The sequence below is a fragment of the Muscardinus avellanarius genome (genome assembly GCF_963383645.1).
Source record: "Muscardinus avellanarius genome assembly, chromosome: 7".
In the NCBI taxonomy this organism is placed as follows: Eukaryota; Metazoa; Chordata; class Mammalia; order Rodentia; family Gliridae; genus Muscardinus; species Muscardinus avellanarius.
The window spans coordinates 45,332,759-45,476,937 of NC_137793.1; the positions used below are offsets into that span (position 1 = coordinate 45,332,759).

The 144,179-nt window shown below is 42.7% G+C and overlaps 1 protein-coding gene and 1 pseudogene across 3 annotated transcripts; one reads left to right on the forward strand and one right to left on the reverse strand.

The window, feature by feature from the left end:
* Positions 1-239: 239 nt before the first annotated feature.
* On the forward strand, positions 240-1,728 carry LOC308265594 (eIF5-mimic protein 2-like; annotated as a pseudogene). The gene is made up of 2 exons: positions 240-742; positions 979-1,728. The product of its transcript is annotated as an eIF5-mimic protein 2-like (transcript).
* A 14,956-nt stretch (positions 1,729-16,684) lies between these two features.
* On the reverse strand, positions 16,685-79,383 carry TNFAIP8 (TNF alpha induced protein 8; the record flags this gene model as incomplete). Of its 2 annotated transcripts, none has more annotated exons than XM_080698907.1 (2): positions 16,685-17,250; positions 79,329-79,383. In XM_080698907.1, 2 exons carry the CDS (start codon positions 79,339-79,341, stop codon positions 16,685-16,687), a joined length of 579 nt encoding a protein of 192 aa, XP_080555033.1. The 2 variants fall into 2 exon arrangements, with proteins under 2 accessions (XP_080555033.1, XP_080555032.1); XM_080698906.1 differs by lacking the exon at positions 79,329-79,383 and adding an exon at positions 57,287-57,317.
* Between the last annotated feature and the right edge of the window lie 64,796 nt (positions 79,384-144,179).

The following is a 144,179-nucleotide window of genomic DNA, read 5'->3' on the forward strand; positions in this document are numbered from 1 at the left end:
CTTAACTGTGCTCATTCCTGAACCAATTTGCACAGCCAAGGGGATGAAATGCTGGCTGACCAGAGCCAGGTCACGTGCCTGTTATCACAGGTGACATCAGCACATGGAAAGTTGGGGACAGTACTGTTCAAGAAAAACTAGAATATATCCCTTCTCCTCATGTTAGTTCCAGTTGCAAAGGGGGACACCATTGGGATTTTCTGGCTCTTTTCTCTTTCCCTTAAATTCGGATGTCTTTTATGAATAATCAAAAGCAGCAAAAGCCAACGCTATCAGGCCAGCATTTTAAAACCAGAAAAAGAGATGAAAATGAGAGGTTTGACCCAACTCAGATTCAAGACTGTATTGTGCTTCCCTGAAACTGGTACCGATTTGGAAGCAGTAGCTAAGTTTCTTGATGCTTCTGGAGCAAAACTTGACTACTGCCAATATGCAGAATCACTCTTGGAAATTCTGGCGGCCGGTGGAATGCTGCCCCTAGGTGGTACACTGGCAGATAACATGATGAGTACAGATGTCTGTGTGTGTGCAGCACAAAAAGACTAGAGAGCATGCAAGCATTTACTCAGGTTTTTAACATGTTAATCAGGTGCTACAAATACGGGAAGAAAGGTTTTGAAGATGAAGTTAAAAAGTCACTGCTATTCTTAAAGGGTTTTTCAGAGTCTGACAGAAACAAGCTGGCTTTGTTGATTGGTGTTCTTCTGGCTAATGAAACACTTAATGCCTCCATTTTTTTTTTTTTTTTTTTTTTTTTTTTGGCGGTGCTGGGAGTGGAACCCAGGGGCATTTTACTTCCGAGCTACACCCCCAGCCTTTTGTTTTATTCTTCATTTTGAATAACTTTTACTGAGTTTCAAAGGGCCTCACTAAGTAATTGAAGCTGTCCATGAACCGCGATCCTCCTGTCTTAGCCTCCCAAATGCTGAGATTACAAGTGTGCACCATCATGCCTGGCTCTGCCTCCATTCTTAAAAGCTTTTATAATGAAAATTTGGTTAAAGAAGGGGTTTCAGCAGTCTTTGCTGTTAAACTCTTTAAATCATGGATAAATGAAAAAGACATTGATGCAGTAGCTGCAAGTCTTCAGAAAGTCAGCATGGAGAACAGACCGATGAAGCTTTTTCCTGCCAATAAGAAAAGGGTTGAACACTTCACAGAATATTTTACTGAGGCAGGCTTGAAAGAGCTGTCAGAGTATGTTCAGAATCACCAGACCATTGGAGCTTGCAAGGAGCTCCAAAAAGAAGGTCAAGAACAGATGTTCCGTGGTGATTCATTTAAGGATATAATTTTATATGTCAAGGACGAGATGAAAAGAAGCAACATCCCAGATCCAACTGTCATTAGGACAGTCTGGTCAAGTGTAATGAGCACTGTGGAGTGGAGCAAGAAGCGGGAGCTTATAGTAGCGCAAGCCATCAAACACTTGAAGCAATACAGACCTCTCCTGTTGTCTTTACTATTCAAGGTCAGTCAGAGCTGACTCTGTTACTGAAGATTTGGGAGTATTGCTATGACAACATTCATTTCAAGAAAGCCTTCCAGAAAATAGTGGTGCTTTTTTGTAAAGCTGAAGTCCTGAGTGAAGAGCCCATTCTTAAGTGGTATAAAGATGCACATGTTGCAAAGGAGAAAAGTGTCTTCCTTGAGCAAATGAAAAAGTTTGTGGAATGACTCAAACACGCTGAAGAAGAATATGAGTCTGAAGTTGAAGAAGGTGACTGAATTTTGAAACCACACCCTCAGTAAAGCAAACAGGAGTTGTAGATAAAATGTTATGTCTCATGTGTCCTGGTTCTTATATTTTCCTATCTCCCTGTAGTGAGCATGATATAAGGGCTTTCATGGAAATTTTTATTTTAATTGTTCCTATGTTTCCTGGAAATGTTGGGTTCAGTTTATAAAACCATGTTTTAAGTAGCTACAGTAGCTGTAGATTTGAATCTTATGTTGTATTACTCTTTTCAGTTAACTCCTACCTCCTGTATTTTCTACTGTAATAATATAATTTAAGGCCTTCAACAATGAAAAGTTCATTTTATTCCCTGGGTTTTCTATATATAAACAGCTTTCAAGGTATTATTTGGTTAAAAATAATTTGTTATAAAATTCTGTTTGCAAAGTAACCAAAATCTTAAAAAAACAGAAAAACTAGAATATAGGTAGCAATATGACAAGAAACTGATTTAACAGCAAATACCAACTACTACAAACATAAAAGTTTGGAGACTCAAGTATATATAATCGTTAACTAAACTCCAGGCACGTTGTGTGACAATAAGATATAACAGTCTCAGATCAGTCAGTCTCAGAATGTCAAGGGTCATTTGTTTTCTCTCTTATAGGGAAGCTCAAGAGAAAATAGGAAATGAAGGAGACTTCAGAGAAATGGGAGAAACCAGTGGAAGGGGATAAAGGAAGACTGAAGAAGGAAACAAATCAAATAATGCTATGTCCATAAATGAAAGTCTCACTACTATGTATGGGAGGAAGGAAGCAAAAGCCAGGTGGGATACAGAAAGGAATACACCAAGGGCTCTGGGCAAGCACTAATAAAAGTGCAAAAAGTTTTTTAAAACTATACAATTAGAAATCAGGACAATCCCTATAACTCAGGCCAACATATGGACAGGGGTCCTATGTTCCAGCAAAGAATGAATTTAATCAGTTAATATTAAGTTCTCAACAATTGTTAAGCCAGAGCCAATACTTGTGAATACAGAGTGTAAATCATTGTTCCTGTCCCATGCTCCCTTTGTTGTGACCCTGGAAATTTCAGAAGTTGAAACAAGAGCTATCATAGAAACTCAGGGAAGCTGAGACAAGCAAAAGAGAAGTCTCCCACTTATCCTAAAACGATAGCAGAGGATATAGATTCTCTCAGCTGGTAGCCATATGGATTATATGTCCTGTAGATGGAGTTTATGTCAAATCTACAGCCAGAGGCAAAGGGTATGTGGAGGGAACTGACTATTAGAGCAAGAATGAACTGAGACAGAATCTCCACCAGTCACCAGGGAATAAGAGAGGTCATTATTGGAGGGGCCAGCAGATTACTGGGAAGATGGAGTTTGGTTTTGGTTGGATAAAAATGTCAGCACAGGACTGTTGTCTGTTACCTTTGGTTAAGTATGTTATTATATTCTAAAAGGAAAAAGAGACGCAAAATGGTAACTAGTAACTATTTTCAACACTTCACTCTGAATCTGAATCTCCTTACATATAAATTGCTATGTGTTGAAAGTTTTAGACTTTGGAACATTCAGATTTTTAAATGCTTTTATTAGTACATTGTAGTTATACATTATAGTGAGACTCAAAGTGACATAATATACATGCATACATAAGCATTCAAATTTTGGATTTTCAAGTTAGGGATGTTCAACTAGTAAAGTGTGTGCAAATAGTACAAAATCCCAAAGACTCCAAAATCTGAAATATTTCTGGTCACATGCATTTTTGGATAAGGGATACTCAACCTTCAATTTAAAATGCTCCAAAGATTAGGTAAGTTTCTTAAATAAGTTGTGCTTGCATTGGATTCCTCATTCATAAAACAGCCTGAACACTTGTAATCTCAGTATTTGGGAGGCTGAGACAGGAGGACCACAGTTCACGGACAGTCTCAGCTACTTAGTGAGGCCCTCTGCAACTCAGTGAGACCCTGTTTTAAAATAAAGAATAAAAAATAGGACTGAAGGTTTAGCTCAGAGGTAGAATGCCCCTGGGTTCCATCCCCAGTACCACAAACTAATTAATTGATTGATTGATTGATTGATTGATTGATTAAAAACCAGCCCGATAATGGCTAAAGTACATTTTGGATCTAAAATTCAACAAGTAGAATTTTCTTAGAAAGGGCAGCTGTCAACAACAGAGGGGTCTCAGTCCAAAGACCTGGCCTCAGGCCATACTCAACACTACTCCCAACACCTGCACAGCCCTTCCACCTTCTCCAGGTGGCAGCCATGATGCTGGTGGGGGAAGTGATGGCTAAGAGTGACTGACTGTCCTAGGTGAGGCACTCTTCTTTACCCTAGTACTTTATGTGGATCATAGGAAACTACTACAATGGTCTCTTCTTAGATGAAAATAACAAGGAGTAGAGGAAATAGCAACCTGCAACCTGCGCAAGGTCAGAGCCCCTAAGTGGCTCCCTCATCCAAATGGTTAGCGGTCATTTGGTCTGTGATAGTAGGAAAGATCTGAATTTTCTCACATCCAGCAACCAACTAGATAGTTGCTACATCACTGTCAACATCCTAATTTGGATTTTCATGAGCAAGCCTCATATAGGAAAACCCAGAACTAAGGTGGCATACATAACTGTCTGACAACAACTTTCTTTGACTCCCTGACAGTTTGCAATTGAACATCTGGAACCAGAGAAGAAAATACTAAGGATTTTCTTGGGCCCCTGCTCATTCTGGGAGCACTGGGGTGCTGCACAGGGCATAGCATTCCGTGTCAGTCCTGGATTCCAGCTCTGGCTTTGCCACTTAACTGAGAAATCTGTTATCTTCTCAGTGCCAGTTTTTCTTCTGTAAAAGGGAATGACCCCATGTAACTCGTGATGAGAGGGGATGATATAAAATATCTAATAGCTTAATGTTGGCATATAGTACATGATGATAGCACCGTACTCAGGGTGGGGAAGTCTGAATCCCAAGATAACCAATAGGAAATGTCTGCAGAAGGGAGAGAATTGAAAGAAAACAGGAAAAGAACAAACACAGAGATACCCATTTTATCTTTGTAAGAACTTAATCTTGATGCCCCCAAATGTGCCACTTCCTCTTTCCTGGAACAAAGAATAATTTTGTCATCTGTGACAACTCACATCAAAGTTTCCCTTGATCTACTCTCACTTGTACACAAGAGTTTTGAGATGACAACCAGAAAAGCTATGGAAGAGGGAAGGCAGAATGGGATGGGTTGGGCAATTTGCCTCTGCCCTTGCCCAAACAACCCAGAAGTGCCGCTCCTGGAGGTGCCAAGAAGCTGATGCTAGTCCTCCATCACATTCGTCGGAAGTATGATGTCATCATCCCTACTCCAACACATTAGCCTTCTTGATAATTCTGTTTCCCTAATACCAAAGCTATTTCTAAAAACAAGTGTTACCCCACTGAAAAGATGGACCAAGCAAGGGGAAGGTGGAAAAAGCAGGGGGTATCTCAATAGTGTGTATTTAGAATACACTCAGGCCATTATTATCATCTCCCTTCAATAGTATTTGGCTATCGGTGTTCATCAGGCCTTAGAACTATTTTTGGTTTGATTGCTGACATTTGGCCCAAGTGAGCATGGAGCCAAGAGTGATTTCTTTCTTTTATTTATTTAAGTTTTTTTTTTTTTTTGAGAGTCTGGGAATGGAACCCAGGGCATTCTACCTCTGAGCTACACACCCTGCCCTATTTTTTATTCTTTTTTTTTTTTTTTTGGTGGTACTGAGGATGGAACCCTTCTACCTTTGGGCTACACTCCCAGACCTATTTTATATTTTATTTGGAAACAGGGTCTCTTAAGCCAGCAAAGCTGGCTTCGAACTGGTGTGATCCTCCTGTTTCTGCCTCCCAAGCGCAGGGACTACAGGCGTGTGCCACCACACCTGGCTTTATTTTTTATTTTGAAACAGGGTCTCATTAAGTTGCAGAGGGCCTCACTAAGTAGCTGTCCACAAACCGTGATCCTCTGGTCTCAGCTTCCGGAATGCTGGGACTACAAGTGTGCACCACCATGCCCAGCTTTATACTTTTATTTTTAACTCCACAACATATCTTAGAGAACATTTTCTGGATATGGGTTGCATGAAGTTGACAGTCACTCCTAGAGATGGTTAAAAATAATTGATGAATCTAATGATTTAAAGAAACCAGACATAAAAGAGTATATACTAAATAATTCCACTTACAGCAAGTTAAAAAACATGTAAAGCTAAACTCTTCTTCCAGATATCAAAAAAGTGATTCCCTTGGGTGGAGGAATTCCAAGTTATAGAAATGTTCAGCTTCTTAATAGGAGTAGCTGGTGGGAAAGTTGCCTTCTATCCCTATATTTCAGAAAAATCAAAGTGGGAAATTATTATGTGAAATGCCTCCTTTTTTTGTTACTGATATTGAACCCAGGGGAATTCTACCTCTCAGGTACACTCCCCAGCCCTATTTTTTATTCTTTATTTTGAAACAGGGTCTCACTAAGTTGGGAAAGGTCCAAGTAGCTGAGGCTGGTCATGAACCTGCAATCCTCCTGTCTCAGCCTCCAAGTACTGGGGTTACAAGCATGTGCCACCATGCCTGGCTTGAGTTCATGACTTAAAAATTAAAACTTTAAAGAAAAAATTTTTTGATCCTGTCCAGTTTCAATTAGCTCCATTTTTAAATGCTGTCCCCCTCAGGCAGGGCTGTGATCCCCAAACTCCTCTATTTTGTTGTTGAGCACTATCAGTTGGAAACAAGATTCTTACACAGGAAGTCCATCTACAGAAAATACTTGCAATGATAAGGGAAAAGAGCAAACAAACTATACTTCTTAAACTCATGGCTTTATCTCTCTTGCTTCTTGGGCTTGTAATGATTTATATGGTGGGTATGAAATCAACTTAAGAATGAGTGTCTTTTCACTTTTTGTATATATGTAGGAAGATTTTCTTGTTTAATCTTCATATACATGTAGAAAGAGTGTCTATTATGAGAAATGAACAGAAGAACTAAAGGTAAGTGATTTAGGATAGGGATGGAGTTGTATCTCAAGTAGAATGCCCTTGGCTTCAATCCTTCACAAGAAAAGAAGAACGAGGAAGAACAAAAGAAAGAAAGCTAGCACTGGAAAAGATTTAAAAGCTTAGTTTGTCTTCAATTCCAAATTCAGTTCTTGTTGGCATTAACCAGAAAGTCAGAGCCTCTTACCAAGAAGCTAAAAAGGAGTGGGGAGCCAATGTCCTGTCACTGGAATGGTTTATCTGACAGTCTGAGAGGAGGTAGTATGGCAGAAGCTATTTCAAGCCAGATTAGTGAGAACATCTTTCTTGGTTTGCTAATGAAAACCAAATTGGTTCAGATCACAAAATATTTTTTGAGGGGGCAGTACTGGGGTTGGAACCCAGGGGTATTCTACCTCTGAGCTATGCCTCAGCCTGTTTTTTATTCTTTATTTTGAAACAGGGTCTCACTGAGTTGCAAAGGGGCCTCACTAAGTAGCTGAGGCTGGCCGCAAATCCGGATCCTCCTGTATCAGCCTCCCAAGTACTGGGATTACAAGCATGTACCACCATGCCCGACCACAAGGTGTGTTTTTAAGCAATCAACCATGTTTACATTATTATTCTTGGCTGAAATTCCATGGTCAAGAGGTAGATTTTAAAATATATATATATGTTAAATTGAAAAAAAACCTCCCAAAGCCCATCCTTTTGTAATCAGAAGAAATAAACAGTCCTTTCATGAATTAGCAATTGTCAGGAGGTATTGTGATTTGTACAGAAAAGACTTTAAACACCAACTGTCTAAATGTCATCCACTTAAAAGGAAAGGAACCCTACCCTGTCTAGAGCCACAGAGGAAGCCACCCTACTCACATGGTGTCTGGCCCCGGGGCCTCCCCCTCAGGCTGTCTTCCTGGGCTTGTTCTCTCTAACTCTCTGCCAACAAGCAGATGTCTGGTTATCCTTTCTTTTTTCTCCAACACTTAGGGAGCCCAGGGCAGTGACAACAACAAATAAGCAGGCATAAAGAAGAAACTGTAGCAGCCCTGACTGAAACCTGGTGCAGTGACACAAACATTATTAGGTGAAGGGCGGTTTTCTCTGGACCAGTGCAGAGGCACACTCTTGTGTCCTGGCCTCATGGCTTGGGGCTACACAGACACGTCACTGAGCAAGATATAGGAAGCCTTCACAAGCTGGGAACAATCTAATTTCTATATAAATATTTTTTAAAAAATGGTTCAACGCCAGGCGTGGTGGCGCATGCTTGTAATCCCCGCACTTGGGAGGTGGAGACAGAAGGATCACACAGATTCGAAGCCAGTCTCTCTGGCTTAAGAGACCCTGTTTCCAAATAAAATATAAAATAACAGAGGTAGAAGGAGGAACCCCAGTACCACCAAAAATAAATAAATAAATAAATAAATAATAATAAAAGTTCTTCTAGCCAGGCTCAGTGGTATACACCTGTAATCCCAGTACTTAGGAAGCTGAGACAGGAGGATTGCAAGTGAAGATCCTGTTTCAAAATTTAAAAGTAAGAAATAAAAGCTTGGTCTGTAGCTTGGAGGTAGAATTACCTTTGAGTTCAAGGCCCCGTACCAAGAAAAAACAACAGAAAAATGTTCTTCCTGCTGCCGTTACTCAGATATTCTCAATTAAAATGTCAATTAAATATTTATTAAAGTGTTTCTTTGATTTTTGTTTTCACCTAACGGTCCTTCACTCAGCAAAGTCTGTAATTTAATTTGCCATGGAGCATTTATAACTTACCATTTTTATTTTGAATGACACAAATGACCTGTAAGCATTTTTCTTTTAACTGTGCTGTCCCACATATACATATACGTGCACATGTTCATGTACCTGTACTTGCTGTTGGTTTTGAAAAAAAATCTGTCACTTCTTTGAGCTTATTGCTTTTAAAACACCATTTTATAACCCCAAAACCTCTGAAAATGTTAATGTCAGAAAGCCTGTGCTTGGTTACCAAAGCCTTTGCCGAGCTCCTCAGCATCCTGGGGTTCCAAATTAACTACTAAATTACCTGTGCATTGTCAGTGTTCCCGTGAGACTTTGGGACTAGAATTAGGTGTCATTGTAGAGCTCCAGGGCCTTGCCTGGCGTCAAATGTATAGATGGTGTTCAACCCTCAGTTTTTTCTATTTCTTTTGTGTGTGTATGTGTGATACTGAGGATTGAACACAGGGGCATTCTACCTCTAAGCTACATTTCCCAGCCCTGTTTTATTCTTTATTTTGAAACACAGTCTAAGTTACTGCACATTGGCCTGGAACGTGCAAGTATCCTGTCTCAGCCTCCCAAGTTCTGGGATTGCAGGTGTGTGCCACGACATCTGGCCTCCATCATCACTTCTTGAACTGCATAGACTCACTTGTTAGAGATTAACTGCATAGATGAGACTCACATGTTCATATGGGCAAGGATGCAGTTATTTACAAATTAATCTTCTGTTACTTCATGTATTTGTTTCCAGTTAAAAACAATTCCATGTAGAACTCCAGACCCTCTAAGTAATTTTTTTTGTCTTTGCTGGAGCCATGAGGGGGAAAGAATGATATGGCATCAAGACTTCAAGGACAGCTTCAAAGAGCTATGTACTCCAGAATTTACATCCTTTGCAATTCCTCCTGTATTAAATCCAATCTGGGCTTGTGTGTAATAATGGGTTAATTCGGCAAACTTGGGATGGTCAAACTGCACATTCCAAAGAAGACTTACCTTAACAAAATTTTGGGAGGTAGTTTCTAAGCCTTTGGATACCCAGGGTCATGAGCAATACCAGATAGTTTATGCTAACAGTGTGATTTATGGTAAGCATTCATTTTTACTCACCTATATCAGTTTGGCCTCGGGAGTGACTGGAGACAGTGTAACTAAGGTCAGCTGCGTGGGTGTTGCATGCCTCAGTAAAAACCCCGGACACCAAGGGTCAGATGAGATTTCTTGGTGTCATTTTGTACATGTTGTCACACATTTAGCTGGGAAAATTTAAGTGCTGTCTGTAAAACTTTACCAGAAGAGGACAGCTGGAAGTTTGCCCTCAGCCTGTCCTGGACCCTGCTCTTCCCATCTCTCTCCTTCGCTGACTGTAGCCTTTCCCCATAATAAATTCTAGCTGCACATATAATTGTTTTTATGGAATTTCTCTAGAGAATCATCAAACCTGAGAGTGTTCTTGGGGACTTCCAAGAACTTCGACCAGTACAATGAGGCAGAAATTGTTCTTGACCTGGTTCTGGGAATGAGCCTTAAGAATGCCTGAAAAATTTAGGCTCTTACACTTTGGAGACCCTCAGTAAGTAGGAAGTAGAGACCGTGGAGATAGGAGAGGCCACATCACCGGGTGTCCCAGTCAGATCTTCAGAAGACTCTAGTCCTAGCCACTCTCTGACTATAATCCATGGCAGACTCAGTGAAGAGCTTCCCTGCCAGGCCTGGTGACACCTGTAGTCCCAGTACTTGGGAGGCTGAGACGGGAGGATCACAGCTTTAAGACCAGCTTCAGCAATTTAGAGACTCCCAGGAACCCAGTCAGAGCCTTGTTTCAAAAAAGTGGGGGTTGAGTGAGGGCTGGGGGTGTAGCTTGGAGGTAGAACACCCCTAGTACCATTCATACACACACGCACAAAGAGAACTGTCCAAAGGGGTGGGGGGGAGCTCAATGGTAGAGCATATGCTTAGCGTACAGGAAGTCCTGGGTTCATCCCCCACCACAGAATGAGAGAGGGAGAGGGAGAAGGAAAGATGGAGGGATAAAGGGAGGGAGGGAAGAGAGAAGGAGGGAGGGAGGGAGGGAGGAAGGGAGGGAGGGAGAGAGAGAGAGAGAGAGAGAGAGAGAGAGAGAGAGAGAGAGAGAGAGAGAGATGCCCCTATTGAGTCTATTCAACTAACAGAATCATGAATGAGAGAATAAAATGATTGTTGTTAAGTCACAAAATTTTGGGGTGGTTCATTATGCCAGGAATAGATTAGAAAAGCCAGCAGGAATGATCAAATAATGTAAGAGATTCAGAACTTAATCAGTTGAAAGACCATACAAAATACCTGCCAGAAACCATTACTTTCTTTTTTAATTTTATTTTTATGTGGATCATATTGAAAATGGCATGCATTCAGACTGTGCTTGGTGCCCTCTCCTGCTTTCCCCTTTTCCCTCCCAACAATGAGTGTCTAGGATGACCATGCTCCATTCATACTTTTACACATATTCGGATGTAGCTCCTCCATTAATCAGCCTTCTTCATCTCCTATCCTTCCCTTTCAGCTTTGCTGAGGTTTCCCCTCTAGTATCAGAAATTATTACTTTCAACAACTCAACCCAAAACAATTTTCCTAAATTGAAAGCAAAGCCAACTTTTTAAGGGGTTTGGAGTTTAATAAAGTTCTCTAAATCTGCTGAAGTCTGTCACTAATCTCTTAGGCTCAGCCGTATTTTCATTGCCTGCTTGGGAATAGTGAAAGGCCACCAGTAAACAATACCTTGCACAGAAATGGTCTTCAGGAGCTTTCAAAGGTTTTAGTTTTATAATTCAAATGAGAATATAAAGTAGTTGACTGTAAGCAAATTTTAGAGAGGAGAGAGGACTCCTTGGCAGGGAAGTAGCTGGGAACGAGAGGTTCTGGCTGCTACAGCACATGCCCGTTCTGCCCTGCTGGGTTCTACCTGGTCACCCTCCAGTGAGCTCCCCAGAGGAAGAGGTGCCAAATACCGGACACATGGTGTTTGAAAATACCATGGAATGTACCCACCTGTGGATTTCAGTACACGTTCCTCAGCGAATATTTTAGCAAGCTAAAAATGTGACTCCTTAGTCACAGGAACACAAAGTTCATATGATTAGGGAAGAGCAGTAGTGCTGAACTTCTATGTTATCAGTGAGTTCTCTTTAAATGTCTTCTAAAGTTTTATAATTTGCTTAGCAAGTATTTATCCTTTTGCAAACAAGTTGTCTTAGAAGAGAAAAACAAAAGATGATGAGGAACCATTTAGAATGGGCGAGTGGTAGCTCCTGCTGGGCTGAGAAAAGTCCATTTGGGGGAAAAGAGAACTTGTGCTTTTTAAAAAAAACATCAATCATCCCAGACAGTGGTAGAACATAGACATTTATACTCTAGGTATTTGCTTTTTGCCTTGTGTTTATACTTCACACTAGGCAGTTCTAAATGACTTAATCCATGTGTAAGCTTTTAAATGGAAAAACCAAAGCACAAAGAAACATATTGTCTTAGATCATTCTTCGGACCAAAACACATATTTAAGAATAAACCCCAAGTGCCTGATCAGTCACTTTATTTCTATGAGGAGAAATGCAGTTTTGCAGTTAGTGGGGAAGGCAGAGAATTTCCACATTCACCCACCCAGGAAGGAAGTTAAGGGGACCTTGTGATTGGCTGTCTGAACCTGCAAAAGTCACATGGAAATTTGGTGGACACAGAGCCCAGTTCTTGATACTTGAACAATACTTTCCAGAGTGCAGATGTTTTTCTCTGAACTGTGAACGCTGGCTGACTTGTCCATGTCCTTTTCAGTACAGCAGACAGTACATTTTTGGATTGGCTTCCCCCATAAGTTGGGGCTAATGTTCACATATTTGGCTAGCCAGAAATGAATCAGTATTACACAGAAATGTTTCCATCTTGAGAATTTCCCTAAGATAAAAATGTCTTTCTGGCTCTGGGCCAAATAGAAATGCCCATGAAGATATGTGAGTAAAAGAGAGGGAGAACTGTGAATGCCCAGCGGTAATGGCAGCACAGGATTGTGAGCAAGTATGGATTTATTTCCTGTTCTATCACTTTGGGAACAAAAAGTTGACTCATTTTTCAGGATAAAGCCTCAATACTTTAGTTAGGGGTTTCTGCGGTCTTTATCTGAATCACGTAATATAAAATTATTTCAAAGCTAGGATAAAGCTTTATCTGTCATAAAGAGCACAGACTAATAAAACCTGCTATGAGTTTAACAAATTACTTAGAAGCTTCAAGTAAGGCACTGCAAAATTCAGCTAGTTAAATAACGCAAGTGTGGAAAATGAAAGATTGGCAAAATTTTAAATATTATAATTCCTATTCACATGCTAATTAAGTTTATTTTTATTAGAATATTTTAATTTTCTGCACTTCAATGGCACTTTTTAAAATTTATTATTTGTCAAGGTTGGTAAACTAAATTATACCTCAGCTCATATACTCTACATCAAGTATCTCAACTCCGTAAAAACTACTCCAACCAATTGGATTCATACAGACTACAGCCTTTGGGGAACAGAACTCCATCAGAGAGTTTAAACTGTGTGTGTGTGTGTGTGTGTGTGTGTGTGTGTGTGTGTGTGTGTGTTTTAACATGTATTTACATAGTGGGGGAAAAAAGGGGCTTTCCAGATAAGTGCTCACACTTAAGATACTTTTGTATAAGACAAAAAAGCCATATTTCTGTATCATTAAAGTTTCTAACATTTGCTTTTTTTAAAATTGATTTCAAGTTGTATATGAAAGGTCCACTAAACAGAATAATACAAAGCCAATTTTTATCTTATCACCCAAGTATTTCCAGCCTCCAGACCTGGAAAATAGTTGAAGCTCTGAATGAATGCTATACCTCCTCTGGCCACTGGCCATCTGTCTGGTTACGTGTAGTCAGAGGATTTGTGCCTCCCCTTGAAGGCTATCGTAGGGAGGGGCACACTGGAACTCAGGAGGTCATGTAAAGTCATCCTTAATGGTGAGCATCTTGAATTGTAGTTCCACAGGAGATACAAATCTGAGCCACAAGATGCCCCCAAATAAGGAGCCATGTTGAAAACTCTGAAACATGTCTTTGTCCAAAGTCAGACCCAGATCTTCAGAAAACAGGTTAGACCTATAGTGATTTAAGTTCTACATAAAATGTTGCTATCTGACAAACCATTTCAGAAGCATAATATCCATTTTCTCAGCCAAAGATGTTTGTAGAATTGCTTTTAACATTACTATATTTAAGTTAAAACAAGGTTTTATTGCTATTCTGGCTGTGGTACTTAATACCTATGTGACCTCAAGCAAATGCCTTAATTTCTCTTGCCTAAGTTTCCTAATCTGTGGCAGGGGGCTAATGAGTTAATGTGCAAGGCATGTAATAACCACTTTGTACATATCATTTGTCAACATTGGTTATTAACTTATTAATTTTTATATTAGCTATTTTTTGCAAAAATGTCATCAGTACAAAATTAATAAAATCAGTTATAACAATTATTTTTCCAAATCTTAAATCATTTTCTAAAAAGGTTCATAAGACTCCAAATTACTATTAACGTGGCTCTGAGTTACCTACCCTCAACACATTTGAATTCTTTCTAGTTCCCCACCTCACCCAACTCCCTGCTACACTAAATCCATGCAAAAGGGTAGTCCAGTTGCATCAGAATTAACTTTGCAATCAAGGCTTTGTAAGTGACCCTTTCTTTTTTCCAGTTTTAAGACTGATGAGGTAATGGATGGGTCCCCTCCAGGGGAAATGCTAACAACCAGGACCCCTTTTCCAATTGATGACTGGGCTCTACATTTGTGGAGTCAACCAACTATGGATTGAAAATGTTTTTAAAGAATGTCTGAAAAAAAGTGTCTGTACTAAACACGTACAGACTTTTCTTGTCGTTATTCCCTAAACAACACAATATAACAACTATATAGCACTTACATTGCATTATATATTATAAATAATATAGAGATGATTTAAGGAATATGGGAGGATGTAGGTGAATTATATGCAAATGCTATGCCATTTTATACAAGGGGCTTGAGCATCCATAGATTTGGGTATCTGCAGCAATCCTAGAATGAATCCACACCAATAGAGAAGGACAATTGTACTTCTTATTGCCTTCCCTGTGTGAAAGTAAGGACTAAGGGCTGCTCCTGTCGTCCCCATGCACATTTGATGCCACCCTGCAGGTATGGCAATATGATTCACATGTGCCCAGAGGTCCCTGGGTCTTCTCTCTAGTCGATCCTGTCAATGTCCGGAAAGAAGCAAGAAGCTCATTCACATCTTCTCTGGGACATGCCATCATCTACACTTCTGCTGCGACTGGTCTGGTAGAGAACAGGATTTAACAATTCAGCAACTCATAACTGATTGCTTTCAGCTTTCCAATGCAAGGAAAAGAGAGCTGGCTAGGAAGGAGGCTGAGCCCTATTCACCAGCCATTTGGGCTATGAAGCTCAAGGGACATAATGCAGTCATTATGCTATTGTTATAATAGTTAGTGGGCACTTCTAGCTCTAGGAAGTGAGAATGTTACTTTTAGTTAAAAATCTTAGTATTAAGATTTAATATCAAACAGAGAGATACTTTGCCTTTGCCGATGAGGACCCCAGAGAAACTTCCTGCATCCCTCTACTGTGAAGGGTTAAAGCAGATCTCAACTTATGAAAGTTTTATTTGTGGGACCTTTCCAAAGGAACCCACCCCCAGCCCTCTTTTTTTATTCTTTATCTTGAAACAGGGTCTCACTGAGTTGCAGAGGGCCTCCCTAAGTAGCTGAGGCTGTCCGTGAAATGTAATCCTCCTGTCTCAGTCTCCCGAATGCTGGGATTACAAGCGTGCACCACCTGGCTAGGAACTGCTATTATAATGATAACATTCTGGGAGGCAGGGAAATTTAAGGCCAGACAATGCATCAAATCATAGACACACTGAGTGACAAAGAAATAGTTAGTGCTTGTGGTTGGGTCTGGTATTTCTTAGATCATATAGTTGGCCAGCAAGTTTCCATTTCTTTTCTAAAGAATAAGCAAATGCCTACTTTATTATTCACACACCTAAAATTACATAGAAACAAAACACAACTGCTTGGAGTACAAATATTTGGTTTACTCATTAAAATAGCAAATAACAAAATACCAAAAATCTTATGAGTTAAATAAAAAAGTGACATTCTTTATTTATCAAACCTTCTTAATCACTGAAATGAATTCATCTTTCTGCTCATTCAGCAATTATCCTTTCTTCCCTTTTCCCCCTTATAGCCCCAAGTTATTTTGATGGGTTCATCTCTGAAATTAATTTTTAAAATCTTTCTAAGTACTTTTTATTTTCCCAGTATCAAGACCAATCGTAGAAAGTTTTTCTCTTGGTCTCTTTCATGTGAAATGAATGCTAACAATGGAGATTTCATCAGCACATTTCGAGATGACAGCAGAGATTAGCCCTAAGCAAACATTTCAAGGCAATAACATGTCATTCGATTTTTGAGGACTTAATTATCACTATTGGGACAAAAAAGAAGTACTCAATTTCAGAAGAATATTCTTATGTTGGAAATTATTAATTAATATCTGATATAGTTCATTTACATAGTATGATTTGAGATACAAAGTTTTCTAGTTTTCTGAGGATTCAATATGACTGCCTCAGATTTAATTCTTGGATGTCAGTGCCACAATCTTTAATGAAAGAATCAAAGATAGACTTGAAAATTGAATTGTTTCAAAAGAAGTGATGACAGCAAGGGAAAGTTTTTGGCTTCTTAAAACATATACATACTACATATACATACATGTTTTGGCTTCTACATATACATACTAAAGAATAAAAATAAGCCAAAATATGTAATTTTGTACATATCAGAAATATTCCATGTGCCACAAACACAATAATTGTCCTAAAAAAGTCTTAAAGTTTGGAGCCATATTTAATTTTTTTTGTCTAACTTTACATGTATATTACCAACCATACATCTTTCTCAAGATCTGTCACCCACAAGGAAGCTTTTAGCCAGAATTTTTGGCAATATGCTTTTCCTCAAAATAAAACAAACCTCACAAAAAGCACTACCATTAACATCTGGCAGTTGAACTGGGCAGTCTTCTGAAGTATGTGTAATCTTTAAAAAAAATTTATCCTTTTTTCCTTCATGAGTCAGCAGTGCTCCATCTTCAAATAAATCCCAGTCACAATCTTAACTCACATACTCATATGTTCTCCTCATCCAACATTTTATTGATTCCATCACAAAGTTTCTGTAAGTGAGGCTTAAAATTTCCAAAGGGATTATACAAGGCAGCCAAAAATTCACAATTTGAAAAATGATCAAAGACATTATTAACCCGTCCATGCGACTTGGCGGTGAGGTGGCGCTGAATGATTTGGTGGAGCATCTCTCTGCATTCATTTAACAGCCGGGACAACACGTTCCGGTCAAAGGTGAAATCCACCTGATGGAAGCTGACCACGGTCATGGCGAGCTGGTGAACTTTCTTCTTAAACTTTTCCATCAGCGCCAGCTCGTCCTGATTAAACTGGTTATTCCTGTAAAGAATGGCCAGCTTGATGACTGTTTTGATGAGGTTCTTGATGATCTTCTCGGCCTCCTTCTTGTTCTGGGTGTACTCCTTGGTCACTCTGTAGAGCTCATCCAGCACCTCACTGCTGGTGTCGTCTATCAGGGTGGTGGCGATGGATTTGGACACCATTTTACCCAAGATCTTCTTTTGTGCCTGAACAGCCAGGTTTTTGGAATTAAAGACATCTGTGGCCACTGAGAAAGAGAAAGGGGAATAAAAGATCAGTAAGTATCAACAAGAGGGAAAAAAAATTAGAGTATTTTTTTCTCATTTTCCCACTTTTTGTGGTTTGCCTCCCATCTACTGAGATGTCTCTATAAAAAAATTAAGAATCATTTTCCTGCCTTTCTAGGTATTAAGTTCTCTTTTGTGGAGTTAACAGGATAGTTAACTCAAACTTTTTAAATTTTATTTTATTACTGAGGGTGGAACCAGGGGGCTTTCTACCTCCATGCTATACTCCCAGACTTATTTTATATTTTATTTGGAAACAGGGTCTCGCTAAGTTGCCGAGAGCCTCATTAAGTAACTGAAGCTGGCCTCAAACCTGTGTGATCCTCCTGTCTCAGCCTCCCAAGCGCAGGGATTACAAGCGTGTGCTACCACACCTGGCTTAACTCATTTTATTCCTTATTTTTTTTATGTAGTTAATGCTTTCTTTATAAGTAAAAATTGATAACTTCCTTGAAAATAACTGTGTGATTTTTAAAAAGTTTGTAGGTTTTTATGCAATTTTTACCTAGTATAGCCTTATGAACTATATTAAAAACATAAAGTCAACTACTCCACACCTGTCCTCTGAGCAATAGCAACACAGAGCAATGTAAAGAAATACATTTAAGTGAAAGGAGAATGAAAGGCAATGCCAGGATGTTGAGGAAATGACAAGCTTATAGAAGCGAATTAAAAGGAAAAGTCCTGTTTTATAACCCACTTGCAAAAAACAAAAGCAAGTAAATAAGCAAACAAAACCCCCTAGTCTCACCAGTCTTAAGTTTGGTTTGCTCCCAGAAGTTCGGTTTGGGGAGGGAATACTTCTTGCTTGGGCAGAGGGGTGTGTGTGTGTTTCTGGGGATGGAACTCAGGACATTCTACCTCTGAGCTACATTCCCAGCCTCATTTTTTTTTTTTTTTAAGAGAGTCTCACTAAGTTGCAGAGGGCCTAAGTTTCCCTGAAACTTATGATCTTCCTGTCTCAGTGTCCCAAGTACTGGGGTTACAGGCATGTACCACCACACCCAGCTTTATTTGTTATTTTTTATCAGTAGTCCATTGTTCCCTTTAAATTTTTATACATTTTGAAATAACTATATCTCATTAGCTATTGAAATGTGTTACATGAAAAACATACTTTGAAGAAGCTGATACTTAAAGAGTTTATGTTTGGAATGATCATAACTTTTTTTGTGTGTGTGGTACTGGGGTTCCTGGAAACCCTTCTACCTCCAGGCTACACTCCCAGACCTATTTTTATACTTTTTTATTTGGAAACAGGGTCTCTTAACCCAGCGCGGCTGGCTTCGAACCTGCGTGATCCTCCTGTCTCCGCCTCCCAAGCGCGGGGATTACAAGCGTGCGCCACCACGCCTGGCCCTGATCATAACTTTTGACAAATGTTTGAGATACATATAATAGTTGTATGTATTAAATACTGATAAGACATTAGATGTAATGCTGCTAGCTTAGAGAAAGCTCGAAAATACTAAACAAACATTTATTCCCCAAACCAAGTTTATTTTTTTCTACCACAATTTCCCCTGCTCTGTCTGTCCATCAGGCAATCTGAAAGCTACTGCTCTTGGAGGATCTCAGAGGTGCATTTCTTAGGGTGTCAATTCCACCTCTGAGCCCAGAGGCAGCTATTCTCTCTGTACATGCCAGTGTATGGGCTTAGGCCAAATATTAAAAAGTAACCATTTGGTAATGAAAGATAAAAATATTTAAAACATGGGCAGGTAGGAATTAATTCAGAGCATCACTGATAAAAAATTATCTAGTTTGGACAGACTAGCTTCGTTAAGAAGCCAACGGCACCTGCTAACAAATCCAGGCTTATAAGAAAAGTGACTCTTTCAATGTGAAACTGTTATTTTAGGTATGAAATTGGGGCAAAGAGAAGCCATATTACATTGGAAGCTTGGGTTTAAGGAAGCTATATAAACTGTATAGGTAGCTACAAAGTGGCCCATGATGTCCAGAATGTCGCTCATAAATCTACAATGTCATATATCTACTAAAAGAATGTTCTGATTAAACTAGAAATGGTAACCTCAGAAATGTTGATATTTAAACTGCAGAAACATGAACTGAAACTGCAAAAGAAGAACTGAAATATATTTGGGGAAAGAAAAGGAAAGTGAAAAAGCATGAAAAACAGCCAATTTTATGCAGGTTGCCAAGCTCTTTAGTGCTTTTGTCAGTCAAGCACTAGTCTATTTCCATTTCTGTTTTTCAATGATTTGCAAAAGCATATTAATTCACACTAAAGAATTTATATAAAAGGAATGCCACTCATGCAGTTAATATTACCACATTAAGACCAAGGGCCATCTTTCATCTTAGAACTCCTGATATGTACCTCAACAAAGAAATAAATCTGATTTATATAGGAAAGACTAGCCAATCATTTTCAGATACACAGCAATATATTTTGCATAAAGTTGAAAGTTTGTCATTTTAAATCTTTTAGAACTTGACACAGCCTCATCTGGGATTTACTGAAATGTCTTTCAGATGGACATGCTTTATGTTGTGGAACACTGGGACTAGATGGTGATGTGTGCCTAGGATTCCTCTGTGCTACTTCATCCAAGGATCCACTAGCAAGTTTGTACCTCTTCTTCTTTCCTTACTAAATTGCACAATGTTGAGAAACAAAACTCTATGCAGCAGCGCTTTAATTTCCTATAAGAGACGTAAAGGCAAACCTTCTGCCGACTAAGCAAGATCATTCCTGGTTTACTGGTAACCAAATCTGACCCAGAACAGGGAAGCTGATCTCTGAGGCTTTCAGTGCATCCTGGTGGAACGTCAAACCTCATTTAGAAACAGGGCAGCTATGTCACACCTTCAGTTTCTTCTTTGGATTTTTCCAGTGCAGTCTTTTCAAATGAGGATAAAGCAGCTCTTCCCCTCCCCCAGGAAGACATGCATGTGGTGAATTTATTTTCCCACAGTAGAAAAGACTTTTTTCTGAGCCAACTAGAGGTTGTGGCTGAGAGTTGCTGGCCAGGGATGTGTGGTGTCTGTGATCATAAAATATGATTTTTTTTTCTCTCTTGCACATTAACTGCCGTTAGCCACTCCTGCTCAGGCTCATTTGTCAGCCCCACATGCTCTACCAGATCCTTTAATGGCCTGGTATATCTCAGAGCTAGCTCTGGACCAAGTTTTCTCTCCTCCTCCTCCTCCTCCTCCTCCTCCTCCTCCTCCTCCTCCTCCTCCTCCTTCTTCTTCTTCTTCTTCTGTCTATTCTCACCCCTGTGTGATCTCATCCACTCCCACGGCTCCAGATGCCACCCACGTGCCAACAGCTCCTGGTTATAACTCAGCCTTCACCTCTTTTCCAGACTCATTTTGTAAAAGTATTCAAGATTTCCTTTTCCTTTGTGATTCTGCAGGCATCACAAAAGTGCAATGTTCAAGATGGAATCTTTGATTCTCTCCTGCCCCCAAAAGTGCTTCTCCCCGATTTTATACTATCTCAAACCTGGGAATCATTCACCACACCTTCTTCCCCCTTACTCGGCTCCATCAAGCTCTTTCTATTTTACTTTCTTCTCAAATCTTTAGAGTCCAACCATTTCCTCCCCAACTTCACAGATGCCACCTAGTGCAAGCCCCTTTCCAATCTCTTTTCACACCACATTTTTAAAATGTTAATTAAAAATGTTCTTTGCTATTCATCACACCTCTTTAATCCTGAAATCCTCATGATTTGCCTAATTTTTTGTTGTTTGCCTTTCTCCATTGAGGTCTACGCTCTCTGAGGGCAAAAACCATCTTGCCCGTGGAGTATCTCCTTGGCATGGAAGGGTGCCTGGTGTTGAAGCAGAAGTCACCTTCTCCCATCTCTTTACTATATTTAAATACTTCTCAACAAAAACATGCCAGCTTACTAAATGAGAGTTTTAAATACACATGTAGGTGTTTTTACTAACTTGTTGTAAAAGCTAGAGAAATAGTTATTTGGTTTATCTCACTAAATATGTGACTTCACCAGTGTACTTCAGAGTGTGGTTTCTCTTGCCATCAATCAGTTATTTTAAAGATGAGACATTTGAAGCCAGGTGTGGTGGCGGACGCTTGTAATCCCCCGCACTTGGAAGGCAGAGACAGGAGGATAGCGCAGGTTCGAAGCCAGCCATACTGGCTTAAGAGACCCTGTTTCCAAATTTTAAAAAGTATAAAATAGGTCTGGGAGTGTACAGGTAGAAGGGTTTCCAGGAGCCCCAGTACCACCAGAAAAAAAAAAAAAAAGATGAGACATTTGTTGTGTACAAACAGAAAATATCCAAGGCCAATAATACAAATATTTTGAGTAAAAGCGAGGTATAAGGTAGTGGAAGATTAAACATAGACCCACCTCTGCTTCTCACTGGATCTAGATTTAAACTTGTGAGAGAGAGGTGGGCAAAGGCATGTCCTGGGAGCTAAGATGTGTATAAATATTCCTTACAAAGAAAGTGTGGAAAGTACCAATTCAGCCTTTGACTAGTACGATGGGTACACTTGCCTTTGGAAAAAGACTTGTCAATGATGACTAATAAAAAAGTGAAGCCATACATCAAAAACATACAAAGAACTACCTCTGTGTTTGACAGAGCTGGGCATGGTGATGCACGCTTATAAACCCAGCATTTGGGAGGCTGAGACAGGTGAATCTCAGTTCATGGACAGTCTCAGCTACTTAATAAGGCCCTTTGCAACTCAGTGAAACCCTGTTTGAAAATAAAGAACAAAAAATAGGGCTAGGGGTATAGCTTGAAAGTACAATGCACCTGGGTTCTATCCCCAGTACTGCAAAAAAAAAAAAAAAAAAACTGATAAAAATGGAGAGTAAATATTATTTTATACTATTTATCTTTACTTCCCTTCTTCTCTGACTTAATCAAATAGACAGTTTCAGCAATGTTTTCTAGAAAGAAAATTGATATTTGAGGAATCCTAGTGTTAGCATCAATGATCATAAGGTTGGAGACAAGCTGGGTGTGGTGGTGCATACTTGTAATCCCAGTACTTGGGAGGTTGAGACAGGAGGATTACAGGATTGCAGCCAGCCTCACAGCAACTTAGGTCCTTTGCAATTAAGTGAGACCCTATTTCCAGATAAAAATAAAATAGGGTTGGTGGTATAGATTAGAGGCAAAATGCCCCTAGGTTCCATCCCCAGTACTACAAAATAAATTAATTTAACTAAGTTAAGTTGAAGATAAATATATTGGCGGTAAAAGTATACTGGCCTATGTGTACACACAAAAAAAGTGCTAAAAAGAGAACAAATATTAAGCAATATGAAATAATATCGATTATTGAAACACCATAGTTATAAAAATTAACAAAAATACTCCCTATGTACTCCTACTAAGGATTTGCTAATACTGTATGGTGAAGAATCACTTTCTTTACAGTGTCACCAGCAAATACATATCTTTTTTTACCCAACCTAGAACTAGTAAATGGTGACCATGAAGGCAAATGTCATTGCACATTAAAATTTAATTCAGTGGGCCCAGTATGAGGATGAAAAAGAAAACAATTTAAAGAGCATATCTGGCTGTTGTGGTCAGCTAATAAAGGTTTTTAAAACAAATATGTGAAACCTTGGCTCTCTTGCATCTGAATAACTCCAAATCTAAATAGGACTTCATGAAAAGGCACCACTGGTGAGAAGTGGAACCAAAATAAGCACTGTTAGAAGCAATGGGCAGGCTCAGAGCTAAGCTGCCTGCAGGGAGCTCTGGGAACCGCTGAGGATGTCCAGTGACACCTCCTCCACGCTCCTGACCCCAAAGTAGGAATTCAACAGGATAGAGAAGAAACTGACCACAAGCGAAAGAGAAGAGAGAAGGAAGGAGGAAAGAGGGGGAGGACAGGAAGTGGGTGAGGGCCACAGCCAGCAGAAGCTGCAGAGATGGGAACTAGAGTTGGGCTGATCCTGGGAGGGTCACAAGCAGCAATGGTGGCAGCAGCTGGAGGTAATCTTATCATCCAGAGACAGAAGACAAGCACCAGGCACCTTCACCCTAAAACTGCACTATGTCATCATAAGATAGAGGTTGTCACACAAGAGAACATGGTCTGGGAGAATCAATGAACCTGGATCCTTACCCTGACACTGAGCGTACATTTTGGCATAGAGGCATTTTCCTGACCTCTACTGGTTAACAGCCAGGAAGGTACACTGACACAGCAACAAGCCAAGTCACTCACTCCGTGTCTCATACCCTCTCCAAAAAATACATGCTCATTGAAAAAGGTGACAGAGAATATGATGATTTTCAAATCTCCACTCTCACTCAATATCTTTTCCATGGAGTACTAAGAATTGTCTAACAAGCCCTTCCAAATTTCTTTCATTGTCCTTCATTTAGCCATTTTCTAATTCTGTAAATTGTAGAACACTGAACATGTTACAAATGGCTCTTATCTACAGAGATGTAAATAAAATCTGCCCACTGGACCTGCCACTGATTCCCAGTTTTCTTGTTTGGCCTGTGCTTGCTCTTAGGATTCTCTTTAAGCCAATTTTAAGAATTTAATGAATCCATTACTAATTGAGTTAAGAAAAATCTTTGAGACATCCAAGTTGCATATATATGAGTCATGAGTTTAAAAAACATGCCTTTAAAACATATTAGGATTTTTAAATAAAAAATATTTGGATTAAAATAACTGTAGTATGAACTTTGGTGTCCTAGTGTTCTTTTCCTGTGACAACTTATTCTCTCAGGATCCTGAAAAAGTTAAGTAAGTGTACTGGTAAAAGTTCAAATACTCTGCGATTAATGGTTCCTTGAACTACCATACTGCTTAGGGATATTGCTGAAACTCGGTTTCCTCATCTGTAAGCTGAGAATAGTGATCCCAACCTCTAGGAGTTGTTCCAAGACAAATGCGTAGGGTCCACCTAGAAGTATTTTCCACAATGCCTGCCATGGGACAGCCTTCTCCATAGGCTTGCTTAAAGAATGTAACAAGTCAAACTTCAAACATACCCTAACGTTCTTTAATACTGAATCACATTTGGTCAAAATTAATCAACTCCTTCCAAAGTATTCTGAAACTGTGAATGTGAAATGTGAAATGCCAGATGGTTGTGTGAAAAGAGCCTCACAAGGTTTAGCTAATAAGAAGTTGTATTTCTTTTTTCATGATAAAACGTTATTTTTCATTTTAAAAAGTACAACCCATTTCAGTTCTTTAGAAGAAAAAAAAATTTTAAGGTGTTGATTCTCTTGTTAGCAACAGATCCAACTTCAAGGACTCTGATAGGAAACATAAGGTTATTTTACCTAGAGAAGATTGGCTCACAGAGAATAAGTATAGCCTACCACTAACAGGCAAGAGGGGAAACGATTTCCACATCAATGCAAAGCTGCACAACGGGGGCAAGATGCAAATGAAATGGGCCAAAAATAAAGCCAGAGTGAAACCCACAGCAGAAGCCACAGCAGCTGGCCAAATCACTCCAGTAAGCCACAGCATTCACACCAGCGGCTCCGAGGCCTCCCAGAGATCCAGAGACCGACGCAGGGCAGGAAGCCAAGCAAGAGCAGACTGGACGGGCACAGGCTCCTTCGAGTCATGACTCCTGGGTTGTAAACTCGGGCACAATTTAATGTCTTCTCTCAGTTTTCTCATCTGCTAAGTGGGCAGTCACTTCAATTGTTGTGGCTTAAATCAGATTTAATGAGCTACAAATATAAAAACACCTACCAACATGCTGGGCTCATGAAAGAGACTACAAAGGAACTCTTCACTGTTACGACCTTATTCCATAGACCTGAAGCTGAGGAGCAGAGATCCAAGCCCTGGGTTTGCATATTTGCACACACTGTGCTTTTTCTACTCATTCTTCTTTATCTCCTCTATTGGCTAAATTTGTAGGCAAGAAAAATTAAATCCTGAAATTAATTCCTGCGATCTTAGCTGTATTTTCTACTTTAATTCTGGAATCGCTTCATGATTTGGGGGGCACCTTTGTGCCCTTTATCCCCACAGATTAGTTTTGTGATGATCTTGAAAATGTCAGGAGTTTTCAAACTCCTCAGACCCTATCTCTGTCCTCCTCTGACCCATCAATTTGCCCTAGGAATCCATGTGATGTCTTGATTGTCTTTACAGGATAAACTCTGACAAAACATCTCTATGGCTTATAGGTTGGTCTATCTAGTTCTAGAAATGGAGAAAGGTTTGGTGATGCTTATATGGAACAGTATGGTTGGACATCAAAGAATGTCAGTCTTTATAACCTCTGAGAACAGAGGTTATAGGAAAAGATGAATTATACCACTCCCAAAGTCAGTGCAAAGGGTTTCTAGACACAAGAACCCATTTAATATCCTAGGCAATAATGATGATAAAAATAAAAATAAATAATAGTGTCATCATTTAAAAATTCTTATTATATGATCGCTGAAATTACCCAGAACTTGAATTATCTAATTGAAATTTCACACCCACCCTACGAGGGGGGTTATTATTATACCCACTTTACAGATGAGGTAACTGAGGCCCAGAAAAATGAAATGGTAGAGATGGACTTGAACTCAAGTCCAACTTCAAGCTATTCTTAGAACAACTATATAATACATGAACTTAAGGAAAGATACTTCTTTTTTTTGTGGGTCTGGGGGTGAAATCCAGGGGCATTCGACCTCTGGGCTATATCCCCTGCCCTGTTTTTTATTCTTTATTTTGAAACTGGGTCTCACTGAGTTGCAGAGGGCTTCACTAGGTAGCTGAGGCTGTCCGCGAACCGCGATCCTCCAGTCTCAGCCTCCCAAATGCTGGGATTACAAGCGTGCGCCACCACGCCCGGCTGGAAAGCTACTTCTTGGTGATATGGGAAGATCTCAAAATATCTGGCTAAAAAAAAGTGAAATAAAAAAGAAAGAGACTTTATCAGGAAGAAAACAGATCATAAGGTAGATGAAGCCAGCTGGGCTTCAAACAGCCTGTATTTTTCGGGAACAACCTAGGTGGTTTTAAGGCATTTTAGAATTTAATCTAAAAAAGTAATATACTTACATTGCTCAAAAATAGAATATAAATATATAAAGTGAAAAGTCTCCTTGGTTTTACCACCCACTGCACAGCTCTGACCCCAGCTTCTCCTTAGAAGAGGCAACAACTGTTCTTAGATTTTTGGCATCATATCAAAGTCCCACAGTGCCCTGCACAGACAAGCAAATACATAAATAGCTACTGAGCAGTGTGAAGTTCCTAAGAAATGTAACTTTGGAGTGAGGGAGAATAAAGTGTGCAGTGTCCACAGTTCCGTGCTCAACTGATATAAAATGGTGATGTGCTGGAGGAACTCAACCTCTGCGGCCCCCACTCAATAGCAGTGAGACTCCTTCAACAGGTGGCAGGAAGGTAACAAGCAGATAATCTGGATTTTCTATTTAATGCCAGGTGCATACTGTGCTTAGGATGATCATATAGTTTATCATCAAGTATCTTTTGAAAAGGTGCTGTTAGTAATTATGCCATGCCAACACGTCTGTAATTGTCCCTGGTAAATGTTAAATAGTCCCCCTACTTAAGTAAGAAAGGATCAAAAGTAAGAATTCATACACATATTTATGACAGGAGGAATTTCTTGGAAACCCCATAGGAATAAGCCAAATTTCCCCCGTAACTTATGCTAAAAAACTAGTTCTTCAGATTAAGAAGCACCTATGCCCCCTTACAGCAGGAAGTCGCTAAGAGTGGTCATCGCCCGTTTCCCTAACGGCAGTTAGGGTTTCCTATTCGGAAGGGGGGATTGAGGAGATAGAAAGGAAATAAGCAGATAGGGAAAAGGCCTTCTTAGAAAAAAGTTAATTTCCTGAGTTTCCTGAGGGGCGACAAATGCCTGAAACTCCAAAGGCTCAGAGATAAGAAGGCCAGAGCTTCCTGAAAGGAGACCCTTCAAAGGACTTGCAAATACCCTATGCAAATTCTCCTTGGAATCCCCAAAGTCACCCTAACCAAAAATGGATTTGCAAGCGGTCAGGCCTTTGCCTTACTCGATGGCAAAAGGGGACTTTCCCTCTCGGGACCCCCTCCCTTTTTGGGGAGCTGTTCTCTCTCTTGCAGGTCGTGTTGGCCCTGAGAGAAGGTAGAGTGCATCGGAGGGCATGTGGCTCTGGTGGCTCGGGCGACTCTTGAGTAGTGACCTGAAGGCCTCCGCTGGACATCATGGCTGACCAGGCCTCTAGGGGTGACCTATACCTCTTTTTTGGCAGATCGCGTGGACTCTGGGAGAAAGTAGTTTGCAACTGATGGGCACTTGGCTCGGGTGACACTCGGGTAGTGACCCTGAAGGCAGCTACTGGACCCGGAGTTCCAAGAAAGCAGCCTGCACCTGAAGGCAATTCGGCTTGGGCTACTCTCAAGTATTGTCCTGAAGGCAGCTGCTGGACCCAGAGTTCCAGCCCCTTTGGGGGTGTTCAGCCACCCTTCTCCCCCTTCCCTGCTGCTTCCAATAAACCTTTTACTCCCCTTAAAAAAAAAGAACCTTATTGGGGGGATCTCTCTAGTTAAAGAGGTTTTAGAAGAAGTACACACCAAAGTCCCCTCTGGAGATGCACAAATGTGTTGATATTAAAGGTCTTGATGGTTTGTGCAGTAAAGAAACACTTTAACTTTGCTTACCTAAATTTTCCAAACCAATTTCACATAGGACCCAGTAACAAATCCATAGGATAAGGTCATTGAAAATAACAGGCTAGCAAATTTTGTAGGTTCCTGTTATTTGTCTGGAGTGGATTCGTAATGATCTTGTGCAAGTAGAAAGAGGGCAAGACATGTAGTCAGGAAATAGAGGGATCCCGAGCACAGATTCCAGAGCCAGAGTATGCAGGTGAGAAGCTGGACTCTGCCACAGAGTGTTTATAATGCATCAGACACTGTGGTTTCAAGGATACTTAACTTCCCAGGTGCTCAGACTAATATGGGAAGGGAGAGTGTGGATGAGTGCACGGGCAGAGCATGTGCCAGCAGTTCACTTTGTAGCAGGAAGGCACACAAAGAAAGGCACATTCATTTTTCTGCGTGGAGTGATGCAGGGGGCTAGCTATGGGAAGGCTGCCCAAAAGGAGACTGACCTCATAAATAAATGTGACTTCATTCCAGAGCTGACTTCCTACTGGTAGTTAGGGGTTAAAAGTTCTGCTTCACCAGTGGGTATGTCAAACACCAAAAGATGTGTGTGCTCTAGGGATTTTAGAAAAAAATAAAATATTAACTACGTATAACTTATTATCAAGTCCTTGGAAATACTTAGTACAATGTCCAGCACTCAGTTTTCAGGAGGGTTGGGGGAGGGAGAAGCAAGATTGCAGGTGCCTAGGACAGGATTCTCAGTGTCATGGGCCAGCAGGATCAGAAGAGCTTGGAAGTGTCTTAGTAGTTAGGAGACCTGTTGCATCAGGATCTCCAGGACTGCAGTCTAAGAAACTTTTCTCCTTCCTTCCTTCCTTCCTTCCTTCCTCCCTCCCTCCCCCCCTCCCTCCCTCTCTCCCTTCCTTCCTTTCCTCCTCCTCCTCCTCCTCCTCCTTTTTTTTTTTGCAGTACTGGGGATGGAATCCAGGGACAACAACCACCACCTCCTCCTCCTTTTTTTTTTTTTTTTGTGCAGTACTAGGGATGGAATCCAGGGACGACCTCCTCCCCCTCCTCCTCCTCCTCCTCCTCCTTCTCCTCCTCTTCCTCCTCCCCCTCCTTTTTTTTCAGTACTGGGGATGGAACCCAGGGAGGACTTCCTTCTCCTCCTCCTCCTCCTTTTTTTTTTTTTTTTTTAGTACTGGGGATGGAACCCAGGGACTTTCTACCTCCAAGCCACATCCACAGCCCTATTTTTTATTCTTTATTTTGAAACAGGGTCTCACTGAGTTGCAAAGGGCCTCACTAAGTAGCTGAGGCTGTCTACAAATCATGATTCTCCTTTCTTAGCCTCCCAAATGCTGGGATTACAAGAGTGTGCCAACACACCTGGTCTAAGAAACTTTTAAGAAACATCTTATGTGATTTTGCTATACGGTAAAGTCAGAGGACCTGTGCACCCCTAGAAAACTGTTCTGGTTTTTTGAGCAGGGATCAGTACTGGAGATTGAACACAGGGGCACTCTACTTCTGAGCTACACCCCTAGCGCTTTTGTTCCAGGGTCTCCCTAAACTGCTGAGGCTGGCCTCGAACCTGAAATCCTTCTGTCTCATCCTCCCAAATCCTGGGATTACAGGCATGTATCACTATCCCAGGGTTAAGAACACTATTCTTAAAATTCCACACAAATATACTTTGGCCACAAAATCATGCTGAAAGTAGACTTTTAACAGACTTAGTTCTGTCTCAATTTTTTTCATGAGAAAAAAGGTTCATGGAACCCAGAGAAACTGTTTTTGGAATAGAACACATTACATTAAAGCCTCAAAGAATTTTGATAATATCCAATATAGAAAAGTTGGTTTCTTTCTAGATGATATTTCAAATCAAAGTTTGAACAGGGCCTAACTCCTTCACTAGACTACATCTGGACATGAAATTAAATGAAAATACCCTACAATTATTTATACAAGTCTGACTTTAGGGAATGATTGCTTTTCTTTTCAAATTAAATAAGTCCTGTGTTTATTATGTTGAATTAGAATACACTAATTTTTCTTAAAGATATTTCAATTAAGCTGGATTTATTTACCTATGTTCTTAAGAATATAAAGCCTTTTCACTGTTGACATAATCCAATCTTTCACTAGAATATAGAAGAAAATCCTCCTAACAGCTTTATGATTTTTTATACTTTTCTACCTGAAGTTCTCCCACCCTGCCAGAGGCCCACACTCCTGATGAATATACTCATGGAGCACTCAGAAAACCAGTAACAGCCGGGTGTGGTGGTGCACACTTGTAATCCCAGCTTTTGGGATGCCGAAACAGGAGGATCGGATTGTGGTTGGTGGACAGCCTCAGCTACTTAGTGAGGCCCTCTGCAACTTAGTGAGACTGTTTCAAGATAGAGAATAAAACAGCTCAGAGACAGAGTGCCCCTGGGTTCAATCCCCAGTACTGCAAAAAAGAAAGAAAGAAAGAAAGAAAGAAAGAAAGAAAGAAAGAAAGAAAGAAGAAAGAGAGAGAGAAAAAGAGAAAACCAGTAACAGATATATAAAACCATCACATTAGAGTCAAGTATAGTTAGTGAGCCAGCCATCAAAATTGCTTCAATGGTCAACAGGACTTCCTGGTCTCATCAGGTTGCTTTCTGGTCACAAAGACAAGTAAACAACAAGATTACAGTTGATATGTGTACAGCATTCTACAGTTTGCAAAATATTTTCATTATAACATTTTCATATGAATTTTTGATTTGGTGCTCTAATAATTTAACCCAAAGGGAGAGTCAGAAAAGAGAACCAGGGCTCAAAAGTCAAGAGATTTAACCCAGGGTGCATAATTAGGGACAAAGCTGAGGCATATCACTGCCTCCTATGGTGTGCAGCTGTTCTACAAAGGCAAAATTAAGATAATGATCATGTATGAATTTTCTATCAAGTGCCACGTATTGCTGAGCCAGATGCAGAATCCCACTCTTCGAGCTTTTCTGCTCTCTCAGATGAAGCAACTTCTTGAATTAAAAGTCAGGAGCACACGTGTTACACATCAGAGAACAGAAACCAAGGAAAACCTGTATGTTGACCCTTGGCCTTCTCCTTCCAGCCCTTCCTAAAATGGGCTGCTTGTCCTATAAACCTCAGTTCATACACCACCTCTTCCAAGAGGTTTTTCTAAATTCAGTGGGTGGAATCTCTCCTGCTGACCTGCTTTTCTGCCTGGTGGGAGAGTTAAATTCCTATATTAATTACTCATGATCCTTGATAAGTAAAGTACCAAGTCTATTAATCTCTACATTTTTCAAAGTGCTTAATACACACCCTGACCTGCCTCGTGGAACCCAACAATATTTTTTACAGCAATTCATAGAGGTATGTCATGGTATCTGTTCAATTCCTCTGTGTGTGTGTGTGTGTGTGTGTGTGTGTGTGTGTGTGTTACTGGGGACTGTACCTCTGAGTTATACCTCCAGTCCTATTTTATGTTTTATTCTGAAAAAGGGTCTTGCTAAGTTACCAAGAGCCTTCCTAAGTTGCTGAGGCTGGCTTTGAACCTGTGATCCTTCTGTTTAAGCTTCCCAAGTACAGGGAATATAGGCCACCACATCTGGCTAGTTCAATTCCTTTTATTCAGAGCTTAACAAATTTGTACTCCCTGGCTAAAAACATAACCCTATATATGGGATGAAAAAACTTTTGGAGGTTATGTGTAAGTATGTGTATGTGGTACTGGGGATGGAACCCAGGGCCTCACATATGGTAGGCAATGCTTTATGTTTCAAAGAAAAGGACTCTAAGTAAAATAATGTAGTTTCTTTGTTTAATTTACTGCTTTTATCCCCTGCCCTTGACAAAAATAGACTGGTTAACTACTTTGCTTGGAGAAGTGACCATATTTAGTTAATTTAATCCTTATAGCAAATGTTTTGAGATCTTCCATGCAAATATTCAAACCCATCTATTTGAGTATTTTAGAAACAGCAACCTCTTGGCCTCGGCTTGGACTTCTGTCAAATATGCACCTTGGCACAACCTCCCAACATGGTTGTCACAATCATTCCAATAACTGAATTGAAATGTTGGGTCAGTGGAGCATTTCACAGCGCTGTCAGGGTCCTGAGGCCAGATTCAGTTAAAGGTAAGAAAATGACAGCAAGATGAGATTTGCTTGGCCTTAAACTATTTCACCTCAGATATCAAGCCTATAACCTCTAAAATTCTGATAAGACCCTGAAGAAGCAGTGACACTCCTCCTGGGGTGCTTGCAGGGTGCAATATGTTCTCTGTGGAATGGTTTGTTCCCTTTCTGCCCTCTCCCCTTCCCTGCTCCTGTTCAGGCACCTGCCTCTGTCTTATCTGGGTAGGATGCAGTGCAGAGGTTATAATCCAGACATCTGATTTTTTTTGCCTGCATATTATAGTTCTGTTTTTAAGATCATGGTCCATGTTAGACAATTGGGAAAATTAACTTCATATCTGAGTTTCTGATTTCCTGTGAACAATAATAAGATCTAACCAAAATGGAGCCACATTCCCATGTAACAGCAATGGTCTTGAGCCAAAGATTTCCTTTTCCAGTTGATCCCAGGCCCTCCTGGCCATCTTTACCATTCATGATCCCTTCCTGGATGCTGTATGCATCTGCGTGGGTGACCTCCGACTTACAGACAAACAAGTGACTGAAAGCCGGATGTGGTGGTACATGCTTTTAATCCCAGGATTTGGGGGGCGAGAACAGGAGGATCACAGTTCGTGAACAGCCTCAGCTACTTAGTGAGGCCCTTTGCAACTCAGTGTGACCCTGTTTCAAATTAAAGAATAAAAAATAGGGCTGGGGTATAGCTTGGAGGTAGAATGTCTCTGGGTTCCATCCCCAGTAACACACACACACACACACACACACACACACACACACACGACTGGATCTCAGAGCCACTGTATGGAAGGGAGTAGTCATGAATTAACAACTGCCCAGCAGTGTATCTGTTTATCAGAAACCAACCGGAAGACTCTTTTCCCAAATTTCAGAAATGATTTAAATACAAATCATGCTTGCCAGAGAGTTTCTGAAGAGGATTTGCAGGGTGAGGTGGCGGGAAGAAGAGTGATAATGATTTGTTTTCCTAACACTTGCTATTTTGTCACAGACTTCAGGAAGCTACATTTGGGTATCAAAATCTCCCCCTTATTTCCTTAGAATGTGCCAATTGGGTCAAAGAGATGTAGTGAATTTGCCAAATATATAAAGATGTTAGAGGAAAACTGAGCTTAGATTTTCCAAACTAGGATAGAGCTTTACACAGTAAACAGTCTTGGGGTGGGGGAAGCCTTCCGTAATTCATTTGTTCAGTCAAAAAACATTTTTTTTTTTTTTTTTTTGCAGTACTGGGGCTGGAACCCAGGGACATTCTACCTCCAAGCTATACCTCCAGTTCTATTTTTTATTCTTTATTTTGAAACAAGTTTCACCAAGTTGCAGAAGGCCTCACTAAGTAGCTGAGGCTGTCTGCGAACCTGGATTCTCCTGTCTCAGCCTCTCAAATGCTGGGATTACAAGCCTGTGCCACCATGCCTGAATCCCATATGAATTTAAAAAACATTTCCTTAAATATATTAACTAGGTGTCTTGGAGATGAATTACTTCCCTAATAGTAGATAGTTGGATAAAGTAAACTTTAGCAAATAACTAATAACCGATCAATTTTGTGACTAGTTCCAAATAACTAAATAAGCATCCTCTCTAAAATGTGCTGCTGGCAACCTCCACCTTCTATTGCTTGGAATTTTTACTGCTCCATGAGGAAGGCCACCAATCTCCTCCTGTCTCCATTGTCACTCCTGCTTCAAGAGATGGAAGAGACCAGGGAGACCAAGAAAGAAAAATGGAGGCCCAGAGGTCAACGCAGGGCCACAATAAGACCCCCATTAACGTGTGTGTGTGTGTGTGTGTGTGTGTGTGTGTGTGTGTGTGTGGTACTGAGCATGGAACCCAGGGGCTTTCTACCTGTGGACTACCCTCACAGGCCTATTTTATATTTTATTTGGAATGAGGATCTCACAAAGCTGCTGAGAGCCTCACGTAGGTTCAAACGTGAGCCATCCTCCTGTCTCAGCCTCCCAAGTACTGTGATTACAAGCGTGCACCACCACGCCCGGCTTCCCCATTGACTCTTGACAGCTTGCTGCCCTGTGAAAAAGCACTTCATGTGGGCATTACAAAAGTAGCAAATAATAATCTCTTCATTTAAAACAAATTTTACAAGCTTTTGGCTGGCACTGTTTCAGCTGGGTCTCATAGTGTTTTGTTTTTTCTCCCTCTTTTTTTAATTGAAGTAAACCTCACCATTATAAGCATTTTAATAATTTACTTTTGGTACTGGGAATTGAACCCAGGTACATACTAAATACCTCTGATCTATACCCCCAGCCCTTTTTATTTTATTTTGAAACAGGGTCTCCCTAAGTTTCTGAGGTTGGCTTTAAACCTGCGATCCTCCTATTTCAGTCTCCCAATGTAACAATTTTAAAAGTCTACAATTCCATAGTTTTTATTATATTCACAATATTGTGGGACAACTATGACTATTTAATATCAGGATATCACATCACCCCCAAAATAGGCCCCCCCTTAAGTTTTTTGTTTTTGTAATTAGCAAAAAAAAAGTATAAAAGTTTGAAGATTTGATGTAAAAAAATCACATTTCTGACTTCTCAGAAAAATGTGTCCTGGCAACACTGAGGATGAGGGTAGAACACAGATTCTCTCCAGTTCCCACCTGGTCATTCAGGCATTTGGGTAATTTTCTGGTCCCTGGAGGCATGTGAGTTAGCCACCCCTGACTGAAAGGACCAGTGGCTCAAACCATTCTGAATCACTTTCCAAAGAGCTCTGGGTGATTCAGGAGCTAACAACCCTCTGTTCTCTACACTGTCCATCAAGTTGGGTGAGGAGGCGTTACAGCGGTGACTCTACAAGGGAATCCTTGGGCTTCTGCCAGTATCTCTAATCTCCCTTTCTCTTTCTCTCTTTATTTGATGCTTGAGATTGAACCCAGGGACATTCTACCTGTGAACTATACTCCCTGCCCTTTAAAAAAATATGTTTTATTTGTGAAACAGGGTCTTACTAAGTTGCTGAGGCTGGCCTTGAACTTGCTTTCCTTCTACTTCAGCCTCCCAAGTACTGGGATTACAGGTGTGTGCCACCATGCGTGACTTTCTTCCAACTTCACACTCAACTTTAGCTCAAAATATTGTGCATTTTCCTCTTCAAGATTTTGCTGAAAACTCTCTTCATCTGAAAGCCCTGAGCAATGTCCTAAACTCATAACCTTTAAGTATCACCATCATGATCTGATTTTCTTTCTACTTACTATCTGTATTTTATTTCCCTTTCATTATTTATTTTTATTTAAAAATACATTTACTTAGAAAGGAAACCATTCATTCTAGGTGCATGAAAGCTGGTATTATTCCCCCTAGATATCTAATAATCATAAAACCATTAAAATTTGTCTTAAAATCACACACACACAAATCAGTTCAATGAGAAAAAATAAACACTTATTTGCCACCAGATATTGTTGCCTTGACAAAGGCCATGAGCCCCACTTCTACCTGTGTGGCGCAAAGGAAGGTAAGTCAGGGTGCAGGATTCTAAGGAAACTGAAAAGGAACTAATGTTCCCATGCAGTGGCTGAAGATGATCTCACGCTGCTGCATAAAATCATTTACCACACCACCAGTGCACACGAGAACAGCCACATGCACAGCCTTCCCAAGCTTCCTGCCCACACCATCCATCTTGGTGCGCTTGCCGCAGACACCTCAGCCACAAGCCCTTCAACTACTCTCACCCAGATGTGGCGTTCCTCTTGCGCACACTTCTTGGCAGGCCTGCCAAAAATTCTTCTAGACTGGAAACACTCAAGGGCAACCTCAGGCCTTCCATGCTGCAGGGAATCCTTCCCTGGTGAGGACTACCCATATTAACTATTATTAACTTAAGCCTGTCAGATTCCTGCTGCATCCCTGGAAAGTTTGAAAATGATTTTTTTAAATTTCACGTCAGCTGGGTGTGGTGGAGCACACCTGTAATCCCAGTACTTGGGAGGCTGAGACAGGAGAGTGTAGGTTCAAGGGCAGCCTTGGCAATTTCACAAGGCCCTCAGAGACTTGGCGAGACTGTTTCAAGAATAAAATAAAAAATTTAAATTCATGTCAGATTCCAAGTGAACAAAACTCATCCTAACAGATGAAGCGCCCAATGTGGTGAAAGCCACGGGGATCAACACCTGCATCTCTGGGCTCTTGCTTACATCTGGGGGTGTTACAGAGCACTGAAAACAATAGCACTTGGAGCTCAAGCTTGTGCTGAGAGCTAGCCTTTTTAAGGCAGTTTCTGTTTTAAAGGGAAGTTCCTGTGGCTAGCAGGCTGGGGTGGGTGAGAGCAGGGTTTTCAGGCTTTGTTTTTGGGGTGGACCAAGGGTCTGAGCATCAGCTGTACTGACCGCAGGTGTTATTTTTTCCCAAGGAGAATTGGGTCACATTGCCAGGGTCACAAGACAAAGATGGCACAGGGCGCAAAGACCTCTATAAACAAATAAAGCAGTGTTAACTAACATAATGTTTTATAAAGTATTAAGATAAAGAGCCATGTGTGCTGGCACACATTTGTATTCCCAGTACTTGGGAGGCTGAGACAGGGAGACTGCAGGTTCAAAAATATCCTTAGCAAGTAGCTAAACTCAGCAACCTAGTGAAACCTTGTTTCAAAAAAAAGAAAAAAAGTTGAATGTGGTGATGCACACCTATAATCCCATAACTCAGGAGGGCTGAGACAGGAGGATTGCAAGTTTGATTCCAACCTCAGAAACTTAGTGGGGCTCTAAGCAACTTAGTGAGAGCCTGTTTCAAAGTAAAAAATAAGCTGGTCATGGTGGCATGTGCTTATAATCTCAGTAGTTGAGAGGCTGAGACAGGAGGATTTGCAGGTTTACAGCTAGTCTCAGCAATTTAGTGAGGGCCGAGGAAACTTAGACCCTGTTTCAAAATGAAAAAGAATCAAGTGGGGCTGAAGTATAGCTGAGAGGTAGAATTCCCCTAGATTCAATCCTCACTACCATACAAACAAACAAACAAACAAACAAACAAATAAGGCTAGGGGTGTAGGTCAGAGGTAGAATTCTCCTGCGTTCAATCCCTAGTACCTCCCCACAGACTCAGCGTTAAAATATCTGTGATGGTCAACTTATATTTTTAAGGTATCTGGATCAATTTTCTAAAAGAATAGGGCCCTTCAAAATCTGCAGATATAGTGTACTGATGCCCATTCTAGAAGGCAAAGAATATAATTTTATTGAATCAAATGATTAACAATGTTTATAGTTGTATCTTTGTTCTTAGGAAATATTTTTATATATCCAACAGTTATTTTGCACTATTTTTTTTTGTAGTACTGAGGTTTGAACCCAGGGAACTTTTACCCTTGGGCTACACCTACAGCCCTATTTTTCATTCTTTATTTTGAAACAGGGTCTCACTAAATTGTGGAAAGCCTCACTAAATAGCTGAGGCTGGTGGTGAACCTGTGATCCTCCTGTCTCAGCCTCCCAAGTACTAAAATTATAAGCATGCACCAGCATACCCAGCTTGCACTAAGTTTTGATAAATAACAGAATCTCCCAGTAGGATATTGTTTCCATGGAAGACAGAATACCTTATCAAAATTTTCTTGATATTATGTCTAATATTCTCATTGCTTCAAAAGGCAGAAAATGTATCTCTGTCCATTTTGTGTTGATAAAACAACATGTCCAAGGCTGGAAACTTTATAAAGAAAAGGGGTTTATTTATAATGATTCCCAGTTCTGGAGAGTGTTTCAGGCAACCACATCTGGTGAGGGCTTCATGCCACATCACAGCATGGTGGATGGCAACCCATGGTAGCGGCCACACACATGGGGTGCCTTGCTTTATAAACAGCCTGCTCTCACAGCAACCGGTCCAGTCCTGGGAGACCCAGCCACTCTGGGGAAGTGGACATTAACCCCTTCTGAGGTGGCACCCCACAACCTCATCACCCCCCCACCCAGGCCCTACCCCTTAAAGTTTCCACAACTGCTCAGTACTGTTACACTGGGGAAAGCTTCCAGTACATGGACCTTTGGAAGACAAAGCATGTGCACTATCTCAGAAAACAATATTGAATTTACCTCCAAGATATGAGACAATACATATTATAAAGAGTACTCACATACTTAGAGAAAAAATGACTCAAGGCTTTTGAATGTATGATTTGAGTCAATTTCTAAAGCTAAAATTTAAGTCTACCCTAACTGAACAGCTTCCCCTTGAACAAGCATCCAGTTAATTTTTCAGTTTATGCTATCCAGTCAAGCCTAGCTTTGAAAAGGTTGGTAAGGGGATCTGGTAATCTGCCAAAAAGGAAGGGCTCCTTGCTCACGTTTTCAAAATTCATCTTTAACGCCTTTTGTTGATCTTGGAATGAAGGAAACAGATGCCACTGTTGGACATGAAGTGCGGTCTCAGTATTTTTAAACTGTCAGCTGTACAGTTAGTCTTTATATAGGCGACGAACAAGTGCTTCTCTGTACCTTTATTTCCCTGAAATATACAAATACACAAATGCCAGAACTCCAGAACTCCACCCACATTCCACTACATTGTGCATTCTATAGCAGACACACAAAAATATATTCTGCCATGTTATCTGTGTTGATGAATCAAAACAAAATCTTTTTCACTACAGAATAAAAGAAAACTATACATCACATTGTCCCACCAAAAATTTGAAATCATGTTTAAATAGATGTTTAGCGATTTTAGTGAATTCAAAAGGGAATTTAATCCTTGAAGAGCAAATGTCTAGCATCTATGAAGTAAAGTGTTTTTCTTCCATTAAATTTACAGTAGCCTGAAATAAGGCAGTTTTAAGACCCAGGCAAAAAAAGGAGTTACAGAATCCTTGGATTAAGATTCTAGGTTCCAAATTTAGGCAATAATTTCCCCTAAATGGCATCTAATAAAGTATCAATGGATTGGACACTAGGCCATTTTTTCTTGCCAAATTATGGCTCATCTGATGAGGGTAAAGAATCTGTAACACTTTCGTGTATATTTTTTAAATCAACAGGGGCAGCTGAGAAGATGCCCGGCACTGTGGCTGCAGGCTGGGGCTGGCTGGGGCAGTGAGGTCTTGGTAACAGCTATGCCTTTGTCTCTGAGCTCGAGCCTAGGGTCAGTCCTTTGGCAAGATTTTCTTTCCAGGCACAATTCAGATCATTTTAACTAGTAGTTTGCCTTGATATCACCCATTATCTGATAAATTCCAAGGCATGGCATGTATTTGGTTAAAGAGGGTCATTAGAGACCTTCAATTTATCATCTGAAGTCTGATAAAGGCCACTTTTCACTGTCTATGTGTAAACTTAAAAGAAAAGTTGGAGCAGGGTGTGGTGGCACATGCTTGTAATCCCAGCATTTGGGAGGCTGAGACTGGAAGATCACAGTTCATGGACAGCCTCAGCTTCTTAGTGAGGCCCTTTGCAACTCAGTGAGACCCTGTCTCAAAATAAAGATTAAAAAAAAAAAATAGGGCAGGGAGTGCAGCTCTGAGGTCGAATGCCCCTGGGTTTCATCCTCAGACCCACAAAAAAAAAAAAAAAAAAAAGTTGAAATTTTAGTTGTTAAAAAAGTCTTAACAAAAAATAAGTCTTAATTAGGTAATCATCAATAGATGAATGAATAAATAAAATGGGGTACATATACAAATGAAATTTTACTTAGCTAAAAATAAGAATGAAATTATGTCATTTGCAGGAAAATGGATGGAACTAATGAATATTATGCTAAGTGAGATTAGCCAATCTTAGAAAGTCAAAGGTTGACTGTTTTCACTCATATGTGGAAGCTAGACAGAAAACAAAAGACAAAAGGGACTTCAGATAAATGAGAGGAGAGACAAGTGGCACAGTGGAAGGGAATTGGGGAAGGAAGTGGGGAGGGGAAAAAGGAAAATTGATGAAGGAAGAGGTTCAGATAATCCTATGACCGCATATGAAGGTGTCACTACCAACCACACTAGTGTGTATGGAAGGGAGAAGCGGGGTGGGATCTGGGGGCAAGCACACCAAGTGCCATGTGCATGTACGTTTGTATCATTCTGAACCTCACTATTATGTATAATTACAGCACACCAATGAAAATAAATAAAAATGGCTGAAATGGGGCTTGAAGGCCTTCTATAGCTGGCTCAGAGTTTGATGTCTAAACTGATGTGTTGTTTCTCTGTCCCCCATCAAGCAACACCTTTTTCCTAAAAATTGCCATTTATGTATGTTTGCATGTATGTATGTATTTATTTATTATGTTACCAGGGATTAAAACCAAGAATGTTCTTCCTCTGAGGTATAGCCTCAGCCCTTTTAATATTTTTAATTTTTGAAACAAGTGCTCACTACTTCCTGAGGCTGTCCTTGAACCTGCGATCCTCCTGTCTCAGCCTCCCAAGTACTAAGATTACAGGTGTGTGCCACCATGCCCACTTGCTTTTGGTTTTAAATTAGACTTAATAATAAGCTTTTCTGAGATGAGTTGTATTCTAGTGGCTAGAATACAGGAATAACTCAACAGGTGTATAATTCCAACAAACTGAAACACGTTTGTGACAAACAAACAAAAGGGGAAAAAAGCAGCAGGCACTCACACACAAGGATTGCCTAAAACACTCCTTCTCCAGTGCTACTAGAGAAACTTATAGAAGAAGATTTTGAATAAGAAAGTGTGTCTGAATTAAATATAAAAGCAACTCTCTTCAGTCCAGTCCCTATACCACTTTTTCTTCTTCTTTTCTTTCTTTCTTTTTTTTTTTTTTTTTTTTTTTTTTTTTTTGGTGGTACTGGGGGTGGAACCCAGGGGCATTCTACCTCTGAGCTACACCCCCAGCCCTATTTTTTATTCTTTATTTTGAAACAGTCTCAGTTGCAGAGGGCCTCAAAGTAGCTGAGGCTGTCTGCAAACCACGATCCGATCCTCCTGTCTCAGCTTCCCAAATGCTGGGATTACAATCATGCACCACCATGCATGGCTTCCAGTCACATTTTAGTCCCTACCACTTTTCAAGAGTTGGATGTTACCTAGTTATAGCCCTCCATCATGGACACAGACCTGGTCTATCAGCTCGGAACACTGTGACTAAACACAGATTAGCACTGAATATCATTCACTCAGGCTCAAAAGGGAGCCAGAAAGAAGGTCCTACTAAGGCTTCTGAAATGTCACTCTATACGCACAGTACATTGTGGATGTCCAGTGTGGCTCTAGGTGACCCCGGCACCCTAAATAGCACACTCCTTATTGAGTACAACATTCACCTGTAACTAAATACCAGACAATGCTAGAGGCACAGTAAGCATCAATGTTTGGATGATTCATGAATCTCATGAAAACTGCAAAGGGGTGTGTGTGTGTGTGTGTGTGTGTGTGTGTGTGTGTGTGTGTTTACGGGAAACTGAACCCAGGGGTGTTCCTACCACTGAGCTACATCCCCAGTCCAATTTTATTTTTATTTTGAAACAGGGTTTTACTAAGTTTTTGAGGCCAGCCTTGAACTTGTGGTCCTTCTGAGATTACAGGTATGTGCCATTGTGCCTGGCTTGCAGATGTTTTAATTATCTAAAATATGAGCTACATTTAATCAGTTATCAAACATTTTCTGTTTGCCTACAAAGTGCCCATAATCTTAGAAGCTTACTCGCCACTTAAGGTCCAAGAGTCTTGACAACTACAAAGCTAAAGGAAATTAGTATTTCAGAGCAAGGAATCATTTTATTCATGGAAAATTTGGCTTGTATAAACAATTCTCTTTTTACCCTGAAAGCATTTTATTAGAACAGGTGTAGGCTATTTGAAGTGTGGGATTCCTGTCATCTTTAAAGGCCAGATTTTTATCAGGCTTTAATTCAAAGTAAGGCAGGAGCTACAGTAGCTTATGAAAAAAGAGGAGCCCAAAATGAGGCACTCCATGGCCCTGGAGAAGAACCTGAACCAAGCCCTTCTGGATCTTCATGCCTTGGGTTCTGCCTGCACAGACACCCATCATCTCTGTGATTTCCTGGAGAACCACTTACTGGATGAGGAGGTGAAGATACTCAAGAAGATGGGTGACCATCTGACCAACCTCCGTCATCTAGCTAGCCCCCAGGCCGGGCTGGGCGAGTATCTCTTTGAAAGGCTCATCCTCCAGCATGAATAGGGAGCCTGGAACCAGTGGCCTTTGAAGGGGCTCCTTTGCATCTCCTGATGTAAGCCTGAGCCTTCCCCACTATCCCCTAGGCAGCTCTTTAACTACCCTACCATCCCTCACAAGCCTTGGACCAAATGAAAAAAATAAAGCTTTTTCCAGAAAAAAAAAAAAAAAATGAGGCACTCAGAGAAGAAGCATTTCAGAGTCAAAAGCATGTCCTGGCCATGTACCCTAGCCTCTTCCTCTATAAACTCATGATTTATTTCTAAATTTGGTTAATGAAGCCTAGTCAAGCCCCTAAAGATGTTGTAAAGAATTAACCTGAACTAAAAATATTTGCATGTATCTTGCATTTTAAGTCATCTTTCCCCAGCACAGTGTCTTATTTGAAAAACAATAGAACCTCAGAGACTAACACCTTTTCAGAGTTAATTAGGATTCAGAAAGAGAAATCAGCTGGGTGTGGTGGCACACTCTTGTAATCTCAGTACTTGGGAGGCTGAGACAGGAGGATTGCAGATTGGTAGCCAGCCTCAGGAATTTAGTGAAACCTTGTTTCAAAATAAAAGATAAAAAATAGGGCTGGGAATGCAGCTCCAACCCTAGGATCAAGCACACACAAAAAGTAATTAAAATGGAGAGTCAATACTTTTTGTTTGTTTTTGGTGTTGTTTTTATTTTGTTTTTTTGGTACTCAGGATTGAACGGGGAGGGGGTCTACTTCTGAGTTTAGCCCTTTTTATTTTGAAACAGGGTCTTACTAAATTCTGAGACTGACCTTGAACCTGCCATCTTCCTGTCTTAGCCTCTTAAGTACTGGAATTACAGACCTATGCCACTATACCTGGCTCAGAGTCACTACTTCTTAAATCCTATGACAAGAAAAATATTCTTGAGAATTTTAAGAGGCTAAAGAAAGAAAGGCCAGATTTTATTTTTTAGTTCAGGAAAGGAAAACTGCATTATTTAGAAAAAAAATAAAATAAAATATAAAATTACTTTTAAATTCCTGCAACAATAGCTGAAGGCAAAAAGATGACGAAAACCCTTTTGGTATCTGTCAAAACAGTATGATTTTTCCTGAGCTGTTAAGGGACAATCTGATAAAGAAAATCTAAGAGTCACTAGAGTGATTGCAACTAACTTTGGGCGCAGGGGAATGCTGAATGCTTCTTCGTTTGTATGGAACACAGCTGCCTAGGCACATGCTCGCGACTCTCAGTTTAAAGTGCCTCATAGGTGAGTCAAGATTATGTCTTTATCATCTACCTTAGGAAAGTATAACCTAAAAGGAACTAAAAAATAAAAGAGGAAACAAGGAGAGAATACTGCCTCTAGCTGATTCTCATGGTTATTCAAATATTCTTGTTTCATATTTAAAAACCAACAAGACACAAGCTTTGTGAAGTAAGTTTCAATCAGTATAAAACACAAAGTCAGGTGAAATGACAGTCTGGAAAAAAATAAGGCAGCAAAGTGGTTGGCTTTGAACTTCAACTGTCATCATGTTAAAATGAGCAGCAAACACCTATGCAGTCCAGAAATCCCCGGCCTTATTTTTGAGCTTGGAGACAGGTTAGTCATATCTATACCGAATACTTCCTGTCCACAGGCATGATGGGGGAAAACTGCCGAGTGTAGTGGCAACCCACATTTAGTCAATTGAGTCACTCATGGAATAAAAAACATCAGCAAACACGTAAGAAAAATCTGGCTAACTCTCTAAAAGATATCAAATGGAAACAGGTTTGACTATTTCACAAAAAGAGGTAGATGGTGCCATGTAAAAGGAAAAAGAGAAGGACAACAGATAACACTTCTCTAAGAGTATGCTGCTACTGCGAAGTTCTGTGACACTTCTACTCCCAAGCCCTTCATTCTCTGTGATCAACGAGGCCAGCTGACATTCCAGACCCATATGTATGAAAATGCTAAGACTACTGAATGACTCAATGAACCGAATTTACTCCTTTTTTTCTTTTAATTTGGTCCAATTATGTTTTAAAGGGTTGCCTAAGAATTTTAAAGAAACAGGAAGGAGAACTCAGATCAAGAAATATACATTGCATCAACAGGTCTACTGATCATAATGTCACATTAAAAAGCCATGCTGGAAAAAGAGAGAAAAGCCATGAAGAACTGTGAGAGTGACCCTTTCCCCAGCAACCTGAGGGATATGTCAGGCTTCAGCTCTGCTGCCTCTCCCAGGAGTAATCATAATTTACCTGATTAACACTTACACATGTTGAAACAAGCCAGCTGAAATTCCACTGCTGAGAAACCCAGGGAGCGCCTCCCCTCCCCCACACCTTCACCACCGGGCAGCGGGGGCAAGCCCAAGGCATGCTGGGATGGCTGGCCAGGGCAATAATGCCCAGTGATTGCTCCTGTTCTCTAGGGTTATCAGCCTGATCAAGTTGGAGCTATGGTCGAGTGGACGAGTAATCTAAGCCACTTCTACCCATAAAACTCTCAGCCTGAAATTCTCCAGGGAGCTGCTTACCCCCAGACTTGTTCAGAGGGAGCCCTGGGAAGTGAGTATGGCTTCAGGAAGAAGGGGATTCAGCTCTCAGTCTCTCCTGGACACTCACCGCTGGTCTGGCACTTGAAATGATGCCCGTGGGCTGGCACCGCTGCTTTTCTAATTCATTCTCTGCCCTCTGCAAGTGTTTGGAGACAATGACTGTTGGAACCCAGTGAGGAAGTTAGCAGACAGCCCAGCCAGCACAGCCCTGCCAGCCCCGACTGGCCCCAACTTGGCAGCTGGAAGAGCGGCAGCATTCCTCATGTCACTCCTGGCTTATGGGCCCTACATCAATCCCGCCTGGCACTGGGGTGCTTCTGTGTCTTGCAAATCACAGTCCATTGGCTCCAATTCAGCACCATACTTTGGAGCCCACCATCCCCTCCCACGTCCTCCCACCAGATCTGACAAGCTGAGCAAAGGGCCAGGGCTACCTAGACCCGAGGGCGGTTGCTGCCAGTGATGCCACTGCTCACCTCTTGATAGGTGCAGTTGCTTTTTTCTTCTTGGTTATTTCCTTGCCCCTCCCTTCCTCTCCACACTCCTACTCCCTCCCTGTGAGGCCCTGCAGAGAGCCTGGATCCCACCCTGGTCCCACCCGCTGGCTGGCCATTCCTCCCTTGCTGTTCCCAGGAACACTGAAGTGTGCCAGCTGGCCTGCCTTCACTTCTTGGCTCTTCTGGCTTGCCAGTCTGCTTCTCTTCTCTTCACTAGGTGCTACTTGCCCCTGATCCCACCTCCTTGGAAGCTCTTCTGAGAGACTCCTTCTTTAATTATCACTTTTCTCAGAAGAATTCAAATCCACTGTTTAGACTTGTGATACTGAGGAGCGGTGTGTTTTCATTCCAGCTATTTCATAACTGATGCAATTCTCATCTTAACCCTTGAAAGGTAAAATCCTTTACTAAGTGCTATATAAGAAGGAAAAAAGTCAATGCAGTAAGATTTCACTTTTATCAAAATAACTATAAAAGACAAATGTTCCTTGGGGCGAGCCCATCATTTCTTTCTCTCTACAGACAGGGAGTGAGGACTTAGATGGGTGAACACCACCAGCAGACCTGGATGGGTTCCGTCTTTGGCAGCATTACAAACCTCTTTATTTATATGGCATCTTCTGAGTGAAGCTGAGTACTGAGCTTTACGCAAACAGTATTTCATTGGTTCTCACAAAGGACAAGCCACATAACATATTGACAGCAAAAGGGCTGAGAGAAAACTCCTCCAATTCTCAGAGTGGCCATAGTTTTTTTCCTATATGAAGATCTGAGTGATATTGTGATATAATAAAAAATATGATACCCAGTCAGTTTCTGCCAAAACCCAGAGAACTGGTTGGTGTGGGGAAAATACCACTTTTAGTGTCAGAGGTAGGTAACTCTTTCCTGCAGGAAACACTTGTTTTTTGTTTTTGTTTTCTTTTTAAGCTGATTTAATTTCCTACCTCCATTCGCTATACACAGGCACCAATGCTTATTCTGTGTGATGCCACAGGGAGAGGCTCAGAGGCTGCTCTTCCAAACACCAGTGGGAGGCAAAGATATGGAGATAAGCAAAGGGATCTGCTGGCATGGAGGCCTGGAAAGTGCACACGGAGAGGACAGGCTGGATCCTCAGGAGCTGGGCACTTGCTCACAGTAGGGCAGTCGCCCCAGAGGCCCCAACTCCATCATCCCTTCATTCCCTTCATTCACACGCTAACTATGTGCTGCTCTTCCTTGGCAGACAAGCTCTCAGGATCCCAGCTCCACCCAACCTGACTGATGCCCCCAAAGAAGAGAAAGCAGTCTCTGCAACACCCCTCTTTACGCCTGGCACTTCCTTCATGAGTTCTCACTATTGGCTCACTTATGTCCGTGGTACTGGGGATGAAGCCACAGGTGCTCTGACCCTAAGCTTGCTCCCTCAGCTACGCTATTTTAATTATTTGTTCATTTGTTTGTTTGTTTGTTTGTTGTACTGGGGATGGAACGGGGGGGGGGGGTCTTCTATCTCCAGGGAGTACGCATTCCTTCCCAGGGCAAGTCATGGCTCTCTCCAGCTTGGCATTCCTGAAACACTAATTTGTAGCCCTCACCCTTCAACTCAAAATATTCTAGTTCCTTAAAAATGACTATTTTCCTCCTAGAAGTTATCTTGTACATGCTTTAGTCTAATTTTTCTGATGAGGAACCTACCTGAAGTTCAGAGCACAGTAGCTGTTGACATATATACAGCCAGAAGCAAAGGCAAAAGTAGAACCCAGTTCCCAGGGCCCAGCTGGCCATGGTGTCTCTCTGGGGAACCTGGTTGTCTCTGGCCCCAAGTACTGCTACCCCTGCCCAACATGCTCCCTCTACTCCCCACTTCCGTGAACAGCCTCCTGACCCCAGCATAGAGCGTGTGGGGGTTCCCTATCTGACACTCCTTTCCTTTCCTCTCCCCTTGCTTGAAAAACCTAGATGAAGTGCAAGCTCCCCTCTGTGAGGTCACCACTGAGCACCATGACTTTAGGTGTATGCTGTCTCTTCTGGATTCTCAGGAACTCACCATCTGATCCTCTGATCTGTGTCATTCTAAGCTCCGCATCATGGATTTTTGTCCTATGAATGCATACCTGTTGCATGTGCTGCCTCCCAAGCCACACGTTTCTTGGGTGCAGAGCCATCTGCACATGCGGCTCTGCTCCGCCAGCCCTGCAAGGAGGTCCTGGCTCAGAAAGCATGTGTAGCTCTAGGTATCTGAGGCCCAGGGAAGGCAGCTCTGGGCACGGAGGGAGGCTGCACCCTGGAAGTAGGAGTCTACTGACTGTTCATGGCAGGACGTGGCTGTGCCTCTGGGGATGCCTCTCATCCCCAGCTCCTCAACCTAACTGAGTGGGTCACCTGAAAACTTCCATGCCAGGCGAGTTGGCATCAAGCACAGATGGCAGGTCAAACCGGAAGGAAAGTTCAGGAATGGCTTATTCACCTGTCAGCAGTCAAGGCTTCAAGAGCCTATGCTATTAATCTTCACTCCAGCTCTCTGCTTAGTATCCAGCCTCTTGGCTTCACCATCTCCTTGAAGGAAACTTCACTCCTAGTTATTTATAAAGTTAAATCTTCCTCATTACAAAGTTGGAGAATATATTCCCACTTAAGTTCAAAGATGATACCATGTATACAAACACCCAACACACATCTTCAAAACCATAAATACTGCAAGGTACCAACCTAGTAACATTGGCTCTGCACAGTCAGACTGACTGGAACAAGACTTAATCAACTACTCTGTGGGGCTGGGGGAGCAGTGGGCTGCCACCCCACAGCCACTTCTTAAGAAAGACTGCCGGGGTGCACCAGACTCGTTCTGAAACGCTGAGGCTGTGGGTCCTCTCGGCTCCTACCATGGCATGCCCTGTGAGGGGATGCCAACTCCCTTCTACCCGCACACATACACCTCATCTTCCCCAAAAGCAGTCCCTATGCAACTAGCACTCTTAATATCTAAATTTTCTTGAATGATACTCTCAAAGGAATGAAAACAAGTGAGCTCACTGTATAACTGCCTATCTCTGTGTGCCACTTTCGAAACCAGGGATCTAATAGGATCTCTTTGCAGTAAGTTTCATTTTACAATGCCTCATCTTTTATTCTTGTGAATTAAAAGTAGAATAAAGTGAAATAGAAAATCTCCATTTGCTCAAACATTCTATTTCCATTTAGGTTTTGTAAATTCCCCCAAAAGGTATTAGTGGATGACACCCATAAGAACATACTAGGTCTGTACTGCTTCAAAGAGAGCTCAATCAGAGAGAGAGAGAGAGAGAGAGAGACTGAGAACTTCATCTCTAAGATATCAGTTAAGTATAACAATCTGCAAAGTTGCTTTAAACACTAACTCACAGTGATTCTGTGCATATTTGTAATATTTGTAGTGGGAATTGTTTTAATTACACAAGATTTCTCATTGCAGCCCTTCCTAAAAAACATTAAAGACAGGCATAGGATTTTGTTTTTTTCTCAATTCAACTTGTACTACACTATCTTTTTAAGAACAATCCCCTAAGTGAAATCTATATAACCCCTCTTAGCTCACTGATTTTCAAGTTGTTCCCATCATACTCTGTAAGATGGAAATATTATCAAACAAGCAGTGCTGGCAAATTTGGCATTGTTCTGAGATGAAATCACTGTATCCTGAGATTTTTCTGGCCCTACTGCATTCTCTCTCATCCACCCACTTTCTGTCGACTTCCTGCATTACCAGCAGCCAGGTGCAGGGAGTTTGATCATCCACTTTACCCTGACTGTTCAGTGGCATCATTATTGAGGAAAAAAAGTTGTGGTGCATATTAAGACTAATAGAAATTTCAGAAGCGAGAAAGAAAAAGGCCTGAATGCTTTGAAGTTTACAGAGCTGAAGGCACCAGGCAAAGCCAGGTTATCAAATGATGTCCATTGCAGAGGAGAAAATGTGTCAGATCTCTAAATGGGTTTTGTTCTTTTAGTTCTTGTCAACACACTGCACTCCAAGGCTAATGACAAAATAAAAGGAAAGATAATCATGTCAAAGTCTGGTGTTCAAGAGTGTATGCTGTACCTTTTACATTACATATGACATCAAGGCCAGGTAAACCAAGCACCATGCATTTCACCAGTGCTGAACTACTGCTTACCCTCTTCACTCTCTGCACAGTAGGGCTGGGAAAGGGAAGGAGCAGGGGAGAAAGCTTGTAAAGCAGTGGTTAGCAATGAATAATATTGTACAACTGCCACACTGCATGAGGCTAAAACAGCTAGAATACCGCATGGTGAGACAGCTTACACAATATCATTAGGACTCTTTATTACAGAAGAGGATATTAATAAATCACCTCCATGGAACAACTGAACTTTTCTCCTCTGTGATAAATACTTGTCAGCAAACTCTAAAGCTACCAGAAGAAAACAAAGTAGAAACATTTCAGGACATTGTTATTGGCAAAAAATTTTTAGAATAAGACCCTAAAAGCACCAGAAACAAAAGCAAAACTTGAAAAATAGGGTTATGAACAGCAAAGAAAACAATCTATCAGAGCGAAGAGGCAATTTATAGAGTGGGAAAAAATATTTGCAAATGATTGATATCTAGAATACTTAAGGAACAAACAAAAACAAAACAAAACAAAATATTATCCAACTTTAAAATTGAAGAAATGATCTGAATAGACACTTCTGAAAAGAAGACATAAAAATAGCCTACAGGTATATGAAAAAATGCTCAACAACACTAGTCAGCAAGAAAATGCTATTAAAAACTACAACAAAATACCCTGCAACCCACTAGAATAGCTATGATCAAAACAACCTCTACAAGCCAGGCATGGTGGCGTATGCTTGTAATCCCAGCATTTGGGAGGCTGAGACCGGAGGATCATGGTTCACGGACAGTCTCAGCTATTTAGTGAGGCACTTTGCAACTCAGTGAGACCCTGTTTCAAATTAAAAAATAAAATAAAAATAGGGCAAGGGGTATAGCTCGGAGGTCAAATGCCCCTGGGTTCCATCTCCAGACCTAAAAAAAAAAAAAAAAAAAAAAAAAAGCCCTCCACAAATCCTGGCCTGTACATGCATTTTAAAAAAGAAAATAAAAAAGGAACTTATACACTCACTATTGGTGGGAATGTAAATTAGCACAGCCATTATGTAAAACAGAATGGAGGTTCCTCAAAAAATAAGTTGGGTGTGGTGGCACATGCTTGTAATCCCAGCATTTGGGAGGCTGAGACAGGAGGATCATGGTTCATGGCCAACTCAGCTACTTAGTGAGGATACTCTACAACTCAGTGAGGCCCTGTTTCAAAATAAGGAATAAAAAATAGGGCTGGGGTATAGCTCAGAGGTAGAATGCCCCTGGGTTCCATCCCCAGTATTGAAAAAAAAAAAAAAGCTATAAATAGAATTATCATATGAGCAGCAATCACACTAATGTATATATATTTAAATAAATTAGCATGTCTAAGAGGTATTTGCACTCCCATATTTATTGAAGCACCATCAAAATAACCAAGAAATGAAATCAATCTAAGTGTTCACTGATGAATGAATGGTTAAAGAAAATGTAATATAAATATGTAATGGAATGGTATTCAGCCATAAAAAGAATGAAATCCTATAGTTTCATTCATAAATAGGGTTATAACAATAGAATTTGAGAGTAGAACAGTGGTAACCAGAGACTGGGAAGAGTAGGGAGGAGAAATTAGAAATTAGTGATCAAGTAAAGCGAGATAGGAGAAATAAGTTCTAGTTTCCTATAGCACAGTAGGTGACTATTGTTAAGAGTAATTTACTGTATATTTCAAAATAGCTAGATCAAAGGATATTGAATATTCCGCTATACTTGGGTTCCTCTCACTTCTGTAAGTTCCAGTCACCTCCTACCCAGCCCTGCTGGGCTCCTGGAACTCCTGCATCAGAGGCTGATGCACTTGACAAACCTGTTTGTGTTCCTGGAGAGCTGCCTGGAGGCAGGAGGCAGCAGAGAGAACCAGAGCTGGGGCTCCATGACACCCTGCCTGTCCCCTCCTAGCTTCTCTGAGACAGGTGCAGACACAGGACACAGGTAGCATCTTCCTGAGTGCCCAGCTTACTTGAGGATGGGTGGGGGCAGCTTTTGGACATTCCAGGAATACGACATACAGTGAGCCTACCTCAGAAAACAGCTTCTCCACTAGCTTTGTGGTTTTAGGTAGTTTTAACTTCTCTGAGCCTCAATTTACTTAACTGTCAACTGGAATGAACACAAAGGGTTATTGTACAGATTAGATACTACACAGACAAAGATACACTGAGCCATGTCTAGTATGTGGAAGAGCTCAATATATTTTAGTTTTAATATTGTTCCCTCGGTCTTTAAGGAAACTTGAGATGCTGGCAAACTACTGGTCAGGGCCCTGACCCCAGTGATCACAGACACATGCTTTGCCTCTGCTATCAAGAGTATTTTAGTGGAAATTTTAAGAAACCTAAAATAGGTCTGTCCTCTTGGTTTGGAAGGCACTATTCCTATTTCTACAGAGGGCTAGACTAATCTACTGAGGAATGATTTAAAAGGTTTCACCATAACATGTATCCTCATTTAAAATTAATTTGTTAATTTAATAAAGCTTTACTAGGACTATCTCTATGAGAAGCTGTCGGTCAAGCACTGGGGATTTGGGGGAGGGAGTGAAAGAGCACGAACCTTGCGGTCAATGAGCTCATAATGAAGTAGAAGCAACTGAAAACTAATAACCATAATACAGAGTGCACATACGGCGGGACAGAGGGCAGTACTGGGTGCCATGGAGAGCATCTGCCCCAAACTGGGTCAGGTCAGAGGTGTTACCCACTGAAGACAGGGCAAGACAGAGACCCCACAGAGGAAACAGCAGCCACTGAGGGAATGAGATAGTAAATGAACAGCAGTGCTGTTTCGTGGTATAGACATTTGGAGCAGTCAAGCAGTGTGGCAGACCGCTGATGTTTTGGAGATCCATTTAAGAACTCCCTTCCTATTTTGGAGAAGCCTACTTTCCCAGTGGTTGTAGGAATCAGAACCCTATCTCCCAACTATCAAAGCTGGAACCAGAGACCCCCTGTCCCACAGCAGCAAGGGGCAAACACATGATGCAGCCTCGACCTATCAGATGGCTACTGTCTGGGATTCTGAATGTTGAGGATAGTTAAATATCCCCTACCTGTGAGTCCCAAGAGCGGCAGAATTGAAAAAGGCAAAGGCAGTAAGGCAGGTGTTTCTTTGGTTCATCCTGGCCTGCATTTCTTGCTGCATTTTCAGAAGCCAATTTTCTAGCCTTTTAGTGGATGTTTTAGTGGATGTTTAGTTTGGATGTTAAATGCCCCAAAGACCCATGTGTATGGTTTTGTCCCTAGGGAGGTGCCACCGGAGATGGCGGAACCTTTGAGAAATGCAAGCTGGTGGAAGGTCTTAAGGGGTTGTGGGACTCTGGCCCCCTCCTTGCTCTCTTTTGTTTCCTGGTCAATAAAGTTAGAGATTCTACTCCACCATGCACTACTGTACTGCCCTTGTCATAGGCCCAAAGCCACAAGGCCAATAGACCATAAACTGAAATCTCCAAAACCATGAGCCAAAAATGACAAGGTAATTAACTTACAAATTAGGCATTTTGTTGTGATTCTGAAACCCTAACTAGTGTAGTAGATAGATCTGTGAACTACCCAAATCCTTCCCAGCAATCTTTTCTGCTTATGAGATTGGGAATCAAGCTCTATTTCTTGCAACCATGAACACTGATGACAAGAGATGGTTATTGTAATAATCAGGATGCAAGTGATGAGAGCCTCAATCAAGGCAAGGGGAGAGGAGAAAGGGGAAGGAAATGCATTCAGCAGATAATGAGGGTGGTGACAAGCCAGGTCTTTCTTGGTGATCAACTAGAAGAAGATAAAGGACAGGACAGATTAAAGAAAACTCCTAGGCTAGAAGTTTGAAAGCCTAAAAGAGGTCAATGATATTCAGTGAAAATACAGAAGGGAGATCAGATCTGTGGGCAGCAGAAAAGGAAGGACTCAGGTTGGGCCTGGGAGTGTAAAATGCCTGCGTGGCATTCAAATCACGGTGACTACCAGGAAGCTGGCTGGACAAGTGGTTCTTAGAGGACCCCAGGCTGTAAGACTAGGAGATTAGAATAAAAAGCTCAAAAAAGAAAGGAAGAAAGACAAGCCAGGAGACAGCAATGTCACAGGAACCAAGGAATACTGCAGAGACGCTCATCTCTTGGTGCCAAATTCAGTTTAAAAATAAATAAATCAAGATGAACAGACCCCTCAAAAAAACTAAAAATGCAGGGTCACTAGTGATTTTAGCACCTAGGAAGTTACTGGTGATTTAACAAATATGACTTTTGTAGAATGGAGGAGAAAAAGACAGACTTTAGTAGGATGAGAGATAACAAAGAGTGAGAATATAGAAAACATGAAAAAGCACCTCAAAAGGTTTATTTTAAAGCAGACATGATACCTAAAATTGGACAAAATGCTGAAAATTAACTTTTTTTTTGTTTCTCTTTATTTTGGCAGTAAAGGGGATTGAACCCAGGCTACTACTAATCTACATCTACCACTAATCTACATCTTATCTCCCATTCCTTCTTTTTGAGACAAGGTCTTGCTAAGTTGTCCAGGCTGGCCTCAAACTTGTGATTCTCTTGCCTTAGTCTACCAAAATTATGGCAACTATGGCAGAAGAGTAGTGTGAATTATAAGCATATGCCACCAGGCCTTGCAGCACTGAGAATTTACTTTAAATAGAGCTCACTCATTCATTCTGCAATATTTAATGAGCACTGTTTGCTGTTTTGGTCCTGGGGATACAATGGAAAATAAAACAGACATGGTCTTTCTGGCCAAAGCTGTGAACTAGAAAAGGGTTAACCGATATGATGAAAGCAGAAAGGAACAGAACACATGCTCTGAAAGAAGGTGTCCAAGGGTCCTGGCCTAGGTTGGGGGTTCAGAAAAAGCCTCACCACCCAAAAGCTGGCCAAGAACAAGGAGTCACTGAAAACACAGATATTTAAAACTAGAATGGGAGCTTGAGTTTTCACTTGCAGAGGGAGAGACTCAGGGAAGACCTGGTGAACACCAGTGGGAGCCCAAGACTGCAAGAGTTGCACCTGCAGGAGGCACAGCACCTGCCCACACCAGGAGATGGGTGTGGCGAAGGTGAGTCTGTCACTCTGGGAGCACAAGCAGAGGGAGTTGATCATGGCTACTGTTTTCTTCGAGCAGGCTTGGTGAGGCACAAAGGGAACTGGGAGAGGTGGTGGTGGGAGATGGCTACTGTGGGTGACAGAGAAGGGGACAGAGGTCACTCATGGCTCAACCATTGGTCTTTTCCAATTTCTGGCAAAGTAACCTTTCTAAACAATGGCTTTCTCAATTTCTGGTACCAAAATTATGGTAACTATGGCAGAAGAGTCTTGGATTCCTTGATAATTAGGTCTAAAAAGATCCTCAGAGATCTCTACTAGTCATTTTTATTACTACATAATTGAGTAATTTGCTCAACAGGAAGCAACTAAATGACAAATATGTGGCCATCAGCTGCCTCAGGAAGCCCATCCACTGGAAATTGTTGACCTCCTCTTTTCAAGGGCATTCCCCTTTTTAATAAAGTGGGTTTTTTTCCTTCATTTCCCTTGCTTTCCTCTTCATTTTATGCCTGATATCTTAAATTCAGCTTCTCATAAAGCAAGGCCTGCATTATTTTTCTCAGTTTAATGCTTAAGCACAATCACCTATTCATTTATAAGGAGGCAAAATTAAATCATTTCTCTAGGAGGAGCTATAAGCTGAGGCTGGAGGTCCAGCACCCCTGGCACGGAGTCAAGTATATTCTAAGCTATGATGGCTTAACAATATCCCCAGGCATTTGTCTCTCCATTCATGAACATACACAAATATGTGGGCCCCTAAGGACTTCTGAATCTGACTTAATATTTTTTTCAGATTCAACCCCAAAGAAAGTATACTAGTCTCTTACTGCAGTTCAGAATAATGACTTAAAAGTATCTCCCATTACAACAAATCAAGCATAAAGAATCCAAAGACAATTTCTTGCAGCGCTGCCATATGGAGAAGTGGTACTATCTCACACGAAGTCGGATACATAAATCTGCCAGCAGGAGGGACAAGGAATTGGGCTTGGGGTTTCATATTGGTAAGGATAAAAATGATAATTGTATTGTTTACATCATTTAGTTCCTTAGGAAGACATCTAAGTGATGGGTTGCCAAAGAAAAGGTTCTAGATCACACCCAATAACCAACCTTGCAGGACCCTCCCAGGACACAGACACACAAAACACAGAACACACACACACACACACACACACACACACACACACACACACACTTTCTGTCTTTCTCTTGCTCTCTTCCTTGCAGAAGCTAAAATGATTCTATCTAATCAACAAAGTGTTTGATTAATTTCCTCAAGACTTATTTTAAAATCTTATCCTAATTGCCATCCATTTAAAACTCTAACATCTCAAATTACTTGAAAAGAAACACTCTGGGCTTTCTTTAAAATGTGGGAAGGGCGGATCATTTTCCACAGGCAGATCTGCGCACTGCACAGGCACCCAGGGTCACAAGTGGAGGGAGGGTGAGGCAGATGCAGAAGGAGGCCATTCAACCCTTCTGCAGGCCGCTTCCAAACTCACCACCAGAAATCAGGCCCAGAAAGGCAGACCGTGGATGCTCCTAGTGGAATGTATAATCCATTCTTCAAGACACTGTTTTTCTACTTTCTTCCTACTCTTTCCTACCAGAGCCTTGGGGGAGGGGTGTATGCCAATTTAAATGCTACATGATTCAAACAAAAGTTCACAATATATTTCTGAGTCCAGTTCCTATTTGCTTTTCACATACTTCGATTTTAAAGAAACTTTTGTTATAATAACAAGACAAAATCATTCGGCAGCACAGAGCTCCATCAGAACAGAGGCCACTGCAAGAAAACCTGGACCCCCCAGCTCCACGTCAGGCTTGAAAACAATGCTCCTTGCGGTCTGATTTCATTCAAGCCAGACTATTTCTACTAAACAAGCCCTGCACCTTTTTAAAAAAATTGACTTTCTCTCACACAGCATTATAAGGCAAACAGCAGTCCACCTTAGGAAACTCGGTGCTTTACTTTGGCAACGGAATCTGCAGAGGACAAGTTTCAGGGGCTCTCCCAGCTGGTACCAGAGCGATGGGGTCCTTCCAGCCCCTCGGTTGGGCTGCCAGGATGGAGTTGCAACCTACCCGTTTCCCAAGAGGCCACTTGAAAAGAAAGGGGAATTTCACCATCTTGAACAGTCTCCCCTCTGACTTTCTAATTTTCCCCAACTGCCCCCACTTACAAGGAGACTTTTGTATACACAAAGTTTCAGGGAACAAAGCATACAAACACTCGCACACAAATAAACTCCCCCAACTAACACCAGGGCATAATTGTGTTTTGGTTGGAGCGTTTCCAGCCCTGCCACCCGTTCTCTGTTAGAAGTCAAGGAAACTTTCTGCTTTTGCAAAGTTAGAAACAGACAAGCTCGCCTCAGTTTCAAGCAACACAAGCCCCCAGCCCCCCCCCCACTTCTTTCAGCCCCCAACAACATGAACTCACTGCAGAAAAGCCAACACCAGAGAGAGGGGGGAGGGGGAGAGAGAGAGAGAGAGAGAGAGAGAGAGAGAGAGAGAGAGAGAGAGAGAGAGAGGTGGAGAGAGAGAGAGAGAGAGAGAGAGAGAGAGAGAGAGAGAGAGAGAGAGAGAGAGAGAGAGAGAGAGAAACTATTCTCAAATAGAGACCTTTCACTCTCCCCTCTCAGCTTCCCTCTTTTGTCGGAAATGTGCCTCCTTCCCAGTTTCTGAACTCCTCTTCCAGGGCCCTGGCCTCTCGGCCGGCGCTGGCTGTCGGAGGAGGCAGGCAGCCCCTTTTCCCTGGTGCGCCCGGCTTTCTGGAGGGAACGGGATTCATTCTGGAGATGCGAGGCGCTGCCTTTGCGTGGCGGGGCCGGGTGAGCAGCTCAGCTCGGCGGGGCGGGATGCGGCTCCGGGAGCGGCCAAGACCTGCGCGGCGCCCGCGGCTCCGTCTACACCGCCGCACAAACCCCAGCTTACCTTCCCTGGACTCTGCGATTTCGGAGTGCATCTCGTCGGGGTCGGGGGAGCGGGCTGCAGGCGTGGTCACCGTCGACATAGACTCGGACGGCCGCGCTTAGCTCCGCAGCCCAACGCAGCACCGAGGGAACTTAAGAGAAGGAAACCCACTAAAAATCCAAACCTCCCGGGCGGGGAGGGGGGCTGATTCTGGTGCCGGGAGTTTCAGGGGGAAAGTTCTCAAGCGCGGCGAATCGCGGCTCAGCTGGGAGGCAGAGGCCGGTCTCTGGCGAGCTGGCCAGCTCAGGCTGGGCAGGTGGGGCAGAGGCCCAGCCTGGAGGCTGGGCGGGGCAGAGGCCAGGAGGCTAGGCTCTGCCTGAAGGGACCCAGAAGCGTCCACAAAAGAATAAATGTGCAAAGAACTAGAGCCTCATCTCAGAGCAGGCTGCAGTTTTACAGCAATAATAAATACGTACACGGGGACAGGGATATACTCTATCTTAGAGTTATATTTTTCCAACTCCCATTTGACTCTTCTTGTCTGGATGTTTTACACATCCAGAGGCATTTTCACTGAGCACATGTTTTTACCACCAATCTTAGGCAAAGGTCTTCAAATAACTTATCTGAAAGATCTATTTGGTGAGAAAAGCAGCAGAGGAGACACTAAGGTCAATTTAATAAAAAGAATATATATATATACAAGAACTGGATTGCTGAGAGGAGGCACACACTTTTAATCGCAGTACTTGGAAGGCGGACGCAGGAGGATCGCAGTTCCAGGGACAGCCTTGACAATGTACTGAGATGCTCAGCAACTTAGCAAGACCCTGTTTCAAATTAAAAAATAAAATAGGGGTGGGCGTGTGGCACAGAAGTGGAACTCCCCTGGGTTCAATCCCTAGTCCCCCCCCCACAAGAAGACATGGATTTAAAGAGTCTGATATAAATTTAGTTCTGTGACTTATATTTGTATGACCTTAAGCAAATTATTATTACTAGTAGTAGTAGTGGTTGTAGGGATTGAACCCAGGGGTGTTTTACCTCTGAGAGACACCCCTAGTCCTATTTTATTTTTTGTTTTGAAACAGGGTCTCATTAAGTTGCTGAGGCTGGCCTCAAACCTGTGATCAGATCCTTTTGTCTTGGCCTCCAATATATTGGGATTACAGGCATGGGCCACCATGCCCAGCATAAGTAAACTATTTAATCTTTCTGAGCCTCCATGTCCTCATCTGTAAAATGAGTATAAAAATACTATTATTCACAGATTTGTCTAGTTTTACATAAGGTAATAAAGGCAAAAAGTGATTTGATAATCCTAAGTACTATAGCATATTGTTAACTAACTATTGCACCTTATTATAAGTAAATTTTTGTAAAAGATACTCTTAGGTTTTGTATCAATATTGGGGTTGAACAGAAAAGGGCACTTATTTACAAGCAGAGAATGCTACTATAAATATTAGTATATGCCTAGGTATTAAATTACTTCATACTGCTGAGTGACTTTAACATACCTAAGAATTTTATCTCAACTTCACTAAAAGGTCAAGATTAAGAGAGTAAAACATAATGGCCAGCTGGAGAGGGGAGAGAAGGAGAAACATCTGGAAAATATCAGAGTAGTGGAGCCTCCCGGAAATTGGCCTTGCCCCCAAAAGGCTGCACCCTTCTGGAAGTCGGGGTTAACTTCATGCCACACATCCTGGGCCAGGAGCCACTAAGATATGTGCCTTGTTTTCAGTAACCTCAGATTTATGGGGGAAATACCCTGAGATGAGGATCGTTTTGAACCCCAAGAAATGCTTCTTCACCAGTCACAAGTGGCCTTTCCTGCACTGCCCACGGAATCATTCAGTCCCCTCCCTTTCCTACGCCAGCCATCTGTCTTGTGCTTCCCACTCAGCCCAGGTGTCCACAGATGGCCACAGGGGGTTCTGAGGGTTCTCATCAGGGTTGTATGCTACACAGTAAGACAGCTTATTGTGTAGCAAAGCCTTTCAAGGGATGGATGATTATGCAAATCCAGGCAACAATCTGCCCCAGCAGAATTGCTCTCACTCTCTTCTTTCAGAAACTGCTCCCATAAGAAATATTTAGTAAATGCCCTTTGCAAGCCCAAGTGCGAACAAACCACATAAGGTGAGTTAAAGTGCATGTCCTTAATGTCCTGCTTGTTTTCACACGGGTTCACAAAAAGGCCTTCAGCCCAGCTCAGGTTAGCCAAGGAGAACAACTGCTGAATGGACAGTTCGAGGACCACGGACAAACGGAGGCAGCCTTGTAATTCAATTTAGAGTTATGTTAACAGCTCTACTGATCTCTGAACATTCACCGAGATCCTCAGGAAACCTCTAGAGAAATCACTCTTGCATCTAAATGCAGCTCAGCAGTCACCTTGGGAAGGAATGTCCTGATCTAGCTCAAGAGCAATGAATGCTCAGATGATTTAAAAAGACTATATGTGAAGGACCATATGCTAAGACTATATGCCCATCTGCCTTGGGCAACTCACTGCTCCAAATCTCCTGCCTTGCAAAATGGTGACAAAGGACAGGGGATCCCCAAGACTCCCCTGGTCCTCTGCCACTTCCAAATAGAGAAATTGGGAAACAAAGGTAACCTCAGATAGAGGAGCAGAGACTCCATTGGAGTGATAGAAGGGATTTAGGGGAAGGAGGAGGGGGACAGAGACAGAAAGAGGGTAACAGTTGAAATAATATGCATGCTTGCTTGCAATTGTGCTCTCTCTCTCTCCATATACATACATATATATGTATGTGTGTATGTATATGTCCAATACTCATCCCAAAGACATGTGCAAGGAAGGGGAGAGAGGGAAATGCTCCAAGTGCTGTGTGCATGTATACGCCTCTGGCTCTATATCTCAGTATGACGTATAAATATAATGCACCAATTAAAGTATGAAAAAACCACAAATATACACTAGGTAGCTTATTTTGACAGGCTTTTATTTAAAAGGGCGTTAGTTACTTCTTAGCCTCATTGAATAACACTTCAGTACATCATAATGATCTGTTACCTCCTACAGGTGGGACCTGTTCATTCTTACATGTTTAAGAAACAATCCAACATTCTTAGCTTGGCTTGGACATTGTATGAACGAAAATAGTCAACCTGATATAAAATAGCAACTAAGTTAGCAACACTTTCAATGTAGCAACAAACTTCATTTAAATATTATGTAGAATTCCTGCATATGTCCAAAAATGAATCTCTTACCTTCTGTATCAAGATAGGAGAATTGAAATGCTAAGATTCTGATGTATTCATTCCTTCAGTCAGTCATTAGCAAGTATTTATATGTGTCACATATATATGGACCCTGCTATCTGGAACTTTGAGGTGTAATTTTGATAATTTTGACAAATCAAATGAGCTCAGCCATACAAGTCATGTTGGTTCTAAGGAAGGTTTTTAACACCAACTCTCAACTGCATGTTGTTACAAAACAACAGAAAAGTCTCCTCCTAAATTATACTTTTAAAAAGCTGTTTAAGCTCTTTGTTTACAGCCGCCTAAATATCTGTTAAGACTGGGGAGATCAGCAAGTTAGGAGACCAGCAGAAATGGGAAAGGAGGTGGGGTTATTTGGAAATCTTCTTGTACTCTGCTCATTGGTAAGAAGATTTTATTTTCTTTGAAAAATACTAGCCATCTCTGGAAACTAGATGTGCTTACATTTTCTTGTTCATAAGAGTCTCAGGTCACTTCCTCAATATTTTTAATTCTATGCTGCTGACATAAGGCTGAATCTGAACACATAAAATTTTAGGTCATAAAAGAATTATTTACCCGGTATAAAAAAGTGGCTCTCATTAGTACAACTTTAAGGCTTTCCTCAATTTTTCTTCTATTATTTATGTCTTCAGAGAATTCCATGATCTCTATATAAAGTTGACTTTGCTTATCTCCCCACATATGTGTTCTTGGTTTTGCCTGGCTAGGCTGCAGGTCTGCGTTCTTTCTATCATTCTCAGGCCCTTTTTGACAATCAACTTTCCAGAACAGAGGTATAGGCCTAAAAAGGAGTCTCTCCACAGCTCCTCCCTGGGTCAGGAGATCTGTCTCTGCTTGCCTTAAAAAATTTTGTTTATTTTGCCATTAATGGAGAAGGGGTTGCTCAAATGACTGCACAAGTCGCTTGTGTATCTTTTTGGGAAGTCATGCTCTGGCCCAGGTAGCCTTCCATTGCCACGTTGCTGACTGAGGGTTGGAGTGAGGCTGAGGAGTTGGGGCTGAGATGAGGCTGAACTGCCTGAATCAAGCAATAAAATGAGGAAGAGGGTGATGATGGGGGAGGGATAAAGCTACTGGTGACCAGATTCTGAGAGTTTATAGTTGCGAGCAGAGCTCTCCTCAGGCTCCTGATGACAGTTCCAGTGATTCCCACATAGTCAAAATGCTCTGAGGTGAGTTATGCTGAGGGGATGGGAGGAAGTGCAAACCCTAAGGTGAGCACACACCTGAGCCAACAACTCATCTGGGGCACACTTGCTTCCTTGGATTTTATTGTTTGTTTTTATTTTTCTCCTAAGAAATCCTCCTTGTTAAAAAGTGTTTCAATAGTGATTAAAAACATACTCAAAATCAGGTCTGAAAATGTTATCAGAAAAAAATTGTGAGCCATGATCCTTCTTTCAAAATACTTAGCAGTGATACCTTGCATTTATGTAGGTTTTGTTGACTCAAGTTGGGTTGATCATACCTATTTTAAAGATGGAGGTTGCCTGACTTGTGCTCCAAACTAAGGAATAATGTTCCTTAGATCACAGTGAATACAGGTTAGGCCTCCTGTCTGGTACATTCAGACCTTGTCACTCTATTATCATGTAAAACTCAAGTCCTTTGTTTTGTGGAGGAATACCTCAAAGATTGCTATACTAGAAGCTTACAAAGAGTTTAAAGCTCACGGAAGTTCTAAGCCCAGACTGTTTAAATCTCTCTGTTCAAGTGTTTACATCACAGCCTCAGAGCAAAGCCATTTCATTCTTAATAGCCAATGTTTTAAATAAGCTATAAATTCAATAGTTTCTATTTATTCAGTGACCTGAACTATAATTTTAAATTAATGATAAAATAATTTTAAATAATAAAATAACAATTTTTAAGTTAAAAGTTCAATTAGGACCCTAACTAACCTTCAAGATAAAAACACCATACCTAACCTGGGAGACGTGGGTGGTTCTTGACAGGACCACTGTGGTGCTGGCCCACAGTGCCTCCTTCGCATTAGAAGGGTTTTATCCTCATTCTCCTCCTCATAACAGGTACGTCATTAAACCTCTCAAGATTAGGTTTGTACATTTGTAACATTGGGAAGGTGAAAACAGTCAATAATTTGACGGGGCACTGAAAATCACAAAGTGCCCTAGTTCCTCGTCCCAACATTTTTGTGAATAAGGCCAGATTGTTGGAGGTTGTTTAGGAGTATCTGTCTGGAGGCCCTGAGTGCTGATCTTACATGTATTCCAGATAGGTTTGACAAAGTGGTAGGAAGTGACAACACAGGGATGAAATTCCTTTTCATGACCAGTTTAATGGAATCAACATGGAGGTGACATGAGAGGGGCCTCAAAGAGACAGGAGGCAGAGCCACGCCTGGGCCAGGGTAGCACCGATGCATCCCTGCTTTCCTTCACAAATGTGACCAGTGGTCGAATACAGCCACAGAAACTCAAGACTGGAAGCAACCTCAGTGGCCATCCCCTCCAACCCTCTACCTGGCTGTGAGGCAGCCTCCTAGGATACTTTAGGTGACACATGCATCCATCAGTATCCCTTTATCACCTCTGTTAGAAGAGACACCCTCGTATGAGAGAGGGCCCCATTTCATTTCCAACCACTGGAAAGTTCCTCTTTTTTTTTTTTTTTGGTGGTACTGGGGGTGGAATCCAGAGGCTTTCTACCCCGAGCTATACTCCCAGACCTTTTTTATATTTTATTTGGAAACAGGCTCTCACTAAGTTGCTGAAAGCCTCACTAAGTAGCTGAGGCTGGCTTCGAGCCTGTGTGATCCTCCTGTCTCAGCCTCCCAAGCGTGGGGATTACAAGCGTATGCCACCACACCCGGCTGAAAGTTCCTCTTTATATGAACTGAAACTTCAAGTCTAAGAACAGAGTTTGTCAAATTTTTCCACTCTAAGTCAGGCACAGTGGCACATGCCTGTAATTCCAGTATGTAGGGGGGGGTGAGATAGGAGGATTACAGATTCAATACTAGCCTCAGCAACTTAGGGAGACCTTGTTTCAAAATAAAATAGGGTTGGGATATGGCTCAGTGGCAGAGCACTCCTGGGTCCAATTCTTCATATTCCTTACAGTAAGGAAATCATTTTGTGATAAGATAACCATAGGTTTTTAACTGAATTTTCTTTTTCAGCAGCCCGGGGGAGAGCCGCTCACACTAGCTGGCTAACTGTAGCTGAATACAATGTGAAACAGTTTCACAATTGCCCGCACATCTGCTATTGATCAGTGAATCTTTCGGAAGCAAGCTGCCTGCTCAGGACAGCCAGCCGGTGATAATCTCTTCTCTCCTCAGTGTGCTCACTTGGAAGGGGTAGAAAACGATGCCAAGACAGGTTGAGTGAGGGGCCCTGCTTGAGTGCATCTGAGAGTAAGAGCTTTATTCAGGTTTTTAAATGAAATGTAAAGTCCACAAAGGAATGGAGGTAGCATACCATGTGTGGAATCTGGACCACAGACTCTCTACTTTATTTTTTATTTTGAAACAAGGTCTCACTAAATTGCAGAGGGCCTCATTAAGTAGCCGAGGCTGGTTGCAAACCTGCGATCCTCCTGTCTCAGCCTCTTAAGTACTGAGATTACAAGCCTGCGCCACCATGCCTGGATAAGCTATGCTATTTAAAACACAAGACCAGCCGGGCGTGGTGGCGCACGCTTGTAATCCCCGCGCTTGGGAGGCAGAGACAGGAGGATCGCGCAGGTTCGAAGCCAGCTGCGCGCGCTGGCTTAGGAGACCCTGTTTCCAAATATAAAATGTAAAAAGAGATCTGGGAGTGTAGCCCGGAGGTAGAAGGGCTTCCAGGAACCCCAGTACCACCAAAAAAATAAATAAATAAATAAATTAAAAAAATAAAATAAAACACAAGACCATACCTTGTGCTTCTTTGCTTTCTTTCTTTTCTAGAGTGTATATAACAAACTATTTTCAAAGTAAAGAACATATCATTGTGTTGGAGAATTGAAACCAGTACTCTACAACCATCTATAAATCTAACAAGTTCCCAAAAATTCTATCAGAAAAGCAGCCAAGAAGAAAATAATTCTGACAGCTGCAAACCTTCTGTTTTACAACATGCATGGAACGGACACAATTTAACATCCTCATAAACAGTCCTGAACAAACCAAACCTCCCTGGTAGATGTCCACTGAACTCCAGGCTTCGACTAATGGATCAATTATAGAGGCAAGCCCACAAGCCACCTATCCAACCCACCGCAATTACCCAGGAGACCATCAATAAGACAGATTGAACAAAATTCCATTTCTGTTAATGGAATTTCCAGGGCCCACAAGATACCGGCAGCAGCTGCCCACTTTAAAAAAGCAGCAAGCTCGCCATTCTCATGTTGGAAACTTTGTTTTCTTTAAGTTAAGAACTAATATCCGCACTGGGCCACCTGAATATATATAGTAATAAATCCCAGATGGGAATTCCAGATACCTCCTTACTCAAGGCATGAATTTCTTTCAGGCAGTAAACATTCACTGGATTGAGCAAGTCTCCCAGGAGTGAGCTTCCTTTCAGAGACTTTTTGTTTACAATATTCATTGCTTTTCAAACCAGTTTGGTAGCCATCCTTGCACAATGTGTAATTAATTTTGTCATGTTTTCTTAATGTATGAAATTAGTCTGTAAATGTAAAAAGGTAGCACCTTAAGAGAGTAGACCTCATAGAAGTAGAAACTAGAATAATGACCACTAATGGATAGGAAAGAGAGAGGAAAAGGGGACAGAGAGAAGCTGAATAATAATGGTACCAAAATATCAGAGAGGTGGAATAAACTCCAGTGTTGCATGACACAGCCAGGTGACCATAGTTTACAACAATTTATTATATATTTTGTAAAGAACTAGAAGAGAGGAGTTACAAGCTTCCCCACACAAATAAATAATAAATGTTTAAGGAGCTGGAAGTGCTTGATTTGTTCATTATACAATATATATCAAATTACCCCACTGTACCCCATAAATATGTACAAATATTAGCAATTAACATTTTAAATTACTTTTTACAAAGATAGGACTTTATTGTCCTAAATATATTATTATTTGAACCAGTATACCATTTAGCTATAGACCCAAATTCTGAATCAGTAACCCAATTTAAAATCAAATAACATATGTGCACCTATTGAACTATGTCACTATCATCAGCAATAATAAGTATGATCTATCAAGCACCTACTGTGTGCTAAGTGTTATGCTATGCACATTACAGGACATATCTCTACTCAGATATCTCAGTGTGGTGATGCTTTTTGGTCAAGGAAGTACTTCTACATACTTTGCCATTGGTCCTTATTAACAATCCTGTACGGAAGGAATCTTAGCTATTACTGCCAACATTTGCTTCTGATGAGGATACAGACCTCAGAGATATTAAGTGGCTGGCCCACAGCCACTCAGCTAGGGCCGAGTGCAAGCTGAGCCTAAAATGTGGATCTTCTGACTTCATGCCAAGCTATTTTTTCTCTACACTATGGTGTGTCTCTGATTGAGCTGGACACAAATGATCATACTAAGAGGTGAGTCTGCCATATGACTCAGGAGAAGAGGGCTTTGAAGCAGTTAACTAAGGTTAAGGGCAGAGCTGACTTGGAGACTCTAAACCTGGCTGACTTGGGGGGAAGGAGGAGCCAGACATTACTAAAACAAAAGGGGAAGACCAGAGGAGGCACAGGTGTGGCCATATGGGACACAAAGAGTTCCACTTTGTACTTCTGAGTCTGACTGCAGTCTGAGCAGGGCAACTGATGTAGGGTGAGCTTCAGCTTCTTCTCTCAGTCTGATGTCCCACCTAAACAAAGCTCTCTGCAGGAGTGTTAATCATGCCATTCTATAACATAGACAGGAACTTACTTTTGCTCACTAAACCTGCCTAATAAAGTTGTTCCTTTTCTTTGTCTTTACACCCAGTCAATAACTTCTGCCCAATTCCAAATGACAAGAGTCTGCAAGTGATCCACATTTCACATTCTTTTTATTTTATTTTATTTTAGTTTAGTTTTTCAGGTCTGGGGATGGAACCCAAGGGCATTTGACCTCCAAGCTACACCTCCTGCCCTATTTTTTATTCTTTATTTTGATAAAGGGTCTCACTAAGTTGCGGAGGGCCTCACTAAGTAGCTGAGGCTATCAGCGCACCACAGTCCTCCAGTCTCAGCCTCCTGAATGCTGGGATTACAGGCGTGTACCACCATGCCTGGCTTAGATTTTACATTCTTTTTAAATGCTTTAGAAGGATTGTCCCAACACAGATCTACAGAACTGATATAGCTCCCTTAATAGAGTACAGTTGTGTTTTCAGAGGGAAGAAAAGGTCATTGGGTTGTAATGTTATAAAGTGAAATACACACACACACACACACACACACACACACACACACACATATATATATATGCAAAATGAATATATATAGTTAAAATTGTCTTGAAAAATCTTTAATTGGCTCAGAAATGTCTGATTTTGTAAATATGGAATAGTGTCTCAGTTCTTCTAAGTTCTAGTCTATGTTTTTCATGAGTTGTCAATCAGATACCCAACTTCTTCCTCCATAATAATGAATTAATTGCTACCCATTTGCCTGGCCTTCTGGACATGTGTTTCCCATTCTGTTGGTGGTCAGAACTCACAAAGTTCATCCACCCCATAACTCTGATCAACACATGGCCATTATCAAGCTCAACATGCTGCATGTGAATGGTCAGCATTTTCTAACAACTGTCTTCTCCATCAGGGCCAGCTATCCCTTTTTATTGACAGCATCTGACACCCTCTCTATAGGTTATATTTGATATCCAAGGGACCTAGAAGGAACTGGAGGTTCTGGAGGAAACCAGAGACTCACTGTTCTAGACAAGCTATAGGTATCAATGTTCATCCTCATTTACAAATTTCACAGTTCTGCAAATATTCGTTGAGGATGTGCCATGAACAGGTACAAGGGAAATAGTGTAGATACAACCATCCATGGTCTCTGTCACTGCAGAGTGAGGGAGGTGTTGAAAGTGGGAAGGACATACACCATATACTAATTAAAATCCAGTAAGCTAAGTGCAATAGCAGAAAAGCATGAAGTGCTATGAAATCTCACAGAAGAACCTAAATCAGATGGAGGAGGGCATCAGGGAAGGCTCACCAACAGAAGTGATGCCAAGGAAGGGTAGAACTAGCATCCATACAAAAACACCAGAGGTAAAGAATGACTGGTGGGAAAGAAAGGCTGAAGAAAAGATATGGCGATTAAGCAGTCACTGTCAATCCTGATACTTTGAAAAGGGATTTAGCAACATGATTAGAAACAGAAGCCAAATTCAAAGGGGTTGCAGAATAAATCAGTGTTAAGGAAATAGAGACAACATTGGTGGACAATTCATTCGGGAAATTTCCTTCAAGAGGGTACCCTGCAGAGAAAGCATTATCCCAGGAACATGATTTTACCACAGGTGTGAGTGGCTTTAAGAAAGAAATATTTAAATTCCCACAATCTTCCACTGGCCAACACCAGCCACAGAGAAGCTGGTGCCACCATCAAAACACATTTGCAAGGATTTGCATGGACTCTGAGTTTGAATAATGTAAATAAGGCTGAACTTGAAACTGCTCCATGTCCTCAGTGGCTGGTGCTAGTCCAGCAAGTCTAGCCTGAAGGGGACAATATGTGGTGTCATCTCTGAGGCACCTGGGGGGCTCCAAGCCCCAAATGATCTTCTTAGCACTACAGGAAATACTCTCCTCAGAGAGGTCCTACTTCGGGTTAAACTCTGCCCTATTTTCTGTCTTAACCATCAGGTTTTCTAAAAATACAAGCATCTAACTGGGAGTGGTGGTGCCTACCTATAATCCCAGTATTTGAGAGGTTAAGATAGGAGATCACAGGTTCAAGGCCAACCTCAACAACTTAGTGAGTAACTTAGGAAGACCCAGTTTTAAAATAAAATGGGAGCCAAGGATGGTGGCACATGCTTGTAATACTAGCATTTGGGAAGCTGAGATAGGATGGTCAGGGTTCACAGACAGCCTCAGCTACTTAGTGAGGCCCTTTGCAACTCAGTGAGACCCTGTTTCAAAATAAAGAATAAAAAAATAGGGCTGAGTGTGTAGCTCAGAGGTAGAATGCCCTTGGCTTCCATTCCCAGTACCACAAACAAAAATAAATAAATAAAAACTAAATAAGGGGCTGGGCATGGTGGCACATTGTTGTAATCCCAGCATTTGGGAGGCTGACACAAGAGAACTGCAGTTTGTGGACAGCCTTAGCTACTTAGTAAGGCCTTTTGCAACTCAGTGAGACCCTGTTTCAAAAATAAAGAATAAAAAATAGGGCTGGGGGTATAACTCAGAGGTAGAATGCCCCTGGGTTCTATTCCCATACATAAAATAAAATAAAATAAAATAAAATAGGGCTGGTGTTATAGCTCAGTGGTAGAACACTCTGAGTTCAAGTCCCAGTAACACACACACACACACACACACACACACACACACACACACTACATGCAGCATCCCTTAGAGGAAAGGTCTGTTAATGACTAAGTTCTAATGACAAATGAATTCCCTGGTTTCTTTATTCCTACTAGCAAAAGTATGGACTACAGGGCACCTTCGGTCGGAAGCAGAGATACATAAATTAAGGGTTGTGAGTGGGGAGGAACACGACTGGTGGAATTCTAAGTTAGTATAGACACTATGGCAATTATATACAGGTTCCTCAAAAGTCTAAGAATGGAACCATATATGACCCAGATATAATACTCCATGTCTGTCAACAGATGAATGAATAAAAAAATGTACATACACATAATGAAGATTTACTCGGCCATAAAGAAGAACAAAATTGTGTCATTTAAAGGAAAATGGATGGAACTAAACAAGATTATGTAAGTGAAATCAGTCAGTATTAGAAAGCCAAGAGTCATATGTTTCTTCTTATGTATGGGAAGAAAATTAAGAAAAGGGACCTGGTGAAAACAAGGAGAGAGACAAGGAGAAGAGTGGAAGGGGCAGGGAAGGCAATAAGGGGGAAAGTGGGCTTGAGGAAGGAAGCAGATCAAATAGAGTTGCACATATTTGTATATGAAGGTATCACTACCAATCACACTAATATGTATGCGGCGGGAAAGGAGGAAGGGTGCGAGGGGAACACACCAAGAGGAACAGGAATGTGTCACTCTGAATCGCACTACAATGCACAGTAAGAATTTTAAAAATAAAGAGCATGGGAAGGGTCGGGAAGAGAATGAACACAAGCTTGTACCACACTCAGTTCGGGCCACCAGCCTCATATCTGCCTAACACCAAGGAACGACAGAGAGGAATGAGGATGCCCAGTAGACAATGCAAAACAGAGCATGCGTGTCAAAAGCGTGGGTTTCTTATCTCCAGGGATGAAAAAATTTTAAATGCTGTAAAATACCCAGAATTATTTTGATTGAGATTTCCATCTCTCCTTTTCTAAATTGATTCTGCCTCTAAAGACCAAAATTGACTTTCATGAGGATATGATTTCTTTTGAGCTATTTCCAGTCTGTAGGTGACAATTACAGTGGTCCTCTTATCCCAGAAAGGGTCAGTCATCTAATCTAAGGTAAAAGCTGAAGTCAATTAAAAAATGAAAATATACAAGGCTCCTATCCCATTTGGTATCTCTGGCACCAAGCAAACACAGCAATGATAAATGAAGTCAGTTGGCTTATAGCCCAAGAAGGACAAACTGGGAGTCTTAGGACTGAGTCCAGCTCGTGGTGGAGTTCTCTTTGGCCATTTGAGTTTTATTTTTCATCTGAACTTCAATGCCTTTAAAGAGAACCTTCTCTCTCTCCATGTGCTGCAAGCCTCACAACTCAAATTGTTTGCAGAGCACTATTTACACTGTCCAATCACTTGCCTGTTTCCTCCAGGCATTTGGGTTCAGATCACTGATTACACAGACTGACATTAAAAGCAAACTTGCAGCTTCTTCCCTACCAGTGAGATAATCCTGTACTAAGCATTTCTGAGTGGAGCCCAGGTGGACTGCTGAGCAACAGGATCACTAGCAATAGCAGACCATGACAGTGTGCAACAGCACTGCACTAGCAAGCAGGGTGCAAACGCCAGAGGGGCGCACCAGGATAAAACATGACCACGTTTTGGAGCCACTTTTGTTTTTTAGCAAGTCCTGGGGATAAACCCAGAGGCATTATACCTCCCAGCTCCCTCTCTTTAATTTTTTTTTTTTTCGAAACAGGGTCTCCCTAAGTTGCTAAGGCTGGCCTTAAACCTGTCATCCTCCGGTCTCAGCCTCCCAAGTACTGGTATTGCAGGCATGCACCACCACTCATGGCTTGGAACCAGCCTTTAACAGAAGTGCCTGCCATGAGTCACCACCTGAGAACAAAATGACCCATCAACTCAGTGAGCTGGGGCCGTAAGGCACTACCTGTGAAGGTACCAACTAATGACACTCAGTGTGGAGCGATTCACACCCAGCACTCCTCCAGCTGAGCTGCTTGGTAGCTTAAGACATCTGTAGCACACAATACAGAAACTGTGCCTTGTATGTTCTGGCATGGAGGACTTAAGTCTTCACCCTGCCCAGACCTTAGTTCCTCCTGACACTTCCTACCACTCTTTGCAGAACCAAGAATCATATCCAATTTCTCCATTCCTCAGACTTGTTTACAAATGAGAAAATAGGCCTACCGAGTGGCTACATTTCCAAAAGCTCCTCCTTCAAGTATCTTAAGGGGAACTAGAAGACCCCTCTGTGGCCTCAGAAGCTCAGGGCTCCTCCCTGCAACAGGCTTTCTGGGGCACAGCCTGCCATCAGCACTCCTGATCCTCTAAAGCTGGCATGGTCCTTCTGGGTTTGATTTCCAGGGCCCACTGCATGGCCTGGCTCGCTCACTCCAGGCCCTGTTAGCCCTCACTTAGAGCTCATGGATGTGAAGAGTTCCTCGCTAGCTGGGCGTGGTGGCACATGCTTGTAATCCCAGCATTCGGGAGGCTGAGACCTGGAGGATCGCGGTTCATGATCAGCCTCAGCTACTTAGTGAGGCCCTCTATAACTCAGTGAGACCCGGTTTCAAAATAAAGAATAAAAAATAGGGCAGGGGGTGTAGCTCAAAAATGCTCCTGGGTTCTATCCCCAGACCTGCATTAAAAAAAAAAAAAAGAGTTCCTCGCTCCATCAGGCTCTCTGTGCTTCTATTTCTCCAGGAACGTGGCAGCAAATACTGGCTGGCTGGGAACAAACTGGAGTTTGGAAACCTATACAGCAGCCTCAGATTTCATCCAAAACATGGACTGCCACCTCTTCTGCTCCTACTGACTCGTGGCTCACCATGAAAGTGGTGCTAGCCTTACCCACTTCTTCCCCTACCTCAGAAGGCCAGCCTCCTGCAGGACCCATCTAAAGCTAACCAAGTGCGACTCTCCAGGACTGAGGCCCTGTTCTATTCATTCATGTGCGGCTGCAAAAAACTTTGCATTATTCAGAGCCCAGTTATTACAATTAAAATAAATAAAATAGTCAAATATTTAAATCATGATCTTTTAAATGTAAGGCTATCCCTTGCAGAAATATATGCCCTTATTATATGCTGTTTTGAAATTATACTAGACTTTAGTGTTTGTGTTGACATATAATTATCATAGGTTGAAGAGCTGTCATTAATTTTCAATACTCCTTATCCTGATTGTTCAGATCTATGGTACCTCAGGCCTACTTTATTGACCTTTCAGAGTTTCCCTTTGTTATCTGTGGTGCTACTAGGGCTCATGGAACCTGTGTCCTTGCTCTCCCTGACAGCACTGATACTTGCCATCAGAATTTGCTAACCCCATATGCAGAACCACATTCTCCATATCACACCATAGCCAGCCACCAAATTAAAATTAAAAAACACCAAAGACGAGGTGAGTGTAGCTGACATCCGGCAGACTCCACATCACTTCCCACCCTCCCTCCCTCTCTGGAAACCAGCCCTCACCACGGAACTCAGGTATAGTGGCAGCATCCTTTTGCCACAGAGCTACTAGTTTAGGCAACTCGAGGCTGAGCCCATCACCACAGCAGACCCCACAGCCAGCAGGCCCATCACTGAGAATCAGAATTTGTGAGGGGTTTCTGGAAAGGCCCACATGTCCTCTGACGGCCACTAGAGCCTGTTCTCTGTCTCCTCCTACAGTGTGTTGTGGAAGTCTGGAGCTGCTGGCAAATCTTCTCACTCTGAGAGAAGTCAGCTCTGATGAAGCTCAGCCCCAGAAGGCGGATTAGAAGCATACAGGTTCCTGGCATTGTTAAAATGCTAATTGAACCTCATCCTATCTAGCGAATAAAAAAGTTTTCTTTTGCATGAACCAGTCTAAGTTGGGGTTTTTTCTCTCCCTGTACAATAGGAGTAAGAATTGATGTAACATCCGGGCAGCTAAGGAGGAGGAGTATATGAAAGTGTCCATTTGAAGGCACCACATTCTCATCAGCTGAAGGAGCCAAGGGGCACAGCAGACCATCCTTCCAGCCCCCCGCAGCGTGCCATCCCACAAAGGCCAGCATGCAGCAGGAAGCCGCTGCTCTGCCAGGGCCACACCTGTCCTGTCTGATGGCAGGGAGAGAGAGAGACAGAGATGGTAGTGGCAGAGAGCAGAGTCCCAAGGCTGAGAAACCTCAGGGGCACAGTGAGGTGGAGAACCTGAGCGGAGGGCCTGGGGTCCTGCTCTTCCTCCTCCACTCACGGCTGGTGTTCTCTCATCACCTCTAGGGGGCTTCTAGATCTATTCCCCCCCCCCCCCCCGTGGGGATGACCTTGTCATATTGGAGGTGGCTGCTCCCTGACAGGGGCTAAAAAGGGCCAGAAACAGAAAGGCTAGGAAGGCGCGCGCTCCCGTGTGTGTGTGTGTGTGTGTGTGTGTGTGTGTGTGTGTGTGTGTGTGTGAAAACTCTGTGTTCTGACTTGGAGTAGTAAGTATCCAGGAGCCAGGTCAGGATGGCCCTGGGATTTCTCCTAGGAGCTGCCGCTGTGGTAAGGGGCTCAGGGGCACCTGTGGTCAAGGATGGACATCTCACTAAGTGGCTAAAAGAAGAAGGGACAGATCAACAATGCAAAGCACTGCTCTGTCAAGGCCAGGCCAGATTTCTGCCTAGAAAGTACTCCAAGTTGCTGGGTGTGGTGGTGTACACCTGTAATCCCAGTACTTGGAAGGCTGAGAAGGGAGGAACAACACGTGTATACCAACAGCCTCAGCTACTTAATGAGGATCTCTGCAACTTAGTGAGACTTTGTTTCAAAATAAAGTATAAAAAATAGGGCTGACTGCCTGGCGTGGTGGCGCACACTTGTAATCCCAGGGCTTGGTAGGCAGAGACAGGAGGATCGCGCAGGTTTGAAGCCAGCCATGCACGCTGGTTTAGGAGACCCTGTTTCCAAATAAAAGTGTAAAAAAGTAGGTCTGGAAGTGTAGCCCAGAGGTAGAAGGGCTTCCAGGAACCCCAGTACCATAAAAATAAATAAATAAATAAATAAAAATAGGGCTGAGGGTGTAGCTCAGAGGTAGAATTCCTATTCCATCCCCAGTACCAAAAAAAAAAAAAAAAAAAGACTTCCAGTTTGAGGCCAGCCTCAACAACTTAGTGAGACCCTCAGAAACTTAGCTTTTGTAGATAGAGTGCCCCTGGGTTCAATCCCCAGTACAAAAAAAACAAAAAAATGCTCAAAGTCCACCTGAGGCTGCTTCTAATAAGGCCCACAGTACACAGCTAATTACATCCTGGCATCTCTACTCTGTGGTCTTGCAGCTGAAACACCAGATCCCAACAGAATAGCTTTTGGAAGCTGGGAAATTACTTAGTGCTGTATTTAAATGCTTTGGTGATACCTTTCATTGATCCCTTTCATTTTCCATCTCCCACAGGCAGCAAATACTTGTGATGTTCCTGTTCAGATAATGAGCTGGAATTGTAGGAATGTCTGTCAAGTATTCTTTTTTTTTTTTTTTTTTTTTTTTTTGGTGGTACTGGGGTTCCTGGAAGCCCTTCTACCTCCGGGCTACACTCCCAGACCTATTTTTACATTTTTATTTGGAAACAGGGTCTCCTAAGCCAGCGCGCGGCTGGCTTCGAACCTGCGCGATCCTCCTGTCTCTGCCTCCCAAGCGCGGGGATTACAAGCGTGCGCCACCATGCCCGGCTGTCAAGTATTCTTAATGCTTGCTGCCCATAGCAGCCCCACATAAATCCCTCTATTTCTGTAGTGCTGTGCTGTCATACTGGCCCTACATTTTGATAGTGGAATTTCTTCCAGCAAGCACTCATTCTTAGGCTCTTCCCAAGCTTGGCTCAGAATGCTCCCCAGGAAATCACTCTCCCTGAAAAATACAAAACAAAAGGCAACCGACATCTGTGCCTTCAGACTCAACTGGTAGCCAAAGAACTTGATTAAAATAATTGACTCCAGCCAGGCGTGGTGGCGCACGCTTGTAATCCCCGCGCTTGGGAGGCAGAGACAGGAGGATCGGGCAGGTTCGAAGCCAGCCACGCGCGCTGGCTTAGGAGACCCTGTTTCCAAATTTTAAAAAAATGTAAAAATAGGTCTGGGAGTGTAGCCCGGAGGTAGAAGGGCTTCCAGAAACCCCAGTACCACCAAAAAATAATAATAATAATAATAATTAAAAAAAAATAATTGACTCCAAAAAAATGCCAATCTATGCTCACCTTAATGCTCCCCCCACTGAATTTTAGAGGTCTTTTATAGACAACATACACAAAGGAACACATGAAGCCACTTTGGTTGGCAAAAAGGGGGGAGGCTATGCAAACAAATTTAAAAGCAAGTATGATGATGATGATGTAAATCTCACATTATCTAGAATGGGAGCACTGCTTTAAGAAAAAGGAAAGAACAGGAACACTCGGAATAAGAACACAAGATACAAATACCTCATGTCACTTTGTCTACTGGATACAGGACACAGAATGATTAAACAAGAGCAGACAATGCAGGTGCCTACTCAAAGTCATTTTCTTCTAAACTTAGCACAATCTGACCTTCGTCCCAGAGTGATGTGAGAGGAGTTGGCCCGTGCCCAGGGGACAACCGTCATAGGATCTAAAGGAAATGGAAGGGGGGAACCTTGAGCCAGCTCACGGTAAGGCAAGAGGACAACAGAGTACCTGGCAGAAACTGCCGGGGTTAAGCTGTGTTTGGTGACAATGCAGTCACACTCCATTTTCAACTGGCGATTCTGTTTTCAAATTAATTTTAAACAGTGGTTAGTGCTCATTTTACTTTCATGGGGAGGGTGTCATTCAAGGAGCAGCGATCAAACACCTTAGCATTGTAGAAATTTTACCTCATGTTAGCTTTACCCAAATGACTTACACGTGAATGAAATAAGACGCAGGGTAGTGTTCACCAGGCTCTGGGTTCTTGGGCTAACCAACTGATGAGGAGAGTATTATTGGGAAAACCCAAAGGATTTATCTTCCTATCAAAGCAAAGGAAAGCCATGCTTGGCACTGCATTCCTTTGGGATACAAGGTCTGATCGTCCTGTGTTTGCTCGGTGTCCTCTATGGTAGGTAGGACACATTGAGCGAATGACCAAGACACTCAGTGCTGAAACAGCTGCTGGCAGCCCACAGCACTCGCTTCCTTAGAGCACTGCACCTGGAGTCTGGGGCTGTGCAGGCCACAGGGCCAGCTGGGCAGGCAGGAGGTGAGGAGAATGCTGGAGTGGAGAGGGGTTTTTTATTCTAGCTGTGGTGATGAGGCGGGTGATGATGGACATCTGCCTTGCCTTCTTCCACCCAAGTTTCATATATAAAATGAGAAGATGAGATGCTGAGGGCCAGGCTAATTCATTTCAGCTGTTCTCAAGGCCCCATCTAATCAGGCCCTCACCAGCAAGAAGGCTTCCTCTCCTTTTCCCATCAGCTTTTTCTGGAACACACCAGGCCATGTGGGCCTCAGGGCCTTTGCAGCTGCTTGCACTCTACCTGGAATGTTCTGCCCTGGGATATTCCCAGCTGGCTTCCTCATACCTCGCAGGTGAGTCTAATAATACACTCCCAGTGAGGCTTTACTCCAAAATGCAAACATCACGACCCTGTCACTCTCTACACACATACAACAATCCTTATTTCCTTCTGCATCTTAAACAATTTTTTCTCCTTAACACTTAGGTTTCTGCTTACTATATATTTTATTTATTTTGTTAATTGTCAGTCTCCCCCAAAACAGAGTGTCAATTCCCCAGGAGTTGCTTTGTTCACTGGCGCAGCCGTCAGGCGGGAACCTCACAAGGGCGTGCAGTGGAAGGGTACGCGGGAGCAGCGGCCTCCGGGTGTCTTTGGCTCTGAGGTCTGTGGGCAGGGGCAGGGTGCTCTCCGTCAGCAGGATGGACGCGGTGAGCATATGAAAGACCCGCTGACCCAAGCGAAACACAAGGACGCAGAGCCAGCTGTGGTGTGATTTTGCTGAGAGCCTGCCCTGAGCTGAGGGCTGCGGACACGCAGCACTCCACAGAGTAACAGCTCGTCGGAGAGAAATTCTTAATGTTGGCATCTGGCTCCATGTTTCTGAGTCTAAATATCACTGGGGGTGGAGTATGACTACATCCACTTCCTGCCTCCGATTCTTCATTTAAATTCTCTGAAGAAGAGAGTGGTGAGTTTCCCTACTGGCAAGATGGTCTCCCAGTAATTCATCCTGAAGTGAGCAAGGCAGACAGTGCTGCCTCACGCATATCGGGCAGCTCCACTAGAGGCAGAGGCAGGCGGGCGGCAGGAAGGGCGTGTGGGAATCCGAGGCAGGCTTCACCAGCCAGAGTGCCTGTCCGTGCTCCTGGGCACCTCTCTGCCCCGCGGGTTCTCTGCTTGGCTCCCACCTTTTTGTTCCCTTTACTTTTAGCTTGTCTATTTTCAACCACTAATTTACAACCTGATGGCAAACGGAGCAGGCTTCCCAGTGAATACAGGCCTTAATCACTCCATCCTGGAAGCTTTATGTCTGCTTCTCTCTGCCAACGTTCATTACTAATCACCCTTTTGGAACTCCACCCCAAACTCACTTCTTCCATAAAACCTTCCCAAGCAAATCTGGCTCTGATCCCAACTGTATATACACCACAATGTACACTCACAGATACATAAACATATATGGATAAATTTAATATATAAATATCTTATTCTGTAAAGAGACTCACATGCACAGCTCTGGGAATCTGGTAAACAATGTTTATTTCATATAAATGATGTGCAGGTGGCCATATTCCACAAGAGATAGAATGACTCCACCAAATACTACTGGCTGCCAAACGTTCAATTAATGAGCCAAAAGACTAGATAAACACACGCCAACCTATGTCTTCCAATTTCTAGGGTTTTTTCTAGTATTCCATGTAAGTTACAGAAATCCTTTGGAGTACAAATTTTTGAGATGTGTTTAAGCAAATATTATGCGTTGATTTAAACTGTGTACCTACCATATAACTATAAAAGCTGTTGAAAAGCTCTATTTTAATCCCTGATAAAGTAGTCAATATATTTACTTTTAATTTTTTATTTATTTGCTGGTGATACTTGGGATTGAAGTCTAGGGGCATGCTACCTCTGAGCTACACCCCCAGCCTTTTTTTATTTTTGGTGGTACTGGGGATGGAACCCTTCTCCAGGCTACACTCCCAAACCTATTTTATATATATATTTTTAATTTGGAAACAGGGTCTCTTAAGCCAGAGTGGCTGGCTTCAAACCTGCGAGATCCTCCTGTCTCTACCTCCCAAGTGCGGGGATTACAAGTGTGCACCACCATGCCCGGCCACCCCCAGCCTTTTTTATTTTCTAGTTTGAAACAGGGTCTCCCTAAGTTACCATAAGCTGGCTTCAAACCTGCGACCCTCCAATCTCAGCCTCCCAAGTACTGTGTCTAAAGGCATGTGCACTGTGTCCAGCTTCAGTTTACTTTAAAATAAAATTAAGTGTACTTATAGAAGCATTAAATATGGCTAAAAACAAGCCCAAGGTATTATTTTAAAAATATAAAAGGTAGCCGGGCATGGTGGCGCACGCTTGTAATCCCCGCGCTTGGGAGGCGGAGACAGGAGGATCACGCAGGTTCAAAGCCAGCCACGCTGGCGTAAAAAGACCCTGTTTCAAAAATATAAAATAGGTTTGGGAGTGTAGCCCGGAGGTAGAAGGGCTTCCAGGAACACCAGTACCACCACCAAAAAAAAAAAAAAAAAAAATATATATATATATATATATATATATATATATATATAGTAAAATTATATTCTGGCTGTTAGAGAAAAATGGCAACTATAATATTTGGACTACCTGATGGGAGAATGGGAATAAGTTTCCTAATATCTCCAGGTCACTCCACAGTGTAATCTCCACAACCAGACCATGCAAAAATGGGGGGGAGGGGGGTTCTATAGTTAATAAATGCATGGAAAATGTAATGAAGAAATCTGGAGTAAAAAAAAAAGCTATCTGATCTTTTCAGAGCCCTGTTTCTGAAACATTTCAATCCTTCACTTGTTTCTAAGTGAAACTGTCTATATGAAAACTTCAGATGCCATTTTATTCATACATCATACTCACACCCTCTCAGTATACTAGGTTCCCCACATCCAGAGCCACTGCAAAAGAAAAGCAGTGATTTATCGAACATGGTCCCCTCTAAAGTCGTGACCAAACAGTATCCCCCGTCAGATAGGAACGCCATGTCAGTCAGTCATCTGATCATTCCACCACATTCCCACAAACAGCAAGCCCAAGACCGTCTGAGGACAGTTTAACTCACCCAGCTTCAGCATTTTCTCCCTGTGTTCAATCAGGACAACTTTACAGTGCCTCGGTAAAGTCACACAAACTTGAGGACAGCCGCCCTGAAGATGTGTATGCTGGGGCATCTGTTTCACCATCAGGAGAAGTCAGTCTCCCTTGAGCATAGTTCAAAAGAATTCATCCTATTCTTTTGAAAAATCCACCACGAGCTTACCAAACAAATGCACAGCAGACACTGGTCAACAAGGCACTTTAAAAGTTGTCTTGCTTGTTATTCTGGGTGCTGGGTTTCGTCACTTGTAGTGGAATGCATTATCTCGCCTTTCTGAGTCCAGAGAGGTGTCCGTGTTCACAATGGAGATGGACAGGCGGCTGCCTGAACTTGCTACCTGTAAACTACGGCTACACAGAAATGCTGCATTACATGTGATATCGAGCAAACAAGAGATATGTTAAAAATCAAGCACAACAGGAAGTCTAATGTTTAAGCATGCTAGGAATAAAAGCAGATACTTAAAGAAGAAAAGGGAGTGGCCCCATTAGTAGAAGCCTGGAAAAAAAGAAAAAGAAAAAGAATACCTCATTCCTACCTGGCTAGTATAAACACGAATGTCTATTAATAGTAAGTATTGCTTAGAGGTGTTCTTGTTCTCAGAACCAGGGCACGTAATGTGGACAGTGATGCTGCTTGCAGTCATTAGCCTCCTCCTTGTGAAGAGAACTTAAGTATTTATAAAGAATGTAAGTGTGAGTGTAATCAGGCACACACGATACACACATGTATATAACACATGTCTCCATATATACCGTCTAATAGTCTCTGTAGGAGCTTATTTGCTTACGTGGGGATTTGGCAGTCATCACCACCCATAAATGGTCTCCTTCTCTACCCCGACAGGTAAGATTATGCTCCTCCTACCAAGCTCATTTCAAGAGTACCACTTCTATAAAGCATTTTCCTGATTATCCTAATTAAGTATATATGATCTAAGCTTTAATCCCCACAGTACTTTCTTGATGAACTTTCTTGATGACATTTTCTGATCCTTACCACAGTTGTCTCTATATTATCTTTAGTTGTATATCAATCTTATTCCACACTAGATAGGATGCTTTTAGTTTGTGTTTTTATCCTCTGTAGCAGTAATACTATGCCTTGGGCCTACAACAAAGAAAAGATATAAAGTGAACTACAATGAACAAGTGAACTACTTGGAACAACTCTAGACTTGGTCTAAATTCTATTTATGGCACTTTTTTGTTTTGTAGACTTTTAAGTTATGTAACATTTCTGAGAAATTTTGTACTTCTATAAAATGAGAATAACATCTACTTCATAGAATTATTATCAAGATCCAAAGAGAAACCTGGGTATGGTGGTGCACACTTGTAATACCAGCATTTGGGAGGCTGAGATTGTAGGATGGCGGTTCACAGACAGCCTCAGCTACTTAGCGAGGCCCTTTGCAACTCAGTGAGACCCTGTTTCAAAATTAAAAAGACTTAAAAAATAGGGCGGGGTGTGTAGCTCATGGGTACAGTGCCCCTGGATTTCATCCCCAGTATTGTTAAAAAAAAAAAAGATTCAAAGAGAACCATTTGATACAAATAACATATTGTCTCATGAACACGGAGTTCTCAAGTAGTAATGAACACTATTATTGACCTAAATTGAAATCAAATGCCTACTAGTTGTTGGTAGAGGAGGCTAAAAGAAATTCCAATTCAAACAGATTTAAACAGTTTTTATTTTCTTTATCTTGCATTATCATATGACTAATCATCAAAGTATAAAAAGACCTGGAGTTTATACCTTAGAAACCCTCCTGGGCTAAGGATGTAACTCAGTGGTAGGGCTTTTACCTAGCAAGATCAAACCCTGGGTTTGATCCCTAGTGCCACACACAAAAAAAAAAAGGCAACAAGCCATCCTTTTGTGGTCACAAAAGTGTCATCTACCCAAACTCTGTCTGGCCCTTATGAAAACTTCATCGGGTGTTGGGGTCTGCTCAAACTGCCTGACAAAACTTCCTATAAATTAGCTACAGGTAGCGGACCGCCAGATGACAGGTAGCGCCAAGCGCATTGGCCACTTGTCAAAACTTCTGATGAATGGGCTACATGTAGCAAGCGCGCTGTCAATGAATGGGCTGCATGTAGCGAACGCCAGAACTTCCGATGAGACCTGCAACAAATAGCGCCAAACGGATGCAAGGGGGTGTCTCCTTGCCCCCGCTACCTTTAGTTTGACAGATTAGAATAGTTTTCTGACCGGAAAATTCCCCCCTTGCCTTTTGCTTTAAATTGGGTTGCCTAAAAGAGAATAAACGAGATCTTGCTTGACAAATCTCCCAGCTCCATGTGGTGATCGGGCCGTCGGTGCTTATCTTTCCCTCATCTCCGCCACTGCCGGGCTGGCCCCGACAATCAGGGAGCAAAGCTCAAAGAAGATATAAAGAGTAATCTCAGAGAAGTACAGGACTCCAAATTCCAAGGCCTTCTAAAACACTGATTCACTCACAGGCAATTCCAAGGGGAATTTACAAAGAGCAAATAATGCTGAACCTGAAGAGAAGAGCAGGTCTCACATTTCCCTAAATGTGGTCTCAGTGGTCACTGTATCACTGTGTGGCTGGGCAGTTACCAGGAACTTCTCTGTCCACTGCCACTGGGGGGAGACTGAGCAGCTGGGCAAAGGGGAGTGAGGGAGGCATCCTGCAGCCCCAGATCAAAACACCTGCCGAGGTAGTGGCCAAGACCTCACCCAGGCTCCAGGCCCAAGCAGGCACGAGGAAAAGCCCAGCACAGGCGGGACAGAGAAGGTGGCAAGCGTTATAGCCTCCGGTACCAAAGGCACCATTCCTGACTTCAGAAAAGTCCTCCAACAACAGAATAAACAGCAAGGTATGTGAGTGGCCTTCTCTTAAAATACTCCTCTTTCTCACTTAAGATCAGAATGCCCATGCTCTGATCCATGTGAAGCCTGTTGTGTAAAGCAGTCCAGTGTTTGGAATTATGTTCTGCTCATCCTCCTTCAGTTGGGGGAAGAGTCACAGAGGGCTACAAGCAGGAATATTCTTAAGTACCTTTGTGGAGTAGCCAAACCTTAGAGAAGAATCTTCTGAAAAACAGACGCTCTGGATAGGTTGAAAGAGCAACCACTGTGCTGGCTGCCCAGAGCAGTACGTCCCTCTCAATCTTAGTAGGCAGGACTTCCAGCCCTGGAGACTGCCCATTCACCAGTGGCCAGAAGATCTACCCAGACCTTCCTTCCTAAGGTCATTTGTGCCAGGGAGCACAGTGGCTTTCGGTCCTTGTCTAGGTGAGCACAGCTCTGTAGTGGCAGCCTAGGGCTGCTCAGCACACCAGCCCTAAGGAGGGAGGCCAGCCCTGCCATGAGGAGCTCAGTGACACTAGGTTAGCCTTCCTTAGGGAGGTCCAGGGCTACCTTGTCCTACATTTCCTCCCCATCTCTTGGCAGCCACATGACAGTGGCCATTAGGAAATCAGATCCTCCCCTTCTGTAGGCATGCACACCATGCTATCTAGCATCACACAGCAGGGTGCTATCATTAAATCACTGCATTCTCCCCACACCCAGGGAAAGTGGATGTCAATCTCAGGTTCTAAAGAACATGGCAGAGCAAGAGGCTACCATATTCAACAGGGCCCAGCAAGACAGGCAGGACTGAGAGGAGAGACCATGAGGCCCAGCCCCTCCCTCCCAGAGAGTCTCCAGACACACACTCTTGCTGGCCTCGTTTCATCAACTGCTTGTTACACGCCCCAAGAAAAATATTTCCTCTACAGCCACCCATATCCTTATCAGCAGCACATTCAACAAAATCACCACAAGAGGAATTAAATTTGTGCCTGTGTGAGAAAGATATCTCCATTTATTTCATCTGACTCTGAAGCTCAACAGAACTGGAACCATCTACATAACACCTTGACCTGTGCAGCATGTCACTCCCAAGAGGCTTGCTCACTCATCCTGAGTGCACCATCCTGTGACTGCCAAGATCGATATCCTTTCTCTTTCTGCTCAACTCTCCTCTCTTCCTTCAGTCCCCTCTAGACTCTCCTCTTCTGCCGAGGCCCCACCCTTGCCACCTTTGTCAATGACCCCTGGAAAATCATGGCCCCAACCAGAGCCTCCCCATCTACTTGACTCACTCCCTTGGTCTCTCTCTTCTTTCTCAAGGAGGAAGGACCCACTGGTCAACAGGGAGGATGGCTAGCTGAAGAGGAATTATTCCAGTGCCTGAGAATGGCAACATGCTTATGAGGGTTTTCTAGAAACAAGAACCACCAGAGACAACAGAACCACCCTTTCCCCTCGGGGAGGCTCTGCCTGGGCACAGGAGTATGTGGTCCTGCCTACGTGAGGTTGGGGAAGTCCCACCACTGAGCGCCCACCAGAGGCCCCACAGTACACACAATACTTTCCTTATGATTCACTCAGTCCTTACCAAAGCCCTGGGAGGTGGGCACAATTATCTCCATGTTATAGGTGAGGGAATTGGGCTCCAAAAAATTCCGTATCTGTTCAGTTGGAATGCTGAGATCTGAACTCACGTATGTCTACATCCAAATCTGTTAGCTTTTCCTCTTTATATTCTCTATTCACCAAACAGAAAGCACAAAGAGGGAGTATATTTGGAAAAATAGAGGGAACACCTGGCAACCCACCTTCCAACTCCAAGTAGAGCGGTGAGTCAGTGTGAAGGGCACCACTGGGCATCAGTGCTGGCCTGAGAGGCAGGGCAGGTGGAGGTGTCCCAAGTCTGTCCATGGTGGCTGCCATTCAGCCAGACAGTGGCACAAAACATAAGTGCAGGAAGGCAGGCCTTTCTATCATCTAGTATGCAAAGTTTCCATGTTTTATTAAAATATTAGAAGCAAAAAAAAAGACAAAGAGAAAAGATTATCTCCTAGTTTGTCTCTTAGAATCACATAATTTCAGTGTTGGCCAGACCTCTGATACCATCTCAACTCATTTCACAAGTGAGTGCTGCACACGGAGGCTGAAAGCCACACCCCAAGTCACACTGCTGTGGCAAGCATGCATCGCAGGGGCCCTCGAGCACTGAGCTCCTCTTCCTGTGAGTCACACCCAAGTCTCTTTCCACACTGGCACCACCAGTGAACACAATAAATCAGCCTTCAGAAAGCAAAGAAATACCAAGCACTGGCTGCCACAGGTACACTGGAACCTCAATGTGGTTTATCCTCCACTGAACTGAATACAGAGTCCTGAGATTTTATAGCATTAATCCACTGCAAACCTTACTATAAAATGGAATACAATCACTAGAAATAAAATACAAATTAAATTCTCAATTTCCCAAGAGAAACTATCCAGTTGTAAATTTCTCTATAAATTTTTAGAATTTTCAGCTAATAAGGCAACATAAGATATTTTCCCACACTAAAATCCATCCATTTCCAAGCTTCCTCCATCACTAACCTGCTTTCTTTTTTCTCCCAGTGGTGAAGATTAAACTCAGACCTCATGCATGCCAGGCAAGCACTCTACCACTAAGTCACTATCCTAGCCCTTTTTGTTTTGAGTCAAGGTCTTGCTAAATTGCCAAGGTTGGTCTTGAACTTGCCATCCTCCCGCCTCAGCTTCCCGAAGAGCTGGGATTACAGGTATGCATCACTACACTTGGCCCAACCTATTTTTTGTCTTGTTTTTGCCTCTCTGGCTCCCACCACCATCTTCTCAGTCACCTTGACTCCTCTCTGTTGGGTGTCCACATGTTCACTGAATTCTGCTGTCTTCATTTGAGCTCCCCCCACTTTCAATTCCATTTTCCTTTGCTTTAAGGTGGCAAAAGGTAACTTTTTGAAAAGACAAAACTCAGAGAATTCCAGCAAAACAGTACTCTCCACGCCCCCACCCCCACCGCCAGGGTCAGAGAGCTTTGGCATTATGTAGCTTTACCCATGTGGTTCTTTCCTTCCTTCCTTCCTTCCTTCCTTTCCTTCTTTCTTTCTTTCTTTTTTCTTTTTGTACTGGAGATTGAACCCAGGGTCATTCTACCTCTGAGCTACACTCCAGCCCTATTTTTTATTCTTTATTTGGAAACAGGGTCTTACTAAGTTGCAGAGGACCTCACTAAGTAGCTGAGGCTGGCTGCGAACCTGCGATCCTCCTGTCTCAGCCTCCCAAGTACAGGGATTACAAGCATGTGCCACCACGTCCAGCTTACCCATGTGGTTATTTCTAATCCTATGTAATAACGATTCTCAAACTTTTCAATTTACAGAGAAACCAGAAATTTCAACATGTCTTCCCTTTCGCATCCCCCCACCCCATAAAAACACACATAATCATGTGTAGTGTTGTATGCCTGTAATTCTAGTACTTGGGAGACAGAGACAGAAGGATCACAGGTTTGAAGACAGTCTCAGCAACTTAGCATGACCTTTAGTAACTTAGTGAGATCCTGTTTCAAAATAAAAAATCAAAAGGGTTGGGGGCATAGCTCAGAAGTAGAATACCCCTGGAGTTCAATCCCTAGTATCTTAAACAAAATCTCCACACATCAATCCTGAACATTTGCAGGGGGAGGATGATGTATCACCCAGTTCTGGGTCTGATCTCATTTGTACACAGAGCCCTACACAAAGCACTACACAGTCCATAGGTCTTCACCCCCAACCTCCTCGGCCTCACAACAGGAACAAATTTGCCTAGTGATAAAGCTGATGACAAACAAATTTCTTTCCAGTGGGGATCTGGGAGCAGACACTTTCAGAAAAACCACATCTCCTCCCCTGAAAAAGGGCTGGAACTCGTTTTCCTGTCCACAAATGCAGTCCTATGCTCACAGATGAGGAAGGGGCCATGGGACCCCTGAGCCCCCTATCCAACGGTATCCATTTCGCTCTCCCCTCCTCTATCTTCTTGTCATTCAGAGATCTTCAGCACAAATGCAGACTCCTGGATAGCTGAATCTGGAAAATGTGCACACATACAGTAAAGGTATGGGCCCGAGCCAAATTCAACAGCTTCCTTGCCGTAAGACACTTCTCCCGGAGGTCTGCATCTCATCTTCTCATCACTCACTGAGATCTGAAGCTTCACGGTCAGCAGGAGTCCTGCTCTCCTGACCGCCACCAAGCTCTGATGCCTCCCACCACCAAAATGCCCCTCCGCCTTCCCCTGGCTTCCAGCCCCATTGCCCCTTCCTACTTCAGGCTCATCCTTCCACTTGCCCAGATGGACCATCTTCCCAAAGAATGGCTGTGTCACCACAACATCATCAACTGTCTCTAGAACTAAGTTGAAAAATGCTTTCCTGTGTGATGTAACCACGCCCCTCTCTGGTGAGAAACACACAGTGCTGCCAGAGATCCAAGTGCTAACACAGGATTTAGCTTGGTCTTCAACCCCCGCCCGCAGTCATGCTAAGCACTGTTCTGTCTCTGGGCCTCTGCTAACCTGCTTTCCTCTGCCTTGCCTCTCAAATCCTTTTCACTCCCATCAGCTGCAAAATGCAGTGACCCCAAGCTCTGCTCCGACAAGGCTCCGACAAGGCCTTCCATGGCCCCCTGCAGCCTGTCTCCCCTGTCTCCCCGTGCCACTAGGGACCTTTCTCCCGGCATTCACTATGGTCGCTCCAACAGAGAGCCCTTGCTGCATGCTGTCATGTTGCCCATTACACTGCACTTTCCTGACTCCTAGGAGAGTTCTCCATCCACTCAACAAGATCCACCTGCAGTCAGCGAGCACTGACTTATATGCTGGGAACTTGGTGGTCACCTGTCCTACAAAATCGACATTAGATGTGAGAAAGAGGTGGCAAATAAGTAAACAAAAAATAAAGGTCAGAGTGTGAGAAGATAGCCATGAGCGAGGGTTCTGATGGAGACAGCGTAGTGGGGGCACGGGAGGTGTGCACTGACAGCCGGAGGAACACAGTTGAAGCAGCAGAAGACCTGGGCTACAGCCCAAGGCAGGTTGAGCCTGGCGCACCCCAGGGTGTGAGGGAAGAGGGCGCTGGTGTGGCCACAGTGTTGGACACGAGGGTGTGAGAAGCAGATGGGAGTCAGGCGAAGGCTAGAATACACAGGCCTTAGAGGACCAGGGAAGAAGTCTGCATCACATGGTGGGAACATAAAACAGGACAAATATCTGGAAGGCAAAGTGGTAATAAGGATCAAAACCCTTAAAATACCACAAGCCCTTTCAACCACTTCCAGGATTATAGTCAATGAAACGGACAAGTGTGGGCAGCTGTAGTGCAAGGAAATTGTGCAGGATATGACAGGGCTGAGAACCGAGAAGAGCCCAAGGATCCAACTTGGAACGTCCATGTAATAGCATGTAATGCCGTCTTTAAAAATGACCTTGTAATTAATAACATGAGAACTTTTCACAGAGGCTACAAAGCAATATATAAAACCAAAAAAATCATATTAGGCAGTACATAATTTTTATAGAGCAAAACTATAGACATGCAGGAAAAAAGCCTAGTATAAATGATGATGTTTGCAGTATTTTTTCCTAAGTAATAAAAATAAAGGATTGCTCTTATTTTGGTCAATTATAGTTGATAATGACATAAACACATGATACTTTACTTTTAAAACAAGAAAAAAAAAAGGATTTTTAAAACCTGAGTTAGAAGAAAGTATAGTAGGAAGGATATCCGGTGATATCATAAAGATCAATAAAGGTTGCTGTTCAGGAGACAGCCTGGGCAAGCTTATGTCTTTTTCAGGGAATCTTCAAAGCAAAATAGAAAAATAAACCAGAAAAACTCCCTAGAACTAAGGGCAGGAAGTGTGTCATTCCTTTTTGGATCCCTCTGACACATCCCTGGCTCTCAAGCCCCTCTGATCGAGGATGGGAGAGTGGACTGTGTCTTCTCAGGGAAAACCTTCCTGTTCCTCTCTAGATTCGCTATAACTGAGACCAGTGGTCTCACCATTACTGTTACAGGTAAAATGTGATTACTTTCTTGCCTATTTCTTAGAAATCAGATTAACCACATGAGACTCAAACACCATTGTTTCACGTCTTCTTCCCGAACAGGTTTGAGAGTTTAGTAAACAGTCCAGACAAGTCACTGCAAGTCCAGGCACTCTGATCCTGCCTTACCCAGGCCCAGGCTGGAAAAGCTCCCGCGGAGACCATTCAGCCGCCGAGATGGTGACGGCTCTGCGCAGGGAAACAGGTGAGTGGTTCCTGCCAGCCGTTTTGGCAGCTTCCTGAGTCAGCACTCAAAGGCCACTCAAAGAGCACACATCAAAAACAAGGTGTGGACACAAGCCTACATAATTCTTTTAGTTTTGTTTTAATAACCCTCTGGAAAACACAGAGCAGAGGGAAGCATATACACAGAACTATAAAATAAAATGCAAAGTTTTAACTCTGGAAGTCTTTCAAATTTTTAAGGCAAATTAAATTCCAATCTGAGAACACTGGCAACTACCCCAGGGCCACTGTCTTCCCACATTCTTCAACAAATAGTACCGAGGCTTCTTTTATTGTGCCTTGTGCTAGACCTTAAGATAAATGATAAAAAAGGGGGGGCTGGAGGAGCTGCATATACATATTGGAGTGGGCTTGTGGTTGTGGCCTAAGAGAAGCAGGTATCTTTTTTTGATGGTGGTGCTGGGGATTAAACCCAGGAGCATTCTACCTCTGAGCTAGCTACACCCCCAGCGATTTTTATTTTACTTTTTTAAAAAATAGAGGATTGAACCCAGAGGCATTCTACCTCTAAGCTACACCCCCAGCTCTTTTTAATTTCTATTTTGGAACAAGGTCTCACTAAGTTGCTAATAGCTGACCTGCAATCCTCCTATCCCAAGTACTGAGATTATAGGACTGCACCACCATGCCTGGCAAGAGAAGCAGATACTTCTACAAAAAAAAAAAAAAAAAAAAAAAAAACCTCTAAGAAGTAGAGCCAGTTTAGAACAAATTATTATGGATTTTATGAACTTTATCAAAACCCCATGAGGCATCTAAAGCATGGGATGACGTGACCAGACAGATACTTATAAAGACCAAGGGCAGCACAGGACACCAGGCTGGAAATGGGCAAGGGTCCTCAAAGTGCTCCAGGTAAAAGAGGAAGGCGCGACATGGCCTTAGCTGGTGGTGTTGCCAATGACAAGCAGTGTACAGATTCTATAGTTACTTAATGAGGGAACAGACAATATTTGGGACTAACTGTGACTGAGGGGATGGTAGAGAAAATGCTGTCCAGGTTTCCCCATGGTCACCTGGGGGAACCATAAGAGAAGCTGAGCGGGGAACCATAAGAGAAGTGAAGTTGGGCCTTCTTCACATTGACTTTGAGTTGCCTGTGAAACACATGACTTTGCAGCTATGTATGTGGATTTAGAACTCAGAGAAGAACTTGGGCTTGAAATATAAATGTAGAAGTCATTGGCATGTAGAGAACCTGAAATTCTAGGAACAGATAGGCTCTTAAGGGAGAGAGTGAGGAGAAAGGGCAGAGAACCTAAGGAATAGCAGTGTTTATAAGGTAGACAAGACCGAAGAAGGAGCCCACAAAGGACAATGTGGAAGAACAGAAACAGATGAGGGAAATCAGGAGCACGGAGGATCAAGGACAAGTCTGAATCCACACATCAGGGTCTGCCTGAGTGATCAGAAGAGAAAGCTGATGGTGTCCACTGGCAGCTGAGAGGCTCCATTTCCCCTCCTGCCTAATTTCTGGAGACATTTGTAAGTGGTCAGCAGGGCAAATGGGAGGCAGCAGGAAGAGAGGTTTTTTTGTTTTTGGACTGGGGACAAAAATCCAGAGGTATTCTATCATGGAGCTGTTCCCCCAGCCTTTTTTAGTCTTTAGTCTTTATTTTGAAAGAGAGTCTTGCTAAGTTACTGCACACTGGTCTTGAACCTGCAATCCTCCTGTCTCAGCCTCCCAAGTACTGGGATTATAGGAGTGCACCACTGGGCCCAATTGAACATGGGTCCTGAGGTAACTTAGCAGTAAATGCTGGCTGTAGTGAGCACAGTCCTCTCAGGCACTGGGAATGTGGCCAGGCACCACAGGAGTTGAGAACACCAAGGTTCTGGAACCAGGCCTCAAGGAGCGGAACTTCATTACTCAGTCACTAGTACTTACTGGTCATTTGCTACATATGAGCACTGCTCCTGGTGCTGGGAGAGAGCGTGACAAAAGGTCTAGTGAAACGGAAAAGGGTGCCAAGCACAGGCGTGTGTGTGTGTGTGTGTGTGTGTGTGTGTGTGTGTGTGTGTGAAGCCAGGAGCAAGGGAGGGAGAATGACTGGGTGAGGGGATTGTTCCTGAAAGGACATCTGAGCAAGAACATGAGAAAAACAAGGACAGAGCCAAGGAAGCGTCTAGGGACGTGGCTGCAAAGTCTGAAGGACAGCAGCGATCTGCCTGGTCTGCCTAGACTGAAGCTGGCTGGGAGGGATGAAGTTGGAGAATTAGGCAAAGTCCACATCAAGGCCCGGTGACAGGTGATAAGACCATTCAGACACCCTGAGGAGAACTGTTTGAGAGGGTCAGGGAGCCACAAGACACAGAAGTCACTTGAGAAGAAGAATGGTGGTAACAGAAGAAGTGGTGCGATTTGGGTCCTTATAGTTGGAAGGGAAAATGGATAGAACGTTCTCTTAAATGAGCTGTGGAGTGTGGGGCGGAGCAGGGGATGAGAGGAATCAAGGTGCCCTGGAACTGAGACCTGAGAGCCACGCACCAATGCTCTGGGGAGAAAGGCAAACCCAACAGAGGTGTGGTGCGGGGGAGAAGTGTGCAGCAAGATGCCTGCTGCTAGTAGAAATGTAAAATGGATAACAGAATCATCAAGTCTGGAGTCCAGAGATGTGTTAAGTAGGTTAATTTGAAGAATAATTGGCTAGAAGTTGGTTTTTGTTCCATGGATCTAGAATCATCCAGATTCTCAATTCTCAATTCTGGTGGCACACTGGTATAAACGAGTAACAAATATAAAAACAAACCAAAAATCCATGCCTATGAATATTCCTCAAAGATTATAAATTGATTAGATTTTTTGTGTGTGTGGTGGTGGTACTGGGGTTCCTGGAAACCCTTCTACCTCTGGGCTACACTCCTAGACCTATTTTATACTTTCTTTTTTTTTTTTTGGAAACAGGGTCTCCTAAACCAGAGAGGCTGGCTTCGAATCTGCGCGATCCTCCTGTCTCCACCTTCCAAGCGCGGGGATTACAAGTGTGCGCCACCACATCCGGTAATTAGATATCTTTTTTAAAGATTTCTTTGTTCTTTAAAGCAGCCCAAGAAAGTTAAACACCATTTCCCTAGAGACAATGTGCTGCGGGAATAGACATAAATTAAGATCTCAGGCACTTCAATTTATAGAGAGAGTCATTTTAGATGAAGGAAAAAAGAATGGCTGTGATGTCCCGGAAGCCAAGTAAGGAAAGTGTTTCAAGAAGAGGTTGCTAAAGTTTGCCCCCCTCCTTTTTTACCCCCTGTGGTATTGGGGATTGAGCCCCGGGGCATTATACCTCTGACCTTTTCTATTCCCGCCCCTGTTTCTTATTTTGAATCAAGGTCTCACTAAGTTTCTGAGGCTGGCCTTAAATCTGTAATCTTTCTGTTTCGGCCTTCCAAGTACTGGTATTACAGGTGTGTGCCACTACGCCTGGCTAAAGTTTGGACTGTAATTGTTCCCCAAAGGCCCAGGTGTTGAAGGCCTAGTGCTCAGCGTGGCACTACTGGAGGTGGTGGAACCTTCAGGAGCAGTTCTTGAAGGGGATGGTGAGACTCTACCCCTCCTCTTCCTGTTTCCTGGCCCCCATGAGGTAGGTAAGTTACTTCATCTCGTGCTACTGCCATATGTGCTGCCTCACCACAAGCCCCAAATCAACTGGCTAACCAACAATGGGCTGACGCCTCCCAAGCTGAGAGCCAAAATGAGCCTTCCCTCTGTTTAACTTTATCATCTCAGATATTTTTGTTAAAGTAATAGAAGGCTGACTGATAGTCGAAATACTGCTAGAAATCTGAGAAGATGATGGCTGAGAACTGGCCATGGAATCTGACAAAATGGAAATCTCTGGTGATCTTAACAGGAAGAGTTGTAAAGAAGTGGTAGAGTGAAGAGGGGTGGCAGGTAGGTTCTGATAAGTTCCCTTAATGAGTAAACTGCATTATACTGGAGTTAAAGGTTCGTGATAGAGAAAAAGAAGGAGGAGGAGAAGGAGGAGGAGGAAGAGGAGGAGGAGGAAGAAGAGGAGGAGGAGGAGGAGGGAGAGGAGGAGGAAGAGGAGGAAGAGGAGGAGGAGGAGGAGGAGGAGGAGGAGGAAGATGGTGGTGGCAGCAAAGAGACTGAAACACTATTCAAGTATAAACCCAGATTCATAGCTGGGCATGGTGGTACACAGCTATAATCTCAGTACTTGGGAAGCTGAGATAGGAAGATCACAAGTTCACAGCCAGCCTTAGCAAGTTATAGTGAGGCTTTATACAACTTAGTGAGACCTTGCTTCAAAATAGATATAAGGCTGGAAGTGTGGTTCAGAGGCAGAATGCCCCTGGGTTCAATCTCCAGTAAAACACACACACACACACACACACACACACACACACACACACACACGGTTTACTCCCTAATTTTAGAAAACTTTGAATCAGGCCAAGTAATTCAAAAGCTTATTTAAAAGTATTTACCTTGGCTAATTTCTATGGGTTTAGTTTTCTTAACATTGGTCTCCTTCCAAGTCATTCAAGCACAATAAGCTCATGGAAGCACAGGAAGAGATCCTGCCCAAGAAATGAGAGGCAGGGGGTGTGCCAGCCATGGGACAAACCACCATGAAGCCAGGTACAGGAGAAACTCAAAGGGTACAGGCAAAGCGACTTCTTTTTATTATTTTGCTGAGAGGACATCAATGCTAATTCTACATGAAATGATTGTCTCACAACTGGCACATATATGGCACTGGGATTTCTTAAACCTGGTTTTTCTAGCATTACTTCTCAACTTTGGTTATATTGATGGGGTGGGGGAATCATCTGCCACAGGGAGCCATCCTGTGCAATGGAGGAAGCTTTGCAGCACCTCTGTCTTCCACTCACTAGATACAAGTCACACATCTTCCCCTAGCTGTGAGCTGAAAATGTCTCCAGATATTGCCAAATGTCCCCGAGAGCAAAGCCACCCCAGCTGAGAGCCATGTTCTAGACTACTGGGTTTTAAACTTGGCTACACATTGGAAATATCAGAGGAGTTTTCAAAAATATTAACTTTGAGTCTTACCCTCAAAGATTTTTACTTTATTCATTTGGGGGTAGGCATGTGTGTGTGTGTGTGTGTGTGTGTGTGTGTGTGTGTGTGTTACTAGGGATTGACCCCAGGGGTATTCTACCTCTGAGCTACATTCCAACTCTTTTTTTTTTTTTAACTATAGAGTCTCACTAAGTTGCTGAGAGCCTCACAAACCTGCCATCTCCTATCTTAGCCTCCCAAGTACTAAGATTACATAAGCATGAGCAATCACACCTGGATTGCATCTAGAGTTTTTCTTATTTTTATTTTTGTAGAACTGGGGGTTGAATCCAGGGGCATTCTACATCCAGATATACCCCCAGCCCTATTTTTTTAATTCTTTATTTTGAAACAGGGTCTCACTAATCTGTGGAGGGTCTCACTAAGTTGCTGACACTGGCTGCCAACCTGTGGCCCTCCTGTCTCAGCCTTCCAAGTAATGGGATTACAAGCATGTGCCACCACATTCTGCTTCATCTGGATTTTTGAAAGCCAAAAGTTCTAATGTATGTCCAAGTGTGAGAATCTCTGCTCAAAAAAATATATATATATCAATGACATCAAGTATGTCATGTAACACAACACAAAAATGTACTATATCCTCCTAATCAGGGTCCTCCTTATCTTGATATTAGAATTAATATGATTAAAGGAAACAGAAAAAAGTAGAGGAAATGCATAAGAGTCAGCTGTAGCTCTGATCTGCAAACTTCCTTTGCCTTGCATTTGGACAAGAACTAGTGAATAAGAATTTATGTGAATCTTGGCAATGCCTCCAAAACCACTCCACAGTGGAGGCAGATTCAGCAACCAAGCTTCACAAGGAGGAAAAGCACATCTGCAGGGCAAATGGCAACTCAGCTTTGGAACTGCCATTCCTTTGATGGACTCCCCTAAACAAGCCTTAGAAGAATTCTAAAAATGATGACCAGCTGGCTGTGGTGGCACATGCCTAAATCCCAGTACTTGGGCGGCTGAAACAGGAGGATCCAGGTTAGAAAACAATCTCAGCAATTTAGACTGTTGCAAAATAAAATTGGTCTGGGGGTATAACTCAGAGGTAGAATGCCCCTGGGCTCAATCCCTAGTATAGTCCTCGTCATGTCATCGTCGTCGTCATCATCATCATCATCATCATCATCATCATCATCCACCTGTGGGCTGGGCATCATCATCATCATCATCATCATCATCATCATCATCATCATCATCATCCACCTGTGGGCTGGGCATCATCATCATCATCATCATCATCATCATCATCCACCTGTGGGCTGGGAAGGCACCAGGGGACCCAGAGAAGAACTACAACCTCCAGTAGGTGACATTACCAGGGACCTCACTGGAGCTGAGAGTGAAGCTAGGCTCCTGTGCAAAAGCTGCGTGGCCGTGACAGGCATATGCTGGCCTCCTCCCAGTCATGCTCAGCATTCTCTGCCAGCTTCCTCCGCATGTTCAGCAACTCTGGGCCTGGTTCCAGTTCTTGCAGAGCAGCATGACACCGTCCCTAAGGGTGCTGACCCTCAGAGCAAGACTCTGGTATGGCTTTCTCATCTACTAGGTGCCAGCCTGCTAGTCATGCTAAGAGAGTCTGTTTTTCTTTAATTATGAAAAAAGCAAGCACATGCACACATGAATAGACATGATAGGGATTCTTCTCCAATTTCAAGAATGAGAATAAATAGTAACTTATACTGAGTGCTTCTGCCATGAATGGTACTTTGCCAACCAGCACACATGAATTATCTTGCTGACTGCTCAACATAAAGGGTCATAGTAAGATAGGTGCTATTAAAAAAAAAGATAGGTGCTATTAATGTTTCTATTAAATACACAAAGTAATTATAGCATAGGCTGTTTAGGAAACTTAATCAAAGCAAAGCCAGGACTTGTACATGTTTTTCTCTGGCTTCAAAGTCCATGCTTTTAACTATCAGCAATACTATCTCTCTGGTTCTCTGAAATAATAATGATAATAAATTTAAAAATGTAAACCAAAACAGTGATGTGAATTTTAACAATTGCTTATATTTCAATTTCATTGTTGGAATAGACAAGGTTAGGAGAAAATTTTCTGTACATGAGAGAATATATTCTGTCCAGAGTTTGTTCTAGACTCCAACAAGACCGCAGTGCACTGTGTATATCTTTGAAGTAGCCTGATTATTTGTTTAAGTGTATGTGTACGTGTGTATATGTATGTGTGTGTGCATATGTGAGAAAAGTGGTATAAATATATACTGGCTAAAACCACTCCATATTAAGGCTGCTTTGCAATATACTAGCCTCAGAATTTTATTTTATTTATTTATTTATTTATTTTTGCAGTACTGAGGATGGAACCCAGGGGCACTGTACCTTAGAGCTACACACCCAGCCCCATTTTTCAGTCTTTTTTTAAATTTTTGAAATGGGGTCTCACTGAGTTGTGATGGGCTTCTCTAAATAGCTGAGGCTATCTGGGAACTGTGATCCTCTGGTCTCTGCCTCCCAAATGCTAGGATTATAAGCATGTGCCACCACACCCGGTCAGTCTCAGAATTTAAAAAAAAAAAAATCATTCATAACCTACAAAATAGTAAAGTTATTAAAGATGCAGAGAAACCCATTAATAAACATCTCCTGTTCCCAGGTATGGTGGGACATGCTTGTAATCCCAGTACTTGGGAAGCTAAAACAGAAGGATTACAAGTTTGAGGACAGCCTCAACAAGTAGTGAGACTCTCATTAACCTAGCAAGAATTTTTTTTTTTAAAAAGGGCTATCTTGTAGGTAGGATGTCCCTAGGTTCAATTCGCAGTAGCCCCCGCCCCCAATTCTGCTAGTAAGGTGGCTACCATATTCTAATGAGTACTAAACTTAAGGAAATGTTATCACCTTCTCTGTTGTAGGACACCTACAATAAAAGAAAATGTTGAGACTTGTGCTTATTATGAGGCCCTCAGGAACAGTTTCAGGTCTCAGGCTTTGGGGTTCACAGCTCTGGCAATGGTGGTGTCAATGCCACAGGAGCGAAACCTGCTTGCTTTCCCTCTACCCACCCAGGCCGCAGAAAGCCAGCACTCCAAGTCATGTTTCACTTACAGGCTGAGCACTCTCAGATTTCCAATTGCCTTTAAAGTTTCTATAAAACTCCTTCGAGTTTGTGACTGGTTTTGAAGTTTTAAATAAAATGAGCAGAAAAAGTAATGGAGCTATATTCCCTACCCTGCTTTATTTTTTATTTTGAAATAGGGTCTCACAAACTCTCCTGTCTCAGTCTCCCAAGTACTGGGTTTGCAAGTGTGTACCATCATGCCCATTTTTCTAAAGCTTTAAACTAATTTAAAGCTTTAAAAGTCTTAAAAGTCAATATAAATTCTCACGTTTGAACTAATTACCCGTAACATAAATGACAAGTACTAAGCTCTCTTATGCAATCATTCTAGAAACCATTTTCATCTTAAATCTGCTCAAGGTAATTTTACTGATCTTCACTGAGTTCCTTTTCATGATATTTAATCCCTCTTAATACTGAAGCCAAGAATAACCAGAAAAATAATTATCCTGGTTTTTATTAAATATAGCCTTTTTTCCAAGTATGGTTGTCCTAACATACAGATTTGCACCCCACCCAGTGTCTTCAGAACTTTTAATCATCACTTCACCTCTGCAGACCTGACACACTGCTGCACGCTTTGACACTTTCACTTTCTACCTTCACATTCTGATTTCCCAACTTTTACAAGTTCACACTTGTCCTTCTACACAAATACACTCCCTTTGGTAGTGGCATAGAATATCGCTAAGCTTCCTATAAAAACAGCTTTATTTCTTTTTTTTTTTCTAATAATAAAAGGAAGCCATGAATCAGATGTGGTAGAACAGGCCTGTAATCCTAGTCCTTGGGAGGCTGAGACAGGAGGTTCACAGTTTCAAGGCTAGCTTCAGCAACTTAGTGATAATCTCAGCAACTAGTGAGACCCTGTTTCAAAAACAAAAAATACAAAAAGGGCTGGGGAGATAGCTCAGGGTTAGAATGCCTCTGGGTTCAATCTCTAGTACCACCACCAAAAAAAAAAAAGTAAGCCATATTTTATATAAAAATTAAAACATACCAAGCACTTAGTATTTACTCTGTACTAGGAAATGAACCGAGTATTTTATATATTCTTCATCTCTTTTTCATCCAAACATTATAAGGTCAGTGCTATGGTGAGCAGAGGATCACTAAAACATCTCACATCTTTGTCTTTGTCTCAAAGGCCAAACCTGGCGCATCCATCACACACAGGGTTGTCCACCCTGCACGGATGCTACTTCCTCTATCTTTGTCTTTTCCCTTAATATCCATTTACAACACATATTTAAACAACTTAAGAGGGAATCACATTGGGAAAATGTGCTAGACTGAGCCATGGCTTCCCCTGGCTACAAAGCCTCCCACTCAGGAACTTTCATCAGCAAAAGGTCCATAAGCAAAGGTTGAAAGTGAATGAGGTGCACCTCTAGGAAGTCTTTTCTGTTCTAAAAAATGAAAATGAACATTGTTTCCAAAAAGGCCAGTGTGTGTCTGATAAGGATGTCTGAGATCTACTAGGGTGCCCAAAAAAGCCCTCCAGTGAGCACATTTTATCTTGGCCAATTAAAACTGTGACTTGCCACTGGGGTGAGAAAGTAGAACTCTGTTGGGTGCTGTCTGCACTGAATACAGAGGAAGGAAGCTGTGGTTTGAGTAGAGGAGGAAACTGCAGAAAACAGCCTTTGATTTTTGTATTTCACAAAATCCAACTGAAAATGTAAATAACTGTCTCCTTCAGTGCCAGTTGACAGTTGACAAGAAACAGTTTAATAACTTTTTTATACTTATGCACAACTGCCTTTGCCCTTTTACTAGTGTGTGACAGATAACTGGAGAGAAAACAAGTCAAACAGGGCAGTAGCCCAAAGCCCTTCATGAGGGATGTCAGAGTGCTTGGGAAAGGGTACCCAGCTAGGCATGCTTCTGAGGTGCCAACAGTTCCTGGCCTCCTCCGAGGCCCTCCTGCTCAGTGCCAAAGAGAAACACAGCCACAGCGGGTGGCACACCTGAAGGGGGGAAAGAGGAGAGGAAATACAAACCTAATTAAACAGAAAGGCAAAACAGGCTTGAGGGGCCAAACTTGCCAGGGCAAACTCCTGGGAAAAGACTCCGACTGCCTTTGGCCCGCTCTCATCAGAGAAGGTGCAGATGCTGCCACCTGTACGACAGGACACCTAAGCCTTGCTGCTCAGCCATATTCGCTTAACAGTGTTCTTGTAATGTTAATCATCAGTGGGGTAATGCGGGTGAAATACCAAGTATTAAAGCCGAAGAAGTTTGCTCATCTGTAAATTATGGGGGTTAGAATCCACTTCCAAGTTTTGTAACTCTACGCAACATGACATTTGTATTTCTCAAGGTGCTGTTTATGACTTGGTTTTTCCTTGAAATGGGGCTCTTTAGAAAATAAGTTTGCTTTTTTATCCACACATTCATTTTCTCTCTCTCTCTTCTCTCTTCTCTTTCTCTCTCTCTCTCTTGAAACCAGGGCTCTGTATATGCTGGGCACACACTCTACCACTGTCCCACATCCCCAGCCTGAATGTCTGCTTTTAAGGACATGTGCAGATTCCACAGGCGAGCAGTAGCTGCTGATAAACATGAGTGTCCACGAAATTCCAGCTTGTTCCAAACAGTGCTTCAACGGAAAAATAATAAAAACTATACTTTCATCAATGAATTAATTTCCAAATAAATCTTGAAGAGCATACATGTGTATACACACACACACACACACACACACACACACACACACACACACTTTCTCCCCCTCATATAAACTGTAAGTCAGAAACAGTGGCACATGCCTGTTACCCAAGTACTTGAGGCTCAGACAAGAAGATAGCAGGTTTGAGACCAGCCTAAACAACTTAGTGAGACTCTTTCAAAATAAAAAATAAAAAGGAATGGAGATAGAGTTCAGAGGTAGAATGTCCCTGGGTTTAATCTCCAGTACCAAAAAAGAAAAAAAAATACACTGTATTTCCTTGTTTCAAAAATGCCTTTTATTTTATTTTATTTTATTTTGTGGTACTGGGGTTCCTGGAAGCCCTTCTACCTCCAGGCTACACTCCCAGACATATTTTATATTTTGGAAACAGGGTCTCTTAAGCCAGCACAGTTGGCTTCGAACCTGCGCGATCCTCCTGTCTCTGCCTCCCAAGCGCGGGGATTACAAGCATGTGCCACCATGCCCGGCCTTAAATACCATTGATTTTAAGACCCACAATTTCAAAGCAGTTTGGGGGGAAGGACTAGGACATTATCTATACACATCAATTCAACATTGCATCCTAATTGAGAATTGTTTTTAAAAAATAAAAAATAGCAGGCGTGGTGGCACATGCTTATAATCTCAGTACTTCAGAGGCTGAGACAGGAGGCTCACAGGTTCCCAGACAGTCTCAGCTACTTAGTAAGACCCTCTGCAACTTAGTGAGATCCTGCTTCAAAATAAAGAATAAGCAATGCATGCTGTCGCACACTTGTTATCCCAGCATTTGGGAAGCTAAGACAGGAGGATTGCGGTTTGCGGACAGCCTCAGCTACTTAGTGAGACCCGTTAAAATTCAGTGAGACCCTGTTTCAAAATAAAAAATAAAAAATAGGGCTGGGGATGTAGTTTGGAGGTAAAATGTCCCTGGGTTCCATCCCCAGTGCCGCAAAACAAACAAACAAACAAAAAGAAAGAAAATAAAGAAAAAAATGGGCTGGAGTAGCTCTGAGGTAGAATACCCCTGGGTTCAATCCCCAGTACCACACACGGAGGAGGAGGAGGAGGAGGAGGAGGAGGAGGAGGAGGAGGAGGAGGAGGAGGAGGAGGAGGAGGAAGAGGAGGAGGAGGAGGAGGAGGGGAAGGCAGGCATCTTAGAATTGAAGATTATGATATAGCCAAGCATTGTGGAGCACACGTATAATCTCACTAATTGGATCACAGGTTTGAGGACAACCTCAGCAAATAGTGACACTTTCATCAACCTAGTGAGACCCTATTTCAAAATATAAATAAAATAAAGCTGGGGATGTAGCTCAGAGGTAGAATGCCCCTGGGTTCAATCCTTAGTGCCACAAAATAAAAGAAAGAAAGACTATGGTATGGGTAGATGCCAATGATAATAGAGAAATTAATAAGATGCGTCTATACATCTTTCCAAATTTTCTTCTCTACAAGGGACTCTGGAAAAAGCTACACATCTGTAGTTTTGTTTTGTTGTTTTTTTTTTTGTTTTTGGTGGTACTAGGGATTGAACCCAGGGGCATTTTAACTCTAAGCTAAACCCTCAGCCCTGCTTTTTAGTTTTATTTTGAAACAAGGTCTCACTGAGTTGATGAGTGTCTCACTACTTTCTGAAGCTGTTCTCAAACACGTAATACTTCTGTCTCAGACTCCCAAGTACTGGGATTACATCTTAACACCACCACACCCAGCTTGGTTTGGTTTACTTCTAACACTGAAAAACAGATAAGCTGGTAAAAAATTTTAATAAAAGTTGCATCAAAAAACATACTGTGTGCCCACCTTTTGACCCAACTATTCTACTTCCAGAATTAATTACATATGATGAAATATGAACAGATGTATAATGCAGCATTGCTTGTAGTATAAAATATGTAGACAATAGTGTTCACCATTAATGGAATTCGTGTGTGTGTGTGTGTGTGTGTGTGTGTGTGTGTGTGTGTGTTTATGTGTTTTGCCAGGAATTAAACCCTGGGGTGTTGTACCTCTGTGCCTGGTTTTATTTTTGTTTTGAAGCAGGGTCTCACTAAGTTTGCTGAGGCTGACCTCGAACCTGCAATCTTCATCTCAGCCTCCCAAGTACTGGTATTACAGGCATGTGCCACCACACTCAGCTACTATAATGGAATTCTTAAATTATGTTATATTCGTGTACTTGAAATACAGAATACATATTTGAATTTGAGATATGTAATACCACAAAGTAAAACATTTAAGAAACATTTAAATGCTTAAATGTTTAAATAAAAACATTTAAAAATATAAATAAATGTACATTTCTTTATCTTAAACATTTGAATGTAGGGTACATTGTACAATAAATAGCTTCTTAGAGTTTCTGAAATACAATAGTACGATTGGTATTTATAAGTATATGTATAAAATACACATGTCTGGATACACATGCTAAATTCCTGGAAAGCTACTTATAATTGTAAAGAAAATGTCTTTTTTTTTTAATTTTACTTTATTCTCTGTATTTTCTTAAGGTTAGGTATTTCCTTGAACACATCTTACTTCCAAAACAAAACAAACCAAGTATAAGTGGTCCTAGATTTCTTAAAAGGAGGGGTTTGGACAAACACTGGAACAATCTCTTCTTTTGGGAAAAATCACTCTCAGGAGTTTTTTTTTTATTCACAACAAATTTGTTTCATTGAAAGTGAAAAAAAGCAAGTATAAAGGGCTGGTGGTATATTCCTAAGAGATCCTGCAGTTTTGTTTCCCTTTTTTTTCCTGGCCATTCAGGAAAAAAATGTCAAAAGTTAGAGGCTAGAAGTTCAAGGGGCTGGGAATTCAGAAGCTACCCAGTCCTTTAGGATAGTGCAGAATAACAGAGCAAGGCATTCCTCTTCTTAGAGAAGGGGTGTGAGGTAAAGGGAGGCAGTCCAGTGCCAAGACTTCCAGGCCCAGGACCCGAGGGTTGCCTGAGCAACCTGGAGCCAGATTCACTTGGAACCAGATCCTGAGCACAGGTGAGCCGGGCCTAAGAGCCCTGAAAGTGAAGACTTTAGAGCAACCTCTATCCAGGGGCCACTGGGCCCTTGTTAACATGTAGATTCCTGTATCCATCCATCCATCCAGAAACCACCAAATGCCCTTGTTAACTTGCAGACTTCACTAGCCTCCTCGTCCTGAAGGCAAAATACTTCTCACACACATTCCATCAATGAGCTAAAATGGTTTCAGAATTTGTAACATGTCACTTATAAGGTACATTAAAACGTAGAGTGAGGCAACCAAATTTAACAAATTTTGTTCCAAATTACTTTAAAATTAGAATTGATACTATCTCTCAATCGGGAAGAATTTAGATCTTCCAAGATTAAAACCTTCATGGGTTTTGGTTTTGGTTTTGGTTTTGTGGAACTGGGGATGAAACACAGGGGCATTCTAACTTTGAGCTACACCCCCAGCCCTATTTTTTATTCTTTATCTTGAAATAGGGTCTCACTAAGTTGTGGAGGGCCTCACTAAGTAGCTGAGGCTAGCCTTCCTGTCTTAGCCTCCCAAGTACTGGGATTATAAGCATGTGCCACCATGCCCAGCTAAAACCTTCATATTTTAATAGAAACTAGATACTAAAACAAACACTTGGAAATTTTATCTTCTCCTTAAAAACTAGAAAATACACCTTCCCCATCATAGTCAATTAAGAAAATGGTCCTCTGAAAAATCAATTCATTTTTGAGGGAGAAATACATAAAACAACTATCAAAGAGATTTTTAAAGATACCCTCTCTTTCCTGAAACCTCTGTATTCACGTGATCAGCTAATTGAGATTCTGCTCTGTAACCAAGCTCACAGCCCTTATACTTCAAGTGGCTCTTCCCCTGTTGCTTGAGTTCAGAGTTTACCTTTCTCCCCTTTCCAAGCTCTGTGGTATTTTTTTTTTCTTAAATCACAACAGGATGCATATTATATTGACTCACTTATAATGATTTAATTATATGTCATTTTTCAGAGATGATTTCACCTCACCATTCTTTAGGAATTTTCTGTCTGGGTACAATGTAGCTTCAAACATGGTTTAGGAAACTATAACTTTCTTTCTTCCTTTTTTTGTGGTAGTAGGTATTAAACTCAGGGGCATTCCACCCCCAACCATACTCCCATTCCTATTTTTTATTTTTATTCTGAAACATGGTCTTGCTAAATTGCTGAGGGCCTTGCTAAGTTGCTGAGGTTGCCTTGAAATCAATTTAGAGTTATCTCAGAAAAGCTGTAAACTTTCAAATTTAGGAATCTTTATAACTTAAACCAATTTGCATTAAACAGAGATATGTTGATGTTTGATTCATAATGCATCTGAAAGGGAAACCTGTGCTATAAGGATTATATGGACAAGAATTGGAAGTAAGTTCTGAAAGGATGCTGTCAGTTACGGTGATAGGAAATTACTCCTAAGAAGAAAACAGGAATAGTTATGCTACTTTTATCTGTCAGAAGAGTTAACATGATCATGGTCTTAGATTGCACAAAATCCCCAACAGGACAGTGACTGCAAGGACCACACATCATACTCAGATAGAAATTCTGCTAATGATTTTGCTTTTCATGTAGCTGGGAGAAGGTTATGGCTTCCCTACGGGCCATTGAGGGACACTGTGGGGCATCACAGGTTAGACGGCCATCAGCACCATCTGTACCAGTCTACCTGCCCTCCACTCCCCCAGACAAGTCACTTAAACAAGACAATAAGATATTTTTTAAACAATTAAGAAGAGATTAGTCAAGATTGCATAAAAAAAACCAGACAACCAACCAACAATGACGAAGCAGCCAAATGAAACAGCAGATTGTGAAATGTTACTCTGGTATAACTCTTGTTTCGGACCAACTGGACTCAGTGAGCTCATGATACATCACTGTTCTCCCCTAAAGCCAGTGTGCCCAAACCAAGATCTGGTCCCTGCCAATTAGGCGGCATATGTCCTGGGTTAAGGCTGTGGAGCCAGCGTGCCTGGGATCAAATTCTACTTCTATCAACTAGTAACAGCAAAATCTGTAAAATGTTCCAGTTCTCAGTTTACTTGTCATTAAAATGGAGAAAATAATAGCATCTAGCGTAAAGCATAGCGTAAGGATTTCAAAAGTTTATACAAGTAAAACCCTTATAAAAGTGGCAGCCTTTGGTGAGGTCCAACACATGTTAGCTATTAGGATTACTATTAGTGAGAAGGCAGACCCATATAGTGTGTAGTTACAGTCACTACACTAAGTCCTGGGATGGAGGCCTAGGCAATCCTGAAGAGCAGCATCTCACCTATGTGGGGTGCCAGGGACTGGTAGGAGGAAGACGCGCCTGGGAGCCTCTAAAGCATTACCCCAGGGGAAAACCCAGATAAGGCAGGTTAAAAGCTCCAGCAGAAGGACCAGTACATGTAAGCGACTGGAGGTAAGAAGCCATCAGAACAGTGGGAGCTGTGTGCCTTTGGAATAGGGGAGGAAATGAGGCTGGAAAGCTGGACAGTAATCAGCTTCAGCATGTTCAACATGTGAGGTGATGGGTTTGAACTTGAACATGAAAACAAAGGGAGTCCCTAACACATCCAAGCTAGGGAATGACTTCCTTTCAGTACCGGGAATGGAATCTCCGAGCTACATCGCCAGCCCTTTTTTCATTTTGAAACAGGGTCCCACTAAGTTGCTGAAGCTGGCCTCAAACCTGTGATCCTCTGTCTCAGCCTCCCAAGTACTAGAATTACAGGCATGTTCCACCACACCTGGCTGAGGATTTTAGAAAGTTGATCAAACCCTCCGGAGCTCCTGAGGAGGAGAGGGAGTGTCTCCATAATATTCAGGAGACAAGAAGAGAAGGTTGAGAAAACTTCCATTCAAACAAGAGCTGACACTTGGAACCACCTTCCTTGATAAATTTACTTAGGTGAAATATTTCACTCTCTAACAATAGTGGGAAACTCTTGCACAAGCTTCTAGAAACTAAAGATGGCTTACTCTCAGGTTCACGTAAACAACATAGCTGGCAAATCTTGAGAGAAGAGTGGCCACTCAACAGTCCATGAGGCCTAGTGGGAGGGTAGAGCCTGGGTTTTTTCTCCCCTATTGTTCTGCAGCAGCCCATACTTACTGCAAATAACATCTTGAGCCTTTCTGTTCTATTGATCAGAAGCAAACATTCGACTTTTCTGGTTTCCATACTGTATATGTTTCTTTGGACTTACTCCACCCAGTTTCATCCACTTGATAAGGGAGAGAAAGCCTGGTTCCCAGTTTGGGGGGAACCTGAGACGTCAGTCAAGATGTGGAATTCTGTTTACCCCCACGGGAAGCAAGCCCACCTGAGCCTTCCCTGGAGTGCAGGGTGGGAGTAGGTGGGCTGTGTGGAGGTGCCTTCTGCTAACATGCTGTTGGTGGCAAAACATTACCTGAGCCCCAAGTCTCTGACTTTCACACTGGCGGTTTCTACTGGATGACACATACTTAAAACACAATGCTCATTAAAACAAGAGTATTCTTTATGACTTCACTGGTGTGGTAGTGGAAAACCAAGAAATCATCTCTGACTGAGTTGGAATGTTTACACTGGCTACAGAGTTGCTCCCTTAAAGAATTGGCCGGGAAGCAGGCTCCCGTTTCCTCACTTGCCAGTGTGTGGTTTTTGCTGTGGAGAGCCCAGGGCAGGAGTCTTTCTAAGAGGGAAGAGGAGCTGAGTGTGGCACTCAGGCAGGTGGATCTTTCCAGACAATATTCTAAATTATAATAAATTAATTAAGATGAAAATTATACTTTTATTGGCTTGAAGTAAAATGAATCAAGATGTCAGGTGTCCACCGAAGAGTGGGAAATCTCAAACAGGAAGAACTCTTCCTTCAATATTGATGCAAAATTAGGATAGGAAAAGGGCCAGGTATATTTTTAAATCGTTCTCCTTTTCTCTCAGCATATAGCAAGTTGTATATAATCAGCTGTTCTGCTTTGCTGCTTAAAGGTTTTCTTTGCTCTTGTAGGTGAATCACCTTAGATCATAAGCTTTAAGTGTTAATTAAAAATGGAAATTAATGTGCTGATGCATTTAACCCTGATAAAAGATAATGATCAAGTGAGCAACACCCTCCTGATGAGCTCACTAAATGTCCATAAAAGACCACAGGGCAAAAAAAGAAAAAAGAAAGAAGACTGAAAACCCACCTGCTGTCTATCACCCATGATACAGGTGAATAACTTGACAATTCACAAAATCAATTCTCAAGAGAGAAAACAAATAATTTCCAACCTATTTTTCCAGAGAATAAGTCTACTTTTAGCATTTTTCCATTAATTCACAAGAAACACTCTAGAAACAGAAGATTTTTTTTAAAAAAAAGCCTGTATAGTATTCTCTAGAAACCATTTTCTCCAATGAAAGCAAGCCTAGATTTCTGGATTATCTCCCTTGGGATGTAAGCTTTTCGAGGCCATCACCTCTGAGAGCATAGAAAGCCTTTAGCTCACAAAATACCAGTGAGCAGCTGAGGAAAGCTATACCTTCGAACCTAGTTACTTATGTACAACAGGTGGCTGGAAGCCCAAGCTCAATGCAGGTCAACTAAATTTGGCCCTATAATTCAAAATATCTGGTGAGTAACTAGGTGTGGTGGCCACACACGTAACCCCAGTACTTGAAAAGCTAAGACAGGAAGATCACACGTTTGAAACTACCTCAACATGAAAGACTCAGCAACTTGGCAAGACCCTGTTTCAAAAGAATAGCCGGGCGTGGTGGCACACACATGTAATCCCCGTGCTTGGGAGGTGGAGACTGGAGAATCGCGCAGGTTCAAAGCCAGCCTCGCTGGTTTAAGAGACCCTGTTTCCAAATAAAAACATAAAATAGGTCTGGAAGTGTAGTCCGGAGGTAGAAGGGTTTCCAGGATCCTCAGTACCACCAAAAAAAAAAAAAAAAAAAAAAAAGAAAAAGAAAAGAAAGGAAAAAAAGAAAAGAAAAAAGAAAGAAAGAAAGAAAAGAAAACAAAAGAATAAAACAGGACTGAGTGTGTAACTTGGAGAGAGAATGCCTCCCAGTTCCATCCAGTATCACACACAAAATAAAATAAAATAAATAAATAAAATAAAATAAAATAGCTGGAGGTGTCATTCAGAAGTAGAATGTTCAAGGGTTCACTCCTCAGCACCACAAGAATAATTAAAAATATGGTGAGTGAATAACTAACCCCTCCTTTTTCTTAAGATGAGAAACAACTCAAAAATATTTTAGACCTTCATGGGACCTGAGAAACTATAGAATTTCAGTGGTACCTTCTTTCCTCTCTCACCCTTTCCCAAAAAAAAAAAAAAAAAAAGTAAGATAGACCATGGAGTTTGAAAAGGGAGCAGTGGAGGTATCCTGGGGATCTGGTTGACACTTGGAATATATTTTTAAAAAACAGGACTATACTTCTGTTACATTATGAATATGTGCCTTCATAAGTTAAGGTCAGCTCCACTTTTTTCCACATAAAGAACACTTATTAAATGTGTTTTTATTTTAAATCTTTAACACTTTTCACTTCACAAATCATAAATCAGAGATCCACAAGAAAGTTTCTTCCACCCAGATTCCCTCCAGGCTCAATGTATGATGGACACAGAACTTAGTGATGATATTTAAAGGTGAGACACCATCTTCTCCAGCCTGAAGGAGCTACGACACATAAATAACCAGCAAAGACCCAGGGAATCAAAGTGTACGTGCTGAAAGCATCATGAAAACACAGAGGAAGAGCCAGCTAATGCTTCTAGGAGAGGATTACAGACTTCCCCCAGGAGATGAAGTAGGAGCAGGTCAGGAGAGAAGGAGGACAAGTAATTCCAGTCAGCAGGATCAGGCCATCCCACAAAGGGCAAGAATTATGGACTCAATGAAGAATAGTAAGGATGGAAAACAGCATGAAGTAATATGTGAAGAACTCTGAACAGCAGACATGGAGTACAGACTTTAATCTGGAGGCAATGCAGGACCACTGATGGTTTTTACAGAAGGAAGTAATACAACTGGACTGCAAGTCCAAAAATGGAGACCCGTTAAGAGACAGTAATCTTGTCAACCTCAATAACAAACAAATACCTACGAATAAATTTAACCAAGGACATGAAAGACCTCTACAATGAAAACTATAAAACATAGATAAAAGAAATTAAAGAATACACACAAAAACGGAAAGACCTTCCAGCCTAGCAAGGTGACACACACACCTGTAATCCCAGTACTTAGAAGGCTGAGACAGGAGGATCACAGGTTAGAGGTCAGTGCAGACTTAGCAAGACCCATTTCAAAATAAAAATGGCTAGGGGATCTAACTCAATTGTAAAATGCCCCTGGGATTGATCCCCAGTACCATACACACACAAAATTAATTTTTTTTCAATTTTTTTCTTTTGGTGGTCCAGACCTATTTTATTTTATTTTATTTTATTTTTTTTATTGGTGCACTGTATTCATACATCATAGTGGGATACAAACTTTTGTAGACATACATGCACACATCACTCAGTCAGCCCCCACCCGATCCCCACCCCATTCTCTCCCCATCCCTCCTTCCCAGGGTCTCTTAAGCCAGTGTGGCTGGCTTCGAACCTGGGCGATCCTCCTGTCTCCGCCTCCCAAGTGCGGGAATTACAAGCATGCGCCACCACGCCCGGCCTAATTAATTATTTTTAAAAAGGAAAGACCTTCTGTGTTCATGAATGAGATTAATTAATATTCTCAAAATATCCATACTACCTAAAGTGGTTTACAGATTCAGTGAAATCTCCATCAAAATACCAATGACAATATTCACAGAAGTAGAAAACAAACTTAAAATTCATATGGGTGGAAGCACCAAAGATCCTGAATAGCCAAAGCAATAATAAACAAAGAGAGCTAATCTGGAAGAATCATAATACCTTATTTCTAGACATACTACAAAGCCATAGTAACAAAAACTGCATGGCATTGGCATAAAAACAGAAACATAAACCAATGGAACAAAATAGAGATTCCAGAAATGAATCCATACATCTATTGCCAATTGATTCCTAACAAAGACAGTGAAAACAAATTGGATAAAAGATAGCCTCTTCAAAAAATGGTGTGGAAAAACTGGATACCCATATACAAAAGATTGAAGACTTGACCCATATCTCTTACTCTGTGAAAAAATCAACTAAAAAATAGATCAAAGACCAGAAATTATAAAACTACTAAAAGAAAATATATGTAGAGGCTGGGCGTGGTAGCACACACTTGTAATCCCAGCTTTCGGGAGGCGGAGACAGGAGGATCGTAGTTCCTGGACAACCTCAGCTACTTAGTGAGGTCCTTTGCAACTCAGTAGACCCTGTTTGTTGCAAAATGAGGAATAAAAAAATAGGGCTGGGGGTATAGCTCGGAGGTAGAATGCCCCAGGGTTCCATCCCCAGTAGCACACATACACATACACACACACACACACACACACACACACACACACACACATACACACACACAAATATATATTTTTCTCCATATATAGAGAGAAAAAGGAAACTTTACACACTATAAATTAGTTAGGGAGAATTGGGTCATAGGAGGAACTCTAGATGAAAAAGAAAATCCTATGGAGGAGCAAACAAGACAATCTAAAGGAGGAGAAAGGAGGGGGGAAGAGGAAAATCTCTAAAACACACAATGTACTTAAACATATCGAAGTCAACCACTAAGCTAAGCAAGGGAGGGAGGGAAGGGGAGGGAATGGGGTGGGAATTGGGTAGGGGTTAAATCAATGATGTGTGCATGTCTGTACACATAAATTTTTTACCCCAATATGATGTATGAATATAATGCACCAATAAAAATTTTTTAAAAATTAGTACATCTATAATCGAGAGTGGTGTGTAATCCAGATATGCCATTTCTGAGTATTTACTTAAAGGAAATTTAATCAGCATACCAAAGACATACCTGCATGCCATATTTATTGCAACATTACTCACAATAGCTAACATATAGAATTAAAATAGGTGCCCACCAACAGAAGAATAAAGAAAATGTGTTACATACACAGAATAAAATATTATCTAGTAGTTAAGAAGAATGAAGTCATGCATTTTGCAGCAAAATGGATGGAAGTAGAAAACTATTTTCAGGTTAAAAAAAAATCCAGACATAGAAACACAAGTATTATATGGTCTCACCTGAATACAGTTCCCCTGAATACAGAACAGAATTTGCCAGAGGCTGGGGAGGGTGAGGAGGAACTAGTGGATGGGGGGGGTGTGATCAATACATACTGTGTGATGTGCTGAAATAACACACTCAACTCTATTAACATGGGATAAAAAATAATAATCTGTCAAATAAAAATATGAGTTCTGCATTCTAAACAATGGTCTCCACTATTTAAATCAAAGACTGGACTTCACAGGCTGAGACTGGAAGATCACAGGTTTGTGGCCAGCCTCAGCAACTTGAGGCCCTCTGCAACTTAGAGAGGCCTTGTTTCAAAATAAACAATAAAATAGGACTGGGGGTGTAGCTCAGAGGTAGAATGCCCTTGGGTTCAATCCTCAGTACCACAACAAACAAACAAACAAACAGATTGGGATCCACCTGCAATGTTTTTAGCCCAAGGCAGCCCAAAAACTTCCTCAAAGATAGTCAACACCTTTAATTATTAATTAAATCAACGCCTTTGATCCTCCCCCTAGAAAAGCACTGCCCTCTCTCCCACCTTCCTCGCAGGGATTCCAAAAGGAGCCACCACAAGGTTACACTGAAGTCAGGCAGTCATCACACTGACTGGCCACTTGAACCCAAGCAAGTTATTCTGCCTTTCTGTGCCACAACGTCCTCCACCATAAAACAACCACAAAAAACTGCCTTCTCAAAAATGTTCATTATGAGGTTTGGAAATAGATCCTTGAACAAGTATAGGGAAATCAAGGAAAAGTGGTAACTGTCATGCTCTTAATCACTTTTGACAACAAACTGTCTGGAACGGAATACTGTTTGTAGGTTTTGAGTATAAAAATTATGTTCAGAGCTTTTACCAATGACATTGTTCTAGAAGGTTTACTTTAATGTTAATTTTATCCTTTTTAACATAATCACATTTAAATAGAATAAGCAGAACAAAATTAACCATCCTAGTAATATGATTCCTCAAGTTCCTGCTCAGACATCAGGGAGAGCTGACACAGTAAAAGTGATTATATAGACTCATGGATAAGGTTTTATGGAGGTTAAATTATGTCCCACCAGTGCCTGGGACATTCCCCATTTAAAAATGTAAGAAGTTTTGCAATTGCAGGTGAGGGAATAATTGTAATAATAAAACTATCATTGCTGTATATTTACCAAAATATCATGTTGTGCACCATAGATATATACAATGTTTACTTGTCAGTTAAAATAAATTTTACAAATAAAATAAAGAAATAGAATTCCTGCCATTTCGGACAACATGGATGGATCTGGAGGACATTATGCTACATGAAATAAATCAGAGAAAGACACACAGTATTAGGGGGGAAAAGGAGAATAGTCTGACATTTGATCACCCAAAAATGCCCCTGCCCCCCATTCTTACTGCCCCAGGCAGCCCGTGACCTACTTAGTGTCTTTTACTTATTTATTTATTTATTTTGGTGGTACTGGGGTTCCTGGAAACCCTTCTACCTCCAGGCTACACTCCCAGACCAATTTTATATTTTTATTTGCAAACAGAGTCTCTTAAGCCAGCACGTCTGGCTTTGAACCTGTGCCATCCTCCTGTCTCTACCTCCCAAGCATGGGGATTACTAGTGTGCACCATCACGCCCGGCTACTTGCTGTCTTCCTATCACACAACATGTAGTCTTCTCCATCTATTTTCTTTTACTAAGCATGATGTTTGTGAGGTTCATTATGTTGTAATACATAAAGTAGTTTGTTATTTTTATTGCCAAATAGAAGTCCACTGTACAAATATGTCACACATTTTGTTATCCATTCACTAATTTGCAGATATGTGGGCTGTTTCCAGTGTGAGGCTCTAATTTATAATGCCTGTATAAACACTTGCACATAAGTACTTTTATGGACATATGCTTTCATGGCACTTAAGTAAATAGCTAGAAGTAGAATTGCTGGGTTTTGATTGCCTTTCATCCGGAATTGAGCAGATCTTAAATATCATATGACCCAACCTTTCATTGAACAAAGTGATCTACCTGTGTTTACAGTTCATTGGAGACAGAAGGAACTCTAAGACTTCGATTTTTCTTTCTTTCTTTTTTTAAATCTGTTTCAGTTTTGAAACACTCTTCCCAGACCCCTCTCCCCTCAGCTCCATCCTGGACTGGATGTTCTTGGGTCAGAGCTGCTAAAGGAAAATTCCGCTCCCTAATCATTCCTGGGAGGCCCCTGCACCACTCGTCAACTTTCATTTGTGGACTTTGATTCCCCACTTCTGCCTCCACCTCCCCTGCCTCTACAGACCTGGAAACTCTCGTTTTGCACCTTCCTGGAATTCTGTGAGCACACCAATAGTTTCTGGTTTTCTTCTCCCACCCCCAACAGGCTTTTTATTCTTGACCCTGCTCCTCTCTCTACAAACTCATTTGCCATCCTTATCTGCTTTCTATCTTTAAGTTCTCTGTGGTTCAAGGATACAGATGTCTCCAAGGTTTATGTGGATATAGTCTGCATTCCTGGGATTTATTTTTGTAGTCCAAAGGAAACTCTAGAGAGAAGAAAGCAAGACTGTCTTTGCTAACTTGAAACCAGAAGCATCCAGCTTTTTTGAAACTATCTCTTGGATGAAAAAGTAGTTAATGAAAATACACGGACAATGATCATTTCATTCAAAATAAGAGGAAAGAGGGGGACATGATCCTGTCCCCAATGCTAAATAGGAATTTTATTCTATAAATGTCCTATGTGTACATGAAAGAAGCAGCCCTTCACTATTCAAAGATAAAAGCAGCCCCTTTTTCACACTGAGTCTGGTTATTACTCTATTACCCAAATCTAGGCAACATAAGTTTCTTTGAAGCTGAAAATAACCTCAGATTTTTTAAAGTATAAATTACGATTCTAAGTTTCCTATAAATGTTTTGGCAAATGCCAAGCATGCAGAACTGATTCCAAAGACTTTTCCACTCACACAAATCAAATCTACTGCAATTGCTCTCTCTTTGGAAAAATGTTTAACTGTAAATTATGAGCCACAAGCTGGAAACAATGGCTGTCCACACATATATAGTAAGTGGCTGCTATTATCCAACCTGTTAGCAAGTATTTATCGGACACCCAGTGTGCTAGGCACAGCAGGAGAAATGGAAATAGATAGAGATATGGCCCTATGCCCTTGTAATCTACTTGTGATAACAAGACAAATACTTGAGAAGTTAAACAGTACAAGGGAGTATGTAGTCACGAAATCGGGACACAGTGTAATAGAATTTTAGAAATTAGGGATCTGGTAGCCAGATGTGGTAGTACAAGCCTATAATTCCACTTGGGAGGCTGAGACAGGAGGATCACAGGTCCAAGGCCAACTTCAGCAGTTTAGTGAGGCCCTCAGCAGCTAAGTGAGGCCCTATTTCCAAAAAATAAAAAATAAAAAGGGTTTAGGTAAGATGTCCCTAGGTTCAATTCCGTGTACTACAAAACTGAAAGAAAAAAAAGAAGAAGAAAATTAGGGCTCTGACAAACTAGATAACTCTGAGAAGAATAGGAAAGGGGAGAGACACCAAAACCATAAAGCTCACATACAAACTAAAGCTAAAGTATGGCAATGACTGTGTCTTTTGCCAGCTCAAAACCCTCAGTAACTCATCACTAACAATCAAAGAAAGTCCCAAGTCCCTAGCATGGCCAGAAGACCTCACAGTCCTGGCCCCTTACCACCTTGCCAGACTTTGTTCAAGCCAAACTACTCCATTAATGGCCTCTGAACATGAAGACACACGTTGCTGTCCCAAAGCTGTCCTGAGATTGATCTTTCCCTCAACCTCAGCTACTAAAAATCCATGGGTTTTACATTCCAACCCTTCCTTTGAGGCGCCTCAACCCCGTTTTGTTCACTACTCTACGTATCTTTGCCTCGTGAAGCAGCTGGTGTCCCAGATGTCCCCAGCCAATCTCACCTCCTGGTGTTCATGCCCTGGAAAAGTCCCTGCCCACAAGACCTGTGCAGCCAATCCAGCTCTGTGGGAGGGGTGCTGTGTAGCCCCCTGGAGAGTGACAGACATTCCAGTCTCCCGCCTCCTGCTTGCTTGCAGCTCTGTGGAGACCCATCCACCATGTCAGTCTTGCTCCAGCAAAACAATGGAGAGGCGGCACAGTAAAGAACACAGTACCAATTTTCCAGTAATGTAAGGGAAGCAAATTGAAATTGGAGCCTCAGCTCTAAGAAAAAAAAAATTCAGATGTCTGTACCTGGCCCACTCCCTGACTTCAGCCTCAGGAGAGATCTCAAGCTGCTAGGGAGATAGGCAGATATAAACAAGGGGGGTGAGGAGGAGAGAGGAAATAGAGCTATGTCCGCCTTGGGTGACGGAGAACCTTTTGCATAGACCACCTCCTTCATGGCTTCGGTACCAGTGGGAAGTTTTCCAACATGTCAGAATCCATGCAGACACACTAAGCTATAGCACAAAATAGCAGTAATTACCCTAGATACAAAAATACATTAGGAGGGAGGATTTCAGATCAAATATAAAAATCCACTAACTTCCTCTCTTGTTTTTGGGGCACACTCTCTTGGGATGGCCTACTCAGATAAATAAGTCCTTTATCTGCCTTGCCCTATCTGCATCTCTCAGCTAAAATCTTCAGGAAGTCAAGAACAAGGAACAACCACCTGGTAACAAAGTCAGAGTCCCCAGTTCTGCCCCCAAGTTCCTGAGCCACAGAAATGTGTAATAATAGATGCTTATATTACTTTTAGCTGTCTTAGTATCTATTATGCAGCAGTGGATAAAATACATCTCTCTTATGTATTCTGCATGACATTCCAATCTTTCTATCCTAATTTTTTCCTTAGAACTAGATTAACATTTTCCAGAGGACAAGAAATTTCTTCAAAATTTTACAATTCTCTGAATGCTTTAGCAAGACATTAAATAATAATTCATTGAGCTGGGGCCCGGGTCGCGGGACTCTGGGTCCCGGCCGAACTGCGCGTAGCACACCAGACCCCTGGAGAAACCCGGCCCAGTAAGAATCTGGGTTCTGGGCGGGGGTCGTGCGCGGGGCATGCCAGCTGGGGCCCAGGTCGCGGGACTCTGGGCCCCAGGCCGAACTGCACATAGCACACCAGGCCCCTGGAGAAACCGGGCCCAGTAAGAAGCTGGGTTCTGGGCGGGGGTCGCGCGCGGGGCACGCCAGATGGGGCCCGGGTCGCGGAACTCTGGGCTCCAGGCCGAACTGCGAGTAGCATGCCAGACCCCTGGAGAAACCGGGCCCAGAACAGAAAAAGATAAAGAAAAATATCGGAGAGGAGGTAAGAAAGCCGTTATGGATGACAGGACACTGGAGATGCAGACAAAACTTATATAAATGCACTGGAACTTATGGAAAAATTCGCTGTGAAAGAGGACTGCTATTTCTCTATATTGTTAAGAATCTCAGACACCACCTGTAAGGAGAGAGTTTAGTGGAGACCAAGGAGAAATACAGTGTTGAAAGAGTTCTCCGCGATGGTGGTGGAGACTTGTATTCAGGAGAAGCAGAAACCGGATCTTACCAACTTTATTTTTTTGGAGAAATTACACCAAATGTCGAATAATACCATCACGCATGCTTAGGAACACTGGACAACATTCAGAGTGGAAAAAGAGCCTGGGAAGGATTTGAAATGGTAGAGGCAGTGGCAATGCCAGTGGCCAATACTCGGGGGAGGCAGAGATCTGATACATTACACCTGGAACCTTTGAAATAATATCCACAGAGACAGTGATCGGAACCTGCTGAGGGGTTAGGCGGGCACCGGGGCCAGTGGCTGACATAGGAGCTTGCTGTGAGGCAAGGCCACTACTGAGGCCTCCGTTGCCGGGATTGGAACCTGCAGAGGGGTTAGACCAATGCTGGGGCCAGCGAGGCCGGCATTGGAGCCTGCCATGAGGCAAGGCTTGTGCTAGGGCCTCCGAGGTCGGGTCCGGAACTTGCTGAGGGGTTAGGCCGGTGCTGGGGTCAGCGAGGCCGGCATCGGAGCCTGCCGTGAGGCAAGGCCAGTGCTGGGGCCCCCGAGGACGAGACCAGAGTCTGCTGAGGGGTTAGGCTGGTACTGGGGCCAGCGAAGCTGGCATCAGAGCCTGCCATGAGGCAAGGCCAGTACTGGGGCCTCCGAGGTTAGGATAAGAGCCTGCCCAGGGGTTAGGCCGGTGCTGGGGCCAGTGTGGCCAGCATCGGAGCCTGCCTTGAGGCAAGGCTGGTACTGGGGCCTCCGAGGCCAGGATAAGAGCCTGCCGAAGGGTTAGGCCGGTGCTGGGGCCAGTGAGGCCAGCATCGGAGCCTGCTGTGAGGCAAGGCCGGTGCTGGGGCCTCCGAGGCCGGGATTGGAGCCTGCCCTGAGGCAAGGCCGGTACTGGGGCATCCGAGGCCGGGATCGGAGCCTGCCGAGGTGTTAGGCCGGTGCTGGGGCCAGTGAGGCCGGCATCGGAGCCTGCCTTGAGGCATGACCAGTGCTGGGGCCTCCGAGGCCGGGATCGGAGCCTGCCGAGGTGTTAGGCCGGTGCTGGGGCCAGTGAGGCCGGCATCGGAGCCTGCCTTGAGGCAAGGCCGGTACTGGGGCCTCCGAGGCCAGGATAAGAGCCTGCCGAGGGGTTAGGCCGGTGCTGGGGCCAGCGAGGCCGGCATCGGAGCCTGCCTTGAGGCATGACCAGTGCTGGGGCCTCCAAGGCCGGGATCGGAGCCTGCTGAGGGGTTAGGCCGGTGCTGGGGCCAGTGAGGCCGGCATCGGAGCCTGCCTTGAGGCAAGGCCGGTACTGGGGCCTCCGAGGCCAGGATAAGAGCCTGCCGAGGGGTTAGGCCGGTGCTGGGGCCAGCGAGGCCGGAATCGGAGCCTGCCTTGAGGCAAGGCCGGTACTGGGGCCTCGAGGCCAGGATAAGAGCCTGCCGAGGGGTTAGGCTGGTGCTGGGGCCAGCGAGGCCGGCATCGGAGCCTGCCATGATACATGGCCAGTGCTGGGGCCTCCTAACCCGGGAACGGAACCTGCCGAGGGGTTAGGCCAGTGCTGGGGCCAACGAGGCCGGCATTGGAGCCTGCCATGTGGCTAGGCCGGTGCTGGGGCCTCCGAGGCCGGGATTGGAATCCTGCCAAGGGGTTAGACCAGTGCAGGGGCCAATGGCCAGCATCGGAGCCTGGCGTGAGGCAAGTTCACTCCTGCGGCCTCCAAGGCCGGGACCAAAGCCAGCTTAGGGGTTAGACCGGTGCAGGGGCCAGCGAGACCAGAACTGGGGCCTCCCATGAGGCAAGGCCGCTGCTTGAGCCAGCGAGGTCTGGATCAGTCCACTGAGTACCCAGGCCACTACTGGGACCATCAAGAGTGGGATCGGTACTTGCAATGCAGCATGCACAGAGAAATATCGCAGAAAATATAAATCAGACGCTTCTCTTAATCAGCAATAACTAGGAGGAAAAGGGCAATAGGAAGAGATTGAGCTATAGAAAGGGCCCTATAGTGAAGCAACTAATGTGACCAATCAGAGGGTATGTAATACTGGAGGACGGAGCCTCTTTAAAACGCAGGAGGTACATAAACAAATGTATCAAAGTAAATCACCAAAGAAGCGTGCGATGGAGGGAGGGGGAGGGAATGGGATGGGGGCTGGAGGAGGGCTAGTTGGATGATGTGTGCTTGTATATCCTCTCAAGTCTTGTACTCCAATGTGATCGATATATGACTACAATGCACCAATTTAAAAAATAAATTAATAAAAAAAATAAAAATAATAAAATAAAATAAAATAAATAAATAAAATTATACTATGTATTTAAAAAAATAATCATTCATTGATTGACCAAATAATAAAAGAATCCAAACTAAATGAAATAATTAGTGAAGTGGTACTGAGGAGGTAGAAGGAAATAGGCAGATAGGAAAGAGGCCTCAGTAGAAAAAAAGTCAATTTCCTGAGGGGCAAGGAATACTAACTTCCAAGGCTTTTGAGATCAGCTATGCCAAGGTTCAGAGATAAGAAAGACCAAAGTTTCACAAAGCCATTGGTTTACGAATCAACAAACCCAGGAGCCATCACCAGAGCAAGTCTGACACTTTACTGAGAGGAGATTCTTCAAAAGACATGCAAATTCTGAGAGCTGCTTCCCAGAATTCCCAAAATCCCAAACTCACCACAACCAAAAAGTGGACACGCAGACATCTGGCAAAACCTCAGGCCAGCCACCAAATTGTGTTTTTCCCTCTCCAGGATCCCCTCCCCTTTGGAGAGCTTTTCTCTCTCGCAGGTTTTGTTAGCCTTAAGAGAAGGTGGAGTGCAATAAAGGCATTTGGCCTGGGATACTCTTGGGTAGTGACCTGAAGGCCTCTGCTGGACATCAAGGCTGACCAGGGCCCCTAGGGGTGACCTGCTCCTCTTTTCTGGCAGATCGCATGGACTCTAGAAGAAAGCCGCCTGTAATTGAAGGCATTCGGCTTGGGCTACTCCCAAGTAATGTCCTGAAGGCAGCGGCTGGACACTAGACTCCCGACAACCCAAGAGGTGTTCTGCCACTTTTCCTATTCCTTTCTGGCAGATTGCATGGACTCTGGAAGAAAGCAGCCTATACTTGGAGGCATTTGGCTTGGGATACTCCCAATTAATGTCCTGAAGGCAGCTGTTGGACCCCAAAGTTCCAACAGCCCCTTTGGGGTGTTCAGCCATCTTTCCTTACTCTCTGCTGCTTCCAATAAACCATTTACTACCCTTTCTGCAGTATGCGGGTGTCATTCTTCGCTCACCGTAAACAAGAACCCGGTAAAGAAACATTGAGTTTCCAAGAAACTCCGTTTCATCTTTGATGAAACACCAGGTTTCTTCTCAAGAAACCCCCTGCTTCATCTTGGGGGCTCAGAAGAAACCCCCGTTTCAGTACCTTGGGTTGATCATCAGATTGGTTTGGGATCATTCTATAACTTCTTCTTTTGTTTTGTTTTTTTGGTGGTACTGGGGTTCCTGGAAACCTTTCTACCTCCAGGCTACACTCCTAGACCTATTTTATATTTTTATTTGGAAACAAGGTCTCTTAAGCCAGCGAGCCTGGCTTTGAACCTGTGCGATCCTCCTGTCTCCACCTCCCAAGCACGGGGATTACAAGCGTGCGCCAGGACGCCCAGCTAACTTTTTTTTTAACTTAAAGGTTTCAGTGGTGTAGAAGTAATGGCATTCTGGCTCTGATGGCAGCTCTAGCTTTTAAGGAAATACTGCCAGGAATACGGAGCCCTCCTTTCTACCCTGGACTTGTCTCCCACCCTGACATTCCTACCTTATTCAAGGACAAGAGCAGCTGTCAATGTCACTAGTGGTGAATGGGTGTTAGACCAGCGGGTTCCTAATGAAACAGGGTGGGGAGAGACTGGCAGGAGTGAGCAGCATACACTTGGAGTTCAGTGGCAGTGGCCAGGTCCAAGTAGCCTGAACATGGCATAATCCCCATTCCAGGCCCTCTGTCTTCACCCTAGGAACTGAAGGCATCTCACACATTCTTACCCGAGAAGATTTCTTCTAAATCACCCAATATTTTAAGAGGTTCCAGTTCAGTGCAGATCCTCTCTTAAACTCAAGGAAAAGTTACAGTCTAATAGAAACCCTCTCCTGGGTCTTCTTGGGACCTAATTAAACCGATCAAGGTGATTAATAATATTCAATACCACTGATTAAGTCATTAAAAAGAAACAAAAAGGGACCTTTTTTTTTAGAGTCTTTTCCTAAATAAAGTCACAGATAACTGCACAACAACAGAGTCATCCCTGTACTAGTATCAGGAAGAGATTTCAAAATGTATTAATGTACCAGTATTGGGAAAGATTACCAATGTTAAAAAATATATTCTTTGTACTAAAGAAAGCCAGGATTGTCAGGAAGAAGGATCTTTTTATATTTCTAAAGAGAAGTAAACAAAAAGCCAGAAGCCAGGGAAAAGGGTTCTTTACATTTCTAAAGAGAGACAAACTGCCTCAAGGATGGGAGGAAATCCCAGATCCTGGAGAAGCAATTTCACACATCTTGGGAGTATAACAAAAGGTGTGGAGGTCTGTGCCCTGAAACAGGACTGCCCCCCCCCAAGGGGCAGATCCAGCTGGGATGGAGACAGCAGAAAACTGGGCTAAGAGATAGGGCAACATATCTACATATCAAAGGACCTGCCACAGACTTGGTCAGGATAAGAACACTCAGCATACTGGGGTTTTTTGGTAAATTCACTCAAATTGCCCCCCTGCGCCATTCTCTAGATGGCATACGGCTGTAACTATCTCCTGTATTTCTATCTTTTTAATAAACTTCTTTAAATCTTCAGCAAGAGCTCGGGCTAATGTGTATCTATACTTAGCTCAGGACAAGGACCCGTGGTTTTTCTGGTTTTCTGTTTGTGTGGTTGTGTTGGGGGAATTATTTCTCCCCTCACACACCAAACACCAAATATATTTCACCGCAACAATCCCCATTAGGAAATACAAAGAATACAAAGAAATAATCATCCCTTTGTGAAATTACAGATTGTACATGATAAACATAGTACAGTGAGATCAATTTCTAACACATACACTAGCCCAGAAGGTAACTTTAGTTTGAATCAACATTTGTAAAAATGACTCTGGGAGATGAAAGAAATAGAAAATAATTATGAAGGAAAGCCACCACATCATATTAGAAGACATGGTAAAAAGGAACAAATGTGTCTTTAAGTCAAGAAGCAGAGCATTGATCTAGTCAGCTTAGCCGAGGGCCAGCACAAGATTAGTGCCAAGAATGAGTATATAGTTCTTGTTAAAATTCTGTGCAGTTCAATTTTAAGTGCCCCTCTTTTTCTCTTTGGAGCCTAAATCCACAGACCTCAAAGAAACTCTGGTATTTAGCCTAATTCTTTCCAGATGTCACATACACCTCATTGCCTGTAGGCACCAGTCAGATTAGTTTCTTCTGACAAAGGAGGCTAGAGATTGATTCTTGTATGTAAACTATTCCATCCTATTGGTGTTAGAAACCTGAAATTTATTAACAAACAACTTGGGCTAGTTATATAAGCCTGCTGATAAGGAAAGGCTGCCTTCCAGCTGTTCCCAACCCGCCTTTATAAATAAAGAGCCATTTAGACTGGCAAAACTCAGTGTAATCTTTTAAAAGACATGTGTTCGATTAAAAAATACTTTCTAATGTTCTTTAAAGTCTTAATTTCATTGATTGTGCTGCAAGCTCCAATCACATCATTTCTTAATATTTTTGCTCCAGTACATTTCAGCAATATCAGAATAAGATCATGTCTTCTTAAAATATATGATGTGGCCAATTCTTCAGGCAACCTTTCTGTTTTATAGTCTCCATCTCTTTCTCAAGAAAAGCAACAATCAACTGAATGTTAGGAGTTTCATTTTGAAACAGAACCAAATGTCCATTAAAACATGAAAAACCATAGAGAAAACAATCTCAAGAGAAGCAGAATATTAAACTGTGTACATTCTACAGTCACCGCTATATATAACTACGGAAAGAAACAGGAGAAGTGAAACAAGATATTTTACACACATGTCCATAACCATACTGTTTTTTTTTTTCTTTCTAAATTTCCTTTACTTTTGCTGGGAGTTGTCTTAATTGTGGGTGTAGTACATTTGCTTTTCTAAATAATCAGGATAAGATCTACCTCCTTGGATAAGAACTTATGAGCCAGTTACACTCAGGGTGGTGATTTCTGGACCACCCTACACAGAAACCTATCTGGTCTCCTAAAAGTTCTTAAGGATCGGCAACTCTGTAACAATCAAATTTTAATCCCTGTTAGAGGGATAAAACTTTCTAACCTAATAATGAGAGTATTTCAAGGAAATGTTCTCATTTTTAGTGTCAAACTAAAATTATCCCTTAAATGAAAGTAAATATTATATCTGGGCAAATCATAAATATGACATCACTCATTAATGTACATTTACTGAGAACCTGGGTATAAAGATGAGTTCTAAAAATAAACAAAATGTCAGAAGTTTGGAGGCTGAGATAAGATTGCAGGTTTGAGATCAGTAGCACCACAGTAACTTAGCCATGTTCCAAAGTAAAACAAAAAGTATATCTCAGAGGTAGAGCACCCCTGGTTTCAGTACCCAGCACTCCCCAACATGTGCATGCATAGAAACACACACACACACACACACACACACACACACACACACACAAACAAAACTTATTGACTTCACAGAAACAGAGAGTAGAACAGTGGTTGCCAGGGCTGGGTTGGAGGTTATGGGGAGTAGGGAGATACTGATCAGACCTTCAGTTGCAAGGTAAAACATTGTGAGGATCTAATGTACAGAAGGGTGACTACAGTTAATAATAATGTATTATTTACTTGAAATGTACAAGAAAACAGATCTTACAATACATACAAACACACACAAGTGGTAACTATGTCTGATGAAGGGTGTGTTAATTTGACTATGGTAATCACCCCTCAATGTATGTATATATGTATGTATGTGTATATATATATATATATGATTTGATTTGATACATATATCAAATCATCATCTTTAAACCTTGAATATCTAATCCTTTTTTTTTTTTTTTGCAGTATAGGGGGGTTGAACCCAGGATCATTATACCTCTGAGTTACATCCCCAGCCCTATTTTTTATTCTTTATTTTGAAACAGGGTCTCACTGAGTTGCAGAGGGCCTCACTAAGTACCTGAGGGTGGCTGAGAACCACGATCCTCCTGGCTCAGCCTCCCAAATGCTGGGATTACAAGCATGTGCCACCATGCCTGTTGAATAGTTACATTTTTTTTTTTTTTAATGAAAAGTTAGTTACCACCACCAGGAAACTATTCTAGTAGGGCCAGGTACTGTAAACTGAGGTGGAATGCTGTAAGCATGGACAAGGAGCTGGAAGAGTTATTCTGAGGAGACACAGATCCCTGTCGACTCAGGAAGCTTTCAAGAGATGCAAGAGGGTCCCACCTGAGGCTTGGCCAGACAGAGGGGAGGAAAGTATGTGTTTCCTGGCTGGAGTTTAGCAACCAAGGGAAACCTGCAGAGGAAGAGGAGGCGTGGGGTCAGACCCAGCCCTGGGCATCATGGAAGGGTGGGCCATTTAGCACATACTGTCCTTTGGGCCCTGTGCAAAGCTGTGCCTTGCTGTCCTATATGGTCCTGGAAAGTTGTTTTACAAATGAGAAGACTGAGACTTGGGAAGGGGCGTCAACTACCTTTTCTGAAAAGTGCACAGCTCACTCTGCACCCCTCACACTAGCTAGCATGGTGCCCGGCACTGAGCTGAGCCCCATGGACGCTGCCTGAACACAAGGCTGACAAGCCCTGCTGTGTGGTGCCTTAGGACCTTTCAAGTAAGAAGAGAGCAATAAAGTCTGAGAAGATGGAGAGTGGGAATCACCTAATGTTGGGGGCCTAAAGTGTTTACATACTCCCTACTTTTCTAAGTGAGCTATTTTTATACAGATTTTTCCAAGGAAGTATTATAATGTCTCAAAACCTTAACCGAAATCTAAATCTTCTCCCTTGCCAAATGTATTTTATTATGAAATTTAAGCAGTACAGACAGTATAAGGTAAAAACAAACTCCTTTTCCTTCTTCCAACCTGTAGCTCTACTTATTAATAACATACTGTTCATTCTTCTTAAAAATGCTTATGCACTCATAAAAATATAATATGCCTTTTTTAACATAATGAGATCATTATTTGGCTCTTTAATATAATCTGCCTTGGAGATCTTTCCATATCAGTGCACAGAGACCAACTTTGTTCTAAAACAACATAGTGTTTCATCTCAAGGAAATACCAGTGTGTGTATGTGTGTGTGTGTGTGTGTGTGTGTGTGTGTGTGTGTATATATATATATTTTTTTTATACAGATTTTTCCAAGGAAGTATTATAATGTCTCAAAACCTTAACTGAAATCTAAATCTTCTCCCTTGCCAAATGTATTTTATTATGAAATTTAAGCAGTACAGACATATATATATATATATATACATATATATATATATACACACAGTACATATATATATGTGTGTGTGTGTGTACTATTATGTGTACATATATGTGTGTATATGTGTGTAGACAACTGATGCATATAAAAAATTAGAGGTATTGTTTGTTCAATTTCTTTTCTTTCTTTTTCTTTTTTTTTTTCTCTCTCTCCAGACCTGGGAATTGAACCTAGGGCCTCGTGTATGCTAAGCACACACTCTATTACTGAGCTATAATCCTAGCCATTCCTCATTCTTAAAAAGCAATACTGTAATAAACACTTTTTGTACCAAAATGAATTCATTTGTAGTCACTTGCATCTGCTTCCTGGATATTGTCAATGATGGGTTCTGTAGTGTAAGACATAATTTAGCAAGATTTCCTCATCTATAAGTATAGCTAAAAGTCATTCAGCAATGAAGGGGATCACAAGGACAGTCTAAAAATAAATTCCCTCACAAGAGTATCTCAGGACAACATTTTGTAGTCCAGGAGCCTCCGGGGAAGCCTCAGGCCCGAGTTCCAGGAAGCCTCCCCTAAACCCCTGGTGCAGGATCCTCAGTGCACCCGGGACAGGGCAGCTGTCCTGCTCAGAGCACCAAGGCCTTGTCCTTCTGCTTCGGGCAGTGGTTTCAGCCTCTTCTCTCTTCAACACTAAATTGACAGGGAAAAGTTCAGGCTATAATTACCAGAACTACTGATACATGAATAAATTTTAAAACCTCTTCCCAATACTAGTACAAGAACCATAGGACTTCAGAGCTGGGTGGGATTCAAGATCATGCAGTCTACACCTGACAGTTCTTAAATGTGGCGATTCTGGCCAAGAGGGGCTGAACACCTCAGCAAAAGCACACAGCTGGCCAATGCATAGCCACCTCGCACAAACATTCCTGGCTTTTCTCACAGCACAGGTGTAGAGAGAACGTATATGGAGATAGGACAGATAGGAAGAAACTGTAACCTTTATTTTTAGATACTTTTAAAGTCTTTCTTCACCAAATTAGAATGCCGAACAAGTTTCAAAGTGGCATATTTGTTTCACGCCACCCCCCTCCCTTTGTTGCCAGTGATAAAGAGCAAGAACTGGTGAACTGCTGACTTACTATCAGCTCAGTGACTGCAGCCCTGACAATGATTTACAAGCCTGGGGCTACCAGGCAGGAGGCTTCCCAGCTATCTCTATCCCCCTCACACATACTTCCTATTCCTGCTCAGGGTCTAAATTAAGGAGTCTGTAATGTTCTGAGGAAAGTCTGTACCTCAAAGAGAGGCCAGCTCTAACTCCAACCCACTCTGCTCCTCACCCACAGCAAGCAGCTGGGCATTGGCTAGAAGAAAGGGTTTCTGCAAGAAAAAGACAGCACCACGATGAACCAATGGCTCTGAATGTCAGACTTGCTGCTGACCTGGTAATAACCAAAGCCCTCATGGTCTCTTTCTCATCTTTAAAATGGGGATTTTAAAAGGCTAAACCCTATTTCAAACTACTATTGATGGGGTTGAAAATGGATATAGAGATCTTTGTACAATGCCTGGCAGACATTTGGCTCACACACTGGCCAATCAAGAGCAGAAGGCAAAAGTCCAGGCAGCTGAGAATGGGGGGTGGGGGGGGGGCGTACCGGAGGAGGAAAGATGACAGGTAGGGAGGGAAGAAGAGAGGGAGGAGTCTTCAGTATGATCTCTACTGAATTAATAAATGCAGAAGAGAAAATGGGTACTTTTTTTGGTACTACTGGGGATTGTACTCAGAGGCATTCTACCTTCAAGCTACATCCCCAGCCATTTTATTTTGAAACAGGGTCTCACACTGGGCATGATGGCATACACATGTAATCCCAGTACTTGGGAAGCTGACACAGGAGGATAGCAGGTTTGAGGACAGCCTCAGCAACTAGTGAGACTCTCATCAACCTAGCAAGATCCTATTTCAAAATAAAATAAAATAGGGCTGGGAATGTACCTCAGAGAATGTCCCTGGGTTCAATCTCCAGTGCTACACACACACACACACACACACACACACACACACACACAGATGGAAATTCTCTAATGTACATGATGTGCATTCACAAACGTATCAAAGTCAATTGCTAAGCCAAACATGAGAAGGAGGGAGGGAGGAGGGAGTGGGGTGGGAATTGGGGAAGGGCTAAATGAGTGATGCACGCATGTATGCCTCCACCATCTTGTACCCTGTTAAGATGTATGACTACAATGCACCAATAAAAAAAAGAGCTGGGCATGGTGGCTCACACTTGTAATCCTCGTGTTTGGGAGGCGGAGACAGAAGGATCATGCAGGTTCGAAGCCAGCCGCACTGGCTTAAGAGACCCTGTTTCCAAATAAAAATATAAAATAGGTCTGGGAGTATAGCCCAGAGGTAGAAGGGTTCCATCCCCCATATCAGCAAAAAATAAATAAATAAGTAAAAAGAAAAGAAAAGAAAAAAGAAAGGAAAATAGAAAGAGCATCTCACTGCATGCTGAGGCCATCCCTGAACTAGATCCTCCTGTTTCTGCCTCCCAAATACTGGGATTACAGGTGTGTACCACCATGCCCAGGTGGCCGAATGATTTTGAAAGCTAGGTCTCAGACCATTTTTTTTTCTTTCCTGTCATTACATGTGACGGGGTACTCAAAAGGAAGAAAGAAAATGGTCCATAGGGTCCACAGGCCGGGACCCGACAGGCTGAGCCAGGGAGAGGACACTCACTGAACTAGTGCAGGTCCAGTGGAACCCCACAGATGCTTTGAGAAGAATGAGACACCACCGAGCACTCAGGAGGCTGAGACTGGAGGATCGCAGTTTGTGGACAGCCTCAGCTACTTAGTGAGGCCTCTGCAACTCAGTGAGACCGGGTTTCAAAACAAAGAATAAAATATAGGGCAGGGGGTATAGATCAGAGGTCGAATGCTCCTGAATTCCATCCCCAGACCCGCAAAAAGAAAGAAAGAAAGAAAGAAAGAAAGAAAGAAAGAAAGAAAGAAAGAAAGAAAGAAAGAAAGAAAGGAAAAAGAAAAGAGACACCAACATTCAGAGACCACCAACTCACACATCTGTAGAATCCAAGCAGGTAAATGAAATGTACACAGGGCAACACAACGAAGAGCAGCAGTCTTTAACTAAACGGGCACAAGTCCTACTAAACAACATTTAAACTTCAAAAGATAAACGATAAACAGAAACTAGGCGCAATGGTACAAACCTATAACCCCAGTACTTGGGAAGCTAAGACAGGAGGATCCAGGTTCCAAGCCAGCAGTGTGTGGTAACTTGGCAAAACTCTATTTAAAAATAAAAAGGATTGGGGGTATAACTCAGTGGTAGAACAGCCCTGGGTCCAATCCCCAGTACCCCCAAAAAAAATCCTAAACACAAAATATAAGTGGAACGAAATGTATCTGGGTCATATCTGGGAGATGGTCGCCGTTTTGTAATGCTTATCATAGATTCTTACAGCCAAATGACAAATAGAAATATCAGCTAAGATAAGAGTAAGGAAAGGAAACTTCAAAGAATGCTATGCCCATGTGTGAAGGTTCTCCTACCAATCTCACTAACGTGCACAGGGAAGGGGGTGGCGGGGCGGGGTGTGGAGGCACACGCCAAGTGCAGTGCGCATGCACGCACATTCCTATCACTGCAAACCTGGTGATTACAATGCACCAGTAAAAGTACAAAGAAGGGAGGGAAGGAGGGAGGGCAGCAAGAAAGGCTCCCCCTGGGAAAGTAGCAGCCCTAGCACGAGTGACACAGCAGAGGTCAGAAAGAAAGGTCACAGAATCCAAGATCTGTGCTGTAGGGCTGAGAAAATGAAAGGTGATGGTGTACAGAAAGCCGAGGGTAGAGTCCTGGGTACCACACCGGTGCTCACTGCACTCTCAGATGTGCTGGAAACCAGGGGTCTCCTGTATGCTAGTCCTGAAAATGCAATCAAATGAGAGCACGGGCCGGGTGTGGTGGTGAACACTTGCAATCCCTGCATTTGGGAGGCTGAGACAGGAGGATCCGGGTTCACGGCCAGCCCCAGCTACTTGGTGAGGCTCTCTGCAACTTATTGAGACCCTGTTTCAAAAATAAAGAATGAAAAATAGGTCTGGGGGTTTAGCTCAGAGGTAAAATGCTCCTGGGTGAAATCCCTAGTACTGAAAAAAATACTGAGAGTACAGTTTGACAACCTGACACAATGAGTCCACAGAACAACCCAGAACCCATGGTGCTGCACCCACACACAATAGAGCCTGCCTCAGTGCACACAGTGTGTCTGAGGAAAGCCTGCTAAAGGGCAGGAGAAGAGTTCAAAGGGACAGGGGGGGCTAATAAAGAGAGGAAAAAACCCACATCTTTCTGTGATATTTCAAAAACAAGCATATATTTAGTGCTGTATATATTTTACAAGGTTCAGCTGAGGCTATATAAGAAAAAGCTAGCCGGGTATGGTGGCACACACTTGTAATCCCCGTGCTTGGGAGGCGGAGACAGGAGGATCGCGCAGGTTAGAAGCCAGCTGCGCTGGCTTAAGAGACCCTGTTTCCAAATAAAAATATAAAAAGTAGGTCTGGGAGTGTAGCCCGGAGGTAGAAGGGCTTCCAGGAACCCCAGTACCACCAAAAAAAAAAAAAAAAAAAGAAAGAAAAAAAAAAAGAAAAGAAAAAGCTATAGTTATTTAGAGTGTATGGCTTATTCTAGGTTAATGAGAGGAAGATATTATTTAGTACCAGGATTCATAAACTCAGATTTGGCAACATAATCATTCATTAATCCCAGTACTACAATTCTAGCTATATAGTAGATTGAATGAAAAAGATATATAGTTAAGGCCTTCAAGAGTGCTAAAAGTGCTTGTAATCACAGTACTTGGAATGCTAAGGCAGGAGGACCTCAGTTCCAAGGCCAGCCTTTGCATCTTAGACAACCTTGTTTTAAAATAAAAATAAAAATAAAAAGGGCTGAGGGTGTAGCTCAGAGCTTAGAGGTAGAATGACTCTGAGTTGAATCCTAGTACCAAAAAAATTAAAGAGCCAAAAGATAAGATCACATAGAGGGAAAGAAAATGAGAAAGAAAATGAGATCATTATCTTCTGACAATAGTACTTTATGGCAAAAGAAAATGGAATGACATATCTATGATTCTCAGAGGAAAGAAATGTGAACCAAAGATTATGTATCCAACAAAACTGATTTTAATTATAAGTCATTATTAAGAAATTAGGAAATACTGTTCCCATGACCCTTCCTACCATATCCACTGGAGGGAGAACCTTAACTGACATGTGTAGAGACCCTAGATGAGGACAGGTGCTAAGCATGATGTACACACACAGCTACCTGTAGAAACAAGATGAAATGAATATGAAAGGACACTAGTGCCTGGTGGTCAGATGAGCTGACAACATAGGTAAACCATAAAACAACTGAGAAAGAATGAATATAGCATATTCTCAATTACATTATTTTTACTGTTTCAGTAATTATAGCTGGTGATTATAGTATTTATGTTGTTATTCAGAGACTGCGGTATGTGTGATGTGGGATAATCAAATGGGTAATTATATGACTGATACTTTATCACTCCTGTGACTAAAAAATCCAGGATTCTAAGTGTAGAAGAAAACAAATAGGAATATAAAATGCAAGAGGTTAAAGCACTGTAGTCTTGAACTTGAATTGGATATATTAACATGAACTCACAAAGTACTTTATCTTTACAAGTGTATATATGTTTGTGTGTAAATGTGTATATTTTTCCAAGTTCTGACCTAAAAAAGCCCCCCCCTATGGATGACCATTCCAGTGAATGAGCATGCTTAGTGTTTGGATTATGGTTCTGAAATAAACTTCTCAATAAAAGAACCCAGGAATTCTTGAAAAAATTTCTGGGTCCCGGTCTAAGTAGAAAATGGATATGATAATCTGGATCACCTAACCATACCAAACTGCAGAAAACCATCAAAATAACTAAGGTCACCTCAGAATGACTCCGGGACCACCAGAAGAGCCCCACTATCCCATCAGTCAGTGGTGGGATAATTTGGGTCTATAAAAATTAAATGTCAGTGAAGTGAAACCTATCACAATGATTTAACCTGATAAACTCAAAATAACGGTCTCCTTCTGAGACTGAGACAGGAAGATCACAGGTCCACAGCCAGTCGCAAACACTTAATGAGGTCTACCACAACTTAATAAGACCTTGTTTCAAAATAAAGAATAAAAAATAGGGCTAGGGAATAGATCAGAGGTAGAATGCCCCTGGATTTAGTCCCCAATACCCCCATATACATACACACAAACTGATAAATCAAAGGAAATAAGCTTTTATCCTGCTTTACCTGTATGAACTATGCCACAGGCTATGTGTATGGGACAACCCAGGACATGTGGGTGATGGACCCACACACTTTCTACTCAAAGAGAGCCTGCATTGGTAAGCACCTCCGCATCTGAGGCAAAGCCTTGCTGAGTGACAGGCAAGGAGTTCCTAGGGCTGGGGAAGTCCTGACTGGTGAGTAAGGAAAGGGGAAAGCCTACATTAGGTAACAAGACTAGTGAAAAGTCTATCCTTACAAAATTATTCCAGCTGATCAACAAAATAAAAATTGAAATCAAGTGTCACCATTCTGCAATCTGCAATGAATTAATAGGTGCAGACACTGAGGGTTGACAGCTTTTTACATCAGAAAAGAAGAGAAAAAGCAGACCTCACATGCCTTCTAGTGGGAGCGTACACAGCATCTGCAGTCCTGCAGGGTGGGACGTGTGTCTGAGTCTGATGGAGGCTCTGGACCCAGACGCAGGAGATGCTGAGTGGAGCCTCCGAGATGTGTGTCCTGCCAAGGCTGTGGGTACCCCATGGTCACATGGCCCAGGCCTTCCACAAAGAATGTACGTTTTCTTTTCTTAACAGAGGAAGGTGTGCCAGGCATGGGGGTGCACGCCTGTAATCCCAGTACTCAGAGAGGCCAAGACAGGAGGACTGCAGGTTTGAGGACAGCCTCAGCAAGTAGTGAGAGGCTCATCAACCTATCAAGACCTTGTTTCAAAATAAAAATAAAATAGGGCTGGAGGTGTAGCTTAGAGGTAGAATATCCCTCTGTTCAATCCCTGGGCGGGCGGGGGGGGGGGATACTGTAGGACAAAGAAACTTTTTTGTGTGTGTATGGTACTGGGGGGTGGAACCCAGAGGCTTTCTATCCCCAGGCTATACTCCCAGACCTATTTTATACTTTATTTGGAAACAGGGTCTCACTAAGTTGCTGAGAGCCTCACTCAGTAGCTGAGGCTGGCTTCGAACCTGTGCGATTCTCCTGTCTCAGCCTCCCAAGCGCTGGGATTACAAGCGTGCGCCAACACGCCCGGCTTTTGTTTTGTTTTAAATGAGCAAGACTAAACTACAATGGGTTATGCTGCACACTTGGGCAATGAAACCATAAAGAGATACAGGGCAATGGTTATAAGTTGGGACGGTGCTTAGTTTTATGGGGACAAAGGGAAATGTGATTGGGACAAAGTAGAAAGTCTGGGGGAGGCAGCAAAATTCTATTTCCTGACTCAAACACCAGCGATGTGTATGTCTTATAATAATTCACTGAGTTATGCATTTATTTTGTGTGGATTTTTATATTTATGTTTCATTTTATCATTAACAAAAGTTTTCTTAAGGAGGGTCCTGTGGTACATGCCTTTAATCCCAGTACTTAGAAGGCTAAGACAGAATTGCAGGTTTAAGGCCAGCCTCAGCAATTTAGTGAGACTCTCAGCATCCTAGTAAGTACTCTGTAAAAAAGTGCTGGGGATGTAGCTCAGAAGAAGAATGCCCCTGGGTTCAATACAAGGAAGGAAGGAAGGAAAAGAGGGAAGGAGGGAGGGAGGGAAGCACAGTGCCTGGCTCATCATAGGTAGTCAATAAATGTTTGCCATGATTACTGGGATATTTCCAGAAACACAAGAAACTGTTTATACAGATACCTTCTGGGTTTGAATGCAGAACACTTTCTCTAAAGTATGGAGTGCTGTTTTATAAACCCATGATCTTGAACATAAAATCCACTGCCAGCAGTAATTAAGTATATGTGATTTTCAACACCTTCCAAGCCAGTTTTTTTCTATCCCAATTTACTATCATGGGTGGTTAGTTTTAATTCCAATAAAGCCTGGCATTGTTATTATCAGGAATAGCAGTGGCCTTACTTGGGCAGCATCTAGTCATGGCAGCCTGGGGTAAGGCAGATGCTATTTTTCCACCCAGAAACCATGCAGTTCACACTTCTTCCAGTGGACACACACCCAGGAGAGGTTCCCATAGTAAGGTTCTCCCTCAAGATCCACCACCCAATTTCACAGCATCCCTTGAGGTTGTGACTTGGTTCTAGCCAACAAGGCTTACAGAAGCTTCAGGGAAAAATAAAAGTTATCCTCTGATGAAAAAAGACGGACACTACAAGAAAACCAATTTATCACTGCCACCCATGTGTCCTGCCCTCCACACTCATACACACACCTCCTGCTTTTGAATAAGGTTGGCCCATGACACTTGTCACCAGCCCACAAGGTGGCAAGTCTGCAGATATAAGGTTATTAGGTAACATGCTCCAGATAGGAGGGAGGACAATAAGAACCTGGCTCCTGGTGACACAGTTTATGCCACTGATCCAACCGTGGATCTGCACAACCCCAATTACCCTTTGTGTAAGATAATGCATTGTCTTTGCTGTTCAGACCACTGCTAGTTGGGCATTCTCTGACCTGTGCCCTAAGGCATCCTGGTTGTTATGGAGTCATGTGCGTCCCTCCTGCCATGGTTTGAATCTATGTGTCCCTCTAAAATTCATATATTAAAACTAAAACCCCAAGGACATGATATTAAGAGCTAGGATCTTTGGAGAAGTGATTATATCACAAAGGCTTGGTCTTGTGAATTAGTGCCTTATAAATAAAGTTTAAAGGAGCCAGGCACACACTTGTAATACCAGCATTCGGGAGGCTGAGACAGGAGTATCACAGTTTGCAGACAGCCTCAGCTACTTAGTGAGGCCCTTTGCAACTCAGTGAGACCCTGTTTCCAAATAAAGAATAAAAATAAGGCTGGGGTGTAGCTTGGAGGAAGAATGCCCCTGGATTCCATCCCCAGTACTGAAAAACAAAAGAAGTTGAAGGGAGTATCCTCATGTCTTTTGCCCTTCTGCCTTCTATCTCTTCTGCCATGTTAGGATATACAATGTCCATTTCTGTTTGTACCCTTCTACCATGTGAGAATACTATATATTTCATATATTAAAACTATAACTATATTATATATAATTTTATATATATTAGAAATAAAAAACAGCCCTCATCAGACCTTCTGAATATTCTGGCACCTTGATCCTGGACGTTTCAGCCTTTAGAACTGTGAGAAATAAATTTATTTATCAATTACTCAGTACCAGGTATTTTGTTATAGCAGCACCAACACACTAAGACACTCCCCAAAAATCCTATGTTGATGCCTTATCCTCATTATCTCAGTATATGATTATATTTGAAGATAGGACATTTAAAGAGGTGATCCAGCTAAAATGAGGCTGTTGGATTGAGCCCTATCTTAATATGACTGGTATCCTTATAAGAAGAGGAAATCAAGACACACAGCATGTACACACAAAGGTTGAGAGAATCTGTTGCCAACAGATCTGATTTGCAAGAAATATTAAAGGAAGTTCTTAATGTTGAAGGAAAAAAACAAAACGAAAAACAGATGCAATGCTGCCTCCAGACTGATAAAAAATAAATGTCTATTATTTAAATCAGAGTCTGTGGTATTTTGTTATAACAGCTTTTGCAAACTATTACTGGTTTAGTGCACTGTACAAATGACTCTACAAATACTAACAACAATCTTTAAAGGGAAAAGAATTTGACACTAATGGGCAAAATAAACTTCAGCCTAGTGGGTAAAATTAGAAGTGGGCATGCTTATAGGGTACTCAGAAGCAAGGCATGCACTAGAAGACCAAGATGGTTAATTTTCTGCCATCTGTCTCCACAATCACAGCTTGACCTCCTCCATCTGCCTCATTTTCCAAAGAAAGTAAGGCTATAAGGCCTGGAAGAGGGCTGGCTAGAGAGGAAGGCAGAGGCAAGACTCTAAGTAGTCCATCTTCATACCTGCTGGTCCCTGATCTTATATCTAAACAGTAACTCTACTAAAATTGGTGCCAGGTATTATCAGTAGCAGATCTTTATTATGTATACTCCATGGCTCCTATTAGAATGATAAATTGAAAACTAACCGGAATTCAATAATGGGAACAAAGTCTCAAGTACTAGCATAACCCTAGAGAGAGGGGGGGGTGCACAGTGGAGGAGGAGGAAGTTATAGTAAAATAGCTTCAAAGGAAAAAAAAGATCTGCTGTCCATTTTCCTGTTGCCTATCATTATGAAATGAGAAGGGCACTCTGAAATAGGACAGATTATTCCTGGAGTTACCAGGACATCAGTACAGCAGAAGAGGCCAATTGGCCAGAGTCTTGGGCTGAGCCTGGACTCTTCTGAACCTGTGCCATGATTGAAAAAGGGGTGCTATTTCTGATTAATAATCTACAAAGCAATCTGATGTGTACTCAGTCAACTAAATTCATAGTGTCAGCATTGGCAGTGATTGAAATCTACATTTTCAACTAATAAAAACTAAGCAGACCTCCAACATCTGTTTCAAGGCTCTCAATCTGGATCTATTTGTGGCTGCCACTATCAGTTTTGGTTGTTGTTTGTTTTTTTTTGTTCTTGACCTGGTTGCTTGTAAACATCTTCAACCCAATGAGAACTTATTTGAAAAACCACTTGTTATTTAAGATGCATTCACAGGTGTACATTGTGTTTATATGTGTTCATTTATATCTTCTTTAAATCTGAAAGCCATTCTGTGATTTTAAAATGTTTGCTTTTTCTGTTACAAAAGAAAAAAGAAAAAAATTCTACAGATACCTGCTACCTGAAGAAGCTTCTTTATAGAGCAAGACATGGAAACTCTCCCCCAGGCTAGAGGTTTTTAATTTGTGAGAATACCATACACACACACACACACACACACACACACACACACACACACACACACATACTTGGGGGGGGTTGGAAATAGATTCCCAGGTCTGGCTTTTTGGTGATGCTGCAGTAGGTGGAAATCCAAAAATCTGCATTTTTCTCTTCTTTCTATTTTTTTTTTTTGTGTGTGTGTGTGTGTGGTGTGCCACTGGGGATTGAACCCAGTGGCATTCTCCTACACTCTCATTCTACTACACTACTTTGAACCTTCAATCTTCCTGTCTCAGTCTCCCAGGTACTGGAACTACGGGCGCGCACCACCACGCTCGGCTGAGCCTGCATCTTTTACATCAAGCTTCTGAGGCAAAAAACTAGAGTTAGCCTGGAAGCTGCAGCCCCAGATAAGCCCTAAAAGACAGAAACCCTGGACAAGTTCAGAGTTAATCAGCTTTAAGGCTGCCCAGGTAATATCATGGTCTCAAATTGCCTTACCTGGGCAGAGCTTTCCTTCTGGCGAGGCGCTAGGTACCACAGGTACTTGGGTGGACTCCTTACTTCCTCAGGAGGTCCCTGTTTACACAGGTCTCCTGGCCTGGTAAATAAGAGCAGCCAGTTCCTTCCCTAAACACTATCAGTCCTTCTAGGCCATAAAAGCGAAGAAGCCAAATGGCCAAGTATGTGCAAACAAGTACCACCAGAAGCTGGGAGCCTGAGTTCACTCCCCCTCCAAGAGCATTCCATGACTCACTGGCAGGCCCATCCCTGAACTAAGGTGGTGAAAACAGTATTTAACCAAACGCCAGTCACTTCCCAGAAAACTGTCTCATCCCCTCAAAGAGCAAAGAAAGAAAAATAAAGGAGTCTTTTCCTGATGGCAGAAGGACAGCAACAGGCACTAGACTTCTTCTTGAAGGTCTGAGTCACCAAGTTTGTCCTGGACTTTGAAATCCTTGCCAGTGTCAGACCTGTCCTTTCCCCAATGACCACACGTGGCACGTCTCACTGTGCATGCATGTGTGCAAATCTGAACACTGCAGTTGAGCCAGGACAGCAGGGCAGCCAAGTCACCACAGCACCACTGAGATCAGGGAGCCCCTTTGTCCCCCCTTTTGCTGACAGCCCTGTGGTAAGAATCTTTTTTTAATATATTAAATTAAGTGTTAAGAATGGAGAAGGCTTGAGCTAAATGAACTTGGTTTAAGAGCCCAGCTTGGCTAGATGGGCTGTCTCTTCCTCTTTGGCTTCTTTTAAACATCCTGTGTGTATGGCCGGGGCACCGTGTTCACAGAAGAGGCTGCCATTGCAGAAAACCCTCTGCCCCTTGGAGCTCACAGGACTTCTGCAAAGGCCACGCCAGCCCAAATCCCTCTGGGACACCAGGGGCAGCTTTCTGTCTTGGATAACATGCTGTCGTCCATTATCTGTTTGAAACATGGGAGTTGTGAAAGGCCCACCCACTATCCCCAGCTTGACTGTAGTAGGTCTTTAAAAGCTTCCCTTGCTAGCCAGGCATGGTGGTACATGCTTGTAATCCCCGCGCTTGGGAGGCTGAGACAGGAGGATCACACAGGTTCGAAGTCAGCCTCAGCTACTTAGTGAGGCTCTCAGTAATTTAGTGAGACTCTGTTTCCAAATAGAATATAAAATAGGTCTGGGAGCATAGCCCGGAGGTAGAAAAGCCTTAAGGTTCCACCCCCAGTACCATACACACACACACACACACACACACACACACACACACACACACACAGCTTCCCTTGCACACAGGGAGGTTTCCTGGGTACCATGGCTCTGCTCTATGCTCAGACACATAAAACAAATTTCCAGCAGCAGCAGCACTGCCTTTTATGAGCATGTGACCCTGTAGCTGGGAATTACATCATGAGCTACTACTACTCACCCTACACCCTAAGCTCTTCTGGAATCATTGGAGAGAGAAAAAAAAAGTGCATACTAAAAACACATATGGTACAAGTTACCACTCTGTGCTCCGCTATGGCCCAAGATTAACACCATCTTCTTGAAATGAGACCTATTTGTCCAGTCCAGCAAAGTTCTAGGCACCTTCTACACGCCAACAGAGGAGGAAGACTTTGGTTTAATACATAGAGAGAGTAATAATATAATGCAAATACTATCCCCAAACTTCAAAAAACAGATTCAGAAGTAGACTGTCCAAAGTCAAAAAGCTAGCAGTGCCGGGTGTGGTGGTGCACGCTTGTAATCCTGTGCTTGGGAAGCGGAGACAGGAGGATTGTGCAGGTTCGAAGCCAGCCACGCTGGCTTAAGAGACCCTGTTTCCAAAAATAAAATAGGTCTGGGAGTGTAGCCCGGAGGTAGAAGGGCTTCCAGGAACCCCAGTACCACAAAAAAAAAAAAAAAAAAGCTAGCAGTGACATTAGGGAAATTCTACCTCAGACACCCCCAGCCCTTTTTATTTTTTGATTTGAAACAAGGTCTTGCTACATTGCTGAGAGTCGCACTAAGTTGCTGAGGCTGGTCTCAAAACCTGTGATCCTCCTATCTTAGCCTTCCCAAGAGTTGGGAGTGGAAAAGGGATTGGAGTATGGGCCACCATGTCTGGCTTTAAAAGAGTCTCACTAAGCCAGGTGTGGTAGTCCACACTTGTAATCCCAGTACTTGGGAAGCTGAGGATTGGGGGTTTGCAGCTAGTCTTAGCTACTTAGTGAAGTTCTCCGCAACTTAGTGAGACCCTGTTTCAAAATAAAGAATAAAAAATCAGGCTGGGGGTGTAGCTCAGAGGTAGAATGTCCCTGGGTTCAATACCCAGCACCACAAAGAAAAAAAAGAGTCTCACTGTCGCAGCAGTACAGCCCATGGTGGCTGAGGCATGAGAGCTAATTCTAGTAAAGTCATTTGAGCCAGTCGCTTCTTGACTAAAGTCATCTTTATTCCCAATGTTAATGAAAGTACAAGTAAAATTTTATTCTCTGTTACAAGAAGCTAGTCTAGATTTGTTTCTGAGCTAGCTTGGGAAGCCCAGTAGAGAACTGTTCTTATGATCACCTCACTCTTTGATTCCTCTTTTTGATGGACAAAAGCTATTTGCCCAAACAACCCCCAGTCACCTCCACAGAAGTATCAGCACCTGTGATCCCAGGTACTTGGGAGCCTGAGGCAGAAGTCTCACAGGTTCAAGATCAGCCTCAGCAATTTATCCAGACCCTGTCTCAAAATAAAAAAATAAAAATAAAAGCACTAGGGGAGGGGATAGCTCAGTGGTAGAGAGCATCTAGGTTCCATTCTCAGTACCACCATATACAGAAACCACCTGGTTCTATATGAAAAAGAGCAACCCTAAGAAATAACCTTGTTGATTGACATCTACCCAGTTTTGCAGGGGGTTCCAAACCTCAGCTATTTTGGTTTTATGCCTTAAAGACTTGCTTCTAGAGAAAAAGCAACTGCTCCCTGAAAGGCTCTGGTGAGCATTATTTGATTATTGTTAAACTTGTGATATTTTTTAATAAGTTTCTCAGGAACATTGAGGCTTGCAGTGAAAGTTCAAGAAAACAAGTATATGGAATACAGTTTATTTTAACAGACGTGAGAAGAAATATGCTTATTCCATTTCTAAGCATTGAGAAATAAAATTAATTTGAAAATGATTTCATTATCCCAAGTACCTTTTTTTTGTGAAACAAGAGAATTCTGAACCATTTTTGTCACTATAAACTTTCCTTGAGGAACCCCTTTGTACCAGCCTAGTTCCTTGTGAAAGTTACCTGACCTCTCAGATCCCAGGGCTTCATATTAATTCAAGAGGTTGTGGACTACCAAGTACATAGTAGAAGCTTAATAAATGCCTGATATAAGAATGAATGGCCCTCACCTCCTACAAGACGAACTGAGGAACTGGACGCTCCAAATTTGAATAACTAACCAAAGTTATGGCCTAAGACCATGGGCCAGATGATTTTTATAGTATCTCTTGTCTCTGACATTCTAGAAATATCCACCCTCCACTTTTAACTCATTTTCTCCTCTTTAGACTAAGCATAGAATAAAAACCAACTGGCCTCCACTGAATAGTATTTTACCTCATTTACATTTTTCAACAAAGTTCTCTCTCTTTTTTTAGTTCTCTACCAATCACTCATGTTCATAGGCTAGGTAGCAGCACCAAAGGACATAAGTCTAGATTCTGGAGTAGGCTCAGGTCTTAGGGTCACAGTAATCAAAACTAGAGGTGGGAGAACAGGCTGTAGTGTTCTAGGCCCTTTCTTGCTGTTTACTGACTTCTGGCTGTGTGCATTTGGTATTAAATGCAGGATGTGGGCAGCATGAGAAAGGTGAGGAGATAAAAGTTAATCCGGCACCAATCTGGGCCTCCCCTTAACTTCTGTATCAGAGCCAGAGATCCTCAAGAATGACAGGGGTAAACAGTCCACAGGGCTGGTCTTATGCATGTCTTCATTGCCAAAGGCGGGCCCCTGGTACCAGGGTACCCTAGTTTCCTTCCGCAAGAAAAAGGGTGGCCCTTACTTGTCATTCTTATTTCTCCTCTGCCTCTTAGAAGTGACCCTGTGTTCAGTCCCTTCAATCTACAATAAAGAAGCATGTGACTGTCAAGGCAGGCTATCCCCAGCAGACGTGGAATACTTGGATCAATCATCTCTGAGACCTTTTGCTGTGCCTGGCACTGTGGCCAACTCAACTTCAAAGATTAACTACTTGAAGTTCACCAAGCAATAAACCATTATGAATCTGCTCTTCCCCCCACTTGGCATGGCATTTCATAATGAGTACTGTTTGGATGCAACCACTTCTCTCCACACACCCTTTCCTCCAATTTCAACAGAATGAAAATTGCAAAAAGAAAGCGTGCATCATAAAAGGCTCTCTGCCTGGCCCATGCCATCTTCACCTCCTGGCTTCTGCCATTCTGTTTAGGATCCCAGAACAGTCTGTCTTCTTCATGACAGCTCAGTATTCAGATGAAGACTGTCTAGCCATGGAATCAGAAATGGAAGATAATGGGAAAGCAAAGGTGAGAAGACTCTCCTATCACCCAACCCTCTTCTCACTAACTTTACACTCATCAGAAGGCATGATATTATGAGTAAAAATCTCCTAAAAGAAAACCTTTAAAAGGCCCATTTGTGCAGAATCACTGCACTTTTGGGTAAAACGTTCTTTTATTCAATGATTTATTCAAGATTCCTAAATCATCAGGCAATCTTGGTGAAAATAATGACTTGTAAAATCTACATTTGTCAATGCAAAGAGCTTAAAGCATCCATTATCAAAGTTATTCATATCTTACAAGGAAGTAGGAGGCAGAGCACTTCCCTAGACTTTACTTACTTAATTTAAAGGTTAAAAACTCAAAAGGTGGGTGGTAGACAAGTTGATTAACATATATGGTGAGAAATATCCATCCAAAATAATCTACCAAAAAAGATAATTGTTAATTGTTACTAGCTAGAAAATCAATAATAAATTGTTGTTATTAATAATTATTGTTAATAATAAATATAATTAGCAATAAATTGTTGACTTAATTCCCCAGGACAGATCTAATTAGAAGGTGACAATAAATGTTTCCAGGTGTTTAATTAAGTGTGATAATTATTTCTTTCTTTAAAGAAAGATAGAGTCATATGTTTATACTGCAAAGTATAATGTTTTCTTAGTTAAAACAGTGTGGAAACACTTGTGTAACACAGGATTTGAACCAGAATAAAAATATCTGCTAAGATAAGCAGCACCTAAAGCAATTTAGCAGCTCCTAACTTTCACATGCCAATACACAATGGCTTCTTAAAGGGTATGCTGTTCTGGTTATTTCCTTTAGTCACAGTTTTGTTATCCTGACACCTTAGTTAAATGTTCTACTCAGAATGTCATTTCCCTATCGACATCTTTTAGTGAGTTCTTATCAAGGAAGTGGAGGCAATTTTATGAGTATTCCACTTTCATAGCAAGAATAAACTGAGATGTAGGAGAACTTGGAAACTATTAGAACTAGAAGAGAATTCAGCAAGCAGGCAATCATTTTATAGTTGAAGAAACTATTTTTAGAGTGACTTAAGTAAAATACTGTTGTGATAGCAAAGCTATTCATCTGTTAATGTAGAAATACGCTTCCTGTACTACAGTACTGGTGCTTCCATACGTAATAAAAATAAACTAGTCTTAAATGTTTCTGTCAGCAGCTCTGGATCCCACAGGCCTGGGAACTCGTCAGGTGTTTTTGCAACAAGTGCTGAGGATTGGAGTGTCACACGTGCGCTCCAATATATATGCACGCAAATGCACACGTACACATAACCTTCTCCAACGGAAATCTCCACTGAATAATCTCAAGGCAAAAATTTGGTCCCTGCGGTTTTACAACGCAAGGTTGGGTTACAATCTGAGGCCAGCATCTCAGTCTGCAATCTGGGGCGTCCTGATAACCCGGCAATCCTTTCTCCAGCTCCTGCGGTTGGTTACCATGAGGACGCAACACGTAGCGGAGCCCGGGACATAAAAGGAAGGAAGGAAAGGCGAGCAGGGCTCAGAGCAGGAGGTGGAGGCTGAGGGGTTGGCCCGAGTCGGTAGGGGTTTCTAGCCGGGGATCTGGGATCCCTGCTACAATGCTGGAACTGGGTAGAACTCGGGAATTACCGAGGCTGTGCGCTCCCGCACACACTCATACGCACACTCACTTACACTCACGGAGACACACTCGCTCCTAAGCACCCACTCTCACTCCCGAAACTCCCGGGAACGTGGAAGCGCGCGCCTCAGAAACACTTTAAAAGTCCGTAATGCCGCCTGCTTTCATTTATTTCTTTTAACCCCAGAGGTAGGGGCAGCCCGAGGGAGTGCGTGCGCTGGACCAGCGCGCCCAGCAGAAACTTACTCGGAAGGAGAAGGGGGCGCGGCGGCGCGGGACGCTGAGACGGGGCTGGGCTGTCTGGCAGGCGACTCCCCCAGGCGCGGGACGGCTCGCGCTCGGCGAGGACTTCACAGCGACCGCGGGCGGGAGCCGGCTGGAGAGGAGGCGGCGGGGCCGGGGCGGGGCCTGGGAGGAGACTGGGCGTGGCTTGTCAGCTGGGGGAGGAGCATGGGGCCGAGGGCGGATCCTGGAGAGGGGCGAGGGGTGTGGCTTGTCGAATAGGAGAGGAGCGGAGAGTCGGGGCGGGACCAGGAGAGACTAGGGGCGTGGCAAGCCCGGGCGGGGAGGAGCCAGAGGTCCGGGCGGAGCCTGGGGAGAAGACAGGGGCGTGGCGGGCCGGACAGAGGAGGAGCCGGGGAGGAGCCGGGGGCCGGCGGGGCGGATGTGGGGGGGAGCCCGGGGCCGGGGGGCGGAGCTGAGGGGGAGCGAGGGGGCGGGGACTGAGCTGAGGGGGAGCGGAGGGGGTGTGTGGGCGGAGCTGAGGGGGAGCGAGGGGTCTGGGGGCGGAGCTGAGGGGGAGCGAGGGGTCCGGGGGCAGAGCTGAAGGGAATGAGGGGTCCGAGGGCGGAGCTGAGGGGGAGCGAGGGGTCCGGGGGCGGAGCTGAGGGGGAGCGAGGGGTCCGGGGGCGGAGCTGAAGGGAATGAGGGGTCCGGGGGCGGAGCTGAGGGGGAGCGAGGGGTCCGGGGGCGGAGCTGAGGGGGCCGGGGGCGGGGGGCCGGGTTTGAGGGGGCGGGGGTGTGGTGGAGCGGAGGGGGGCCGCGGCGGGGGTCTGGGCGGGCGGGAGGAGGAGCGGAGCTGCGGGCTCAGGGGAGCCGGGGAGCCGGGGAGCCGGGCACCCGGGACGCGGCGCGGGGAGCGGCGGGCGCAGAGGTGTGCAGGGCGGTGGGCTCAAACTGGCCGGGGTGGGAGACACACGGCCTTCTGGGCGCTGCGGGCCACGACCTGTTTGGGAAGTTGCTGCTCCTCGGGCCTCTCATTTTCTTCGGTTGTAAAAAGGAAATGGCAACCTCGTAGAGTGTCGAAATGGTTAAACCGGGCTATTGAACATTTGCCTGGCGTGGGGCGAGTACTTGTGGGTGTAGGCGTCTGCCACCGCCTGCTTCATTTATTCATTCATTTCCAGCTTCTACTGTGCTTTGAGTCTACCCAGGGACATCTGAAGCTCTCTAGAGTCCGAGTTCACATTGGCAGGGGATGGAAGGCTTTTCTTTCACAGCTAAAAGCTCACTGACTTCTTGGGAAGAAAGCGATCTTAACCACACTGGGAAACTTTATTGTGACTGTCATTACCTGTGGGGCCGGGAGAATCCAGAGAGCCTCCGAGAATGAGGCAGAATCCTGAGCTTCTTTCTATTCCGGAGCTCTTGTCCGGGTACCCTTATCAAGAGCGGGGGACTTCCATGGGAGTCAGATGAAACCATCGGTAATCTGTAACATACAGAAATATTCATTAAGCACCAACTGCGCAGTAGCTCTTTGCAGAGGGCTGGGAATAGTAATACTCTCAGTCAAAAAAAAAAAAAAAAAAAAAAAAAAAAAAAAAGCCAGGCATGGTGGCGCACACCTGTAATCCTAATCTTGGGGAGGCTGAGACAGGAGGATCACAGGTCCCAGCCAAAATCAGCAAGTAGTGAGACTCATCATCCTAGCAAGATCCTGTTTCAAAATAAAATTAAAATATAGGGCTGGGGATGTATCTTAGAA